We start from the raw sequence: 144,179 nt of genomic DNA, 5'->3' as shown, positions 1-144,179 counted from the left end.
TAGAAATATGGTTATAAAATATAAAGTAAAAACTATATAGAATTATGAAAGTGCAAAGTTGATATTTACAAATTGAAAGTTTTGAGAAGTCATTTACAGACTTTAAAAAATAATGTTCATAGACAAATAATATTAAACACTGCAATGTTCCATTAAAATAAGGATAGTCCATTCTGCCGTGTCCATTTAATTATTTGTTTTGTAATGTTCACAATTTTTAGAACACTTTTAAACTCAACAGTTTGAACATTCTGAGAAAATTCTGAAATAATGGGAGAATTAGCTAAATGTTCTAAGAACTAGTGCTGTCAAGTGATTAATCGCAATTAATAGCCTCCAAAATAAATGTTTTTGTTTACATAATAGGCTAAGTGTTTTTTATTGTGTTTTTTATTTATTATGTATAAATTAGTTTATATTTATTATGTATAAATTAGAATGTCGGGGAAAAGTTCATTTATTTCAGTAATTCAACTCAAATTGTGAAACTTGTGTATTAAATAAATTCAATGCATACAGACTGAAGTAGTTTAAGTCTTTGGTTCTATTAATTGTGATAATTTTGGCTCACATTTAACAAAAACCCACCAATTCACTATCTCAACAAATTAGAATATGGTGACGTGCCAATCAGTTAATCAACTCAAAACACCTGCAAATGTTTCCTGAGCCTTCAAAATGGTCTCCGTTTGGTTCACTATGCTACACAATCTTGGGGAAGACTGCTGACCTGACAGTTGTCCAGAAGACAATCATTGACACCCTTCACAAGGAGGGTAAGCCACAAACATTCATAGCAAAGAAGCTGCCTATTCACAGAGTGCTGTATCCAAGCATGTTAACAGAAAGTTGAGTGGGAGGAAAAAGTGTGGAAGAAAAAGATGCACAACCAAACGAGAAAACCGCAGCCTTATGAGGATTGTCAAGCAGAAATCGATTCAAGAATTTGAGTGAACTTCACAAGGAATGGACTGAGGCTGGGGTCAAGGCATCAAGAGCCACCGCATACAGAGGTGTCAAAGAATTTGGCTACAGTTGTCGTATTCCTCTTGTTAAGCCACTCCTGAACCACAGACAACATCAGAGGCATCTTAACTGGGCAAAGGAGAAGAAGAACTGGTCTGTTGTCCAGTGGTCCAAAGTCCTCTTCTTAGATTAGAATAAGTTTTGTATTTCATTTAGAAACCAAGGTCCTAGAGTCTGGAGGAAGGGTTGAGAAGCTCATATCCCAAATTGCTTTAAGTCCAGTGTTAAGTGTCCACAGTCTGTGATGATTTGGGGTGCAATGTCATCTGCTGGTGTTGGTCCATTGTGTTTTTTGAAAACCACTGCACCTGTTTACCAAGAAATCTTGGAGCAATTCATGCTTCCTTCTGCTGATCAGCTTTTTGAAGATGCTGATTTCATTTTCCAGCAGGATTTGGCACCTGCCCACACTGCGAAAGCACCAAAAGTTGGTTAAATGACCATGGTGTTAGTGTGCTTGACTGGCCAACAAACTCACCAGACCTGAACCCCATTGAGAATCTATGGGCTATTGTCAAGAGGAAAATGAGAAACAAGACCAAAAATTGTAAATGAGCTGAAGGCCACTGTCAAAGTAACCTGGGTTTCCATACCACCTCAGCAGTGCCACAAACTGAACACCTCCATGCCACGTCGAATTGAGGCAGTAATTAAAGCAAAAGGAGCAACGACCAAGTATTGAGTACATGTACTGTAAATTAACATACTTACCAGAAGGCCAACAATTCACAATTTTTTTTTTATTGGTCTTATAAAGTATTCTAATTTGTTGAGATAGTGAATTGGTGGGTTTTTGTTAAAGGTACAATTTGTAAGATATTTGCAGTAAAATATCCAAAAACCACTAGGCTAGTGTTATATATTTTATTCAGCTGATTACTAACAATATCTCTAATGTTTCCAACTACTTGTAAATCATGAGAAAATTCCCATTCTAAACAGTGTCACGGGGCAGTGCAGTCACCTTTCAGTGACGTTATTTACCCTTTGTTGCCGCCTTTACTGACGTAGTAACTACATGACAATAGTGTCGTGGACAAATGCGGAAGTTGCTTTGCAACAAACTTCAACTAGAAAGAGATGCCGATCTCGCTTGTGTTTTACTCGACAGGTGAGTTGTTTTGATTTGTATCTTTACAGAAAACGCATGATATTATAACGATCAACAAGATTAGTATTATGGGGCAGACACGCCAAACGCGAGCATCGCATCTGATTCATAGTCTGATCGCATCTTTGCATTGACTTTATATGTAATCTACTCGCGCAAATCGTTGAACTTGCGTTAAATCCATGATTTATCTTTCCGTCTGATTTATGGCCGTCAGCGGTTGGGTAGAAGACAACAAATCCCATCATTCCACGCTCCTTCTTAGCGTCATTAAACCACACGATTGTTATTGTTTTGATAGTGCGCCCTCTAGTGGCAGGTCCTACAACCTGTACATTTAAATGTGAGCCAAAATCATTATAATTAAAAGAACCAAAGACTTAAACTACTTCAGTCTGTGTGCTTTGAATTTAATATACAAGTTTCACAATTTGAGTTGAATTTCTGAAATAAATAAACTTTTCCACGACATTCAAATTTATTGAGAAGCACCTGTATATAAATACACACACGTGCATGTATACTGTATATTTCAGAAAAATATGTTATTTTTATATATTAAATATATTTATATATAATATAAATTATATGACTATAAATGTAAATATTTTCTAAATATATACTGTGTGTGTGTAGGTATTTATAAATACATAATAAACATACACAGTATGCACATATATATTACCCAAACAACAACTTTTATTTTGGATGTGATTAATAATGATTAATCATTTGATAGAACTACTAAGAACACATTTTTGTTTACTAGAAATATAAATTTTCAACTGACTTGAGAGATTACACAAAGGAGATATACCACTGTATTTTAAAGTCAATTTGGTTTGACATGTTACTGAAATGCAAGCATGACAAACAGTTTTGAAAATTCTGGTCTTTCTGCATTCAAGTAGAAAGCAGCTTACATGACTGAATAGCTGCTCGAGGTGTTGCCAAAGATCAGATTTGTTCAAAGAAAGGATACCGGTTCTGAGAAAGGCCAACATTGATCCACTCCTGCTTTCACTAGAAGCAAGTAGAATTCAGGCATTTAGCAGAAGCTTTTATCCAAAAGTCCCTCTGGTTAAGAGCCTTTCTTAAGGACAAAATGCCAACAGCTCAAATATCGCTACATTTGGAATTCAAATCTGTGACCTATCAGTGACCATTCTTTGCAACATAGTAGAACATGAAGTTCTCTGTTGAGAGAATACAACACACGCAGTCCAAAGTCATAGAAAAATGATGTAAAAAAAAAAAATGCCCAAGTGAACCCGCTCACCCCACATTAGAGAACAAAATGGTCATCTTATGGGATAATATATTTACAATGGTATGTGAACCCATTAGAATTGGTTGGTTTTCTGCATTAATCGTTCATAAAATTTTCATCAAAATCCCAATTTTAAACAAACACGGTGTGCTTAAGCTAATAACGCAAAAACTATTAAAATGTTTCATGTCTTTATTGAATTTATGCATTTACAGGACTGTGTAAAACATTCATAATTTGTCCTCAAAGGGAATGATGGATCTCAAAATCATTTAGACATGGTTGGGAAAGGTTCAATATACTGGAAAACCAAAGAATGTGCAGGACCAGGAGGATTTTTCTGAAGAATAGTGTGCAGTTTGACTGCTCAAGACTCATGTATCTCATCAAAAACAATTGTAGATCACCCAGGAAATGAGGTAAAGTTCACTTACTTTTACCACCTTGCCAGTACTGAATAAAACTACATTTTGAATAGCAGGGTTTGCCTCATATAACAGAACTAAAGAAAACTTCCCTCAGTGTTATGTAATGTTAATTCACAGGGAGATTGATAAGAAAAACAACCTGGGCAAAACAACTGTTAACACGGAAACGGCTGTATATACAGTACAAGTGTGCGATTTTATCAGTACTTGTCGCTCGTTTCTGATGCAATACATGGCTGGATTGAGAGGTGTGGTATTAACCAGTGCCATTGTGTGGGAGATTTGTGCCTATAAACTGCTGTCTCATCCTGACCGAGTAAGCACACACATAGTCTGATATGAAAATCTTTTCATGCGTCATATTGACTGAAAAAAATCTGAGTCATCATCAATGTAGGATTGAAGTTGAGTCTGAATTGCTGCTCTAATATGACCCAACAGATTTCCAAAGTAAAATGTGCGGTGACTTGCAGTCTGATGTGTGGATTGCTGTGGGCGAATCTATGATGATATAGAAAAATGCAGATTTATGACAATCAATCTAATTCTCAAATCTATTTAATTATTAATAATTACCATAATTAATCCTAAAAACAAAAGTATATAAGTAAATAAAGCCTATGGTATGCGACAAATATCACACATTACTGAAATTATAATATATTATTATTTAAAAATGGCAAAGTTCAGTTGCAAGTATGGCTTATTGTGTTAGTTTTGAATGAAATTCTGCAGGCTTTAATTGCTTCCATATTTTATCTCTGGGTCTAATGACCTGTATTATTATCTTCAAAACAGTAATAGAGTGGACTATGTAACAGTTAATGACATAAAAATTGCACTTTGGTATCAAGAGTCAGATGAGGAACACACATGATGTGTCCTTTAAGTGTTGTAGGTTGTAGGTTTATAATAATTCATTCAAAAATGTACATTTTGAAAAATCGAATTGGAGATTGAATTTCAGATCATTTAAGTATAGCTTCAGACAATTTGGAACATAGTGCACAAATAAATTGGACTACTGATTTTTTTTTCCCTTCATGGTAACATTCTTCAAAATATCCAATTTTGTTCACACACTAATTCGATTTTTTTTGTATATGACTCTTTTATGCTTCTACCAAGGCTGCATTTACTTAAAAATACAGTAATACTGTAAAATAACAGTTTTCTGTTTAAATACATTTTAAAATGTAATTTATTCCTTTGATGGCAAAGCTGAATTTTCAGCATCATTACTCCAGTCTTCAGTGTGTCACATGATCCTTCAGAAATCATTCTAATATGCTGATTTGCTGCTCAAGAAAGATTTCTGATTATTATCAATATTGAGAACAGTTGTCCTGCTTAATATTTTAACCATGATGCATTTTATGGGATGCTTTGATGAATAGACAGTTGAAAAGAACAGTTTTTATTTAAAATAGAATTCTTCAGTATAATCGCCTTTACTGTCACTTTTAATTTATGTCAAATAAAAGTATTAATTTCTTTATAATAAAACAAAATATAAAATAATTTTGAATGAAGGTACAAAAGGTACAGAAACTGATGACACAGGTTAGGAAGCTCATTTGAGAGGATGTGAAAAGCTCATGTTCAGAGATGGCTTCTGTTTAGATCAATATCAGTGCTTTCACGAACAGTAACTAAATTTAAAATATACATAATGGGCAGAAACTGACAACACTCTTCCTCCTCTTGGCCATTTCGATAAAAGAGACAATGCTTAAGTTAGAAGCAGACGTACAATTTATATTTCTGAAAATCACATCATGAAAGCTGATAAGGAGCTAAAGCTGTAGGGCATCCATTTTATCTCCAGTAATTGCATTTTGGTTTCCCTCTGAAGCCAACATTATGGTTAATCGTGTTTTTAAGTGTGCATTGTTATCACCACAAGTTGCACAAGACTGTGTGTTCACATGGATTTTATATATTCATATACAATGACATTACATGACACTCCAAGATCAAATAATAAATCGTGGTGCATTCTGGTACTTTCTGTTTTTGTAGTAGTCCATTATCATGTATGTGTAAAATTGTAACTAGTTATTGTTAATGGTGTTTGTTATCACCAAAGGTTGCATAAGAGTGTGTCACATGTATTTCATATCCATATGCCATGTTGTTTACATGATACTCCAGCGTTCTTCAAAGAATAAGATTACTTTGGTACCAATTGTTCAAAAAACAAGGTCATTTGCATACACATTTTGTTAATGCATGTAGTCTATTAGTGTGGCCTATTAAAGTGTGTGTTTAAGTTTTATGCCTTATGTCGATTACATAATACCCCAATTAACTTCAAAGACTATACCGTAGTACATGTCCAAAAACATGATAATCAGACAAACTTATGATTAATGTAGTACTACCCTATATATTATAGTAAGTGTTTCTGAAACCATAACAAGCAATGGTTAATGATGTCTTGGTTGTTATCAACAAGAGTTGCGCAAGAGGTTGTTCATATAGAGTTAATGGAACGATATTTATAAAGACTACCATAAAAGAAATGGTATGTATTTATATTTTTATGTGTGTCTGTGTAAATTTGTACCTTATTGATGTTTTCAAGTGTTATAACAGCACGTTGCGCAAGTTCATGGATTTCGCAGAAGATGCAATCCCATGCAAGTTTACGTCATCATGGCATAGTACCACACTGCACCACAGATTTCTGTGCCAAACCCCCCTCCGCGCGAAATGGTATCGTCCTGTCCCCTGAGAGGACGAATGAGTGCGGGCCCCTCATGACGTGAGGCGGGCCGCTCCATAAATACTCTCACGTTCCTCGGAGGGGTGACACTTTTCCTGCGTTTCACAAAAGGGTGTGCTGAAGTACTGCAAAAGAGAAACTAAAAATGATGAACGGAGAAATCAACGGTTTCCACAACTCTCTCATCGAGGAGGACTGCTTCTTGTTTACATCAGAGTCCGTTGGAGAGGGGCATCCAGGTAAAACGTCCAAACAAACTTTGGGCGACTTTACAGTATGCAACTTCGCTATTATATAACAGCACCTGTCTGCACGTTCGCACTGTACGGTCGAATTCTTCTTATGGCTTTTTTTCAAACCATATTTTTTTTTTACTATAACAACGTTGCATTAACTTTTGTTTGGACACATTTAAATTAATATAACTCAATGCTCAGATTAATTGAACGTTGGGTCTATGTTAACGTTACTCTGATGCGCTGTAGATTTGAAAACTTGGTGTCTATGGCTGTGTGTCAAAAACTAGTGAGCGGCCAAGTATTGAGCACAACAGTCGCCTTCAGTCTATCTTAAACACATGCACACTCATCTCAGCTAACACCGCAAACACCTCTCATGCCCATAAATATAGGCAGATCAGCAGGTTTTGAGACGCAGCCTCGCGCTACACGTGGGATCAAACATGGGGTCTGAGCGCAGACTCCGCCCACCGTGAAAACGACACTGCATTTGCCGCCCAAAAAAAAAAAGTCGCTGAAGTCATTATAGATTTGCATTGTTCAATGAGCCGTTTTAAATTGCAGTTTAGTTTTTAGTTCGTTGGAATTTATTTTTTATTTTTTGGACATTTCCTTTTTAATTTATTTTAGTTTCAGTTTAGCATTTGGTCCGTCAAAAATAAATAAAACAAGGAAGGTCTTTTGAATTTAAGAGGAACTGTATCTTTAGAATACAGAATAATGCTGGATCATTGCCAATATAAACTTTTGTATGAGCAAAATGTATATATAAATTTGCACATATAAATAAATGGCTGTTTAAAAAAGTTGTATATACCAAAACTCATAATTTATTCTTCAAATACTGGTCCTTTAAATGTGAACTATAAAGAGCACAGCTTTTTATCATTTAGTTTTACTAACTTTCATATTGTGCTGTTTTTAGTGTGTTGTTTGTGAAATAACCATGAACCATATACTTATTGGAAGTAAAAAAAAAATGAGTTACCTTAAATATATACCATATTTTCCTATATCTTATTTGTATAAGCAATGTAGTGTATTTGGTGCGAGTTCATTCTCAAGCACAACTGCTGGATAAAAAGCAAATGCAGTGTGGATTGTGACAAATATACAATAGAACAATAATTAATGTTCTTATTTTGATTGTACAGATAAGATATGTGACCAGATAAGTGATGCGGTGTTGGACGCTCACCTGAAGCAAGACCCAGATGCAAAAGTGGCTTGTGGTATGTTGATTTCTTCAGATTTTCTGAATTATTGAGCTTGCTTGAATAAGTGTCCTTTTCCAAAATCATGTATTGAATGTTTCATCGTCTTTTTTTTTTTTTTTTTTTTTTTTTTTAGAAACCGTAGCCAAGACTGGAATGATTTTGCTGGCAGGAGAGGTGACGTCTCGTGCTGTTGTTGACTATCAAAAAGTGGTCCGTGACACTATTAAACACATTGGCTATGACGACTCATCCAAGGGTTGGTTTGAGGATACATTTTATTATACATGCAATATACAGAATTTAACATTCAAAAGTTTGGAGTTGGCACGAGTTTTTGAAAGAAGTCTCTTCTGGTCACCAAGGCTGCATTTATTTAATCACAAATGCAGTAAAAACATTATGTGACTATATTATTACATATATTTGTATTTTAACTTTTTAATATAACTGTGATGCAAAACTGAATTTTCAGCTTCATTTACTTCAAAAATCATTCTAACACACTGATCAAGTATTATTTCTAATCATTATCAGTGTTGAAAACAGTTGTGCTGCTTCATATTTATGTAGCATTTTTCTCTTTGAATAAAGAGAACAGCATTTATTTGAAATAGAAATCTTTTAACATTATGTCTTGATAATGTTAATGCACCTATCTTGAAAAAAAGTGAAGTACTCCAAACCTTTGAAGAATTGTGTGGAGATTTTATTGTAATGTAACTGAAACCGGAGCAGATGAATGGCTAATAAACTCTTCCAAATGCTCTCTCTTTGACCCATAGGCTTCGATTATAAGACCTGTAATGTCCTGGTGGCTCTGGAGCAGCAGTCTCCAGACATCGCCCAGGGTGTTCATTTGGACCGCAATGAAGAGGATGTTGGGGCCGGCGACCAGGTAAGTCAGTGGCGTTCTAGAATTTTAAATGAATCTCTTTTAATAACATTTCAGTATTAATATTTTCTGTTTTGTGCTTCATTTAGGGTCTAATGTTCGGTTATGCCACTGATGAGACGGAGGAGTGCATGCCACTCACTATTGTGCTCGCACACAAACTTAATGCCAAGATGGCTGAACTGCGGCGTAACGGCACACTGCCCTGGCTCCGACCGGACTCCAAGACTCAGGTCTGCTGAACAGCATTTGAAACACAAAAATGTGTGAAATCGAGCTTGTATGTAGACTGCGTTTCCTGAACCGTGCGATGTGACTCTTTGAAAACAGGTTACTGTGCAGTACCGACAGGAGCGTGGCGCCATGCTCCCTGTGCGCGTCCACACTATTGTCGTCTCTGTGCAGCACGATGAAGACATCTGCCTTGATGAGATGCGTGATGCTCTGAAAGATAAAGTCATCAAATCTGTGGTGCCCTCTGTTTATCTGGACGACGATACCATTTATCACTTGCAGCCCAGTGGTCGCTTTGTCATCGGAGGCCCTCAGGTGCAGTACAAATAATGTTAGATACTTTTTCTATTTAGTTGTAGTAGTTTGTACTACATGTACACTGAATTTTTTTTTATTTTGAAGACATTTTAACTCAGAATATTTTAGTACATTTCACAAATAATTAAAAGAACTGGCTAGTAACACCGAAGTCTCACTAGCTAAAGTACATGACATGAATGTCAGTGTTCATCAGAGCGTCTGTTTTTGTTAAACTGCATGGAAACCAGTAGGGAATCAGTTTGACCAGAGTACCCAGATCTTTAACACAAATAGCTTTTTCTACTCGCGCAGGGTGATGCTGGCCTGACTGGTCGTAAGATTATTGTCGATACCTATGGAGGCTGGGGAGCCCATGGAGGAGGAGCTTTCTCTGGAAAGGACTACACCAAAGTGGACCGCTCTGCGGCGTACGCTGCCCGCTGGGTGGCCAAATCTCTAGTGAAGGCTAAACTGTGCAAGCGTGTTCTTGTGCAGGTAAGTTGGCCAGATATTTAGTGTTTTGCTCAGAAAGTATAATCCTTTGAATTTGAAGTTCATTCATAAATGAATGAAATTGTTGACAATGATGCAGGTTTCTTATGCCATCGGAGTGGCCCATCCTCTTTCCATTTCCATCTTCCACTATGGCACATCCCAGAAGAGTGAGCAGGAGCTGCTTAAAATTGTCAAGAAAAACTTTGACCTTCGTCCAGGAGTCATTGTGAGGTAACGGCTGCTCTCTTAACACATTAGCCTGAGATCGAAGCCTTTCATATTCCTTCATCTTTCTGCTTGAGAGTGAATCATTAATGTTTTTTCTGCTTCTGTCTGTGCTTCCTTTTTCTTTGGGTCTTTGCATCTCCTGATTTAATCACAAAGTTGTTCTAGCAATATCATTCAGCTGCTCCCAAGTAATTATTCAAGAAAAATAAAATTAAGAGCAAGAGACCAAACACGCAGTGAGCTACAGTACTGTTTAAACATTTCTGATCGCGCATAGAAAAGATGTTTTTTTTTTGTTTTTTTTGTCCCAACTTTTGAAATCCATTTAAACTTTTTTTTTATACTCTTAACATCATAGTAGAGAGATTATGCTTGTTGCAATGTTTTTGTACAGCATCATGAGTAATGTAATTTTTCACCACAAATTCCACATTAAACGGTGCACTTTACATCCCTGACACGCATCCTTCACAGGTTGATACTCTCATACGAGTATCCACTCTGCTTTGGATGTTGCCTTAGTTAGAAGGTAGCTGCAAGGTTTGGAACAGAGCCATCATGTTTCTTCTCTGGATTCAAAGTGGTTAGCTAGTGTTTGCTATCTATCAGACTTGATCTCTAATTTCATGCTGCAGTTTCTTTCTTCAGGCCAACTAGTGTGTGGGACGGTAAGTGAATGCTTCATCTCTTTTCTGGCTGGCTGGGTGTTCAACTGTGCACTTGATGTGTCCTCTACATGATAAATTCATGCAGTTGTATTTTGACCAGTCAATAATCCACGGCTGATGTGTTCTAGGGAGCTGGAGCTGAAGAAGCCAATATATCAGAAGACTGCTGCTTACGGCCACTTTGGCCGTGAATCGTTCTCTTGGGAAGTGCCCAAAAAGCTGCACTATTAAACCGTTTGTCAAGGTTTTTCCTCTCTAGGCCTGTTGGCGTATTCTACAGAGAAGCTCACATGGCTTACGGGGAGAAGTCTGGTTATTCTGGTACAAGTCACGCTGGTCCATCTTATTTAAGTCTTTTTCCTTTCATTTTCCCATTGTGTTGCATCACATATTTCATTTTTAGTCTTTTTGAGTTTTAAAGGTGATTTATGATTCATCAGCATTAGGATAAAGGAAGTGTACTACACGATTAACACATTAACATTAAAACACAAACTGGTTGGCCAGTATTAAATATGAATTGAATTTTATGCAGAATTACCAAGCCCTTCACCACTGTATCATAAGCATTCCCAAGTGTTTTAACCTTGTGTATTTATTTGTGCTGTCCTCTATGCACGTATTGAAATCTGTAATCTGGAGGTCAACTCTTACGCTGTATGTTGCTGTAACTTCTCTCTAGCGCTCTGTGGTTCCCAAGTGTCCTATAGAAAAACTTTGGGGACCCGGCCACAAGGAAGGTGGCTGCTGCGGTGCCATTTATTTTGGCCAACACTAATGCATGATTAGATGCTTGTTGTCTTTCTTCTTTCACAGTCTTTCCTTAAACAGAGGGATAGCAATTGGCTGGTGTTGTACAGAGAAACTAGCCTTGTTTACATGCATTCTCTCTCTCTCTCTCTCTCTCTCTCTCTGTCTATCGATCTACCTTCCTCCAGTTTTAATTTATTTTTAACAATAAAATGTTTTCTATTGTGGTTTAAGGTGTCATTGTCTTTTTTTTTACTCCCCTCTCTTTCCATTTAGAAATATATACATATTGGTATAACTGTTAACTGGTCTTGATCTTTTGGCCTTAGGAACTATGTTTGAATCAGACATATATATATATATATATATATATATATATGGTAATACAATTCCTGTTATTTTACTGCTGTTCCACTATGACCTCAAGAATAATCTGCAGCACTACGACTGTGTATAGCACAATGTCATAAATGTGCCAAAAAAAATTGTACAATGATGGCCAATTTGCTTATTTTATTGAAAGAAATGGTTTGAAATAAACACATTTTTCATTTTAGTAACCAGTGGCTCCCAAGTCATTTTGTACCTATGACAAGCCGTTTTTTTTTACATTTAATCCCATAAACATCTATTTTCATATCTATTTCATTAGGTACTACTGCTTATTCTTTAGCAACTAGTACCCTTTCAAAAGATACTAGCACTTATTAAATATTAGTTCTTATTTATTAGGTACTGGTACTCAATAATTAGATGCTAGTAAATAGACTCTAGTACTAATTTATTAGATAATAACACCTATAAAACATACACTACTTATTAAATACTAATACTTATTTCAATAGTGACAAGAAACCATGCTGTTAATAGGATCATATAGAATCATACATGGTACATATTTTCATTTACTAGTAATTGTTTATGTGCTACTACTTTTTTAAATACAAGATACTTGATTACATAATACTTTTTATTAGATATTTGTATTTATATATTATATATACATATATATTTAAAATAAAGTGTTATAAGTATAGTCCGAAATATTCATCTCAGGATGTAAACTTTCTTTGCTATGGGGTAAAAAGAAGTTTGAAATACCTGAGCAGTGGTATACTGTTAGCAAACATTTTGTTGTCAACCACACTGTTAAAACCAATGGCATTTTGAGGTTGCAAGTTGTAAAATTTTTGTTTTGATTCTGTCCCCCAAATTCCCCTGTTCAGTAATTCACAACCAGCGTATCTTAGTGGTCATGACTTGATAGGGTTCATCTTTATGAGCAGGAGTCAGCTGACCTGTGATCTGCGCTGTCTCAGCACATCGAGTTTCTTCTGTCCCTGCTCCAGCTGAATGATGTAGATTACAGTAGATACAGTGTTTCTCAGTCAATGAAAAATACACCTTTTTAGTGTACAGCTATGAATAATATGAGTTTCTATAGCTTTTATGTAGCTGATATTATGATAAGGATGAGTTTTTCCTTAATTTTTTTTTTTTCAAAATATATTGTAATAGCAATTCTTGTTTTTGTTAGCTTTTATTTTGCATTTGCTCATGTTAAAATATCTTCTCACTTGATAATTTAATATTTGCTTTAGGTGCTCATTGGTGAATCAATAGTTGCACCAGTCTCACTGGTGCTTCAGACAGTTGCATGTATGCAGAATCATATTCATATTTTGCTCTTCAGAAACGCAGCTCTACAGTTACACTGTACCAGTGAGCAACCATGAATAGCATGTGTGCTCAACTTACGTCTAGTGTGCTTATTTTCCAAATTTAAATATTAATCACTGAACACCCTGAAGTGTGTGTATCAGTTGCTTATATTTATATCTTGCATCATATCAGTGGCTTGTACAGTACTGATATCTTATGTGAAATAATATCTTATATATTTTAGTGAAAGTAAGTGTCAACTAAATGAAAGGTTAGATCATAAAGTGACAGGCAGCGTGTTAGGCCTAGTGCCTAGTGATGCATAAAAACAATATAGTTAGTCTTGGGAAACTAATTTTTTTTTTTTCTAAATCCACCTTTCGTGGAATATTATCACTTATTCCAGTGACAACTTTGAACTAAGTGAATGGAAATTATATTCTGACCTTCACAAACATCAGCTCCGTTTGGAAGTTTCACATACCAGCCGTTATTGCATCATCCACAGTTATCTGACAGCCTGAAGCCATGTGACAAAATAGGTGCAAGAACACACCGGATGAAATTTCCATTGGACTGAAAGGGGGTAATGCAGTAATGAAATAATACAATCAACAGGAAAAAACTAAACATGTAATCACTTGAATAAGACTCTCAATCAGAATTAAAAACACCTTCCGCACATGCAGTGCCTTGATGCATATGTTTACCAGAGCACTTTTATAATAAGATCTTTGATGTTAACATATAATTTACTTCTTACTACTATGCATATTTTTATTTACATCTTATGAACTGGAGGGGACTGGATATTTACTAAATATTTGCTAAAGACAAAAGCGTTAGCTTTATTTTAGATATCGTCAAGGCAAATACGAATTAAAAAATAGAAATAAAAATTAAATAACTAAAAGTTAAATAAAAATAAATAATAAGAAATACAAATAAAATAACAAAAAAATGCACAATTTAAAATAAATAATAAATGAATAAGTACATTTAATAATTTCATTCAAAAATGTTCCCTACACTCAACAGTCACATGCTTGCCTCGTGAGTCGTGACTGTAGCGGTAGGGTGTATATTGAGTTATGCTGAGAAAAAAACATGCTCATTAAAGAGCACTGACACACAGGTTAGGATGTCAAGAAGTAAATATCACTGCATGACGTCAAACTGGATTATGAGCAGCCAGAACAGGTGGAAAGACCGAAGCATTTGAATCTTTTACATGCACTATGGTGTCACCCAACTCAAGATCAAAATGTCTATCTATGAAATCACAAAGCATCAAATTACAAACATTTTAAACTAAAACGTCTTCAGGAAATGAAAAATGGAAATACAATATGCATTAAGTACTATTAATGCATATATTTATGAATACTATATCCTAAAAATAGTTTTTATATTCATTTTATTTCAGATTTTTGTTTAAAATTTTATTTAAAAATCTAAACATTATTTATTTTTTATTCAACAATATTTTAATGCAACAATTTAACTGCAAAAAAATATACTATGCACATATAAAATATGGTAAAAAGAGGAAAAGATCACATTTAGTATTAAAAATAACAGAGACACGTGCAGGGGTGTGTGTCAGACTCCTCACTGTCTTTGGTCTCTGAGCATCCAATCAGGACGTGGAGAGATGGGTGAGGTCTGTGGGCGGAGCTTGGACGCATGGGAATGTGTACATTTGTCGTCTCTCACACGAGAGGCGAGCACGCTCTCTGGGGGGAGGGAGTTGGGTGTTGGGTGTTGATCCAGTGCCATAGCCTCACCCCCTTGAAGGGCCTCTAACTCCCGTGGTAATGCCCCCCTTCTGTGGAATACTCTTACATAATCTTTGCACTAAAAACAAATGATGAAGTACCTCAGTTTTATAACTAACATTTTGGTGCGGGAAACTGTACCTGATCCCTCTAGCTCTAAGATCTGATTGGATGGCATAAGACCTTCAAAACGGTTGCCAATATATACATAACTGATCACACAGCAACTGAAATCCAAGTCGGTGCCTGCTAATCAAGGCTGCCCCTCCCTGACATACTGTAACATTACATTATGTAACTTTTGTTTGTTAAAAAAAAATTTTGTCAATAAAAATAAAAATAAATCTCTCACAAAAACCGCCCTAAAAACTCTAAATGTAAATCATTAGGCTATAGGTCTATCACATTTTATTTGGCTGAAGTCATACTTTTCCCTAAATATACTTTTCTTGATGTATAATGATTTATATTTTAGAGCTGTCAGGACAGATTTCACTGGAAACTATATCATATATAACCAGTGTGAGGGAAAGTTACTTTTAAAAGTAACGCATTACAATATTGCATTACTCCCTAAAAAATAAAATAATTACATTTCTTAGTTACTTTTAGGTACTTTTGCATTACTTTTTAAATATGAGCAGGGCTTGATTGTTTTTAATATAAGAAATTATTTTTATAGCAAATGTAAAAACCCTTTCACACCAAAAAGTGTAATGAATAAACCTCAGGCTAAAGTAAAAGTAAATGCACGTCTGTACTGTAGGAATAAGGTGTGAAAAGAACACTCTTCAGCAATAGAAAAACAAACAATGTAGCACAACTGTAGTCATCTAAAGTAATTTTTGCTTATTAGTATGGTTGAACTGGATCATTAAGGTCATGATGATCAAGTTCAGCAGCAAAGACATTAGTTAAAGGGGTCATACGATGCTTTTTTAAAGATCATTATTTGGTGTATTTGGTGTAACAGAATATGTTGACATGCTTCAATGTTCAAAAAACACATTATTTTTCAAATACTGTACATTATTGTAGGTCCTCTATGCCCAGCCTCTCTCAAACGCGTAGTTTTCTACAAAGTCCCTCCTGACAAGCACAGTCTGCTCTGATTGGCCAACTGATCCAGTGCATTGTGATTGGCTAAACACCGCAAGCACTAATCGGAAATGTAACGGCCATTTCCATAATCGCGAGCTTCATCTTTCAAAATAAATGTAAAGACAGTTAATAATGTCCTTAGTCTTACCATCGGTTCAAGCCCTAAAGGGGAACAGAGTCACTTGACAGACAGTGATGAAGCTTGTATGTGTTTGCAGTACACAAGCCACAGACGGATAAGACAAATGACTCCACTGTGTGACCCTCTCTCTCTCTTTCTCTCTCTCTTTCTCTCTCTCTCACACGAGAGAAGCATGCGAGGGGCAAAACTCTGCATTTGAACATTCAATAGCAAATACTTAAACTAAAAACAAAACACTTACAGTAGCTGATTCAGAAGCGCCAGTTTGTCTAGCAAAGTCAGAATGGGTCCATAAAATGCGTTGTAGTTCTGTTGTAATCTTAAAGATTCTTAAATGCATCTACTTTCGGAAGGGCAGATAAAGTGCTTTTGTCATCGCCTAGATATACACAGCATCTCCCTGACATGACTGCTTTAATACTAACTGCAGTTACTGAAACCACGCCTTCTTTCTTTGCGTGAACATTTGGGCAGAATTCCGCAAATATTTCCACATCATGATGTAGACATTTGGGGGGTGTTTGAATGAGCTGTTTTAGGGGGCATGGCAAAGTCTTAACTTTGATAAAGAATATCTCTTTGGATATGAGACTTTAGTCTTTTCATCTTTGATCATCTTCATGCACCAAAAGCTTGTAACACTCCAAAATTGAAATCGTATCATATGACCCCTTTAATAAAATGGGATTAGATCCATTGGTTTTTGGATTTCACTGCTTTAATTCATTTTGATGAATACTTAATCTATTATTTTTTAATATATATATATATATATATATATATATATATATATATATATATATATTTTTTTTTTTTTTTTTTTTTTTTTGTGAATGGGCTGAATTAATGCACATTCACATTTAGTCTAGAACTACATCATGTTCGCACAGTGCACACAACGCCTCTGTACGTCCAATTTCTCCCAATATTGGGACAGGAGACTTGTCAGTCAATAAATGGAAAAAAAATTATTAACTGGCGTTACTTTTTTGTAAATGAAAAAGTAATGTGTTACTGTTACTTGAAAAAGTAATTTGATTATGTAACTCGCGTTACTTGTAATGTGTTACCCTCAACATTGTATATAATGTATATAACTATATAATGATATTGTTGACTTGATTTGATCTGAACTCAGCTGGATGATGGCATCATTGAATTCAATGATGAACTGGCTTTAATTGAAAATTGAGTGGTTACTATTCTCCTTGCATTATTGACACACTGTCTTCCTCTTTAATACTGTAAAGCTGCTTTGACACAATCTGTCTTTTTAAAATTGCTATATAAACTATATAATGCTGTATATATATTGGTCGCTATATAAACTATATAGCACTATATATTTATTACGTTTGGAATCTGGATATTTATCTCACAAAAATGCATGGATTCGCCACTGGGGGCCTATATTCACTCCATGGAGCTGTGTGAAGGATGTTTTATTACAGATGTGCACTTTATTTCACGTCTTCTGAAAGGTTGACAACAAACACACAATTATACCCATTGAAAGGCTTGGATAACCAAGGACAATATTTAATATAACCCTGATTGGATTATTCTGAAAGCAGAAAGTTACATACACCTAGGATGCTTCGAGGGTGAGTAGAAGATGGATGGATTTTCATTCTCTGGTGAACTAACCCTTTAAGCCACTACAAAGATGTCCTTTTAAGGGTACTAATAGTCTATACAACCACAACAAATTCTGAAACCACAAACAACTCTATTATTTGTTTAGCAGCCATATCACTCTGCAGCCCAAGACTGGTTGCCCACTGAAGTTCAGCAGGGTTGATTGAGTCTGGTGAGTACCTGGATGGCAGACCTCCTGGGAAAACTAGGTTGCTACTGGAAGAGGTGTTAGTGAGGCCAGCACTGTGGTCTGTGTGGGTCCTAACACCCCAGTGTAGTGATGGGGACACTATACTAACAAAAAGCACTGTCTTTTGGATGATACGTTAAACCGAGGTTCTGACTCTCTGTGGTCATTAAAAATTCCAGGATGTCTTTCGAAAAAGAGTAGAGGTGTGACCATTTGCCCATTTGTCTCTGACCATGATGGCCTCCTTACAATCCTCATATCTGCTGATTGGCTTCATCACTCTGTCTCCTCTCCACCAATAAGCTGGTGTGTGGTAAGCGTTCTGGCACAATATTGCTGCCATTATTATTTGAATGGCTTTCACATAAAAAGGTCTAAATATTCTTTACAAGCAGGTATACTTTTATGAACAGAACGGTGTCCACCAAAAACAACCACCTCAATGCAATTTGTTTGCACAGAATTGTGTTATCTTAAAATGAATTAAATACTCTATTTAAAAAAAAAATATTCGTACAAATATATAACACATTTTAAAAAGTGTATAAAATGTCAAAATAAGTACAATATCTTAATATTGAAAACATTATTGCATTATTAGGCTAATTTATTAATGCAACTTTACGATCGATAATGATGTCTAGTTTTCTGACTGGTGATAATAATGGGATACTCCTGATAGCCTTACAGGTGCTAGCAGCTTAATACTCAACTAGGTAAATAAAAACAAATCTATTTAGCGCATTTACATATGAAAATGACCTGCAATAGAAACCATGATCAGGTCAGTGATGTTGACGGAAGCATGGAACAGACATGAACCGAAGCGAAGTGCTGACAGTCAAGACTAACCAATTTATGATATGCTATCATTTTATTATCGAATGACAAAATCAGAAATTATCACTTTGGTACACTGAGAAGGCAAAACATATAACATAGTAATAATAATAACTAAAAATAAATACATAAAAAATAAATAAAAATTTCAGGACAGTGGGCCAAATCAACCGCCAGGCCAACGGGAATTCTCCTGGTGCTCCTGATGGCCAGTCTAGGCCTGTACATGATTGTGATTGCCAGAAAACAGATTAGTTAACACAGATCGACTATGAATGTGCATAATATGGATGTATGCACTCAATCTGGGTATAGACCACTGATCTATATTATACAAGCTTGTACCATGACAGTGCATAATTAAACACTAAAGAAACACAGATAATACTGATGACTTTAATACAGCCAGAATATGTGTCTGCACAAAAGTGTGTTCAAAATGTCCACGTCTTTTGGCCCTTTTGACCCTCCATATAAATATACAGGTGACAATATCATGAGAATGAATTTGTGAAACTGAATCACATGACTATTATTCCACTAAGATGGTTATTCCTTTAACAAGCTATTAATGTCTGAATCAGTATCCACTTAGGAGCTTTTCTATATTAGTCTATTTAGGAAGGTCAGCAGATCTTAAGTTGGCATTTATTGTTCTCATGACCAGTCTACATTTTGAGTTACAAATGAGGACAATGAAAGCAATCAAAATTAACAAGAGCAATATATATATATATATATATATATATATATAAAATCATTAATAACTGCTGCCTTCAATTTTATTTTTAAGAGCCTTATTTTGGTGTCCCTAACATAAAAGCACCAAGAATACAAGCTCAATGAATGAGACTCAGAAGCAGTCAAAGGAAAATGTATTTTTGCACAATGTAAACATAGTGCACACTGCCATCATCTGTCTGTATGAAAGAAACAAACAATTCATCCTGCATTCTGAATTCATGCTGTAGTCTCTACAATAACACAACAGTACACAGTTGGAATACAGTTACAAAAATAAAAATCTACCTGTACAATGAATAACAGAAAAAAAACAGACAGAGAGACAGAAAAAAAGACACATATCAGTCCTTTTTTGATTCAACAACATCATGAGCACCAACAGAGGAGAAGATGATATTTATGTAAGTATATCAATATAAATATTTATGAAGATTAAGGGAAAAGGCAGATATCCAAATGCATGGATATACATATCAGAGCAATATGGACCTTATTAGTATTCTTTAAACTTTGCTTGAACTTCCTCAGCTATTTTCACTAGCATCTACATCACTGCAATAAGTTGACGCCTTCAAACCTTCTATTAGACTAAACAGACTTGCAAGCATTCGATGTTTGGTTTAATTTTTGACCTGATTACTGTGGAGATTTAGCCTAAACCATATACACTCTTTTCTGGAAGCCTATTAGAGACAGAATCATGGGACTGAAGCAATGTACATCTTGCAGTTATAAAATCCCATTAAAACACGAGTGCCAGTAAGTCACCTCTGCTGTAAAGAGTGCCATGGCCAAGCTGCACAACATTTGCCCAACATCTTTCACAAACGTGAAGGGAGGAGTGAGAAGGATTTCAATTTCCAGTTGAAAGAAAAAATCCTATTATAAATCAAACAGGATTGATTTCATGCTTAACAGTGTCATTTCTCTTTCGGTTCCAGTATTCACATATAAGTATACATGACTCTCCAAGACATCTGTGAATGCTGTATGCCTGGTGCCATCAAACAGAAATGCAGTTCAGATTCATCTCTGGCTCAGCGATGTCTCAGTGCCTTGTTTTATTTATTCATTTACTTTATTTATCTCCACTTTTATTTAAAAATGCCTCTCAGCATTTGTCACAGCGTTTGTCCATTTCTTGTCCCACACGTGCCAACAGCGCCGCCCTCATGGCCGAGTCCAGAACGTTCTTTTCTGCCACGCGTTCCACAATAACTTCTGGCTTGTCCTCCTGGTTGGAAAAATATTTTATTGTTGGTTTTTGCTCAGTGTTTCGAAGCAGCTTTACACAAAATAATTACTTTTATGTTTATAATATCTTCCTGCCTTATAGTTGCATTTAGAATATTTGAGATAGATTAAATAAATTTCATTTTTTCAGTGATACATGTCTTTTTCCGAAATTCTGTTTATTCAGATAAACATCCCAATTTGAAGGACACTTATATAGGAACTCATGTTGTTTTAAAAATTCTTGTTGTCTGTGATGTATTAGAATTTATGGAAGCCCGTTTCCACAAAGGGATAAAAAAAAAAAAAGTTAAATACAATTTATGATTTACTACTTTTGACTTGGATTTCTGTAATTATAATGAAAAAATATCAGAATTGAGATACAAACATAGAATTTAGAGATATAAATGCCTAAATCTTAGAAAAAAAATCATGATTACTTGAACAGAAAAACAGAAATGCAAGTTATAAACTCAATTTAGAGAAAATAGACAGAGAAAGACCTTATGAACAATGAATGATGTTATTTGGCCGTTGTCAGCTTGATAATCGAGCCAAAATAGCTCTGTGCCAGTGTTTTCCTGCTCTGTGTCAGAGCTGCTCTCATTCCAGTCCTCTGCATTCACACCGGGTTCAGATCCATCTGAAACAAAACCAATAATCCAAACATGAGCACAGTGGCAAACTCCAACATCCCTCTATAAATCAAGCTTTTTGTTCATTTGAATTATTTAACCCTTTGCCAAACCTAGCTCATAATATTTACAATTACAACCATTATAAATCCCTATTTAGCTAGTTACTATCCAGATGCATTAGTTAATTTCTTATAATTTATCAAAATATAGATTTTGTTTTAACTGTTTTTTTCTTTTCTTTTATTAAATCTATAAAGTGAAAAGAATAGTGCTTTCAAAGCAATGGTTCTCATACAGGTGGTTTGCAGGTCTGTTCTGACATTAAACGGAAAGTAGAGTAAAAATAAACATAATTTGGCAGCATTCTGGCACATACAGTGTTTGTATGATGTATTGGGAAAGTAAATTACAATTCCAAAAATTCCAATTGGATTTCCAAAATTGCCAAAAATCTGTGTTTTGGCACTGTGTTGATCGTCACTGGATCTTAAAACAAATCCAGTTGAAAATCAGTAACTAATAATAGTAAATGAAACTCTTTCTTCCTATGTAACTTACTCTGGTGGCGTGGGTGGTAGACCTGACGGTCAGGTCTTCGTGGACGCCGAGGAGTGTTGGTGGGTCTGCGCTTCTGTTTCTCCTTAGCCTGTTTTACCTCTCTGTCATAATCATCCCTGTAGAAAGATTCAATAGTAATTTAATTGACAGTTTTAGAGCTGTCAAACGATTAATCGTGATTAATCACGTCCAAAATAAATGTTTTTGTTTACATAATATATGTGTGTATCGTGTATATTTATTATGTATACATACACATAGAGATTATATTTTGAAAATAATTACAATAATTTATGTTATAAATGAATATATTTAACATATAAACAACGTTTCTCTTAAATATACACATGCATGTGTGAGTATTTATACATACACATTACAAATTTACACATTACACACATAAATTATGTAAACAAAAACTTTTATTTTGGATGCGATTAATCACAATTAATTGTTTGAGAGCATTAGATAATTTATCTTTTTTTATGAAATTCATTTGTAAAAATGTGCTCCTTCAGCTTGTGGTCCACCTGTGAAATCTTTAAAGTAAAAGAATAGAAAACTTTCATATTGTAAGTAATATTTCAGCATAAACATTACTGGACTGAAGCGACTTAAGTTTACCAATCATTTAAATATAGTATTATTAAGACAGATTATTGAAATATATAAAGTTACATCTGATATTGATACTATGCATTTCATGCAAGTAGTGTATTAGGATTTCATTGATTTATATTACAAGCTATCAGAATTCCATCGTATATTTGATTCATATCAATGTCAGCATCTGCACCAAGTCGCATATTTTTGCCTGTGAATAAAACTGAGGTGTTTTTCCCTTCCATATTCTCACAATATTTTACTATATGAGTAAAGTTATATATATAAAGTGAGCGGAGACCTGGCGATCTGATTCCTCCTGATGTGCTTCAGGAAGCCGTGGCTCATGTCCAAGCGCCCGCCGGGCTTGTATTTGACACTCTCCCCCTCTGCATCTCCCAGGACATCCATGGCTCTCCTCTGTAGATTAAATGTTTCTCAAAATAAATCCATTTTTAGTACCATGATAATCATTCCCTTTACACCATCTCCACAAACACTAGGGCCGAAAACAAAACATGTTGGCCAATAAAAAATGCACTCTTAGTTGTCTGGGTTGTTTTTTTTTTTTCTACAAATGATTGAGCTTGTATATTGATCTTCCTACAACCCAAAGTGCGTATTTCGACGTTATAAAATGAAATGTGTCCTCCAACAGGTAGTTGGTACTCCAGAAAGTACATTACATGACAAAGCCTGTGGTTTATGTTACTTCGATCCCGGGTTATTCTGTTCTTGGCCACCGATTTTGGGAGCGGAAGTGAGGGCGGGAGTTTTTGTAACACGTTTGAAAAGTGTTCATTCAACACTGATTTTACTAGAAAACACCTTGATATTAAACTCAAAATGATCGCAGGCGTGAAAAGGGAGAGGGATGTTGATGAAGACGAAGAGGAAGGTATTTTCGGAGCGATTATGAGCTTGATAGTTTAGCAGCAGTTTAGAGAAAACTGTTTAAAGAACACTGGAGGCCCATGTTTTCAACGTAACGTTAACGTTAGCTGCAAAAACACATTTACAGTTATGTTATGGTTTTATTTAAAGCGATTTAGAAATGAGGTAAAGGTACCAAACAAGCTATTTCTGTTACGGAGATCGTAAGTATATGCTTTCAGCTGTGAAGGAAAGGTGCTTTGTGCAGGGAGACAGATGTTCAGATGTGTTTAATAACTAACGTTACTCTGCGTTTCATGTTTTGCGTAAAATGATTTCTAAAATGGAAACATTTTCTTAGTTTAATTGTAGAAATGTAAGTGCAACCTAACAAGTGCGGTGGGTTCCATGTATTATTATAATTAACCATTTATTGTGATGTTTGAGGGTTAAACTGGCTTTAAAAAATGTTACCACAAATCACTAAAAATAGTAAATACTAAACATTGCTAAACGAAAAAAGACATTAAAACCTTATGTTACCAGAAAAGTGACTTTCCAAAAACATTTTATTTGGTTAACATTTTGTAAAAAAAAAAAAAATAAAAAAATAAATAAATAAATAAATAAATATATATATATATATAGATATATATATAGATATATATATATATCTATATATATATATATATATCTTCTCAGAGCTGAGAAATCCTCATTGAATGGAATAGAGATCTTCAAGTATTTTTTATTTTTATTGGCTTGGAACTGAAAACGTAGTTCTTCACTTAATTTCAGAGGTGCGTGTGAAAATTGGTCGTTCTCATGGTGTTGAAGATCGAAGAAGTCGCCATTGTCCTTATCTGGACACGATCAACAGGTAATCATGACTAAGAATCTGTTTTATTATTGTTAATCACTATTGCTCCTCTGCTATAACACTCACTCAGTTCTTGTCCTGTCTTAGGAGTGTTTTGGATTTTGACTTTGAGAAGCTTTGTTCAATCTCGCTCTCACACATTAATGCATATGCCTGTCTGATCTGTGGGAAATATTTCCAAGGTAAGTGTAACAGGTAACATTGTTTTTATAAAAAAATGTAACCTTAGTTTTTTAATCTTCTCAAGTTAATGTCACCACATTTCCCTGGTGTATTTCATTGTCATTTTGAAAAGTCAATTATAGTGTAGTATGTATAATTAGATATTGAAAACCCCAATATGTTTGATATTATCTGAACTTATGCACCTCTAAGTTTGACTGTGCAATCAATGTAAATTTGTTGTATTTTATTTCTGTCAGGTCGAGGTCAGAAGTCACACGCATACATCCACAGTGTTCAGTTCTCACACCATGTTTTCCTGAATCTCCACACGTTAAAGTTTTACTGCCTGCCAGACAATTATGAGATTATTGACTCCTCATTAGAGGACATTACGGTGAGTACAGTCAACTTCTGACACAGATTTCCTTCTATCAGTTTATTATTACTATTTTGTCTCACTACAATGGTAAAAGCAATGACATTTTACTTTTATCTCAGCAAATCATGTGCTATACAACAATGATACTATAAGACTAACATCTCTGATTCATTCTACTTCATTTCTTTATTTCAGTATGTGCTGAAACCCACCTTCACCAAACAGCACATCGCTGGTTTGGATAAGCATGGAAAGCTGTACAGAGCCTACGATGGCACTACCTATCTGCCGGGAATTGTGGGTCTCAATAATATCAAGGCCAATGACTATGCTAATGTGGTTTTGCAGGTAAGATGAGCAACCAGGTATTTATTTTATTTATTTTTGTTAAAATGCTTTCTTCTCTCACAGCTTAAAGGGCTTTTCACACTGAACGTGAAAATTCGGCGCGATGACGCTTTTGAATCGAAACAATAGATCCCTATTGGTCTATTCACACCAGGTGCGATCATTCGCAGCATGAAAGAAACTTAGATTTTTTTTATGTGTGTGTGTGTTGAATTTTTCCCCCGTCGCTCCGCAATGAGATTTGAGCTGAGATCACATGCCCGGATCAGCCGCTGTTGAACAAAAAGGCAAAGAGTTGTGGTGCTGAACTGAAAACGAGTATTCCAAGCAATTCTGAGAGAATGGATGCCAAGGTCTTGTTATCTTTGGTATTTGAGAACAGATTTATTCTCGCATATTTATTCTCGCATAATTTCTGTTATTTCTGCACTGAATTATGTGATCTGGAGTGTTATGAGTCAGAGCGCCTTAACTCTTTAGATATTCCGTATAAAAAACAAACACTTGAATGAAATATTTCTACACCAGAAATATGAAAGCAAATAGACATGATTATGACAATATATTATCTGTTTTTTTTATATGCAGCTCATGGTATTTTAATAACAATAAAGGATGTTTATGATAATGAGCAGTGTTGCGTTAAACATACAAAGATTTCTTGTCTCAAAATCAATTATAGGTAACAATCGGAAGTTACAAGCACTCGATGATGGTTTAAAATGGGATTTATGCAAAAACATGAATAATTAATGTATATTTCCAAATGTGGCTTGATGCTACTTCTGTTTGTATTTTAAGATGTTTTCTTGTAAGCATTATAGATAGTTTGTGTTTCTGGCATAGAATCAAACTTTATATCTTTAACATAAATCCATATAGGAGACTCATATCTGAGGAAAAATACTTTGTTGGTTGGCTCCACATAGAGTGCAGGCGTGAATTAGCAGACTGTAATACTAAACTGTATAGCCACTAGATGTCAGCATAGCCTTTTATATAAATATATATATATATGGGCTGTAATAACTAGATGATGAAACAAGACAAATTTTTATAGTTATAAATGCTTTATAGGCTTTATTAGTTTTAACTTTATTGAAAGTCATAGTTAAATAAAAACTTTACTTACATACGTAACTAAAAGGAATCCAAAAGTAATCTGATTACATTGTTCTCATATTTTGGTACTTGGATTACTTTCCTGAATACATTTTGAATGAAGTGATTTGTAACGGTAACGGAATACATTTTAAAAGTATCCCTCCCAACCCTGGTTACGCACTGCACTTACGCACTTTTTTTCCCCAAAATTCATAATAGGGGCACTTTAAGTACTGAGTAATGTTAATTAACTGCGTGTACTTACTGTATGGTAAGGGTTATGTTGAGGGTTTGGTTTAGGGTTAGTTTCATGTAAAAAAAGAAAAGAAAAAAAAGCACAGTCTATTGTTAATATTGTAGGGTCATTCCGTCTCTTTATTATTTGGTTATTTATTGATTTTCCCAAGGCGCTGTCAAACGTGCCACCTCTACGGAACTACTTCCTCGAGGAGGACAACTATTGCAGGATCCGCCGGCCGCCGGGTGACATCATGTTTCTGTTGGTGCAGCGCTTTGGGGAGCTCATGCGCAAGCTCTGGAACCCGCGCAACTTCAAAGCCCACGTGTCGCCACATGAGATGTTGCAAGCTGTGGTGTTATGCAGTAAAAAGACCTTTCAGATCACTACACAAGGTATAACACCAAATTCTGAATACTACTGTGCTGAATGCTGTGCACATGGCCAGATAAGCTTTTATTACGTTGTTGTCAAATGATGTTGCTGTTGCATGTTTAATTCAGAAAGTGGTGTAATATGGATGGTCTAGTAGTACGCCAATCAAACAACAGTCTGTTATTCTTATTAGACAGGAACTTGTGCATTTTAACCTGATGTTGTTTTTTTGCCCTCTAGGGGACGCTGTTGACTTTCTGTCCTGGTTTCTCAATGCATTGCACGGTGCTCTTGGTGGGACAAAGAAGAAAACATGTGAGTTTTGTTTTGATGTAGACTAGAGGTGTATGTTTGTGTGCTAGTTCACCTTCTGAGGTGTATCTTCATGGAGGTCTTTTTTTGTTTTGTTTTGTTTTTTACAGCCATCGTCAGCAAGGTGTTTCAGGGGTCCATGCGAATCTTCTCAAAGAAGCTTCCTCATCCAGATTTGGTAACTGTCTGATTTGTGCTTAAACCATTTAAGCAGTTTAGAAAGCCTTTTTCTATGTTATTTTTTGGGATTGACAGCACCTTAGGAGCAGTGGCTCTAGTGCTAGCATCCAAAAAAAAATCTGTATTTTGAGAAATGATATTAGTTTCCCTCCTTTCTACTTATAGCCTGCAGAAGAGAAAGAAGCCCTTCTGCTTAAGGACGAGTACCAGGAGAAGATGTCTGAGTCCACCTTCCTGTACCTGACGCTGGATCTGCCCACCGCACCTCTCTACAAAGATGAGAAGGAGCAGCTCATCATTCCTCAGGTTCCTCTCTTCAACATCATGGCCAAGTTCAACGGAAGCAATGAGAAGGTGTGAACTCTTTGTTTTTGGTTTGCTTGTATAATATAATTTGTTCGGTTATTTATTTTCTTTATCCACTCAACATTTCAAATGGCACATATTAAAAAAATGCTTGATATTTGTTATGGTATTTAAAGTCTTATCATGTAAAATGTTATATACTTATTTATATTTGTGTAAAATAATGTGCATTATTTTATAAATTATAAGCTTTGACTTTGTCACAGGAATACAAGACTTACAAAGAGAACTTTCTGAAAAGGTTCCAGCTCACCAAACTCCCTCCGTACCTCATCTTCTGCATCAAGCGATTCACAAAGAACAACTTCTTTGTGGAGAAGAACCCAACTATTGTCAACTTCCCTATCACGTATGTGACGAAGGATAAATCAGTTTACGCTCTTTTAGACAATGCTATATTCTCTGTAAATGTATTTTGAAATATTCTTGTTGTGAAAACATTCATGCCCAATAGGAATGTTGATTTGCGTGAGTACCTGACCGAAGAGGCGCAGGCCACAGAGAAGATCACCACTTACGACCTGGTGGCCAATGTAGTTCACGATGGAAAACCCACCGAAGGGTCCTACAGGATTCACGTTCTGCATCATGTGAGTGTGTCACCAGCACTTGATTCCATTCAGAGCATGGCAGTACTGTTATTGGGATAGTTTGTATAATGTGGGGGGGGGGTTGTGATGTTTGACAGGGCACAGGGAAGTGGTACGAGCTTCAGGACCTGCAGGTGATTGATATCCTTCCACAGATGATCACGCTTTCAGAGGCGTACATACAGGTTTGCTGCTCATTACACACATTGGATGAGGGTGGCTTAGAGAGTGATATCTATCAATAAGTGGATATTACATGAAAATTGTAGTTTTGTTGATAGAAATTTGATTTCTTTTGATGTTTTGGTTTTGCAGCAGCTGCAAGACCCATGACTCTCAAATTAGCTTCCTTTTATTTTCAGCACTGGTCGATTATCAGAAGTACTGGTTCCCTCTTTCGTCTCGACTTTACAAACCATATGTTAATTAATAATACACACTTTCTATTTCCTTTTTTGTTATGCATTTTGAGGAAATATTATAACTGAATTACTGTTGTGGACCTAATCTTATTAAATCATATGGGTACTGTAGTTGTTGCCATCTAAAAAATTTTTTTTTAAATCTATGTATCACAGGGTTTCTACAGGATTAATGAAGGTAGATTATTTATTTTTAGGCTTTAAGACCTTTTTAAGAAAGGAATTAATTGAAAGAAATGCAGTACTTCAATATGTTCTTTAAATGCAGATGTCTACACAGAAGACACCTTCCAACCAGTGTTGTTTTAGTCACTGAGATTTACTTTTTAACCTGTTAAATGTCACCCCGTCCCGTATACGGGACGCCTACGTTGACTATACTATTTTACAATCAAATCTAATCTAATCTTGACAAACTATATATCGTTGGAAAGGTCTAAGACTTCCAAATATATATTTTACCAATATTTTTTGTTAAAAATTATGTAGGAAAAGTAATAGATGAATTTATGACAAGAGTGCACCCTCAGAAATCTACATAACAAAAGGAGCTTTGACCTTTGTTTAAAAAAAAGACTTCCTCGTTGCCTTTTTCTCTATCACATTTTAGAAATCATCTGAAGTTATATATCACTTGAAAACATAAAATCTCAAAATTCATCCTTCAAAACCCATTTTAAAATCAGACATTGCATTACCATGTAAATGGTACATCAAAATCATGTTACAAAATGTTTTCAGTCATGAATTATAAAAATTTAGGTTTGTATCATGCACATTCATGTCTATCTTCAAAAACGTGAGTGACAGTTAACAGGTTAAATTAGTTTTAAATTCATATTTTTAGTTTTTTTAATTAGTTAATTTTGTGTTTTTTGTTATTTTTACATATGTAATATGCATATTATTAAATATGTACATTTTAGTAAATGTATAGTTTTATTCATTTTTGTTTTAGTTTTTTACTACATCATTAAACTAAATGAACTGTTTGCACTGGTAATGGTTTCTTTTTACACTAAGCAAAAATAGCAGTATATTTTAATGATATTTACATTGTTCAAATAGCTATAGATTCTATATTTTCTGCTATTTATACTATTTAATGCAAATAGTGGCAATATCTGTATCTCAGTATTGTAGTACTTCATAAAAGAACAAAGAAGTAATGCATTGAATGTAATTTAATGCATTAAATTCATGTAATTAAATGGATTCCACCTCTTTGGGACAACAAAGCCCTCCCTACACCTACCCAATACTTTTTTAACTTTTTATTGAAAATAAATGCCTTCCTGATGTGATATGAAGGGGAAAAAATGTCCATGTGCTTTACCATCTATGCCACTTGAGCTGTTGTTGGGTTATTGTCTTTTATAGTGTTGAATAGCCCAATCACACATTGTTGTGCCTCTGCCAGCAAGGCAGGATATTAATATTACCCAGCCTTATTTCACCACCAGATTCTTCTTTTGCAGATTTGGAAGAGACAAGATAAAGACGAGGGAGCAGAAAGCCATACAGGGGCATAGGAATCCCAAAAACACAGCACTGGTGAGATGTAAATGAAATTAGTCATTTCCGTTCAGGCCTGAATGCACACCGAGGCTTTAAGAATGAAGAGACTGAGTTATAATGTGAGAAGACATTAAATGAAACCCGGCTGTGTTCAGTTTCATGCAACTGTGCTAAAAAGTCTGTAAGGTGAACACAGCACATTTCTGTGTTCCACTGTGATCTTATTATTATTTTTCTTTTCAGTTTGACTTTGCCTGTGATGTTTGGCAGTTTGTGATATGAGACCTTTTTATTAAAGTTTCCAGACTATATACAGTGTCTTTCATTCAGTTCTCTTTAGAAAACATGTATTGTGAATGATAAGCTAGATTGAAGCCTCCAAAATTAAAGCAAAACATATCTGATGTTGCATTTGTTCTAGAGTTGTTTTAAATTTAAGTGCAATGGAAATTGAAAAGAAGCATGTACGATTATTGGTGAAATGAACAGTGTTCATCTGATAGTTTCGAACAAAACAAAGATGACACATTTTTGTGGTATTCTACCTTTTTTGAGAGATTTATTAAATGTCTTCAGGTATATTAGAGAAGATTATTAAGGCCTTCATTTGAATTGACAAACTGAAATGTCATTCCATTTTCTCTGGATCAGCTGCTTACAGTGCCTTAAAATATTAATCGGTACAGTTTATGGTGTATTTTTAACCCAAATGTGAGGAAATAATTATTTTATATAATGTTAAACTAAATGCAAGCTACTTTAGTATTTCCTATGTTAAGTTGATGTTTACTCAGTAAGGTTCAGAGTCTGGAAATACAGATAAACACATAATAACACAGGAAGTAGTTCAGTACAAGTACATTACATTTAAATACATATTGGCACATAAGTAATTTGAAAGTGACTGAAAAGTCATTGTCTCTACATTTACTTCCCATGATTTCGTGTGGCAAATGGAGTGGATAGAAAAAGCTTTAAGTACAGTAAAATGTTGGTTTTCTGATCTTTTGAGTCTTACTCTAATGATCACTTGGGGTCATTTGGGTCCCTTGCAAAGGTAATCCATCTGTTGACAACAACAACAACAACAAAAGTGTTACTCATGTTTGAATCTCTCCAGTACTGCTAGAACACATGAAGTGTTCAACAACCTCAATGTAACACTGATAAAAGAGAAGTTATTACCTCACATGCAGTAAGGGCATGTTGTTTCCCATCGCTCTTCAGGAGCCTGTGGCCATGCAGCTTCACAAACCCTTCACACTAGGAGAAAGCAGGTAACACGTGTCATTATTGTACATCACTGCAGGAGACTGTGTCAGATAGTCTAAGCACTTCACCTCTGTTTCAATATATTCTTCATTGCTCAAATCATACAGATGTAAAAAAAATTGGTCCCACTTCATGTGTCTCTAACTGTGTGCTAACATTACAATGAATCATTTAATATAATGCATCGTGTACATGCATTTTTCACATTGTTCTTCATTTTAAAATACCTCTATAATTGTGTATGTAACTAGATATATAGTTTCTGTAATTTCATCTATAATTACATTGTTGACCTAACCTGATAGAGACAAAAGTGTTTTGCAATACTATATAAGCATTAGTGCATTCTACCAAACAGTTTAAGGTAATTGTACAGTATTTAAAGACATCTACTATACAGTGAGAACAAGGATTTTTATAATGTATTGGGATCATTACTCGAGGAATAGCATTGGGGTGGAGGTGGCACATCTTCTGGAGCAGGTCAGAGGTCTGGATATCTGTGGCATTGTGACCCAAATGAAACTGTGAGAGGACTGTAAGTATCTTACAGGACTCACAGTCTGATACTAGAGAGGACACATAAAATTCACATTAACAGTGATCTCTGTGTAATTTACACACAGAAATAATGATTCTTCAATTAGTTCTGGTTTGAGAAAAACGTTTCCACCGCAAGCACCAAATCAGAATACCATTCAAATTCAGTACCACATATAGTCACATTTGAATATTTGGCTCTTTGTAATTTTTGTCATCAGCACAGTCTGTTAATTATTGAAACCAGTTTCTGCCACTGAATAAAAATAAAATAAAGGTTATTGCGAGTATATTCACAATTATGACTTCATAACTTGCTATTGCATTTTTATATCACAATAAAAAAAATTGACACAATACTGAGTTTATATATTGTAGTTCAGACTTTATTTCTTAGAATTGTGAGTTAATATCTCACAATTATTACTTTGTAACTAGCGATTGCAATTTTACATCATGGAATTATGAGAAGAAAAAAAGAGTCAGAATTGTGAGATAAAAAGTCTCAATGTTTTATTTTTTATTCTGTGACTGAAACCGGCTTCCATAGTTAATGTCCATGCACACAACCTGATTTGTGTGTCCATGTGAACACAAAAGCAAAGTTCTTTAAAGGAAAGTCATTTTAATTGGCGGCCATCTTCGAAACACTTTTAAGGCTGATGATACAGGGGGCAACTTTTTAAGAAATCTTGCCGGTCAACTTTGGTTAATGTTGGCGTCAACAGGCAACCAGGTGAGACAAAGAGCCCATGACCTATCTAAAGTATGCATATTGAAATTTGTTACTCATTCTCAATGGGAAAGTGCCCAAGAAACATAGATCAAAAAAGTTGCCCAGCAAAATTGCTCAAAAGTGTGCAATCATTATCCTAAGGAAACTATTTCATGCAAAGCTCACATCTCTTTAAATAGAGAAATTAGATCAAAATCAAAAATTCTCAAAAGCTGTTCTCTAAGCTAAAAATTTCATATTTTAAATCACCAGTAAAATCGGAAAACAAGTGCATCACAGATTTTGTGTTTTTTTTATGCTCAAATAGCATTTTAAAAAGTTAAATTCTGATTGTTTCTACAGCAACTGGAGCTTCTAACACGGCTGCAGTTACGTGATGACTTTACCATTAAGCGATTGGCTCTTTTATTCAGAAGGCGGGACTATTCTGCCATATTGTGCGTTGCACTTTCTCTCATTCATTCAAGTAACAGAAGTGCACTGACTTTGAATATCTAAAGTCTTTGACAACGACGTGTATGAAAATAATATGAAAATTATATTTTAAGGTTAATGGAAATTTTATTCTGTAAAACTAATAGATAATGTCCTGGCAACAAATTATCAGTAGATTCCTTTTTTTTTTATATATATAGTGCAGGTAATTTGCCTAATTGAAAACAAAAATCCAATAAGTATGCAAAAAATGAAAATATAAAATTTGGTACTATTTTGTAAACATCCAGATTTGTATTGACTGCCAAAGTTTAAAAACTTTTCACTGCAATAAGACTGCTCATTAAACATCCCAATCTCACAAGAAATTATGTGATTCACTTGAAAACAGGCAATTTAATAATAATAATAATAATCTAGCATGAAGCTCCCTAAACCTAACTACAATGAAGTCTAGGCAGAAAACATGAATGTGATTGCACAAATTCATAGGAATTAGACATTAATTGACCAAAATCTTTGTAACATTTCTATAAATTTGCTTAAGATTTACATTAATTCGGCAGATGCTTCTATCCAAAGCGAATTCAAGGTGCTCATTTTCTTTCAAATTTCAGTTCTTGCTTTTCTTAAGAATCGAAACTGTTAACTTGGCATTGCTTGCGCCATGCTGTACAGTTCTGTTTGAACACGAAGAAAGATCACATTACTGTGTTGTCACTCATGCTACTCACATGACAGTGGCATCTCTGTGAAAAGACACAGACCCAGCGCAGAGCAGATGACACGTGGAGAGAGGGAGGATAACAGCAGATTAACCAGCTGCTTTCCGTACGTTTTTATGAAGTTGTTACATGTGTCCTTATATTGTGAAGGCAAATAGTCACAGATTTTCTCCAGTAGATTCACTATAGCCGCCTGCATGTCAAAGAAGCAAAATGGAAAAGAACCAATGAGTAGTTTATATTCAGGCATTTCGGGGATTCATTACATTATGAATATTTTACACATTTACACTTAAAATTCCAACAAAAGAGTACTTACTTCAGTTCTCTCTTTAGGCAACATGCTCTCTATTGTCTTTATAAAGAAAATACAGAAGGTTCAGATGGGATTGAATTGAATCTGAGAAAAGGAAAAGTAGTAGGCTTGAGAGTCATGGCAATCTTATTAAATGTTGAGTTAGGCACAAAATAATAAATCTTCTGAACAGAGCTCTAGCTAATGTGTTTTTATGAATAGCATGGCCTCAAACAATTAATCTTATTTCATAGTGAAACCTTGGAGTATTTACAGTACCAGTCCAATATTAAAGAAGTCATATATAGGTGCAGTACTACTACGTCATCAGATTCCAAAAATCAAGTTTATATTATAATCAATATTATATTTTATTATGCTCATAATCAGATTTCAGTTTCTTGTTATTTATTACATGATTACATATTAATCACACAACTGCAGTAAATCATTCATAATTGATCAATTCTCCATTTTCTCTTTAGAAACTTGTGTATTAAATAAATTCAGTGCACACAGACTGAAGTAGTTTAAGTCTTTGGTTATTTTAATTGTGATGATAATTTGGCTTACATTTAACAAAAGGCCACAAATTCAACAAATTAGAATATGGTGACATGCCAATCAGCTAATCAGCTCATAACACCTGCAAAGGTTTCCTGAGCCTTTAAAATGGTCTCTCAGTTTGGTTCACTAGGCTACACAATCATGGGGAAGACTGCTGATGTTGTTGTCCAGAAGAAAATCATTGACACCCTTCACAAGGAGGGTAAGCCACAAACATTCATTGCCAAAGAAGCTGGCTGTTCACAGAGTGCTGTATTCAAGCATGTTAACAGAAAGTTGAGTGGAAGGAAAAAGTGTGGAAGAAAAGGATGCACAACCAAGGGAGAAAACCCTTATGAGGATTGTCAAGCAAAATCGATTCAAGAATATGAGTGAACTTCACAAAGAATGGACTGAGGCTGGGGTCAAGGCATCAAGAGCCACCGCATACAGAGGTGTCAAAGAATTTGCTGAACAACAGACAACGTCAGAGGCATCTTACCTGGGCTAAGGAGAAGAAGAACTGGACTGTTACCCAGTGGTCCAAAGTCCTCTTTTAAGATGAAAGTTTTGTATTTCATTTGGAAACTAAGGTCATAGAGTCTGGAGGAAGGGTGGAGAAGCTCATAGTCCAAGTTGCTTGAAGTCCAGTGTTAAGTTTCCACAATCTGTGATGATTTGGGGTGCAATGTCATCTGCTGGTTTTGGTGCATTGTGTTTTTTGAAAACCAAAGTCACTGCACCTGTGTACCAATAAACTTTGTTGACCAATAAACAGATGCTGATTTAATTTTCCAGCAGGACTTGGCACCTTGGCACCTGCCCACACTGCCAAAAGCACCAAAAGTTGGTTAAATGACCATGGTGTTGGTCTTGACTGGCCAGCAAACTCACCTGACCTGAACCCCATTGAGAATCTATGGGCTATTGTCAAGAGGAAAATGAGAAACAAGAGACCAAAAAATGCAGATGAGAAACCTGGGTATCCATACCACCTTAGCAGTGCCACAAACTGAACACCTCCATGCCACGTCGAATTGAGGCAGTAATTAAAGCAAAAGGAGCACCGACCAAGTATTGAGTACATGAACAATAAATGAACATACTTTCCAGAAGGGGGGGGGGGGGGTTAGGGGTTATTTAGTATTCTAATTTGTTGAGATAGTAAATTGGTGGGTTTTTGTTAAATTCAGTCTGTGTGCAATTAATTTATTTAATACACGAGTTTCACAATTTTAGTTGAGTTATTAAAATAAATTAACTTTTCCACGACATTCTAATTTATTGAGATGCACCTGTATGTCTTCATATCCAGTAACCTTCAGCAACTGTTATTTCAAACCTGAAAGACTTTGGGCATCTAATGTCATTGTTTTCATGTTTGTTAATGTTTGTTCATGTTATTCAGGGATTCCTAAATGTATTTTGTCATCTAAACCCATTTGACATGAAACATTAACTTGTAATATCTCTGAGGAAGTTAATATTTCAAATTAACAACACATTTGCATTGTTTTCAGTTGGAGGGCGCTTAATAATCACACTGACATGCAGGTAAACAAATTAAATATTGATATTCTTATTGCTCAAGTGTTAAAATTATTTATTTACATTTTTATGATTCCCTTCAATCATAAGCTTTTAATTTACTCATAAACCCACTCCAGCACAGTTTGGGAAACCCTGGTTTAATGGAATGCTGAATGCATTTATGATGCTGATATAAAAAAAAAAATTAATGCATATTATTTCTCTTTGTTTTTTTATATCAACATAGTAATCAATAGAAGGTTTAAAACAAGTTAGATAAAAAATGATCTAAAAGTAACTTAAAAGTAGTCAGAAAAACATTACCTAAAATGAATAACCTAGATTATGTTACTAACTACAGTTTTCATCACGTAGGGTGTAACCAGTAATGGACTACAATTTGTAAGTAATCTACTCGGCTCTGTTTATTGGTATTGATGGTTCCATGAAGAATGCATGTAAACTTTTCATTGCACTAAAGTTTATTTAGTATAGTGGAAAAAGGTAGGCTACTTAAGATGATTAAAACGTTCTTCAAAAGTGTTCTTTTGAGAATTGCCCACTTGAAGGTTCTTTGGGAAATCAAAAGAACCTTGCTACGAAACCCCCTTTTTAAGGTGATGTGCATCACTGCCATGTTTAAACATTACGGTTTCAGAATTTGGTTGCATTGTCCAACCCTAAGCAGCTTCATCAAGTCAATTAACAGACATGCCATAATACTTTTATCTTTAGTCCTCAAGTGTGCAAGCAATTTAAGGAATGAAACAATCCCATTTACACACACACACACACACACACATACACAGATATATATACAGTACAGACCAAAAGTTTGGACACACATTCTCATTCAAAGAGTTTTCTTTATTTTCATGACTATGAAAATTATAGAGTCACACTGAAGGCATCAAGGGCTATTTGACCAAGAAGGAGAGTGATGGGGTGCTGTGCCAGATGACCTGGCCTCCACAGTCACCGGACCTGAACCCAATCGAGATGAGCTGGGGGGTGAGCTGGACCGCAGACAGAAGGCAAAAGGGCCAACAAGTGCTAAGCATCTCTCGGGGAACTCCTTCAAGACTGTTAGAAGACCATTTCATGTGACTACCTCTTGAAGCTCATCAAGAGAATGCCAAGAGTGTGCAAAGCAGTAATCAAAGCAAAAGGAGGCTACTTTGAAGAACCTACAATATGACATATTTTCAGTTGTGTCACACTTTTTTTGTTATGTATATAATTCCATATATAATTCCACATGTGTTAATTCATAGTTTTGATGCCTTCAGTGTGAATCTACAATTGTCATAGTCATGAAAATAAAGAAAACTCTTTGAATGAGAAGGTGTGTCCAAACTTTTGGTCTGTACTGTATATTAACTTTGACCTAATTCATACCTCTTGACTAGTTCCTCTTGAGGGTTTTGCATAGAGCAAATCAAGCTCATTCAGGCCAGCGGTGAGCTCTGATGGTGCTTTTCTCTTAGACTGGCTGCCACACAGTCCCAACACTGTGCAAATGGCACCGTTTTGATTCTGTGATGAAGGCAAAAACATCCTGATTTTTTGTGTATGGATTCTATTATTTGTGTAAAAAATATATTACTCATGTTTAGAGATTTAGATTTAAGAAATACATTAAGTCAAAAAGAGCCAAAGTCAAACTGGGATGATAAATCTCCATTATAGTAATGCCATGTGTTTAATGTTATGGCTTCCAGAATCACCCACTGTCATGACGTTAAACTAAGAAGTACTCACTGCAAATGCACTGAAATGTCTGATGATCACATGTACATATGTCTTTGCTCCATCCATACACAAAGGGATGACAGGGTGTTCATAACAAAACTTATCCAGAGCTTTTTCAATGAGATGCTGTGAAAAGGGAACAGTCAAGGCCATTGTACAAACAACTCCAAATCATTCGTAACAATGAGCTTTAAAAGAATGTAATTCAGTGCAAACACCTATTCATTCAACTGACAAGCACTAACTCACCTGGCTTACTGCCATAAGAAAGCAAAACTAGCATTTTAGTTTGAAAATAATGCACATAGATATGAACTACCATGAGATTGTGTTGTAGGTACTAGGTCTGGCATGAAGAAAATAAAGAAAAGGTATAATTCAAACTATGGACTAAAATGACTTAACTGATTTAACAAAAGCATTCAATAGAAATCTGATGAAATCGAAGTATTAGTAAACATCACAAACACAATTTCACCTGTGAGTCTTTACTGGAGAGGATTTCTGTCAACAACTGTACAGTCTGCTTGCAATCGGCACACATGTTCATCTAAAGAATGGGGACAGTGGAATATCATGTTGACTTACAGTCATCAAAGTTATTTTGTGGACCGTTTGATGTAATATGAATAAAACTTGACTAGATATTTAACCAAATCTCAATATGAATGCATTTCAGTGCTTAGTTTCATGGCTGCAAAGTAAAATGTGCAATGAATAGTGTATGCCATGTGATACTGGTTTTAACATAAAAACCACAAACTCTCACAGCCTCTATTTTAGGGTTGTATGTGTAAAAGAGAAATCTATCTTTATAAGAACGAAGGAAGTGTAAAAAAAATAATAATAACATATTCTCAGATCATCTTTTAAGTTTCACAGTTCACAGATGTTGATATGATCTATCAAGGGTTGCAATTCTCAGCAAACCTACCTTATATTTAAGTATAGCATTCGGCAGCCTACAACCAACCTTATACAAATCGTATTCATAAGACACGATAAATAAATGTTACATACTGACAATTTATCTACTAATGGTCCAAGCGGAGTAGAACCTGATGAAGTAATCTTAGTATTATTCAGTAATGTTATTGATGCGATGCTTTCCAAATGAATTTGTATTTATTTAGATTTGGATCAAGCATGTACCTATGTGAGGAATAATGTGTATTTTTATCAGCAAGACCTTCACTGCTATTGTGCAACATAAGAAATAAAGTTAGCGGCCACTTGCAAATAATAAATAAAGATAAATGATTAAAAACATATTTCCATTTTTTTGAATAAGTAAATAAGACCTTTGGTAAATAATAATATATAAAAAAAAATAATTATGTAGATTAACTATAAACAAAAATGTAGGTTATGTAATCAGGTAATTCGCAGCATTGTCAGTTTCTGAAATGTGTGAACGAACTGATCCACATGGAATATTTATTTTCATCCGCATTTTACTGTAAATGAAAGTTGTTGTTCTTCAATCATTGGTCACTCACCGTGGAAAGGCTGGGTGTTTGTGGTTCTGTAAGCTGAAGGTCTACACTTCTTGCCCATCCTATATTTAGGCCAGAGCATGTAAAGTATTTAAATAATTAACATTTTTTAGCTTTATAGAAACAACTTGACTAGGAACACCAGGAAATCGACTGCCTTCTGAAAATTTAAGAGCTAATTTGAGGTATATTGATCTATAGAAATACAGAGAAGTCTATTATTTAAGTAAAAAACCTCAATTTAACTCCTAACTTAATCATTTTTAGTAGCCTAATATTAAGCATTTTAATTATTCAGTTTAATTGTTATGGTCATTCAAAATATAGTCAGCTTTATTTAACATGTAAAAATTCTTACCTAAAGTCAAGGTAGAAGTGAAGAGAAAAAAAGTGATGCAGGCGAACTGCATGATGTTTTAATCAGAGCTCTGCAGAGAGAAGTGCTACTGGACTACAGTCAATACAGCACAAACCTCTGTGTTCAACTGATGAGCCGCCCACATGTTTTTATAGTATTTTGATGAGGAAGTAGCAAGTTTAATTGCCAGCCAACCAACAATCTTCCTGATTCGCTTGATTGGTCTATTTGCATAGGAAGCCTTACATGACATAAAAAAAACATCTAGTTACAGTATGTGTGGTAAGAATAAGATATGCGATTTTTTTGTATTTTTTATTAATTACTAATTAGGGGCTCCATGAACAGAGGGAGGGGATAATTTTGGAAGTTACTGGCAATTTTATTTACAACAAACCCAGTACAACACTGACACCCACCGTCCACACGGTGGAGCTCCACCACCGTCGCTGTTCTACAAAAATTCTATTCATCAAAAAAATCTGAAAAATTCTACTCAGCTATTTTCAACATAATAATAATAAATGTTTTTGAGCAGCAAATCAGAATATCAGAATGATTTATGAAGGATCATGTGACTGGAGTAATGATGCTAAAAATTTAGCTCTAAAATCACAGGAATATTTTAAAATACATTTAAACAGAAAACATGCATTCACAAAACATTTTATCTTACCACTAAGAGTTCTCCTAAATAGCAGTAAAAGTTTTTAGCTAGGAGTTTTCTCTTAAAACCTATTCACAAAACTGACGAGACAAGCTTTTACTAAGGAATAGAGAGAAGTCTTAAGCTAAGAGTAGGCTAAGGGCGGGGTTGACCTCGTTGCTATGGATGATGTCAGCATGGTAACTATGCACACAGTGATTGGCAGGTAGTCTCACAGACAGTAAAAGAAATGGACACAGCGACCCCATTGGATTCAACGGAGACAAGTGAAGTCAATTAGAAGCAAGTAGGGGTAACTGCAGCCTGGAGCAATGGGCGTGGCAAAAGGTGGGCGTGTCGAAATGTTTCTCATTGGTGGAAAGAAAGGTAGGGGGCGTGGCAAAATGTTTAGCGAAAACTGGCTGTTCCGCCTAAAGGCGAGCCATACTCTTAATCGCTATTGGCCTATAGATTAATAGAAAGCGATAAATTAAACACATAATCCTATAAAACCAATTGAAATTAATCCAATGTAAAAACTGCGTTAATGATGTAAATAATATTATTTTAAATTACTTTCGAAAGTACCTTCAAAAGGGCTTACTGACGTAATCACCACCACACTTTTAGGTCTTAGTTTATCGATAATCAAAAACAGATTACAATTATTTTTGAGAATAGAAACGTCTCTAAACAAGGTTAGTCGTACTTGCTGCTCTTAAATTAAAGTCATTTAAAGTCAGCAGTATTTGTAAACATTAGTGAACTAACAAGAACAAACAACGTACAGATGTATGTTTATTAACTAACAAAGTTTAATAAATACCGTATCAAATGTATTGCTCATAGTTAATTTTAGTTAATACATCAGTCAACAAATGAACCTTTATTGTAAAGTGTTACACTAGAAAACCAGGTTTTGCCTGAAAAAGAAAAATTTGTAAAAATTAAAAACTAATAAATGTAAAAATTAGTCAGAAGAGTTTAGTAACCTTGTTTTAAGTGACATTAACCAATTAAGCAAACAGACACAGCTTTATCCACTAAAACATTTATTTAGCTTTCAGTTTCAGTCACCAATTCAAGTAAAAAGATAGATAGATATAGATAAATAGATAGATAGATAGATAGATAGATAGATAGATAAACCACTCATTCATTAATTCATTCATTCATTCTGTAATAGCAGTCCATAGAACAGAATCCAGCAAACTTCTGTTTTCTTTGTCTGAATAGAAAGCTGTGAAGACCACAGTATCTACAGCATCACACATCTGCTGAGCTCCAGCTCCACTCTGTATTTCTTCTTCACATCTGGACTGACAGACTTCCAGTAAACCATACCTACACAAGAGAAAAACAAATGTTGAGAGATTCAAAAAATAATTAACCAATAAGTAGAATAAAATATCCAATAAAAAACAAAGCACAAGTGTCTGAGAGTGCACGTCTGCAGCCAGACCCTTCTCCATTATATTATAATACAACTGTACTACTGACTCTTCACTGAGTACCAAAAGTACATATGCTTCCTGTGCATGGTTTCTAAAAGAATGGAATAACAAAAAAGTTGACTGGCACTCATCTATACCACAGGTTATACTAATATTTACATTTACATTTATTCATTTAGCAGATGCTTTTATTCAAATCGACTTACAAATGAGGACAGAGTTGAAGCAATCAAAAACAACAAAAAGAGCAATGATATATAAGAGCTATAACAAGTCTCAGTTAGCTTAACACAGTACACATAGCAAGGGCTTTTAAATAATATAATAAATAAAAAGAAAACAGATAGAATAGAAAAAGAATAGAGCAAGCTATTTGGTTAATGTGCATGTACCACTCCAACATGTTGAGTTAACTTCAAAAGAGTGAATGTCCTTCGAGTGCACTTTGGGCAATGGTACAGTCAAGGCATGAGGATCTAATACAAGAAATACAAGTAAAGTTACTGACAGAGCTTGTCTCGTCTTCTAATGTTGACAATGTCCCTCTGAAGGAAAGTCAGTGTCTTTCTCAGGTGTAGTGGATATGCAATGTTGAAAGCAGAATACATCCAGAAGGCTGTTATGAAGGCTTCATCAAGGCTGGTGCACGGACACACATCTGTTCCATCTTCTGTCACCACACTGAGCGCTCGAACTATGATTGCCATTTTACAGTCAGTATCCATCAGGTGTATGGTAGGAAAGGTGTAGCCGGGTCCCCCTTTCATAAAATAAATAAATAAAAAGAATAATATCAACAATAATAATAATAATAACGAGAAAAAGATTCATCAGATTCTGTTGCATCCTCTTTGGCTCAGACAGTGGAGCTACATACACAGCAGAACTGCAGAAACAATCAGAAGCTAATGTATAAGGTTCACAATATACGGTGCATTTCATGTTCTTGTATACACAGATAAATCTTACATTGTTTTCTAAAACTATTGCTTTAAATTTTTAACAGATGGGCCAAAAAGGTACAGAATAATAAAATATTACCTGAAAAGATTTGAAACAAGATATTTTACAGTTGATGAGTTTTTTCTTTAATATACTCACTCCAGCAGGTGTCCTTAAGTATGTGTATTTTTTGAGTACATCCTCCACAGACATTCCTTCTGTGCTTTCTCAGCATCTCCAGGAGAATGTTCCTGTCGTGTGGTCTTTGACAGTCCATGTGTCTGGATGTGTTTTCTGATACTCACTTTATAACACATTCACATGTGCCTCAACAGACACTGAATCCTCTCCAACACAAGTTTCCTTCATCAGAACAACAGAAACAGATCATGCTTAGACCGTGACATATATGAAAAACATCTAAATACTTTTCTGAACAAGGTGTTTTAGATGTAAAAAATAATAAAAACACTGAACTTCATTAACATTAAGATGATGGTCAGGCAGTGAAAACTTGACTGATTGTCATTTTCCAGCAAATAAAGATTACATCATCTTGTTACTACAATATTGTGTATGATTATGTTGCTAGAGATAAATCAATGGTTTAAAAACAATGTAACTTACACAGTCATTTCTTTCTATATTTCTCTGGAAAGGGTTCTTCACAACCAGTGTGTTGGCAGCTTGAATATACTCTGCATTAGTTGAGAGACCTGGCAGAAAGGTAGAAAGGTTTTTTTGTCTAATCGTCTCCAGATTGTGAATTGATCTTCATACAGTTGCAATAGAGGTGGTAATAATTATTATACTTACAGGATGTATTCTGTACTCTCTTGTACAAAAAGGACGCAGATATAAACAATCATCTCTGAAGGATTCGCCGTCAGTGCGGTCATCGTTTTGTCTCACTGTACATATGTCTGTCAACAACAATAAACTAATTACTAACGCTGCAAGATATAACGCAAAGTAAAAAATATCATCGTATTGTAACAAACTTATCTTAATATACATATTTGTGGTATATAAAGTATAGATCCACGTATAAACGATGAATAATTACCTCACGTCTTATCGCCGCCACCTTGTCTAAGGAAATTACGTAAATGTATATTTAGCTGCTGATTGGCCAGCAGTAAAACTCCTTCCACCAATGAGAAACCTTTTGTCACGCCCCTACCTTTTGCCACGCTCCAACCTTTCGGCGCACCCATTGCTCCAGGCTGCAGCTACCCCTGTCTCCAATATTATGTTGCCTTATTCAAATACAGGTTAAAAAATAAAAAATGTTAATTGCCACATTCAAATAAAGAATTTAAAATGTGTCACTAATTAAAAAAGGATATGTTCATCTTATTGTCAGCTTCTTACATAATTACTTCTCAAAAACAATTAGCAGATATGCATATAAACAGTCATTTAAGTAACAGAGTAGAATAATCATGGCTGATAAACAATTTTTTTTTGGATGCAACACCAGCTGTTACTTTATGCCCAAGTGGTTCATGAAAACAAGGATATACACAAAGGAAAATTAGCAGTTGTGGTAACTTCCAAAACCAAAGGTGATACCTTTATAAGAGGTCATTTTCATCAAATGTTTCAAAAGATTTTACATTCAGAGGATGATTGCCTTCAACAGCCTGTTTGTTGTTTGATCCTTTTCACTGCTCCTAATGATTCACAGATTTAGGAGCTAGTTTTAGTGCTAAAAAGTTTTATGAAATACTCTTAGAGCAAAAATTTAGGAGTCCTAAATTTAGGATTGACACCATTATTATTATTATTATTATTTTCTCCTAAATCTGTGAGTTATAAGCTACATTTAGCCTTAAGATGTTTTGTGAATATGAGCCCAGTTATTTAAATAGTAAAAATATTTACAATTTTACTGATTTGGATCAAATAAATGCAGACTTGGTGAGCAGAATAGACTTCTTTATAAAACATGAAAAATCTTACTGTACAAAAACGTTTGACTGTTAAGAGTGTTTGTGTTTGTGTGTTACGTCATCAAACACACACACATATAGTATGTATGTTATGTTTGTCTAATTTGTACAATTTCTAATTGTGGTCCCTCAGTAGGTCAGAAGAGAAGAGGGCCAGCCATGTGTCTGGTGGGCTGACACTCCATCACTCCAGCCTTAGCATCCTGCAGGGCAGGCCGGCATAGTTTTTGTCGTGCCTTGGCTTGAGGCACTAGATCACCCAGAGCTCCCTGTCAAGGCCATCCACAAGTTCTTCTCACTGCTGCTCCATTGGTTCCTGCCTCTGGCTTCTGGGTCCCAGAGATCTGTGTCATTGATGCATCAGAGGTTTCAGCCATGCCCACAGGACTCCCTTTCTCAGCTGCTTTGGTCCTAGAGATATTGTCTGGGCCGCTCCAGAAATCACTGTGAAACCCCGCACCCCCCCCCCCCCCAGAGGTCAGAGAGGACAGAATCAAAGGAACCACAGAGGTTACTTAGTGCACATTTTCAGAGCCACCATGCTCTCAGAGCTTCTTGGCCTGGCCTGCATGTTCCTGCTGCTGCCAGCCCAGAACCTGCTGCATTTCCAGAGCTCCTCTCTCCTCTGGTCCCAGATGTTCAGTTACAGAGCTCCGCTCTCCTGTGGTCCCAGATGTTCAGTTCCAGAGCTCCGCTCTCCTGTGGTCCCAGATGTTCAGTTCCAGAGCTACTCTCTCCTCTGGTCCCAGATGTTCAGTTACAGAGCTCCGCTCTCCTGTGGTCCCAGATGTTCAATTCCAGAGCTCCTCTCTCCTCTGGTCCCAGATGTTCAGTTCCAGAGCTACTCTCTCCTCTGGTCCCAGATGTTCAGTTCCAGAGCTCCGCTCTGCTGTGGTCCCAGATGTTCAGTTCCAGAGCTCCTCTCTCCTCTGGTCCCAGATGTTCAGTTCCAGAGCTCCTCTCTCCTCTGGTCCCAGATGTTCAGTTCCAGAGCTACTCTCTCCTCTGGTCCCAGATGTTCAGTTCCAGAGCTCCTCTCTCCTCTGGTCCCAGATGTTCAGTTCCAGAGCTCCGCTCTCCTGTGGTCCCAGATGTTCAATTCCAGAGCTCCTCTCTCCTCTGGTCCCAGATGTTCAGTTCCAGAGCTCCTCTCTCCTCTGGTCCCAGATGTTCAGTTCCAGAGCTCCGCTCTGCTGTGGTCCCAGATGCTCAGTTCCAGAGCTACTCTCTCCTCTGGTCCCAGATGTTCAATTCCAGAGCTCCGCTCTGCTGTGGTCTCAGATGCTCAGTTCCAGAGCTACTCTCTCCTCTGGTCCCAGATGTTCAATTCCAGAGCTCATCTCTCCCATGGTCCCAGATGTTCAGTTCCAGAGCTACTCTCTCCTCTGGTCCCAGATGTTTAATTCCAGAGCTCCTCTCTCCCATGGTCCCAGATGTTCAGTTCCAGATCTCCTCTCTCCTCTGGTCCTAGATGTTCCTGCTAAAGCTTCTCTGGTCCAAGGTGATTCTGTCAGAGCTTCATCACAGGATCCTCTCACAGCCCCATTGTTCACTGTCATAGGCATGATTCCATATTACACCCGTGTGCCACATTAAAAACACTTTGTGACTGTGAAAATATATATATATATATTTTATTTTAATAGGAAAACATCTGGAAACATTTTTATGCATCAGTTCTTGAGAGGTAAAGCCTTTTATTTGTATTTATAATTTTGAATATAAATTTTAATGATAAGGAAATATTTCTAAAGAAATAATAAAAAAAGGAAATGTCTATCATTCAGTTGTTTCGTTTAACATTTCTATCGTAAAACAGTTTAGCTGCAGTATCTTACCTAGCATTCTTTCACCCTTAAAACTGCATCGCGCTGGTTATTCATTCCGGGTTTTGTAAACTAGAGGTTCTACTAATTTCTACTTTTTATATTTTTAAACTTTTTGTAGTCCTAAAAACATATAGATCCATGCTTTGCAGCGTGAAGAATATCAAATATTGGGAACGTGCCCCCCTTAATGTTTACAGATATTGCGTTCATTTAAACAACCATCACACAACAATATCATTCATTGTCTTTTTATTCAATAGTTATATTCGCACTATTAACCTAACTACAACTTGTGTCTCAATAAACTACTAATTTGCTGCTTATTAATAGTAAAGTAGTTCATTTGGTATCAGGAGATCTAAAATATGGAAGAATAAGACATTATTATATGCTTTAAGTATAAACAGCCACTTCTAGTAATATGTTGGCCAAGCCTATGCTAGTTTAAATGAGAATTGGTCCTTAAAATAAACTGTTACCATTATTTTAATATAACAGAATACCTGATTTCCATTTAAAATATAAACAAATACCTAATTGTATTTCAAAGTAGTCACATTCGCTGTTAAAAACATATTGCATAATAGGCTAATTCGTTTTATTTGATTTATTATTAGTTTCATTTATAATTTAATTTGGCCTGTACTGAATTCATATAAAAATTTGAATGAACATGATCGTTTAACTTTGGGTGGCCCAAAATCAAAGGATGTCGCTGGCACGTTAAAGAGCACGAGAGTGTCGCGCCTCGCGCACATAAACTGTCACTGCCTGTGTCTGCACAGTTTCGAGAAGCAGTGAACTTGACAGCTCTGCTCTCCTCTGATGTGCCTCCTGGATCAGAGGGATTCCGCGGAGACCACAGGATGACAGGGGTCATCAGGGGCCAGCTGCACACTTTAAAAGCACTGTCCACAGCTCGGACACCTCGATCACTCGGACCTCAGACGAGCCAGGAGGAGGAATCGGACGCGATCGATCGGTTCACAATTGAAAACTTTATTGATTCGCAATGGAAACCCAGCCAATCATATTGCTCGCTGTCTTGGTGGTTTCCTTGATGCACGCTGGATGCGGAAAGATCGATAATGACGGCGCACTCACGGGAGAACATCGTGAAGTTTTCATAGGTTCATATTCCGACTTAAGTCTCCAGTCGTATCCAAATTACCCGCTGTACATGATGCAGTTATACAGAGACTTCAGCGGTACGATGGCAACTACTCCAGCCAGTGTCGACAACCCAACTCTTCATCAGTCTGACTTCGTCCTAAGCCTGATTGCACAAGGTATAACACGCACTACAACACGCATTTTTCTTTAACCTGCCTAAATAATAGCCTATTTGTATGCAAACTTTACTCGATACAACCATGCAATTTAGACATGTGCTATCTTGGAAGCAGTCTTTACTTTTTAATGCATGCAAATGGCACATGAAATAACTAATCATTCATCAGTACCATAGTTTGTTTAACATTAGCCTACATTTTTGTATGTATTTGGCAGACTATTTTATTCAAAGCGACTTAGATTGCATTCAAGGTACATTCTATCAGTAGCCTATACATACAATTAGGCCTACCAAAGTACCATGGTATTGCACCCGCCTACCAATCCTATAGGTAAGTTTGTAATTTGTCAAGAATAGCCTATATGTCCGAATACAAGCAAGCAAGATTTTTTGTTAGTAACTAGCATGTAAATATCTTAGGTTTACTTAATAAAAGCGCATTTTTTTTAAAGGGAGTAAAAGCTACATCATCTGGGGTAGGACTGGGCTCATTATCAGGTCCGTCGCTCTCGCGCTATCTGACCCTTAGATTTTACAACTCAGTAGTGTCACAATGCTTATTCAACTTTAAAGAGCCGGCTGTTTTATGTACACGGGTGTGTGTATTAGCCCTTCAGACGTCTGTTTGAACGCGAGGTTCAATACACATCGCTTGTCAAGCAGCTCGTCCTTCCTGACAGTGTTGACATTTGGCCGCGCTGACAGAAACTGTTGTCGCGCTACTAAAGTTAATGGAAAGTATAGTAAAACTTTATTAGCCTACAGTATAGGCTAATTGAGAAAATGTAAAGTTATGCTGGCACAATTCAAAAGTTAGACATTATACATTTAGGCTTATTTTGTAAAATGAAAATATAATTTATTAGACTATATTATTTATTTGAAATTTTGTCAATGACTTAGAGGACATGCACGCTACTAGAAGCAAATCGATGCAATGATCAAGTCTGAATTTTTTTAAGGAAGATAATATTTTTTTTTCTTTTCAGAAAATGTCACTTAATTAATATGTTAATAGCCTATTGTGTTTTTGAATTCATAATCTCTATTAAAAATTGTTTCAGTCGAACTGTAACGTTCATCTGATTGCTTCTATCATGTGAAAATAGGGGAGAGCAGGGGCGAAAGTACCATTTTTCAGAAAAACATAATTGGAAAAGATAATGTTGTATACAGAGATATATTTCTGCTGTGGTCAGTAACTCGTAAGTGTGGTCTAACAATACCAGGTGGTAGTTTGTAGAAATGTAGAAAGACTTCAGTATAATTTCACTTTGAACATAAGTTGCACATTGTTACTTTCGACCCCATCGGTTGGGACGAAAGTAACACAACAATATAAGCTAGATTTTTTTCTGTTAGTCTTATTTTTCTTAAGTATACCTGATTGTGACCTTGTTAATATGTAACTGCAAACATATTTAATCATTTATCTTTGCAAAAAATGATTAAATTACATTTTCATATTTTTATTTTAAATTTAAGTTTCATCAGATGTCTTAAAACCTGACTGTATTTTTTATTGTCAATTTCAATGTATTTTTATAAAACTTTTTTTCTACAGAATGCACAATATAAATATTTGATCACATTAGCATAATAATAAAAAAACCTCTAAACATAATGTAACAGTAGGCCTGTTACATGTTTCCATCCAGTTGTTTTTATGTATAAATTGAAAAATGTGCATTAAAACGTCTGGAAACACTGCAAATTCATAGGTGGAGGTGTAAAGGCTAAGATATGGCTAAAACCTAAATATAAATGTGATGTAGCAGCTGCCCAGAGAGAGATGTTCCTCTATGTCCAGAAACGCCCTCTCAAAAACATCTGGATAAAACCAGACCTCTGTCTGTCTTTCTGACCCTCACTCAGACATATTCTTTTGGTATAATATGACATAAACATTTGTAAGAAATAATGCAAGACACAAAAATTCACAGTATAGCTTGCACTGGAAAAAGATAAATACTTTTTGTGACTGTAGCGGGACAAAAGTAACAATTGTTACTTTCGTCCCGACAGGAACTCCTGACATTTAAACTCGATTTAATTTTATATATAAAAAAATTGAAAATGCAAACTTTAGGATGTGTTAAAGCACTAAATAACCTGAAGATTGATCATTACTGTGACACATGAAACAAGAAAAACAACATGACTAATAAAAAAAAAATTACTGCTTCAATAATTTACTTTTTGTACTCGAAAACAGTTTTACGGACCTAACTTCCGGAAACGATGAGGAAATCACATGATATTTCTCAGCTCCGTCAAGGATTGCATGCTGAACATGGTGTCGTAGCTGGGAATGCAAATACAGAAAGAGGCTCGGAGAAAATCGCTTTGTTACTTTCGTCCCACGTTACTTTCGACCCCGCTCTCCCCTACTTTCAGTGTTCCAGGGCTTATTGTTTTTTAATTGTGCCATGCAGCCTAATTCTTAAAATAGTTGGGAGCATTTAATTGTGCATCGTCAACCTTTGAAAGCAAGAAATTATCTTTTGTGTGAATGCTCAATTAATTTATATGCTGCTAAGTAATTTATTTGATCCTGTGTAGCTACAGAGGTGACTCAAATATTTTCTGTTTATTTTCCAGACTGTCATCAAACTGGTGAGCGATGGTCGGTCACTTTCGACATGTCTTCCCTCTCAGCGAGAGACAGCATTCAACTTTCAGAGCTCCGCATCCATCTGCCAGCGTTTTCTGCGTCCAGACGCGTTATTGTGGACATCTTCCACTTACATACACAGGATTGTGAGTTTTGTCACCATAAGCGACTTTTTATAGGCAGCATCAGGTCAGTGCCCGGCAGTTCAACATCATCCTGGAGAGTTTTCAATGTCACGGAGTTACTCGAGCAGTGGTTGAATCAGAGGACCGAGGCACCTGAACAGATCCCGACACCTGACGCCGGAGAGGACACCGGGAGCGGGGAAGACTTACCTGAACCTTTTACACGCAGCTGGCGAACAAAAATCCAGCATCCCACAGCAGAACGAGTTATGATTGTAGTGTTCTACCGAAACAAACTTTCCCACAGTGGCCAGCAGCGTGCCTCCAGCTTGATCAATACAGTGGCCCGCTCCAAATATGTCGTCCTGAACCGGGCAGCAGACACAGCTCAAGCTCGTCGCCACAAAAGGAACCGGGTCGAAAGGATGCGCGCTACAGATGATAGAAACGCGACGGGAGTTGTATCGCCTCGAGAGCAACATCAAGGATCACTTTGTCGTCGAGTTGATATGTGGGTGGATTTTGATCAGATTGGATGGGATGAATGGATCGTGCACCCTAAGCGTTATAATGCGTACCGCTGTGAAGGAGAATGTCCAAGTCCATTGGATGAGTCTTTCAACCCAACAAACCATGCTTATATGCAGGTGAGATACTACTTAACAATACTAAATTCAATGTAAAAAAAAAAATTATTATATATATGTATGTTAGTGGTACTAAATGGGTGCTAAAACGTTGCTTTCTTTCTTTTTCCAGAGTTTGTTGAAGCTTTACCATCCGGAGCGCGTTACCTGTCCATCATGTGTCCCGACGCGCCTCAGCTCGCTCTCCATGCTGTACTATGAAGGCGATGGTTTGGTCATGCGCCACCACGAGGACATGATCGTGGAGGAGTGCGGATGTCATTAATGAAGTGTGTTTCTGTGTTGTCATAGAAGACGAATTTCAGTGCGCTACTCTGTTAACTCTTAAACGGTTTAATAACATTCCATTCCATTATGCTGAACTAAAGTACGCGCTTTCAAATGAGAACCACTGAAATGCTGTGCAAAATATGAGAATATTTAATATTTAAAATAAATAAATGTAAATATTTTGTATTTGGAATTTTTAAGGAGTGTATATTTTTACTTAATGTACATAGGCTATACATATATTTCATTTAAAGAAATGCGATATATATTGTGATAAAATGTGATGTAAAATGTGTTCATGTTTTTTTATTTTCTTATCAGCAGGCTTGATAAAATTGTATATACTACATAAAAAAACCTAATAAAGAAAAAAAAATGTTTTCTTATTTTATTTTGTTGACTTTGTTCTTTGTAGTTTGTATAATCAGCATTTTTTATATATCCCTATATTATAACCAGGGAGATTAATTTGGAAAAATGTATCATTACATAATTTGCTTGCCAGTGGATCCTTTGCAGTGAATGGGTGCCGTCAGAATGAGGGTCCAAACAGCTGTTAAAAACTCAATAATCCACAAGTAATTAATTTCACACCACTCCAGTCCATCAATTAACATCTCATGAAGCGAAAGGCTGTCTTTATAAGAAACATATCCATCAAGACATTTTTAATAGCTGTTGCTTCCAGCTAAACTATAAGTCCTCTATCCATAATATTCATTTTTCCAGTGGAAAAAGAAATTTAATCTGAATCAGGAGAGAAACACACACAGATATAGACAAAGACTATTAGAAATGCATAGTTCTAGACAGTGGGTGGATTTTGGACTTGGACTTTTTCATTGTAATAATGGATTATGAACTGGAATTTTGACCAGAAGTGAGAGTTTATTGTTAATATAATGATGGATTTGTCAGCCTACAGATCCTCTCCACAAGGACGGGAGCTGTGGGAATGTGTACTAAATTGTGCCAAGAAGGAAAAGTATTTGAAAGGTGGGTGTTATTTAGAGGTGTCGGGATCATCACATTGTATTTAGATGTCATTATTAGAGTTGGGTGGTCTGTGTCTGTGTGAGGTTGGTGTGCAATAAAGCTGCTGTTAGGCTTTGTGTTAGATTTAAGCATGCTTACATGTTTATGTCAAGTTGCTTCACTTAAAAGGGCTTCAGGATTATATATATATATATATATATAAAAAACTAAAAAAAAAAAAAATAAGAGAAAACAAGTATTCAGCAGTTTGGACTCTCATTCTTGACAGCACCCATTCACAGCAGAGGATCCACTGGTAAGCAATTGATGCAATGCTCCATTTCTTCAAATCTGTTCAGATGAAGAAACAAACTCATCTTGGATGGCCTGAGGTTGAGTAAAATTTAATGGGTGAACTATTCTTTTAATGCAATATATTGCAACTGAGAACAGCAAGTAAAAAAAGAAAAAAGAAGGTGACCACAAAATTCAGTTTGTCAGTTTTTATTTCTTTATTAATTCTGTAAATGTATCTTCAGCTGGTGTACAGGGTTGAATATTTATATATATATTTATATAGACATTTAAAATCTTGTCTAATTCAAAGACCTATAGTAGCAATAAAAATAAATACATAAATAAAATGAAATAAACTTTAAAGAAGCACGATGCTTCTATATTCCCACAGGCATCCCCTTGTTTGATGCTAGAAGATGCTTAGATGCTATAAGTACATCCATGACATTAAAGTATTCCCAAGTTCCCAAATAGCAGATCATAAATTCCCATTTGCAAGTGCAAAGCATTCTAATTAAATATAATTATATATACGTACTAGAAGATGTATTAAAAACATCTTTTCTGTGCAAGTGTGCATTTTGCATTCCTTTCTCATAAGTAATATGCTGTTGTGTTTATATTGATTTCAAATCATTCGGTAGTAGATAGGAGTATAAATATTCTGTCATTTTGCAACAGTTCACATTTTTGCAAGAGGCTGGTTTAAACCAGTGCTTAGACATCAAACAATTGCAACAACTTTGCTGCCATACTGGAATGGACAGGCCCAAATACGCAGCCACTGTAATCTGTGAACGTTTGTTCAGGGATGGACTCGAAGGAGGACCCATCTCATGCCAGCAGAGTGGCTGCATTTATTTTTCCTAAAAATTCAACCTTAAGTACTGGAAATCTCAAACCACAGAAATGAGAATACCTGAAACTTAAAAAAAACACACAAAAAAAAAAAACACACACACAACCCCCCCTCTCCCACAAAAGCACATGAAGGATATGAATAAAGAGCTTGTTGAATTTTAAATGCAAGCTTAATAAAAATCTTTTAATAATGCATCTGTAAAATAGAAGATTAAAAAACAATATAATATAAAATAATACATTTTAATGGAAGACATTCATTTATTGTTTATGTATTTATTATTAATGTGCATCCTTATTTTAAATGATTTAATGAACAACATAAAAATGTTAAAATTGATGCTTAAAAATGTAGATTTAGTTTTATTCATGTGACTTGAATGTGGTGCACAAATAACCTCAGACAATGCAGATTTAAATAACAATGCTACGGTATAAAATAAATGCTACAATAAATGGCCTATTTTTGGTATTATGCTCTCATGTTATCAGAATCTGAATTTTATTCCCATACATATGAGATGCTTGATTTGAGGTTTTTAAGATTATTTTGTGTCAGCCTATAAATTCACAGGACACTTTCAGGCCGAAGTCTGTATTTTGTATAGTATAGTGTCCGTAGAGACGCCAGCCAGTGCTGCAGTGATCACTGTTTGCATAATATAATATAATGAAGAGAGGTGCATACAATTACAGCTGTTGTTTCTAAAAACCTCCGGAAGAAATATACGAGTGGTTGAAGTGCTGGCAAAGAATAACCTAAGTGCAGACCAGGTAATCCACATTATATTTAATTTGTGCATGTGTGTGCAAGTCAGCTCTGTTCTGTTGTGGGACAGTAAACAGTCTGATCACAGTGCTCAGTGGCTACGTGTCTTCATCAAGCTTAAGAAAGGCAAAGAATGTGTCTGGAGTGTTCACACCTTTTTGTCAAGCATGTGTAGAGTGCCTGAAAATTATTACACATCTAATTATATCAGTGAAAATGTTTGGCATCAAAAATGAGAACCAATACAGATTGTGTTGTTTTCCCCTAAAAGCAATATATAGTGCACACCATGAGTATTAGCATCATCTGTATAAATAAACAACAACAAAATAAATAAATAAATAAAAAATACTGTCAACAAATTTTATCTGTTATGCTCAAAAGATGAGAAAAAAATCTAACCTTTCAGTAAAGTAAAAATATTGCTATTATTTACTATTATTATAAATATTATTATTTGTTTAACAAATTTCGCAAACCAAGCAATCTAATTGCCATTCGTTCATTCAAAGATTATTACAAATAGATGTGGAATTAATATTGTGTAAGAGTATAGAAAAGACTAAGTATCCCGAGGAAGACTCTCAAAACTGGACATATGGCCTCAGAAAAGAGAAAACTGAATAGAAATCACTGGAAGGGCGATTACTGCAGGGATGGCTATAATTGTGACATGTCTAGGAAAAACGATTTTTGGGCTCCCAGAGTTTGTGAGTTTAGTGCCATTCATTTTGAATATATAGAACTGGTTTCATTCTCCTCTAATGTTAAGTAGACTTGTTTTTAGTAATTTGAAGTTATCAATAAAAAATTTGGTAACACTTTACAACAAGTAAAGTCCTATTAGTTAACATTGATAATACATTAACTAACGCTGAATAATTTGTTACAATATTTATTCATTTTTTAATAACATGAATAAAAAAACTATTCATTGTGGACTCAAATATGTTAAATATTATGAAAAGATACAAGCTGGATTTTAATTAACTATTAGTAAATTGAAATTAACATATACTAATAAATGCTTAAGAAGTAGTTTTCATTAGTTTATGTTAACTAATTCTTATTAACAGATGGAACATTATTATAAAGTGTTCCCAAAAATCTTCGGAACATAACTTTTTAGGTTTTTATAAGTTAATAATGAATATGCTGAATTATTACCTACAAAACAAACTACAAGTTTAGTTGTGAGTAATAACTTGAATCTACTGACAGCCTTTATCTACATTTTTACTACTAATGAAAGGTTAGACTTTTTAACTATCATTTATAACAAGACAAAGACAAATTATTGCTTTTTTGGTTTTAAGGATTCAGAAGAAAGTCTTCCCACTAGTGGTTATTTGGAATAAAGCAAATGCTGAAGGTGGATGATGCAAATGTTAATATAATGCTTATAAGCTCCTCTGTGCATATCGAGTTATTAAGAGGAAGCTCAGGGTTCATATACACAGAGGTATGCAATGTATACAGAACAAAAAAAAAAAATCTTGCTGCAGCGCATCAAACGTGTACATACTGTATAGAGCCGCACAGTGATTTTAAAATATGTCCAAAGTACTGTATCCCACTGAAAACATTTAAACTGCACAAATTGTAACCCTTGAGCCTAGTATATCTCAGGCAACACAGGACTTCAAAGCTCATTTGCTACACAATTATACCTTTACAATACACAAGACACATACTATTGGACTGAACAAGAATTCAGGAGCAAGTATTGAGACAGCAGCATAATCATCGCATAGGTTGTTGTCTTTTTTTTCTTCTTTTTTTTTTGGCTGTGAAAAAGAACACACGCACACGGAGAGTGCATTCACATCATATCTGAGTGCATATTATGTATAATACCAGTACAAGAGGGTCAAACTCCTCCTTAGTGTATCTGGACTCGCTTGGAAGACAACATTTTGGGAAACTCTTGCTGGATTTGACTAAAACTTGAGTCCCATGTGCTCCACTTGCATGATGTTAAGTGCATGTATCCAGTTGGCCAAAGTCCTTCCCCCCACTATTTTACAGCCCTTGCAGTACGACAGTATTTTCTCTCCTCATAATTGCTTGCAGTCAGTGCTGTATGTAAAGGCAGGCCATGCGACAGCACTTTCACATGCTGATATTGAGATTACAGGAAGCACTTCTCAAATGCTTGCTTTTTTTCATTATTTGGTTTCATTTTATAGGAAATCATGCCTCTAGCCGCTAGTGTTTGCTTTGCTTGTTACAAAAAGTCAGAAAATCTCTTTTTGTAGTTGATATCCATCGCCTATCGCCCATGCTCTAACTCAGTTTTCTTCTTTATTTGACACCCATCATGTGTCAGTGAAGGATGGTTTGGATGTAGGTGTCAAGTCCTGGGTTGGAAAAATAGAAAGGAAGGTTACAATGAATCTGCGACCTTACAAGAAGCATGACATTCAGACCAAAATAGCAGCTTGACATAGTGTTTTACAGCATGGTAGCTGGTCCAAGTTGGTCTTCCAGCTCTTACCAGCATGATTTACCAGGTCAAGACTAGATCTACTACAGCTGGTTGTTCAACCAGATAGTTGGCATAAATGACCTTCCTGTATAAACTGTACCTTCATATTAGAACAAATACAGCATGCTTTTATACAGGTCTGAATGACACCAAATACCAGTTATCAAAACTTGAAGAAATGTGTACAGGATCTTTGAAAATCTGCAATAGTATAAAATATCTCAGCAGAACATCAAAATTATTCTTTAGAAATTTAGGAAAAAATTGTACTCTTATTCTTCTTAAGGTTCTTTATTGGTATCAGTAGTTCCATGAACATCCATGGCAGGTCCTTAGTAGAAAAAGGTTCTTTAGATTTATTAAAATATTCTTCACTAAGAAAGAAACTAGTTCTTTTAACAACTGCTCACTGAAAGGTTCTTTGAGGAACCAGAAATTCTTCAATGGCACTGCTGTGAAAACCCATTATGGAACACTTATTTTCAAGAAGGTAGCAAGACACTATTCAAAAACCAAAATAATTTTCATAAACATTACATAACATCCAATAAGAATCCAAATGTCAGTAATTTAAATTTATGATTCATAGAGGATTCTTATTAGATCCCATAAGGATTCTAAATTCTGAGAGGACGGGAATAGGATCCTGTATAAATTCCTTTATAGTTTTTCTTTTTCTGACCATATGAGTTATTCTGTAGCTAAAAGGGAGGGAGGGCAGACAAATGCTAACTGGACACTTTCATATATTAGTTGGAAATGGATAAGATGTCAGAGGAGTTTAGGAATTAATGGTGATAAGTGGATTTTTAATAAAGTACAACACTCAATAGCATAACTGAGGGCACGCATTATACAAAATTAGTAGATGTAACTCTACTTTTGAATAGTTAACTTTTTTTTTAAGTCCAGCTTTTCTACAGTCTCGCTCAATCAGCTGATTTATAGGCCCCCATTGCTTTCATTGTCCAATAAACTATCAGAGACATTGTTTCACTGAAACGCATGGACTAGCTGTAAATAAAGTTATCGGTATATTTTTGGAACAGAACATCTTATATTATTTAGAACTATTTATATATTTACAAAGCTGGACGTGATGGCTTCAATACTGCTGGATAATTAAATACTATGTTTTAGTGTTCTATTTCTATTTTGATTCATCTTCTAAGACATCTAAATTCAAACAACCTTAAACGAAAATATCTGGTTCATTCTCAAGAACAGTGCATTATGTTCCCATGACTTACTATTGATATTAACAAATATTCTTTAAATATTCTTTTATATCAGTGCATTTGTAATTTTTTTTTATCAAATTCATCAAACCTTGCAATCTACCAAAATTCTTCATTTAGTGAAATTATAATATTTTATATAAATAATTATAATAACTGATACTAAAATAATTTATATAGTTGTCTAAAGTATATCTTTATCTGTTTAGAGGTTTATGGATTCCATATTTTCAGCTAATGTACTATAATTCAAAAGTTTATTTATTTATTTATTTATTTATTTAATTCAGCAAATATGCATTAATTTGACATTTATAATGTTACAAAAGCGTTATTTTCAAATATTTGCTGTAACAAAAATGTACCATAGCTTCCAAAAAAAATTCAAATAAAAAATATGAAGCTGAACAACTGTTTTCAACATTGATAATAATGTTTCTTAAGCAGCAAATCAAAATATTAGAATGATTTCTTAAGCATCATGTGACACTGAAGACTGGAGAAATGATTCAGAAAATTCAGCTTTCACATCACGGTAATAAATTACATTTTAAAATATATTCAAATTATAAATGTAAATAATTATTAAAATACATTTAATATTTATTTCACAAGATTACTGTTTTGATATGTGTTTATCAATCAAATGCAGCCTTGGTGAATTTAAGAATCTTTCAAAAACATAATAAAATCTTTAAACCCACAAACATTTGAACAGTAGTGTAGTACTTTAGGATAAGACTTAGTAATGATAAACAACTGTTGGTACTTAGGAAGACTCAAACTGCATTCAGGATTAAGATTAATGGTTTAAGAACCTTACACTGAAAAAAAAACATATTTGTTGAACACTAATGACTGAGCTGGAAAAATATGATTTCATGAAATTGGATTGGATCCCGTTGGTTAGCAGGATTACATTAGCACAAAGTGCAGCAATGTCCTGTACCTGCAGGGAGGAGTGAGTCAGACTCACTGCTTTACTCTCCGCAGACTCACACATTTGACTATTTGAGCACCTCCCCTCTTCACATTCACAACATCCGGCTACGACGGAGAGCAGGTGGGGCGGGAGAGGAGAGGAGAGGAGAGGAGCAGCATCCAGGGGAGGACAGAGAAATGAAGGGACGGGAGTGTGAATGAGTAGAAACAAGGAGTAACGGAGCAGATGGAGAGGGCAAAGTGAAACAGTTAGGTGATGTGTTAATGGAAAAGACATCAAGTTCAATAAGCAGAACGTGCAATAACACAGAAAAAAGCATGGAGAAGATGATGAATGAGAGACACGGTTCAGGGGAAAATAAATAGGAGAGGATAAAGAGAACAGGAGAGAGAGAGAAAAGCAAATAGCATCAGGAAAGGCCAACACAGAAGGACGGGCACAGTCTGGGCAAAGAGAAGTTTAATTCAAGTTGAGCGTATACAGGGAAACTTGACATCAACCATAGAGAAATGAATGATAATGAACATCAAATGAAGTTATCAATGAGGGTTAACTCGGACGCCCATAAAGAGGAATCACATATGAACCAACCTGGTGATGTAATTAACTCTAAAAGATCTACAAGACACAAGATATACAGTGCATAGTGCTTACTACACTGTAAAAAGTGGTAACCTGCAATAATTACAACCTTATAAAAGAGATATTTCTGCCTGCAAATTCTGGTATAAATGTACAAATGTTGCTTCAGTGATGTTACAGAATATATCTGACTTTAATAAAACTGGTTATTTTAGATGTCACCACATTTAGGTTACCATTTTTTTCAGTGTTTTTTTTTTTTTTTTAATAGTATGTGAAACAATATGATGTATTCCTTAACAGTAGTATGCAACACATGTAAAATTTATTTGAATAAATGAATTCTGCAAATGTTTCATCATTTGTCAGTCAGATTAAATAACGAGTAAAGAAAAAGATGTTAGATATGGGTTGATGGTTTTGGAAATGGATACTTCTGTATACTGCCAATTTGGGCAGACGTAATAGGTCAGTATTCCATAGATGTTTGCATAATGTGTACAGTACATACTGCAGAAATAGTAGTATGAGTAGAGTAGCATGGTAGAATATAGAATATTATATTTAGTCCAATTAAATGATACCACATTAGGCCTACGAAATGCAGCATTGATAACAATGAGCATCATTAATCCTGGTTCTGACTGATTCCTCTTTTTGGAACCGAAAGAAATTCAGGATATGAAGAAAGTGCCCAAAAGAAAGAATAATGATACACTGGGGTGAAATTAAGCACCATAATCAAGTGATATGATTACCAGCTCTTCACAAGCAATTAAAATCTGACTGGAGTGACAAAGTGATGCTTAGCCATCACTTTTTTATATTAATAATATAAAGGACAATTATAATAAAGTCTTAAATTGTAATATTAAGGACAATTTTAAATAAAGTTTCTAAAGTTTAAACTAAAGTGTATCAACTGTATACAGGCTTACTAGCTTCTCACATCATCCAGAGCATATTTTGTCCTCCCAACACTTTCAGGACCTCTGGACATTCTATTTTTTCCCCCATTCAAATATCCTTTTCCTCAATAAGCTGAAGAACTCTTGTTGCATTTCTTAAAAGTGAAGTGTTTAATTTCCTTTAAAGGATTCATAGAACATTCTTGCAGATACATTATCTTCAGGCTGCATTTATAGGCTGCATCATCTATAAGATCTACAATGCAAAAAAAAAAAAAAAAGATTTCCGAAAAGCGAGACAAACTTTTGGTGTTTCCTGGTCTAAGCCTTCAAGCATCTAGCAGTTTGCTTAATCTCCTTCAAAGCACACTCTTTCAGCCCAGCGAACTCAAAAGCCCACCTTGCTGTCATGGCCCAGGACGGCATATCTCATGAACAGTTCTCCATCAGCGTCTGCCTCATTGATATCCTGCCCTTCTATGATGAGCTCCTGACCCCCTTCATCCCCTTTTCCTCTCCGGACCACCTTCCTCACAATCTACATCATGGATGAATGAAAAGCAACGAAGGAGAGGAAATGAAGAGATGGAAAACAGTGTAAGATACATGCAAAAGTAATGTCTTCGGATGTTTGCCTGAAAGGAAATGTACTTTAAATTTGCTTGAAGTTACTTTGCGCAAACCATCAACTCCGCATATGCTGAAGGTCTCAAAAGCATCTCAACATAACAGTGCATTTCCTTGTCAGTTATCATTAAAATTACACTGTCTAATTTTTAGGTCAAGTTGACTTTACGAACTGTTTCAAAACTTAGTGAGCTGTCTTGCTGTGTACTATCTTCACAGACACTGTCCTAACCCCATATATGAAATATTTAGATTGCTTTACATATATATTTTCTCTTTCACTTTTAATAACTGCAAATGGTCTGTGAAAAGGGTCAATTCCTAGTTTCTCTCTGTGCCATCTTGGGTGGACTTCTTTTACATTTTTTTACATTTGTCATAATGTATTCTGGGATTGTCTTCTCTGAGAACGATATGTGAGATGCTTCCTTAGAATTTGGTCTAAATGAGGTAGCCAACTTTTGGCACAGCTGTTACATCATTTGAAATGCTGTCTATGTGGGCAGCTCATTAGGCTTTGAAACATAGCAACAAACCCAACCATTTGCACAGTTTAACAAAATGATTGTAGAGATGGATTTGAAATGGATTTCATGAGCACTAAATGAAAAAAGCAGGATGAGACTGCTGACCTTTTTGGTGACGATGTTGCCATGCTCATCTGTAAATTGCTCCTCGCTCACTTGCTGTCCTGGAAGATCCTCTGCCTCATCACCCTAGGTGAGATATGACAACAGCAACTTGAAAAGGTTCTGATTTGAACTTTCCTCCGATTTGACATGTTCGCAATCGTCCTGTCTATAGTCAAAAATGGTGACCAAAAGTCAAAATGATACGCGATCATGCAAAAGCTAAGAATTTGATGTAGAGACTTAGGTATCTATCACGAGTAGGATACCTCTCTTTTTACCAGTGTTTCCAGCTAGAATTGTGAATTTGTGATGCAGGGTGGTAGAAATGTCACAATTTAATGAATACATGTAGAAACATTATGTGAAAAATTATGTAAAAAAAAGTTTTACATATCTACTAGGATATCTACAAAGTATTTTACCTTTGTTACTGTATTTTATTTTTTCAAGTATCTAGAATATATATCAGAGTATTTTTATTTTATAATTTACTACATTCCAAAGCATAATATTAAACTTTTTACTCCATTACATTTCATTAAAATATTAAAATACTCCTCAAATTGAGGAAACAGACAGCCACTCCCAGATAATGATAATGATGTAATGAACGAACTGATTCTTTTCAATGAACCCGCTGAACAGGTTCGTAAATCGCTATGAATGATTTATTTAGGAAAACTGATCTGATTGCAGATGTTGTCGATATAAATCAATTACATTCTTCCTAAACCGTTAACATATTTTTCCCCATGTTATATCTGTTTTTATATTGTCACCCCACAGTTCTTAATTTTAAAATAGTATATGGTTTATTTTCACTTATGGTTTCCACACTTGAATTGTAAGTAACTTAATTAGATATTATAATATACTGAAGATTAATATTTTGACAATGTATGTTTTGGTATTAAAATTTATTCATTATTTATTTATTGCAAATTTGCAAATCAATTCCACTAATGTCTTAGTGTCTTCCACTAATCCTCCCCTAAATTTCCCCTAAAAATCTAAAGAAATACATAAATAAACATTGTGCATCAATCAGTATGTTTTATTTTGAATTCTTAAGTACATGTAAAACAAGCACTTTTGTACTTTTACTAAAGTTACATTAAAATTTTAAAGAGGTAATATTTTGTCAGGGTAACTGTACTTTTACACAAGTCTTTGATTTATGTACTTTGTCCAGCACTGAAATGATCTAAAGTGGCCTTGACATGAGTAATGCATCATGGAAGTTGTGGCCTAGTGGTTAGAGAGTTTGACTCCTAACCCTAGGGTTGTGGGTTCGAATCTTGGGCCGACAATACCCTTGAGCAATGCACCGAACCCCCAACTGTTCCCCGGGTGCTGCAGCATAAATGGAAGCCCACTGCTGTGTGTGTGTGCACTTTAGATGGGTTAAATGCAAAGCATGAATTATGAGTATGGGTCACCATACTTAGCTGAATGTCACGTCATTTTTTTTGCATTTTAAAAACAAAACAAAACAAATGTTTCAGACCTTTTTAGACAGGTTTTAAAGGAGACAATACTCCACAAGATATGATTATATTTTTGTGCCCAAAATTGCCAAATTTACAAATGAACCTCAAGACACATATTTAAAAAGCATGTCATGTCCCCTTTAAAAGTGTGTCCTCCAGGAAGTCAGCAAACAGGAAAGGTTGGCAATCTCTGTATAAAACCAACCCTAATTTATAAAACAGCTGATGTAAAAAAAGCATAAGAATGTGTATGAGGAATGCAGGAATGCAACATGTGTCAATGACTAGACTAACCTCAAATACAGAGCTGGTAACATCCATTGCTTAGTACCATATGGCTGTTATGTGTTAATATTCATCCTAATATACCATAAGAACAATCTCATTTTTACTCACACCGAGCCAACAATAGTTGTTCACTGTACTACTGGTTTTACAGGCCACTGGCATTTCATGCTTGTTTGCAAGAGTGCACTCAACGAGGTCAAATTAATCTGAAACCAACCACCCAAGTATCACTGTAGTCCCATAGACTACAGCTGAAGTCTCTGCTATTTCCCTTTTATGGCACTGTCTTTAAGAAATATCCCAGATTATATTTCAAAAACAATTGTCTGTACCTTCAGTATAACTCTGCGGCGCACAACTCGAGTGGTGACGTTTTCCTCTTCATCAGCCACACCTTCATTCTCACCCAACTCACGATCCAGCTGAGTGTGTATGTAGGCCAGCACCGATCGGACAGAGCTGCTGGCGATATTCAAGACGTTTTGGCAGCTGATGACCATGAAGGCCAACAGCACGAAGCTGAACAGCAGCTCAGTCACCAGTGCCCACATAGTGTGGCAGTCGCTGACTCACAAGCACTCAAAAACCCACTCCAACAGCAAGAAGAGGTCCAGAGATTTGGGGAAGGATGTTATCTTCCCCTAGTTTCCGTCTTCCACTCTATCCACAGCTTTCATTTAAAGAAAGCAGGCAGTTCTTAATCTGAGCCTATTCCTTCCTCTGTCATTTCCACATTCAGAATGTGGTTGGCTTTAGCTTCCTTTTTTGACTGCACTCCCTCTCTCTCTCGCCCTCTCTCTCTCAACCTTCCAAAAACATCTCGCTTCTGTCTAGTGTCTGATTGCACATGTGTTCTGTAAGCTTTAAATACCCACAATGTGAGGACAACTCTCTTGTTGTAGCTCTTAGTTTGTGAGTGAACGAACAGCTGCTAACATTTCAACAACAGCGTTTTCACACCAGGTGCCTCCTTTGGTTTACCTGTAGTATTACACAATTTAACTAAGAAGATATTTGATTAATTCTATGGTATTCAGCAACTTGATACCAAATACCAAATTAATCTGTCAAATAACTTGACTTTAACTCAAATATTCCTTATAAAATTTTCATCTCCCCAGACAAAATTTCATTGGTAAATCTTTGAGAAACCATTGTAGTTTATGACCTTACTGTCCATGCTTTCCAAATCCATATATAACGTTCCTCCCCCCACTAGCCAGTGCAGCAGGAGCAGCTCTTTGGATGAAAGAAGGAGACAAGATCTATTTTTAGAAACCAATGGGTTGTGTCCTTCTAGGGGCTGGCTATACTGTATGTGTGTGTGTGTGTGTGTGTGTGTGTATGTATACACCTGGTATTCCCTATGTTATGTCCTCACAAGGATCGTAATACCAGTAATTTTAGATTTTGTGTGTCCCAACAAGGAAACACCAAGTTTGTAAATCATACAGAATTAAGTTTTTTGAAAATCCAAAATTGGAAGAAAAAAAAATAATTGTGTGAGGGGTAGGTTTAATTGTGCATACTTGTAATATATTCTGTCACAGATGGCATTTTGGGCTAGCTTGTGCTAGTTGTTAAAGTCATTATTCCTTGTTCGACCATTTCCTTTTACTTTTTTTACATGCACATTATTTTTCAAATCTAGTCACAGAATATTAAAACGACTGATGTAGGCTAGTAAATAATTCACCTGAAGTACACTATGCAATATTTTGTAATAGTAAACAACAAAACAAATCACACAAACAAAGCCTTCACTACGAAGGTGTAATACAGTATGATTCTGAAGAAGCAAACGTTGGTTAGAACAGTGGTTCCCAACCACATTCTTTGAGGACCCCCAACACTGCACATTTTGCATCTCTCATTTGTCTTACACACCCATTTCAGGTCTTGGAGTCTCTACTAATGAGTTGATTAACTGAATCAGGTTTGTTTGTTTAAAGAGACATGGAAAACATGCAATGTTGGGGAGCCTCCAGGATAGAATACCACGTAATGTAACTACAAATTACTTTTAGGTTTGAAAATGCTTAGTTAACAATGCTTTGTCAACTTTGTTGTTGTTTTTTTTATGTGGAGATACCAACCTTCATGGCTCTCCTACTGGAGAAAGTGTAACTATCAACTTGGATAACATCTGCCTTGATAGCCAGTCTCATTATAGCCTTGAGTTCACTGAATTGCTGTCATAGTTGTATGACAGTCATTGTCATAGAATAACAAAACAATTTGTAAGAATTGTCATAACATAATCAATCCTGTAGAATTGTTTGTGACTTATGTCAACCTCATCTCATCCATAGGTCAAGGTGAAAACAAATAATCAATATGTGATAAAAAAAAATGTCCATCATATGTGACAACACAAATGAAATCAGATGAAATGAACCTGAATAAAGTTCCTTCCCAAATCTTACCTGTCCTCTAAGACTCATGTCCTCCCAAGCCCGAATGTTAGCTGCTCTGTGCGGGAAGCCTAGTCCTTTCTCAAAAGGTTGAGTTCCCTGATAATGCCCGTGGATGATCTCAGAATGCCCCATGTCCCGCACTGGTTCAATAAGGGCTTCCTGGGCTAGGCAAGACTGCTTAGAATCACTGTCCACTGTGGCTCGTACTGATGACATCATAGACTCCATTGCCAGTCTAGGAAGAAAGCACTGTAGAGATCCCACTATGTTCTGGTTTTGTTCTGGGGCAGAGTGCCAACCTGGAGTCCCCTGATCCTGTAGATAAGATAGGAAGGACCCACCACTTAACCTGAGAAATGAAACAGAAAATTAGAAAGACGAAATGACAATGTAGTTGGCAGTAATCACTATGAGTGGAAGTAACCTTACTCTGTTCCAAAGAACCACATTAAAAAATCACAGGCCATGCAATTTATCACTCACGTAAAGACTCTATAAAAAAGCTTGATGTACTGTATGCAGTAGTCTTTCCAGTGTTGCTGTACTTCCTATTGCAGGGGTGTCCAATCCTGCTCATGGGGGGGCCACTATCAGAGTTTAGATCTAAGCTGCTCCAAAACACCTACCTGGAATTTTATAGTTATCCTGGAGCCCTTGATTAACAGGTTTAGATGTGTATAATTAGGTTTGAAGCAAAACTATGGCAATCTAAACCTGGAAGGCCACTGGCCTGCTGAGTTTAGGTCCACCTATAATTAAACAGATAATCAAGGTCTTCAAACTCACTAGAACAGTGTTTTTCATTCCTGGTTCTGGGGACCCACTGCTTTGTACATTTTGTATGTCTCCATTATTTAACACTGATTCAGATCACCAGCTCATTAGGTGAAAGCTCCATAAAATCAGCAGCGAGTGTCAAATAAGGGAAATATACAAAATGTGCAGAACAGTGGGTTCCCAGGACTAGGATTAAACACCACTGCACTAGAAACTTCCAGGCAAGAGTGTTGTGGCTGGTTGGAGCTAAACTCTGCAGGACAATGGCCCTCCATGACACCCCTATCCTATTGCAATATGAATAGGATCACTAGAAACGTCCAGGTAGGTGTGTTAGAAGTAAATTCTGCAGGAATGTTCCCTCCAGGAGCAGAATTAGACACCCTTTGTATAGACCTAACAACTTTCAAAACTGTCTTGTCATTCTATAGGCCGAAACTTTTTATAGTGGGAGATCATTGGTCATTAATATTTTCAGCCCATTTTCCCAGAAGAGAAAGAAAAAAACTCTGTGGCACTATTAAAACATTGCACTGTTCGTTTGAGCATCTCTACCTGCTCAACTCAACAATGAGTCTGGAGAGAATTCGCAACTAGGGCTGGGTATTGTTCGAAATCTTTTGATCCAGTGCCAATTTCGATACCTCAGTTTCGATACCGGTTCATAACGATACTTTTTTCGATACCATATGTTTTAAAATCCATTTCAACATCAACACAAATAAATTAAACACAAAAAAAATATTTTTTTACCTTAATTAAAACAAATTCTGGTAACACTTCACACTCAGGATAACATTATTAATACAACTGGTTGTGCTTTTTGGATAGGGGTTCGCCATTCAGGGGCAGACTGGGACCAAAAAGTTGCCCTGGACTTTTTGGCCCACAGCAGCCCACCACATCATAACGCAAACGCCCCTGTTTTGATGTAATTTATTAATTTAATATTTAAATAAACAGTTTGGGGATTTTAACCAATACGGCAACTGATCCTCCGTTGAAACAAAAAAAGAACAGCAGCTGTTCATTTAGCGACTCCTAGTGAGCGATACATGCTCATCAAGACACTAACATTCTTCTAGAACTCACAATTTGCATTCAGTTAGCAGATCCACACGAATCATGCATGAAATAGAAGTTTATAAACTCAAACGATAGCTTTATGTGCTTTACAGATGAACTTGAAGTCTTTATTCATTCGAGATAATAGATCAATAATAGATAATCTTTGGCTCGGTAAAACAAGTTCATGATCCGATTAGTGAACCGATGATTCTTTTGAGTCAATCTTTTAAAATAATAATTTATTTTGTTTAACGAAACCAGTGTGGAAACCAGTGTTTCACAAACTGGATATATCTGAGGTGCAGGGCTCGCAAAATCGTTAGCCCCACGTCCCGGGGCTATTGTGTTTTCCAGTCCGATGGGCTATCGTGAATAGTGATGTAAAATTCCTAACTTGATTCACGTTGTTCACTCGCTTGAAGGGTTGAAACGGATCGTAGATCATCATTTGCAATTGTTTCTAAATATTGCTGATTCAAGCGTTTTAAACAATTCGCGTTCGTTCGGAGTTTGCGCTCACTCATTCAAAGCACGCGCTGCAAGCAGCATTTCAGACAATGCGCGTACAGAGAATGAATTCATCTTTCGCACATCGTAACTTCTGAATGAACACATACACACAGAATTATATCAAAATAATTGTCTCTGCAAGTATTCTCGTAAACACAGTTGGCTATGTTTAAAGTGAACGTATACAGTGGCCTGATGCTTAGAGAAATTCGCTGTACCAGATAAATCTGTCTCTCTCTCTCTGTTTTTTAGACGACGTGAAAGGGGGCATTTTTCTAGATACGCAATGGAGTAGACCAAACTAAACCGGGAGGGCAAAACACTCATCCAAACAAACGCTTCATTAAATTGGTGGCAATACTATTATCGCATATGTTGCACTTTGCTGACTCGGCATCCACTTTTATAAAAAGTGTAGCCACACTTTAGACCTCTATTTTGAGAAAAAACAACTACACTTGTGTTGTGTGACTGCGAGTATCTTCAGAAACCACGTGGTGGTGGACAGCCAATCATGGCGAATTTAGGTCCTTACATTCACGTATGCTACAAGCTCACACAAACACAGCCACTTGTCAAAAAAATTAAATAAATGGGCGCTCGGCTTTTGGAACCGAAATTTGGCACCGAAAGATAAATCATTTTTCGATACTCATAGTATCTAAGTTTTTCGTTCGATACCATAAAGGCATCGAAGTTCAGAACCCAGCCCTATTAGCAACAGTGCAATTTTTTGCAATTACATTTGGTAATGCTTGTAGCATGTAAATGACACACATGAGGATGATGCATATTCCTGGTGGGCCCGTAAAAACATCTGCAAGAGTCTTTCAAATCAAGAGTTGAGAATGATTACCTGTTGATACCTCCTGAGGTATATATAACAGAGTCCCTACTGGTCAACAAAGTAATTTAGAGTCTAATGGAAAACTCACCTGTCATCACCAGGATCTGCCCGTCTTCTTAGCACAGGTGACTCACTCAACTGAGCATAAACTCGCTGTTGCCCTGAAATGAGAGATATGCTATCTTCTACGTTTGTGTCATCACCTACTCCTTCTCCCAAACCTCCACTGGAATCATCTTTAATGTTGTTGACTTCTTGGCCTACAGCACCTTCTAACCTCTCCGACCCCTGACCTCTGTCCAGAGCATTGATGTTGACCCCTTCGCTCAGACACAGCATCCCAGCAGCACTGTAATCTGAATCCGCCCCAATGGATTGATCCTCAAGTAGCTCAATGGAACCACTTAACCCTCCCTGAGTAGCAAGTCCCACTGGTCCGTTTGCACCAGGAGTAACGCTCCTCGAGTGGCCCAGGCTCCTGTTCAGTAGCGCCTCGGAGTCATCAGCATTGCTGCACTCAAGTGAGGAGTCCTCTATGGCCACAATGGAAGGACTATTGCCTGAGGGCCAAACCTGTACCTCAGACATGTCCATGAGTGTGTCCTCTTCAGTGGTAGCGATTGGTGCACACTCCATGCTTGACACTTCCTGCCAGTATGGCTCATTGCCCAGTGGTGAAGGTAGACTGTACTGCATGGAGGCCGGTGAGACTAGTTCTTCCTGTACCACCAGCCCGTAACCTGGAGTGACACAGAGAGAGGCACACTGATACAGGCCCCCCACTGCGCCCCCCCAACCAGCTCCCCACACAAGTGAGCCCTGGAGGGATGTGCTCCAGACCGGGGGTTAGGGAAGGGGGATTGGAGAGCAAGCTGCAAGATTGGAGACGGCCAAGACTGCTGTAAGCCATTTCTTGTCCCAAGTACCTGACAGATATCAATGAAATATGCCCTGAAGTTGTCTATGGGCACTTGAGTGCATCTTGCACACAGTAACCAATCAGAGAACATATTTCACATAGTTGAGTTGGCAGACATTGAATTTGCTGCTAACAGCAAATGCAGTGGTGCAGCATCATAAATATCTGGAGGAAGTAGGGAGGTCGGTTAGCATTGCTTACAGCAGTTTTGGGCCAGCAGCAAGAGCACAGGCAATTGTTGTAGCACCAAGTATGCAATTTTATAAGACTGTCACTGCCCCACTTCTTGTCACAAGAGATAAAGGGGTTAAAGAGAACCTTTCAACTGTCACCAACCAGGAAGTAAAAGACACCCCTCAGATCTGTGGAGTTGGGGCAGAGCACCCTGAACACACATGCTTTATCTTCCATGCTCTCATTCTCTGAGTCATGAAATTTTAGCCTCTTAGCCTCTATCAGATGAGCATGCATGCAAGCAACCAGCAAAGATCAATGACCATTGTTCTCATGAAGAAGGGTAATGTCTTACACATACACAGCTGTTAACAGTACTAAACACATACAGCAGAAATTAATTCATTACAATTCATGTAACTTTGATACAAGTCCTAAGTTATAACCATGTACTGTAGTTTATGAGATTTGTGCATAAAATACGGTTGTAAAGTGTGAAAACACATTCTCTGAAACTCAAGTCCAGTTTCAGACATTCTTCCCAACAAACTGGAAATTACATAGACTCCAGACTAAAAAGGGAAGTGTATATTTTTTTGTTCAAAAAAAATTTAAAACAAATGGCTCAACCAATGATAGAGGGTTAGGGTGGGACAATCTGGTTGCTTAATTAAGGGCAGTTCGACCAATGGAAACAGACTTATTTATTTATTTATTTATTTGTTTGATTTGTGCCTGTAGTCATGCAGAAATTACACACGTCTCCTTTTTAGTAGTAGACATTGAGTGTGTTTTTATGTTAAGCCAACATTATGTAAGGTCATGTAAGCATCTTAGCACTACTTTATTATTCATTGTCTGTTTTTATAAAAAGCTAATTTTGGTCAAGTCAAGTCACCTTTATTAATAAAACGCTTTAAAGAAAAAAGATTGTGTCAAAGCAACTGAACAATTAGGAAAACAATAAGTGTGTCAATAATGCAAAATGACAGTTAAAGGCAGTTCATTATTGAATTCTGTGATGTCATCATTTCAGTTCAGTTTAAATAGTATCTGTGCAATCATTTTGGTGGTTATAAGTGTTCTATTGGATGTGTAAACACACTCATTGAGAGAAATATCAATAAACTCAAGTGACACTATACTCTAAAGAGAAAGATGTGTATTGTCAGAGAGAGAAAGTTATGTGTATTGTCCAAAATAACATTCTTACTCTGACATAAACAATGGACCTTATTGACTAGTCTGTTTCCTCTCCCCAGCTTACGACCCCCGTACAGATAAGACCTCTCCTACAGAGCTCACTACACACGCCAGAGAGATATATTAACCACATGGCACTGGAATGGGAGTTCAGAAGGTGGATAAACTCAATCATGTGACCTCATGCCTGCATAGTTTCTTTGAAAAATCCCAAACACTTTACAGTATGGTTCCATTTGTTAACATCACTTCACTACATTAGAAGTAGTTTTAATTGTTAAGGCATATTAACTAAAGCAACTATTAATCTTAGATAATTTTAATTTTAACATACTCATGCATCATTAAAATCAAAAGTTGTAATGGACCTGAGCTACTGTTGCAAATGTACTACTAGTTGTTTCTTCATGCTAATTACTGCATTTACTAATGTTAATTTATGGGACCTTATTTATAGTTTCCGAAAAATAATTTAAGGTTAAATGGATATTAATTGATATTAGTTATTTAATAATCCAAAATAAATAAATAAATAGAGATATATAGTGATCAATAAGTAAGTGCGGAAAAATAATTTAAGGTTAAATGGATATTAGTTATTTAAAAAAATCCAAAATAAATAAATAAATAGAGATATATAGTGATCAATAAGTAAGTGCGGAAAACATTTAGTATGTTATTCAGCTAAAATATTATGTACAAAAGCCCTTAAAATTTAGTATGTACAGTCATGCCCAAAAATATGGACACCCTTGGTAAATATGATCAAAGAAGGCTGTGAAAATTAATCTGCATTGTTAATCCTTTTGATCTTTTCTTACAAAAATTTGGGGAAATATCATTATGAAATAAAAAATCTCTAATACACATTGGCCACAATTAAGGACACCCCTAGAAATTATTATGAGTAAAATAACTCTGAAGTATATTCCCATTCATATTCACAATTTTGAGTACTCCAGGGTGATTATGAACCTGAAATTATCCAGCCATTGCTTCCTGTTTCACAGAAATATAAAGAGGAGGGAAAGCAAAGCCCAAATGCCCTTAATCATCCATCACAATGAGAAAAACCAAATAATATATTTCTGATGTGCAGCAAAAGATAATTAAGCTTCACAAATGAGTGAAGTGGCTTTAAGAAAAGAGCTAGAGCAGTGAAAATTCCCATTTCCACCATCAGGACAATAATTAAGAATTTCCAATCAACATAAAATGTTATGAATCTGCCTGGAAGAGGACGTGTGTCTATATCATCGTAAAACACGGTAAGAAGGAGAGTTTGAGTGGCTTTCAAACTCTCAAAGACTCTCCAAGGATCACAATTGTAGAATTGCAGAAAATAGTTGAGTCTCGGGGTCAGAAAACCTTAAAACAGCACCTACATCACCACATGTTGTTTAGGAGGGTTTCAAGAAAAATTCTCCTAGCTCATGCAAAAACAAAACTCCAGCATATTCATTTTTTCAGACATGACTGGAACTTCAAATGGGACTGGCTTCTATGATCAGATGAAACTAAAGATGGGTTTGGTGAAAATAGGGATAAAAAGTACCCCATGTGTACAATGAAATATACAGCTGTATTTTTTATGTTGTGGGCCTATATTTCTGCTGGAGGTCCAGGAAGTCTTGTTTAGACACATGGCATCTTTGATTCTATCAAATACCAACAGATAAAAAATTAAAAAGTGACTGACTCTGTTAGAAATCTTATAATGGACCATGTTTGGATCATCCAACCGTACAATAATCCAAACACAATCCTCAAAAACAACACAAAAATGGGTCACTGGGCACAAAACCAAGCTTCTGCTATAGCTATTCCAGTCCTCTGACCTGAACCCAGTAGAAAATGAGAGGAGTGAACTGAAGAGGAGAAGCACCAACATGGAGATGGGAATCTAAAGGGTCTGGAGTTATTCTGGATGAAGGAATGGTCTCTGATCTCTTATCAGGTGTTCTCTAACCTCATCAGGCATTATAGGAGAACATTTAGACCTGTTTAACTGGCAGCTGGAGGTTTAAAAAATAATTCAATAAAAGGTGTCCTTAATTGTGGCCAGTGTGTATTACAGAAAAACATTTATTTCATAATGATGTTTCCCCCCATTTTAAATTCTTATTATCCAATGAATTTTTCAAATAAAAGATCAAATGGATTTACAATGCAGATTTATTTTCACAGCCTTCTTTTATCATATTTACCAAGGGGTGTCCATATTTTTGGGCATGACCATATACTATGAACAGGACAGCATCCATTTGCGTACATATATTTCAGTACTAAATTAGCTCTTGTGCATTTTGTGTGCATTAAATGCCTTTTATGATAGACGAAGAGTGGGAAACAGACATAGACATACAAAATACACTCACAAAAACACAAATGAATAATACACAATCACAAGCTTGTGAGGACAATAAAGTAGACACAAAAGAAAAAAACAACAGGAAAAAAAAAACAAGCCAATCCATAACATGATATGTTTAAACAGAAACAACATCCAATATCACACAGATGCATAATTGTGAACAAATAGAGAAAAATACTTATTTGTATAAGTATATATATTTATACTTATACAAATAAGTATTTTTTTAGTTTTATATATATAAAACTAAAAACTTATTTTGAGGAGTTTACCAGAACCCCTAAATTCACAGGTAATAGACAGACATAAAGAAAATGACAACATTGAATATAAATAAGTGAGTGAGTGTACAGTGACCAAGAAGGTTAAAAAGAAAGGTAACAAAGAAACAAACATAATACTGTGCTCCTCAAGCAAAGAGCTTCACAACTATCAAAGACTCAATAGCACCAGCAAAGACTTCATGCAGCATGCCATACAAGTTCCATTGTTGGGCATCATTCCAAAAAGTGATATTTTATTTGAAGGGCATCACACAGGGAAGATAACCTATGCCATAATCACATTTTAGTGATAACAGAATAGAATTACTCCCTGAACTGGACTGGATGTGACTTTATTTTGTTTCACTTATCTTTATGGTAATGCATGCACCATGTGAATTGTCATTGTGTCCAGTTTCAGAATCTCCAAGGAGAAGCATTCATGCTTTATGCCCTCATGTGATACATGCAGACAGGGTCCAAAATTAACCTAAGAGCCAACTGTGAGTATAACTGGGTTTGGTGAATAAAAATTCACTGACCAGCTTGTTGGATACCTAATGGTTTAAATATAATAATCAGAATTTTGCAAATATACATCATATAAGTTTGCCAAACAAAATATGTCTTGTAGTATATTAACGTTTTTTTTCTCTATGCGGCAAAACATTTATAAAATAATGCTTGTATTATGTCACCAAAGCTAAAGTGGCTAAATAGTTTAATTGTCATATAGGGTCAAACTAATTTGAATTAAATTAATTTAATTTATAATAAAAAAGAGAAACATACAGTTTCATAAAGATGTATGGCCAAAACATTTTTATCAGCCACTGGCAGATGTTGCAGACAGTTACTTTTGGACCCTGCATGCAGAGATTATGGTATGAGGTACATCCAAGAAAGTGCCACAAGAGCATGTAAACAGGCCTCATAGCAGAAAGACAAGAAAGGGTTGTTTGGGTGAAAGGAGACAGATCGAGAGAAAGAGAGAGAGAGAGAGAGAGAGAGAGAGAGAGAGAGAAGGAGACAGGTGAGTCAGAAACACCTCCCTCCTGTAGGGGGTGCTAAGCATACAACTGGTGATGGAGGGGGGTGATCACAGAACAGAGCAACAACTTTCCTTTTTTTAGGGGGTGAGGGGGTGGGTTGGCTTGGGGTGAGTAGGGTGGGTGACACACGACTGGACAGATAAATGAGGGCCAGAGGTCAACATGATGGCTGTATGAGGTCAAAGGTCAGAGAGGAGGTGCACAAGAGGAGAAGGAGAAGGAGAGGAAGAAGGCTGGGCTGGGCTGCATGTGACATATCAAGAAAGGGAACAGGTTTAATCATCTACTGAATAAACAGAGAACTGCTATTTTACCCACTATTCCAAGACGTCACACCAAAAAAGCATGGTCGTCCCTTTTAAATTTACTAAGGTTTTGTGAACTATTCTTGTTACTCATAGCAGACTATACTCCACAGAGATAGAGACCGTTAAAATTATGCTAATTTAAAATAGCTTCTATTTTCAGTATCACACTATGGATACAAGCATTCATTGCATTCCACTGAAGCCCCTACTTCATCGATGCTTGTGTCTAGGAGTCACTCCACACCCCTGCATAACAATGAGCGCGTTCCACTTTGGTTTTAGGGTATGTTTACATTTTGAGTTCGGTTCTGTTGGTTTTGGTATGGACAAAAATGTTTATTCGCAATTCGCTTAGCGAAATATTATTTTTAACTAATAATAACTAGCAAGGCTTTTAACTGGGTAAAGGCACTGTCAGGTTTAGCACGCCATTATATTATTGACCATCTTGACCAATACTTTACTCTGCTCATAACTAAAATCTAAAGGTGACCAAGCCTTTTCTGTGGTAGTCTGGGTTTTTTTCCTTACCATGTGAGGTAGGCTCAACCAAAATGATCCAAGATCCAAGGGAGATCCATGCTCTGGGTTAATGAGATACTCCACATGACCCAATAGGGCCTTTATTGAACAACTCAGGAGTACAGACTCCACAAGCTCTACATTCCCATTAAAAACAGACAGTTTGCTCAACTAAATGGTCTTTCCAATGCATTTACTGTCTTTCAGGGACTTGAACTCCACTTTATTGCTCACCAATTACCAATTATCTGGGACAACTACCATGCCAGAAAAGACACAGTAGGATCAGGCAGTGAAACTGGTGGGTGTTGTTAAAGATGTCTTCCCCAGACTTTAGAGATGCACTGTGGCATGGAAAAAGACCAGAGCCTCACGGTCATAAAGGAGAAAAGGTGGCTGCTTAATCTCAGTCTATTAGACAAAGGAAGAGTCCTGGATGTATCAGTGATCCCAGTGGGGATTTTCTGTACAGTTTTGATATAGATGCTGACACAATATAAGGAATAAGAGGAATGAAGAGGCTCTGCAGCAGCTCTGTCTACCAAGGAAGACACAATCTGTCCCTCCCACATCACCCTGCCAAACTGGTGTATAAGTGGCAATAAGCCATATGTATACTTGTTGGGTCAGAGTGGGATCCTATCCAAAGATCTGTATACTTGTTACACCACTGAGGGACAAACCAGGATAGAGGAGCGAGGAAAAAGAAGAAGGTAGCTGGCTGGGTTCCCTCTGCAGGGCAATAACCAAACAAGACACGCAAATAGTGCACTCACAATGCCCACAGTTTCACAGTGTTTATCTTTAAAATAAAAAAAGCTAAAGAATCCAAACTGGCAAAACACGGGGAGAGCTACTGCTCCCTTCGAGGTGATGAGTCACTCAATAGCTGTCCCAACACAGGCTATCGCACGTTCATAGTGCAGTGCACAAACTCTCTTGCAGCTCCACCACTAGATGCCACCACAGTGCTGTGCATAAATAATGTTGCGCATGCATCAAGTCTCAGGCTACAGTCAGGTCTCCCTCTCAAATGCACTGGGAGTGGAAGCAATAGGTTTTACAGGGAATACAACTGAGACTGATCTAACAGATTCAGAACCATTGGCCAAAGCCAAACATGGGAAAAGTAATCACCACGCATAAACTTTTGCACTCTATAGTGGAAGTGGTGGTCTTTCTTGCATATTTCAGAAGAGAAATGCATGGACACCCTAGCTTTCATAAGAGGTCTTATCTGGTTCAATGAGCACATTCAACAATGGAATGAATCCTTGGGCTCAGTTTCAGGGGTTGCATTATAGGATGGCTGTGCAGCGCCGTGGTGTTAACACAAAACAAGGCTTTTGAAGAATAAATCGAGGAAGAATAAATACAGTGATGTTAACCCCATTACTTAGAGGCAAGGGGGTCACTAGACACAAGCATTGTATTTGTCAGTAAAAGGGGCTGGTGTAATGAAACTGGCAATTCACAGAAGGGGGATATAAAGAAATGACACACCTCACTACAGTAAAGTTCTCTCTATACACAGTTCATATATTGTGACATCAAATGAATGGATCAAGCGCATGACTGTGTAGTAGTATTATGCAGAGGTGAAGTATTGTACTAAGGAAAGGACAGTACAGGCACTACTATTTCTATCAAAGGTGCTTCATGCAGGATTTGTGTCTATTTGTGTTGTTTCTTAATGTTTTCCCCTTATGCTACTGATTGATGATTTACCCCCTCAGCATCTGTAGAACTAACATGTTTTACTAAGGCTTTCAGTCGCAAAAAAAAGTGCGTCTCTTTGTACAAATAAAATATATGCATATGATAATGGTTCCACAAAAACACATGAAGAATGCTACTGAATAACTGATATCTGGAATTATAGGTTACCTTTGTTTATGGTAAAAGGAACCAAATTACATCACATATCAGGTAGCCAATGCACAGAAATTATAACTAACAGACTATATAACTGGGGAAACAGTAAATACAACTTAAGCTGTATTAACAAGATCTGTTGCATGCTGTTGAAAATGTTTAATGGTCAAGTTATCTAAACTGTCATTGTGAGGTGGGACTACTTTTCTTTATGGACTTTGGATTACCTAAATTCTTCTGACGGGTGGAGCTTTTTTCCCATGTCAACATTATGGATAGTTTTATGGATAGTCAGACACTGTCTTCTACTGTACAGTAGGTGAAATGTCTTGAAAACAGATTTCAGTAACAGGTGAAAAAAAGGTTGTTGTGCCTGATTGTACAGTAAGTGATTAAAGGAGATGCAACATATGCCACCATATGGTCTATGCAGATATCAAATAGTTACTGTCTGTAATAAAAATTGGGAATAGTTTCTATGATGTCAGAGACAGGGTATTTATATACTTGGTGAGTGTATACACTATATACACCACAGTGTTGGTAAGTGATTCCAACATATTTCATATTGTGGATATACACTATTTATATGTAAACATGCTTTCACTCATATATAGAAAACATGTATACTACAAGCCACAGATACTGTCAGAACATGAGTTGTATTTTACCCATTAATATAAATATAACTGAATAGATAACTCAGAGTCAGTCAGTAGTGTGACAGCCTTCATGGTTTGTCTGATGCTAAATGTTCATTTAGACTTTAAGAATGTCTCCTTAATCTCAAAGATTTCCCAATTTCAGTGGGAATAGAGGATCTTTGAGGAATTTTAAAACATTTCCCTGAAAATTAGTCAAAACATTACGACAGACTACATAGAATAGCGACATAACATAGCTCTGGAGGGGTGTCTTCAGTTCTGGTCCTGGTGACAGTAGAATTGGAAGAGGAAATGTTAGGTTCATGGCCAAAATATAGGTGGACAAGGGTTTGAGCAGAAAAAACTGGAGCAGATTATTAGCTGGATGAGAGGAAAAGCCAGCTCTTGGAAAAAAAGATTATAAAGAACAAGTGTGGAAAGTTTCACAAAGCAGTGTCTCTCACTTACCATTTGTGATGCCAGGAGATAGATGGTCTCTCTCATGATGCCTAGACCTGGAAGCATCTTGTTCCCAGCCTGCCTGCTGACCTGTTGGTGGTCCCTGGCCCTCCAACATGTTCACAATGTCCACTCGGTCAATGCTCTTGAGGGCCACGTACAGGCTGTCCACTACAGTGGTGAGAGACACACAGATGGTGGAGAAATGGAGAAGGGGAAGACAGGGTAGTTGGACATAAAGGATGAGGACAGAGACACACCACTGACAAAACCAAAGGATTTCAAGACACTATTAGGAAAGACATCCAAATAACAATAATTTCCAAACGACATTAGGGTTAAGTGTACAAATCTTTATTTACTCTTGAAATTCATATTTAGTAGATACTGTGCAAAAATCTGTCTCAGTCACGTGAACTTTTCTTTACAGCCACCATATTTACCACCATCATGTGGAAAGCAATGGCAGAGAATAAAAAAAAAATCCCACAAGCTGTATCAAGACATAGGGCCCTATTTTCAGGATCTAAATGCAAAGTGTAGGGCGCAGGTGCACTCAGTGCATGTCCAAATCCACTTTTGCTATTTTAACGATGGAAAAAATGGTTTGTCTAAACTGGTTCCATTCGCTTCAAGAGCCAGTTGCGCTCATGCCATGACGGATTTGCTATTTACACAGTGGAATTTGGCAAGCGCATAAACAGAACGCATCTCCGAGATAAAACAGAGCTGTTTGTGTGCGAGCAAATGGCCTAAGTAGGCATATATATATATATATATATATATATATATATATATATATATATATATATATATACACAACAAAAAGCTTACAAAAAAAAAAAAAATCTTACACATTGCAATCCTTTTATTTGGAATATTTGGCATGTTTGTGTGCTGCTGTGTGTCCCTGTGTTTAATAAGCAGCGTGTACGCTCCTTAAATAACAAAGAAAAAACATTGCGCAAGACTTTAGACCAGACTGAGTTGGTCTATGGCGCAGTCTATTTTCAGCTCCTTAAAATAGCAATGTGCCAGCAATTCGCCTGAACACACCTCCTTTTTAGACCAGCACAAAATTGAGCGCAAATTCATTTGCTAATTAAACGGCATGGCGCTGGATGGGAAAATGCGAACAGTGCTGGGCTAAAACTAGCAAACACACTTGAGCTGCGCCTTATGTCGCATTGCGCGGTGTGTATTATAGGGCCCATAAAGTCAATGCTATATACAGTAGGAGAGTACAAAGTCATTTGACCAGTGAGTTTTTTCTAATTTTCACCTAACAACACTGGGAGCCCCACACCAGTGTTGGGTATAGTTACTTTGGAAAGTAGTTAGTTAGGTTACAACGTTACCATCAATTAAAAGTAATCAGTTATGATACAGCGTTACCTATTCATAAAAGTAACGCGTTAGAGTACTCATGCGTTACCAAAAATTAAAAGAAGTTCGCAGCGGCTCACACATGACAGACACAGCCCCCGGCCCCTTTAAATGCACCCAAAAGTCGTGACTCCCGACAATGAATAACGTCAGTCATCCGACTAAATTAACACTGGATAACAATAACAGGAAAGACAGTCAGCAATAGGCTATTCCACATGGCGTTTTATTTATTTATTATCACAGAACATATTATTAATCAAAATTCGCACCTACCCAGCCCGGGTAGCCTAGGCTACTGTATATTATGAGCACCACAAGATAACTCCTGATTTTTCTTTAGCTTTAAATAATGCAGTTATCAAAGTACAAGTATGCTTACTTGTAAACACAACCTTAAACAGGCTTGCAGATTTAAATCCATTTAGAAATGATGAACAACCAGCCAGCCAACGATCTAACAGAAATTAACAGCTGCCTGTCAAACAAAAATGATAACAAACCGACCGAATTAAACCCTTCACTGCCACACAGGCAAATGACAAATCGCTTAATAGCCGAACTAATTATTATTAAAGTGTCACTCACAGAGTGTGCATTTTACCGTTATGTTCTTTTCTTTTTCGTTGACAAATTGAAAATAATGTGCGTACTTCCATAAACCAAACGTTGTCCTCTCTGCAATCTTGCCGGGAGTTCGAAAAAAAAAAGCCACACACACACAGGGTCAGGCGCAGGGCACAGACGTATCACAGCCATTGACTTTACGATCACAGAGCTTCGGCTCCGCTGATACATCCGCAGGTGGCACAGTAGACCTAGGCCTACTGTCTGACAAAAAGCAGGCTGCAGTCGGGATTTTCCTTTCCTTAAAATAACGGATTACTTTTTTAAAAAAATAACGAAGTTACTGATTACTTCCGCACGAAACTAACGCGTTAAGTTACACATTTCAGGAAAAAAGTAATTAGAGTACTCTAACGCGTTACTTTGTAACGCGTTACCCACAACACTGCCCCACACCTGTATGAAGTTAGTCAGCAGCCCATTTATCACTCTTAATTGTCTGTGTTTTTCTAGTTTCATTGAGAGTTGTTCTCTTTCAGGCAAGGTCTTTTTTTTTTTACAGTTTCAGCATTTTGCAAACCATGTAACCCCTCCAAGCTAAACATTCAAAGCTAGGATGTGCACCAGCGTGGCAGTGATCAGTGTTCTTGCTTTGGGAAGTTTTACTTTAACTTGTGAGGCTGATGGAATAGGGCCTAATATTAACCCCAAGAACTTTGGAAGTGGGAAGTAAGGGCAAGCTATCACTGGCTTCACTCCTCTTCATACACTGTAGGGAATGCCGATTGGGGGCTGTCTATACCCATAAAGTGGGGCTGAGGTGCGGAAGAATGGTGAGATGACTAGAAGTGTGCAACAGGCAGACTGTTGCCTGGATTTACCTGGTAGGTGCCTAGTGATAAGATAAGCTTTAAAGGAAAACGTTTACCCAAAAATGAAAATTTTGTCATTAATTACTCACTCAGGTTGTTCCAAACCCAAAGACCTTCATTCATCTTCAGAAAACAAATAAATATATTTTCAATGAAATCTGGGAGCTTTCTGACCCTCCATAGACAGGAACTACCACGTTCAATGTAAAGAAAGGTAGTAAGGACATCGTTAAAATAGTCCATGTGACATCAGTGGTTCAACCTTAATTTTATGAAGCTTTGAGAATACTTTTTTGTGCACAAATGAAAACAAAAATAATGACTTTATTCAACAATTTATCTTCTGTGTCAGTCTTCGATGCACATTTACAAGAATACCACAATGCATGGTACGCAGGTCCAAGTATATGTTTTTTACACATTTGCTAACGTACGTGCACAGTTGTACACATAGCCTTTCAAAGTACACAAATGTAAGTGGTCCACATATGTGCTTTCCAGCATCTGCTCTATTTTTCTCCAGAAGTTATGACCTATCAAAATGTCTTTGTACTCTTTTAATATTAAATTGCCGCCCTCTCATAACCCTCTCACACAAGCACTTGTCAATGTAGGTATCCGTCTTTGTTGCAGTCTTCCTCATGGAAGAGTAAGCTGTGCATTTAATTTAGCTGACTGGGACTAGTCCTCTACAGCTGTCATTCGACTGGGGCAGTTAGGAGACTCATTGCACCACTTCTACACCACAAGCAATAGCAGTCTGGGTACATTGAATGATTCCAAAACTTGTTTTTGGATCCCTTCAACATTGCACATTTTGAATGTGTCATTTGTATAACACACTCACTTCAGGTCTTGGAGTGTCTTCTAATGAGCTCTACACAAGTACACAAATATCACAACTTTCTGGTAACTGAATGATTTCTTCAGTGCTTCCTCATTGTTTTATAAAAATGTTCCTGCAATCAAGAGCTTGAAGAGTGAGTCTTGAAGAGCAAAATTCTGAATAAGAATTGGGATGCTGGTCAACTTTATATGGATATAGGCAATTCTCACTGCCTAAAGACATGCTTAAAGATCCTCAAGTACAGTCGTACAAAAACACAATACCCACAGACTGTCTGTATTGAAATTATTTGACTGACAGAACACTGACAATTACTGTCATGCTCTGATCTGAGCCTGGTTCCTCCTCAGGAAAACACACATATCACAAAAGCAGATCGTTCTTCATGGTGATTCTGTAACCAAGCATTTGTTGGTGGGATATCCTACCCAAATTATTAATAAAATCATTTTAGATTGAAATAAAACATTTTTCATTTCCTCAGCCTGAATCGAATAGTAACTGTTTCTCATGGGTACATAAGCATTTTCCAGAATTACAGGGGTTAGTCTGTTATTTTATTGCCGTCCGAATCTAGAATGCAGATATTTTTCTTCCACAACATTTTATTTACAGTGGACAATAATGTGACTGACCACATGAGCAGCATGTTCCCGTGTTCACTGGATCACAGACTTCGTTCTTCTGCTGTGTATAAATCGCCCTTCCAAAACCATGAGTTTTATTACAGACGTCCACATGAGAAACAATTACCGTCCAAATGGGGCTATTGACATCAGACCTAATCACTGATATTTTAGCAAAAACAATCAATCAATGTGACATTATTATCTTAATGGAGTCACCAAGTGTGGTGCAGCCATAAAGTAACATGAACCCCTCTTAATTCAACAACAGTTATTTCTACCTCTGATTTGAAAAGGGTTCAGATATGGGGGCATGGAAAGCGTTGGTAAGATGAGAAGGTAGAGCGTGGTTAGAGAGAGGAGACTGCATGATAAGAGGAAGGGGCCTAAAGCACAGCAAGACTGCTAATCTGCTTAAGTTTTATAAACAGAAACAAAACTTTAGCTACCTTTGTTGAATCCCATAGAGCTGCACATTTAATGCTGATGCTGATACTTATAGCAACAAATATGGCAGCATGTTCATATAGTTACGTCACATGAGACAGATGAATAAATTTAAAATGTATGCATTTAGCAGACGCTTTTCTCCAAAGCGAATTAGAAGTAATAATAAGGTTCCATTTGCTCAGAAATAATCTAGGTATTCTTAGGATCATTGTGAATGGACACTATGTCACTTACTTTTGGCTTTCTTCCCCTCTCGAGTGGTCCACAGGTTGAGCAATGTTGAGCTCTGCTCTAAAAGGGAGTTGGGATTCTCCACACGGATCTTATTTATTTCATCTACATTAAACTGCAGTTCACGTCCCAGCTCTGCACAGGAATTAGATATGATACATTATGCCCCGGAAAGAATTAATATGTTCCTTCACTATTAAATTACTAATTTTAGACTAAATTATAATTTGCTTAAGTATGAGGGCTATATTTGTGCCACTCAATAAAAGGTTATTATAATAACAAATTGACAAATCAATAATCAATCAAATACGAATTATATAAATTGGTGAATACACAGATGCATAAAACAAAAAGTAAATGATTCAACAATCAAACTATGGATCAGCAATCCAATCCAGCAATCAAAATAAAAACAAGTAGACAAAGCGAACATTTTGAAAGCAGCGCGCATTTATTTTATTTTTTCCTCATAGATTCATGTTGTAGTGCTGTATTTATGCTCCACTTTTCTTGAATATGCAAGTTTAAAATATGTTCAAATTTGCATATGCAAATTAAGTGAAGGCAGGAGCGGGTTTATTGACAAAAACTGCAGGCAATGAAATTGCAGTGAAATAAGAAAAAGGTGCATTTATTTGCATTTATGATATAGAAGTATATGACATGATTTGACATGCCTCCTTCTAATTCTCTCATCATTGCAACATTTTGTATTTAGAATATATTTAGTTAATACACAGAATGTTAAATCTTCTTTAAATGTTAATTTATGTAACTACTCTGCAAAAGGATTGCAATAGATTTACTAATTTAATCAATGTATTGATATATCCATTAATTCATCACTTGGTTATTACGTTGCATGAATGGGCCTCCATATGAAGTCCCTAGTATGATAAAAGATAATAATATTTTTGTAAAGCCAAAAAAAAAAAAAAAAAGTCAATGGTAGTCCGTATTTAATCTCATCTGCACATGCTAGACATTGTGAAATGTTCTTGAGCTTTGGTAAATTTTGACCTTAAAGTAAATGACTTGTCAAAACATTTTGTATTCTATATATAGCAGAGAAATAACATTCAGATATGCCTTGACAAGACATGACCAGATAAGCATTCTGCTTGTTAAGCAAAAGAAGTGCATTCAAAACCTCACACTCACCAGCCCAGCTCAGGCCTAGCTGTTCAGCTATTAAAGCCATCTTTAACTCCATCCTTTCCATGGCGCTCAGTGATGCTGCAGAAACCAGACCATCATTGGCTCAAGAGTTCAGCAATCTGATGCTGCAGCTCACATCTTATTTAAAGCAGGGTCAGGCAAAGGTTGTATGAGATTTGGGGGCTTAACATGCAGGAGATGTCAGTGTGGGAGCAATCTTACCCATGGCTGGTTCATTTAGAGCACTGTATCTTTCCCTCAGAGCTAAAGGAGTCAGAGTTCTCCTTCGCTCATCACTTCCTATAATCTGTTATAAAGAAATAAACACTGTTAGAGCAGCTGTAGATTTAAGTCTATATGTGAGCATCTTTTTGTGTAGGAAATGTAAATGCCATGTTACCTTAATGCAAGGCGGCATGGTTACGTTGAGGTTGCACAAAACATGTTGACTATCTTCATATTTGGTTGATTTGCGTAAGAAAGACAACAAACCAGAGGGCTCTTTACTGCTGTCCCTCACCTGGGGAAAGGAGAAAGAGGGTGATATATATATCAAGGCCATTGAAAAAAAAAATTATATATAAAAAAAAAAAAATTATATACAGGTGCTGGCCATATAATTAGAATATCATCAAAAAGTTGATTTATTTCACTTATTCCATTCAAAAAGTGAAACTTGTATATTATATTCATCCATTACACACAGACTGATATATTTCAAATGTTTATTTCTTTTAAATGGATGATTTGAACTGACAACTAAGGAAAATCCCAAATTTCAAGTATCAAAATTCAGTATCTCAGAAAATTTTAATAGAACTTACGACCAATACAAAGAAAGGATTTTTAGAAATCTTGGCCAATTAAAACGTCTTGATGAATTTGTTCCTTACAAACACGCAGCTTTTAATCTTTTTACTAAAAGTTAAAATATGGACTGGAGACATGTGGATTACTTGTGGATTATTGTAATGTTTTTATCAGCTGTTTGGACTCTAATTCTTACGGCACCCATTCACTGCATAGGATCCAATGGTGAGCAAGTGATGTAATACTACATTTCTCCAAATCTGTTCTAATGAAACAAACTCATCTAGATTCTAGTTCACTATCGGTGAAATAATATATTTTAGAGGAAATAAGGTAAAGGTACTGTAACTGGCCGTGAAGACTTTACCTTGACAGACACAGGCAGTCTGTTGTCCCTGAAGGCTTGGAAGCTGAAGCAGCGGGGCTGCTGTGCTGCCTTCCTTATGGGAACCAAGTTTCCTGAACACTCCAAATACAGCGGCATTCCCTCCATCACCTACAGAACACACGGAACCAGAAGATGCAGCTTAAATGAAACATTTGATAATATCTAGCAAAGTCAGTGTGAAACATCATTAACAACACATTTGCTTCTGTAATGTTCTGTAATTTTTATATTTAAGAATATTCAAAGAGATAAAAAAAAAACTTTTAGCTTGAATTTGACTGAATCCAGAAGGTGCAAGTTTGCGTATGGTTATGGAGAGCTATTTTTTTTTTTTAAAGAATTCACAATTTCTGGAAATAAATTGCTTCTGCATCCAAATTGAGTGAGTTACTATGATTATATGATGAATTATTATTGTTAGTACTTTAGTGTGGAGTAAACAAATCGCGTACAGAAAGACCAAGAATGTGAGTTGAAGTTAATAGAGTCCATTTTTATTTCACACTGACATCAATTAAAATAGATTTCCCTGTTCTTTCAGATGCTGTTTTAGGTTTAATGTAAAAGATACTTTACTGTATAAATAACAGCAGTTGCTATAAACACATGGATGAAGAAACAATAAATGCATTATTTTGTATCGTCTATATGAAGTCTGTAACACACTATATCATATGACCTCGATGTCTCTACTGCGAGCCACTTCAGTAAAGTTCTCGTGCTGCTCCAGGGTTTTGTCCATTTTGTCGTCAGTCATGCAGTAACAGCGGAGTCGACCGTCTCGTGCTTCATTCATCTTTGCAAAAACTACAAACTTGGCCATGTACGGGACGGCTGACAGCTCACGGTACAGAAGGTTGGCAAAGGACACGGCCTCTGCAGTCCGAGGACAGTCTGCCAGCCAGAAACTGTGGGAGAGCAAAACAGATCTGAGTCACATTTTTAATATGACCAAGGTTGAATAATAACATACTGCTGTGAAGAAGACACACATCGAGAACTTCTGAAATAACCTAACACGTGATGTACAGGTTATGATACTTACCGGGCAGAGACATTGGTGGTGAAACTGGCACAGCCATTGGCATAAATAAGTTTGGTGGTGCCAGTTATATCTTCCCACTGAGCTGGAGCAGTGCCACCTATGAAATGTAGAGAAATGCAATAGATTTTCAGTGTCTTTATTTTAAAGGTTTTTAAAAAAGAACCTTGCTCAGGAGTATTTGATCATTCTGGGTAAATTATGATAAATTTATATTTTTTAACCTTGTGAAAACCTAATGCTTACATTGATCACTCTTGCACAATTACTGAGCAGTGTAATTTCTTTAATAATGGAATTTCTTCCGAATGGACGGAATAGCAAAAACATTTTTTTTTCTTTGCTCAACATTTTCTAAGGAAGTCTCTTTTATTTCTTCATCTTGAAAACAAATATTTTAAAGCACCACATCCTCATTATTTAGTCTATGAACAGCTTTCTTAGTTGTATGTGCACATTATACTGGTATAAGAAATATATTAACATTAAAGCAAATCATTTCACCAATTTGAACTTGTTCCTAATTCCTATATATTTGTAATTATGATATAAACTAATTTTCCCAATCAGTATTTTTGTCTTGTTTGTCAGTAAAAATATTTAAATATCCTAAAATGAGATTTCCAGAAGGAAAATTCTTATTGACATACAATATTATTACTATTCATATAGAATTGTAGAATTTGTTACTATATATTATTAGTTATAGCATTATAGTATTTATTAATGTCAAATTTATTTTGTTAAATATATTTTTTAGATTTCAATTGATTTTAAGTTTTAGCATTTTTGTCATTTTTATTCCTTATTGTTTTTAATATGTATATTTAGATTTATTTGTATTGTAGTTTGAGTACTTGTTGAGTATTGTATTGAATTTTAGTACTAAAAATGTTATTTCATTCATTTTCTAATTTTCATTTTCTTTTAGAGTTGTGTTTTTTTTCATGTAGCATTTACATTTTCTTTTATTTATCTTTTCCATGGACAAAAACTGTTTCCTAAATGTTTTAGTTAAAGCTGCGGTAGGTAACTTTTGACGCTCTAGCGGTTAATAAACAGAACTGCTTGCGTCTTGCGGAAGAACATCGTAGCCGGAACTACTTCTCTCTGTTTATGTCTATGAAGAATCACAAAGGTACTGGGTTACTCCGCCGCGGTACCCCCGAAACAATCTAAAATAGTCCGAATATAAACACTTATTATAGGTGTACCCTAGTGATTCAGGACAAGCCAAAAACACGGTTTGGAAAATTGATTCATGGTGTACTCGCTTATTATATACCTTTTGTATACTTTGAACACAAAAATAAGTTACGGACCACAGCTCTGATTGGTTGTTTCTTACCGCTCCCTGAATGCTAGAGCATCAAAAGTTACCGACTGCATCTTTAAGAATAACACAATTGCATAAATCAGAAAAAAAAACGAAGAAAGATTTTCTATTTTCTAATAGGGCAAGAAAAATAAACTTAAAACACATTAACGTAAAGAAAAACTGCTTAAAGGATGATTCGATATTTTTACAATAATTTTTTTTTTCCCAATGTAATTTTTTTTTACCGATGACACTGCAGAGCAGGCGGAGGCTGGTGGTGTCGCCCTCGCCAGCGTCCCTCGGACTTTCCCTCCAGGAAGGAGGCAGTGGAATCCTCAGGCCGATGGGACGGTGAAACTTACGCCGACGAGGCTCTACAGTCACGACAGGACTGAATGTGGCTTGGTTCCCTAGAAGCTTGGCCACCAGCTCATCAGGGACTGGCTGTGCCTGAGTGCCGAGGATGGAGGAGGAGAAGAGACCACGACAGAGTGGTAGAGCACAAAGTAAAAGATAGGGGTGGGGAAGAGCAAAGGTGAAAGAGAAGAACATGGAATGAAAGTCAGAAGAAATAGATTTGACAGCGTGAACAATGCATTCATATTTACATATGAATGAATGAGAGGGAGATTCAGTGTGGAAATGTGTACCAAACAAATTTTCATGAGAGAAATCAGGGAAAAGAAGAGACAGAAAAGATCTCAATATATTTCTGGTTTCTTATTATTAGTGAACAAACTCCATCGCACACCTGTAAGTGATAGGTGCGTAGAAAATAAAGACCAGGTGGGTCATTGCAAATTAAAATTTTAATCACACCAACGTTTCGGTCACACGACCTTCATCAAGGTCGTGTGACCGAAACGTTGGTGTAATTAAAATTTTAATTTGCAAGTTAAGATAGTGTGCGGGAGTTCCTTATATGTTGGTTTCTTATTATTGCAATTACTGCACAATGCAATTCAAGACACCAAATTTAACTTGTCAGTCAGTCTTATTTATTAACTGAAAATAGAGTTACAAACATTATTGAGTCAAAGCTGGTGCAAAATTAATTTACTTGCAGTACAAGACACAGACACAACAAGTTGACCCTGTATTTTTGTAAAGCTTTTGAAGATCTTTGAGTGTGCAGTTCATTATAATAAATGTGTTATTTATTTATGCTCACCCTCAGGCCATCCAGTATATTATAGATGCATTTTTTCATAAGAGGAACAGTAAAGAAGATTTTTGGATCAAACTGTGGTCCTTAGGGATTCATAAAATGTAATTTAGTGTCTGCCGTCAATAAAAGCATATACAGGCAACACAAAATGAATACCCATGGCTCCTGATGATATATTGAGGTCTAATGGAGTGAAATGATTAATCCGTACAAGAAACTGAACATTATTACCTGTAAACCGGAGCGAACAGTTTGCGGCTTGAAAAGCACAGATCTATGTTACTCAATAAAACTCACTTTTGGACGCCCCAGAGTCACTCCGACTCGAAATTAGCTGAAATACTAGTGAATCTGATCGCATAATGAATTAACTCATTTAGTGCTCCACTTCCTCCAACAGTTACTGAATGAGAGAACAGTTAGCCTCGGGCCGTAGAACAATCAGCCTGTGGTATGCACATGTGTGAACCAAGCACTCCAATGAAGGGGCAAAATGTAAGTTTTTATAGTTTCACTTTATGTAAAATGAGGGTTCACTGAAAATAATAGAATTTCCTCATTTGCCCGAGGTTATGGATTACAGGCAATAATGTTGTAAATAATGTTCTGTTTCTTACAAAGACGTTTACAAAAACGTTTTGCTTAATAAGACCTCAATATTTTGCCAGAAGCCACAAGCCACATTAATTCTGTGTTCTCTGATATGCTTTTATATTCTTAAATATGGGTAGCTGCAGGCTAACATTTATTGAATCACTAATCACCATGGCAAAAATATTTTTTTAAGACAAAAAGTCACTTACATCTTGAATGGCCTGAAGGTGAAAAAATTAACAGCAAATTGTCATTTTGGGGAGAACTATTCCTTTAAGAACATATTTATTTCACACTGTCGGATCAGGAGAGGAGGAATTGAGCAACATTAGACAGAAAGTCTTTCTCATAGAGCTTGGTATATAGTGTGTCATGGTCCAACATTTAAAGTTCTGTTAAGAACAGTGGTCAGTGCCAGTCAGTGTCATTGAACCGACCTGAGAAATCTTCCAAGAATATGAGAAACATCTCAAAGAAAACTGAAAAATACTTCTGCACATTATTGCGGCAAAATATATGAACTGTTAAGGTCAATTAAATTTTTTGCCACCTCAAAATAACTGACTTCCTGACATCCAGCGTTTTAAACAACACAAAAATTATAAATGAACTGGTTAGAATTCAGCACAAGGGGAGTTTTCAATTATTAGGTCAATTATCAAAAAGAAGAAACAACAAAAATGAATAAAAAAAAGAATAATAATAATGTAACAAATGACACAGATTATTAAACAAATGATGGGTTAAAAACAAGAAAAAAAATCAGCTTTGGTATGGGTTGTTACACTTGCAGGCCAAAGAAAACAGAAATAAACACATTCATGAGTTCTGCATGATCATTTCATTCTAAGTTCTAAGTTTTGACATTTAAAATATAAAACTGCATTTAAATTAAAAAAATATATTTTTGCATAGCTAATAACGTTAAAAAAATCGAATAAAAATTTAGTACAGTAATTCAGTAAGACAATTTGTCTTATGAAAGTTTGCGTTTATAAGGTGCTTCAGATATTTGTAATTGATGGAAAATGTTTTCTCAATTTTAATGAGCTTCAACCTCCATGTCTTTTAATCCTCCTCAACTTACAATTTCTTCAATCAAAACCTGCAAATCTTTTATCAATTCTCAACTTTTGCTGCTTTTATGCACTACCTTTTACTGCACTGTAAACGTGTCTGAATATGTTCATCTGTATAAATAAGCTATGTTTAATTTAAGCAGGAAGTAGAGCGATAGCATGCCATCACATACTATACCATATCTCATCATTCATTTTTACCATCAAACTCAATCATAAAGATCTAAAAAACTTACAAAATTACATTCATTCACATACATTCCAAAGAAACAAGGTTAAATTAGCTGAGCCCATATTTCATTTTGAGAGATGAAAGATGAGATGTTTTGTCACGTTTGATGTGTCTCATGACCAGACAGGAAAACAACAACAAAAACTAAAAGCTGTCAGATACATTATGATAATATGCAGGAGATAAGCTTCCTCCATTTTCCATCACATCTTCCTCCTCATCATCTTCCCATCTCACCTGGAGTCCGAGACGGACACGCTTGGTGACAGCTGTCTCAGGAAAACTGGCCTGGACCATGGGCACCAGCTTACTGGTGAGATAACCCCCTTCTGGGCCAATCAGATCATTCTCCTGCTGGATACGGGACACCACGGCAAAGTAGAGCGGGAAGTCAGTCGAGATGATGCGCCTGATTCTTTTCTTCCCAAGTTCCTCCTGACTCTCAAGGTCTTAATAGAGAAAGACAATATGAGACAAAATCATCACAATTCACTGAAAGTACATGATATGCACTGTACATTTGTGACCCTGGACCATAAAACCAGTCATAAGGGGATATTTTTCTAAATTGAGACTTTTACATCATCTGAAAGCAGAATAAATAAGCTTTCCATTGAATCATGGTTTATTAGGACAGGACAATATTTGGCTGATATACAACTATTGCAACATATCTGGAATCTGATAATGTGAAAAAATTCTAAATATTGAAAAAAGAAATCGCCTTTAAAGCTGCTCAAATGAAGTCCTTAGCAATGCATATTACTTATCAAAAATTAAGTTTTGATATATTTATGGTAGGAAATGTACAAAATATCTTCATGGAACATGATCTTTACTTAATATCCTAATGATTTCTTGCATAAAAGAAAAATCAATAATTTTGAAGCATACAATGTATTTTTGGCTATTAATACAAATATACCTGTGCAACTTAAGACTGGTTTTGTGGTTCAGGGTCACATTTATGCATTCATTTTAAAGCCTGTAAAGGAATAGTTGACAAAAATTTTTTTAATTAGTTGTAAATGTACTCCTACTCTCAGGCCATCCAAGATATAGTTTGTTTCTTCATGGAAAGAAGACATGTAGCATTACATCATTTGCTCACCAATGAATCTTCTGAAGTGAATGGGTGCCATCAGAATGAGTCCAAACAGCTGATAAAAACATCACAATTATCCATGAGTAATCTGCACCACTGTGGTCGATAAATTATTATCTTGTGAGGAGAAAAGCTGCATGCTTACAAGAAACAAATCCATTGTTAAGATGAGATGACTTTTTCACTAGAGGAACCAATACTATGGATAGAGGATTCATATTTTTTTTTTGCCAGAAGTAATGGTCTGAAGTAAAAAATAATGTCTTAATGGATTTCTTATAAACAAGCAGTGTTTAATTTTACTAGATGTTAATCAATGGACTGTAGTTTTTATCAGCAGTTTGGACTCTCATTCTGACGGCACCCATTCACTGCAGTGAATCCATTGATGAGTAAGCGATGAAATGCAAAATTTCTCCAAATCTGTTCTCATGAAGAACCAAACTCATGTACATTTTGGATGGCCTGAGGGTGAGTAAATTTTCAGCAAATTTACATTTTTGGGTTAACTATTGCTTATAGAGATCAAAATAAAACAAAATCTGCAACTGCTTAACAGCAAATATAACTGTATATATGGTAAACTGTCAATACAGTATAACCTAATTTATATCACTTCAAATTACAGCAAGAATGAGTACACACCTTCATCCATGCCATTGAGGATGGTCTCCAGGACCTCGTCACCATATCGATCACGATGCTCCTTCCAGACTGATCCGTCCTCACTCCTCAAGACGACTAGTTCATGATCCCCCCGACCAAGTGCGGCGAAATGGGGAATCTCTACAATCACAGGCCTTCAGGAGCAAAGGGAGTCGTGTTAGTTTGCAGTCTCAGTTTAATAGATCTTGTTTTATTACAAAACTGCTTTCCTCACCCTAAGAACTGCATGCCAGCTGGACCAAGAGAGATGATACGGCTGGCGAGACCCTCAGCCTCCACCAGAGGAGGTGGTGTGGCAAGCTTCTGCGGCTTCACCAGGCGACAGGTGATGCGTGTTGGAGCGGCACAGGTACGAGGAGGAATGATGACACGCAGGCCGTTATGTCTGCTGCCTCTCATTGAGCCGCCACGAGCATCTACCATGAAGCTCACCAGGAATCTGCAGAACCATAATGACAAAGACCATGCACAATCAATGAATTGATGATATTTCAATGTCATCTACTGTATCTGGTTCCTCAAAAATGTGCACAATATTTCAGGCAGAGGCATGAAACTAACCCGGTGTGGATGGGACTTGCTACTGGACTGACATTGTCTGACGTCTCTGTGGCTGGACTGCTGGGGATCAGTGAATCTTCATCATACTCCTTGGCCAAAGGAAGTGGAATGTGCTGCTGTACATGTGTAAAAATGTAAAAAAAAACAAAAAAAACATTTTAAATAGCTATTAAAAAGTGTTTTGGTGGACAGTAATGCCATTGTATCTAAACTCTTCTTTATGCAGTACAAACTATACTACCATGATAAAAGTAAAAACCAAAAAAAAAAAAAAAAAAAAAAAATTTATAAGCATGGTATTATATGGCAATCCAGTGTACTTCAAAGAACGTTATGATGTGGAGCCTCTTTTATTTTAGGTGGCTGTAACTACTATGTTTTTACATAGGAACATATTTACAGTACATACACTACCATTCAAAAGTTTGGGCTTCGTAAGGTTTGTAATCGTCTTTGAAATGCTTCTGCTCAAAAAGGCTGCATTTATTTGATCAAATAGACAGTAAATACAGTAATATTGTAAGACATTCAAATTTAAAATAAAAGTTTTCTACTGTAATACATTTTAAAATATTCCCGTGATTAAAGCTGGATTTTCTGCATCGCTGCTCTAGTTAACATTGTCACCTGATCTTTGAGAAATTATTCTAATATGATGATTTGCTGTTCAAAAACCATTTCTTCATATTATCAGTGTAAAAAACTGTTGTGCTGCTTTATATTTTTGTGGAAACCGTAATGCATTTTGCAGGATTCTTTGATGAATAGAAAGTTCAAAAGAACATTTATTTAAAATAGATATCTGTTGTAACATTATAAATCTCTTTACCGTCACATTTGATAAATTTAATTGAATTGATATATATATATATATATATATATATATATATACAGTATTGTTCAAAATAATAGCAGTACAATGTGACTAACCAGAATAATCAAGGTTTTTCGTATATTTTTTTATTGCTACGTGGCAAACAAGTTACAGTAGGTTCAGTAGATTCTCAGAAAACAAATGAGACCCAGCATTCATGATATGCACGCTCTTAAGGCTGTGCAATTGGGCAATTAGTTGAATTAGTTGAAAGGGGTGTGTTCAAAAAAATAGCAGTGTGGCATTCAATCACTGAGGTCATCAATTTTGTGAAGAAACAGGTGTGAATCAGGTGGCCCCTATTTAAGGATGAAGCCAACACTTGTTGAACATGCATTTGAAAGCTGAGGAAAATGGGTCGTTCAAGACATTGTTCAGAAGAACAGCGTACTTTGATTAAAAAGTTGATTAGAGAGGGGAAAACCTATAAAGAGGTGCAAAAAATGATAGGCTGTTCAGCTAAAATGATCTCCAATGCCTTAAAATGGAGAGCAAAACCAGAGAGACGTGGAAGAAAACGGAAGACAACCATCAAAATGGATAGAAGAATAACCAGAATGGCAAAGGCTCAGCCAATGATCACCTCCAGGATGATCAAAGACAGTCTGGAGTTACCTGTAAGTACTGTGACAGTTAGAAGACGTCTGTGTGAAGCTAATCTATTTTCAAGAATCCCCCGCAAAGTCCCTCTGTTAAAAAAAAGGCATGTGCACAAGAGGTTACAATTTGCCAAAGAACACATCAACTGGCCTAAAGAGAAATGGAGGAACATTTTGTGGACTGATGAGAGTAAAATTGTTCTTTTTGGGTCCAAGGGCCACAGGAAGTTTGTGAGACGACCCCCAAACTCTGAATTCAAGCCACAGTACACAGTGAAGACAGTGAAGCATGGAGGTGCAAGCATCATGATATGGGCATGTTTCTCCTACTATGGTGTTGGGCCTATTTATCGCATACCAGGGATCATGGATCAGTTTGCATATGTTAAAATACTTGAAGAGGTCATGTTGCCCTATGCTGAAGAGGACATGCCCTTGAAATGGTTGTTTCAACAAGACAATGACCCAAAACACACTAGTAAACGGGCAAAGTCTTGGTTCCAAACCAACAAAATTAATGTTATGGAGTGTCCAGCCCAATCTCCAGACCTTAATCCAATTGAGAACTTGTGGGGTGATATCAAAAATGCTGTTTCTGAAGCAAAACCAAGAAATGTGAATGAATTGTGGAATGTTGTTAAAGAATCATGGAGTGGAATAACAGCTGAGAGGTGCCACAAGTTGGTTGACTCCATGCCACACAGATGTCAAGCAGTTTAAAAAAAAACTGTGGTCATACAACTAAATATTAGTTTAGTGATTCACAGGATTGCTAAATCCCAGAAAAAAAAAATGTTTGTACAAAATAGTTTTGAGTTTGTACAGTCAAAGGTAGACACTGCTATTTTTTTGAACACACCCCTTTCAACTAATTGCCCAATTGCACAGCCTTAAGAGCGTGCATATCATGAATGCTGGGTCTCATTTGTTTTCTGAGAATCTACTGAACCTACTGGTAACTTGTTTGCCACGTAGCAATAAAAAATATACTAAAAACCTTGATTATTCTGGTTAGTCACATTGTACTGCTATTATTTTGAACAATACTGTATATATATATATATATATATATATATATATATATATATATATATATATATAATAAAAAAACTGACCTGCTCCAGTTCATGTTCTTTCAGCATGACTGTTTCAGGAGACACACAGGGGATCCTTGGAATAGCAGGAGAATGATTCCTAAGAAACACAAGTTAGAAATAAGTCTGACACAAAGGAATATGTAAATGACAGTTCCCCAGTCCCATTATTATTCATCACGGTGGCCTTTCCTCAGTTTGGGCTCTGATCTTTTCTATTCAATCTAGTTTGAAACATTCCTAGTAATTTCTTCCAGCAACATTATGAATTTGGCTCCCCTCTACTTTATACATGTGTCTCTTCTTGTTAAATCTGAACTATCTTCAACATCATTACTGCGACTCTCCCTCGTACTCTAGAACATTCTTGGGGGAGAGGAAATCCTCATCATGGTCCTTTAAGTCCTCCATCTTCAAATACCTGGCACCTTCGTTCCCCAGCAGCTCCTCGCCTGCCGCAACGAGGGGATGCGAAAAGAAAAGAGAAAAAATAAGATTTAGTTAAAAACATGCTGTCAACTGGAAATGAACACTGAATGAACACTGACTGGACAATATGAAGAGGATATAAATGGACTGAGAGCTGCTGAGTGAGTGTAATATGTTATGACAGTGACAAAGAAGTACCATGGTACTAACACTGTTCTTTTAATAATTTTCAGTAATCACTGTCACAATTACTTTTGTTTTGTCATTACATTGCATTTACAATTTTAATGAACAATGATTAACTTATAACCTAAAAGGACATTAAACAATAAATATTTCTTTGAACAAAGTGATGATGATTCCTTTCAACTAGTTGAAAAACCTGTAAATGAAACAAATACAGAAGTGAAAGGACAATTTGGTAGGCCTTTGATCGTCCAAAAGTTGTTTAGAAGTTAACGTGACATGATTACTGTTCAAAAGTCTTTTGTTACAATGTTGAAAAAGTAATTAGCATGTAATAACTAATTACTTTTTGCAATAACCTCCCCAACACTGACTGCATATGAGTAAGAATGAAGAAAAGGGCAAGATTTGTGATGGACATGCTGCAACAAAACATATAAAATCTTTAAAAACCTTTAAAATCCGTTGTTACACAAGGAGCTGAAATGCAGTACCATCCACAGTATAAAACCAGATTTTATATGACAAGTTGATTCTATATAAATACATATTTATTAAAAAAAAAAAAAAAACACTGATTTTGCAAAATTGAAATTCTGAAGAAACCTCAAATGCATGCATATGATGTGTTAATGTTATATTTATAAGTACGTATTCAATATTTCTGTCTTGTACATTTATTTCATAATCAAAATTGCACAAGATAACACTTTCAGAGACTATATCTCTAATTAAATTTGTTCTTAGGCAGTTTTGCTTCTCAAATAACTATATAAATATGTTACTGGACAAAAAGACAAAAACACTATACTGTTCCCCAATACTGACCATGAACCACCACTCATTTATACCACAGAGCATGATAACTGTTTTACGGAGAGAACTAAATTTGTGCTGCTTTCACCAAAAAAAAAGGAAAAGGAGATGTGGCAGGTTAGTGGGACAGTTAAGTGTTCTGGAACAGTTAGATACCTTCAGGAATGAAAGCAGGCTTATTAACATCAATACACACATGCTAATGACACATCCATTATCATTTTCAAAGTGCACCAGAGAATGAGAGTGTTTGTTGTGTGTGTGTGTGTGTGTGCTTGAAATGAAGTCACTGACAATGGTCACCGCACAAAGAAGAAAGAGGAAAATTCATACCTAACGAAAGCTGTGCAATTCCTAGAAAAACCAAAAGCAGGATGCTCCTTAAATGCCCATTAATTTAAATAAATTATTATGCTAACAACTCTCAAACCAAGCATGGCATTAAACCGATAGCTGTATTTACCTTCATCTTCAGACACATCCAAGATCTCATCAACTGTCTCGGGGAAACTCATGCGATGCTTTTCTGTGGTGCTCTTAAAGGAAAATCTTCATTACAACACATTACACAACTTTCTACATAGTCTTTTTTATTTTACAGTAGCCACTGTATGAGATTAATTTTGTGAAAGCTGCAACTCACCATAGTACCTGTGTCTTCAGTGACCAGTTTGAGCACATCAATGACTGAGATGTATCCAAGGCGCTTCGCGATGGCAAGAGCTGACGTGCCATTCTGCAAGAAACGGAAATGTTGTTGCGTGCATTTGTCAGCGTCTAACATATTTTAAAATGATGGTAATCAGTTAAAAGAGGTTGGGCTCTTACAGACGTAATTTCATTTGGTTCTGCACCATGTTGCAGGAGAAGCGTCACAATGTCCGTATGGCCTTGCTGAGCAGCCTGATGTAGCGGCGTATATCCCATCTATCAGTCCCAAAAAGAGGACAGACTCAAGGAAAAACGTATTCCATGGTATAGCAGACATCTACAGTCATTTGAAAATGATACAATTTACAATGCTGAACAAAGCAAAACCAATCTTTCATTTACCCTGGTCTTGCAGTTTACATTGGCCTGTTGCTGTAAGAGGAACTTAACCATCTTGACATTACCATAATGACAAGCCACATGAAGTGGAGTGTAACCCATCTGAAGAGAAATCAACCATGATTATTATCATCAATATTTATGTGCATCATTATGTACACTCTGTAGAAAATAACATTGTGTTTCATTGTAAGAGATGCAAGCTTTTACTCGTGTGGCAGCGTAGACAGACGCCCCATGTTTCACTAGTATTTCAGCAATGCCAACATGACCCTCCTGAGCCACGAGGTGAAGAGGAGTCAGTCCGCTCTGAGGAGAGACAAGAGACGTGTGTCAATATAATGCATTAACTACTTTAAGAAATTAATTTTAAAAATTAATTACTATATTAACAAATTAACATTAAATACCGTTATATGAAGATGTTATTCATTAATATTAACAAATGCATGAACTAATGTTAACAAATACAATTGTGTGTGTTACCATGATGTCAATGCAATATTTGCATACTGACGTGTGATGTTTTGCATGTATTTTTCAAATTAATTGCCATTTTCTTTTTTAAGCTATCTTAGAGAGGTGCAAATTTTACAATCTGACACAGAAGCGCAATTAATTAATTTTTAGATTTTTTTTTTTGACCTCTCCATCCGTCAAAAGCTAAGAGCAGTAAATTAAGCCATTTCATTTTTCATTTGCCTTTCATTTATCAGTAGGCAGTGCATGAATCACTAAATAAGGTACAAAAGTGGACATTGTCAGCTTTTGTTCCCTTTTCTCTAATAGTGTACCTTACTTTATACGTCAAGTTCTTTTATCTGCAGTGATCAAGAAAAAATGTGAATCTTTATGATTTGACTCCTTTAACTTTATCTTTTTTCTGCCATGAAAATACTCGCTTCGAGAAAATGTAAATTTGTTTTGTTTCTGCTCTTCTCATCAATGAAATTGCTTTTGGAAAGGGGGATAACTTTGGTTAAAAAAAGGATAAAAAAAATCGAAGTGCAGTAATCTTACCTTATTTCCCAGATTTACATTGGCCTGCTTTGAGATAAGCAGCAGCACCATATCTGGTTGGCCCTCTTGCGAGGCTAGGTGTAACGGTGTGACCCCTTGCAATGACTCAGCATTGGGAGAAGCTCCATGCTGCAGTAAACTGCTCGCTACCTCCACCTGGTTCTGTTTGGAAGCAATGTGGAGCGGAGTGTAGCCATTCTGTGGAAAAAAAAATGAGCTACAGGTTAATGCACTTTCTGGCTAGAAAAAATACCGCAAATAATGATTAAGACTGATAGTGTTTTCAGTGTGTGAAGCAGAGCGATAAATAGTATCATACCTGAGCAGCACTGTGTGGTGATCCGCCTTTGCTGAGAAAAAGATTGACCACATCGAGGTTGTTATGATGGACAGCCACGTGCAACGGTGTGAGTCCAACCTATAAAGATGGAGACGTCTTACTTCACTACCATCAATAGAATTAACTGAAAATGCAATAGATACAGTAAAAATGATAAAACAAACATTACAATTTATATTATATTTGTATTTTTACATTTTAGAATTATATTTTGTAATATTTAATATATACTAATATACTAATAATAATATAATATTTAATACATACCTGTTTCAACAAAAATTACATTAAAGGATATTTTAATATACCATACATGCTTGTTAGTACATTCATCAGTACACTTGACCTTTATTTCAAAGACAATGGAAGTAGTTACTAAATTGTATATAAATATGCCCTTAAGGGGTTTAAAAAGCCCTCGGCTGAACAAAAGGTCAGCTAACTGCATGTAACATAAATGTAAAATTTATTAAATGTTCTTTTTATTGCAATTAACATTCAATTAAGTGTCTACATTAATTTCACTCTTAAGTACATTATTTCCATATAACCGTATTTTCCGGACTATAAGTCACACTTTTTTTCATAGTTTGGCTGGTCCTGCGACTTATAGTCAGGTGCGACTTATTTATCAAAATTAATTTGACGAACCGAGAGAAATGAACTAAGAGAAAACATACCATCTACAGCCGCGAGAGGGCGCTCTATGCTGCCAGAGATGCTGCTCAATGCTCCTGTAGCCTACACTGAGCAGCATATAGCGCCCTCTCACGGCTGGAGACGGTAATGTTTTCTCTTGGTTCTTGGCTCTAAATAAATGCGACTTATATATGTATGGGTACCGAAACCCGGTATTAAACTGGCCCCGGGGCTAAATTATGAAAGACCGTAGAATCAGTAACATCTGACGGTATCGGTTCTGCTTTCGGTACTGGAGGGGAAAAAATTAGTGTACTATGTATTTTTGCTTAATAATGTTATCGTGCACATTTTATCTCACCAAACATTTCTAATGTGCAATCATATTAAGACGTTTGTCTGTGAGATCTGTGAGATCTGTCATGCGCTCCACGGAGGCTGTCTATCAGTCACACACACACAACAAGAACGAGCGCGGCGCGCGCACACAGTATGAAAAGTCACGCTTGATAATAAAGAGAATTAAGAATGTTATCGTGCACATTTTATCTTACCACATTTCTAATGTGCGATCATATTAAGATGTTTGTCTGTGAGATCTGCGAGATCTATCATGCGCTGTCTGTCAGTCACACACACACACAACAAGAACGAGCGCGGCGCACGCATAAGGGGCCGTTCACATATCACGCGCGCTCAAGTTCGTTATTTCAAATGTAGGCACGCGGTATGCGTGCTCACAATGGAAGCGATCCGGTGACAAGCTCGTTTTTTTTCCAGGCGCGTCTACAACACATCGAGTTAAAAACATCTTAACTTTTCAGAATGCCGCAAGCGCACCGCAGGTCATGTAACTTCCTCACCTTTTTCAGTAACAACATTGAAAGCTCAGCCAAGATGAAGGAACAGCTGATAGCTGTATGTGGATTTTTTAATTAATTTAGTAGCAGTGCTACTGCAAGCAGTTTTTAGTGCTGCAAATCCATTTATCCATTGCTGAAATTTTTAATACAAAGATTGACGATGGCGGAGACAGCAAAACGTTCCAAAGTGTGGTTATACTTCACTAGAGTTGATGCAGATAATGCTGGTTGTCATAAGTGCAACAAAATTTTTGCATGTAAGGGCGGAAACACAATCAATCTGTCAAAGCATCTTTCAAAAGTGCATTATGTGCAGACAGAGAAATGCAAAGTTTTCGACTGCCTGACACAACACAAAGTAACACAACACAAAGTACCGATAAGAATACCGTTAAAGTACCGGACCGTTAAGCAGTATCGGTAAGAGTAGTAATACCATTAAAACCTTAACGATACCCATCCCTAATCATGATGTATTTTTGACTGATGCGACTTATACTCAGGAGCGACTTATAGTCCGAAAAATACGGTAAGTACTCTTTTTAAAAGTATGCTAAAGCGTACTTTTTCACAAGGGTGGTGACATTTTAAAATGATTGGTTTCAAAATCAACCAACAGCCTCGTCAATGGACAGAGATAGAACTAATATTCTTAAGTCGCTAATATACGTGGTTATTATTGTAATTAGATTATAGTTGCCGACTTCATTTTAATTACTTGGTTGTGTGTGTTTACTCATAGGGTCAACCATTAATGCTAATAACGTCTCATCAAACAGAATAACATTCTATGAATACATATAAACACATGCATGCGTGCAGCTGATTCATACTTTTCCTGCAGCGTTTGGGTTGGCTCCTCTCTCTAAAAGCAGCACTGCTACATCCAACTTTCCATATTTGGCTGCTACATGAAGGGGGGTGAAGCCTTTCTGCATGGCACCAATCAAACAGCATTATGGTTTCAAGAGAGAGTTTCAACCATTTTAATACAATAAGCAGGTGATCTTGACTTTGGGTGGCACTGTACCTTGGTCATTCTGGTGAGCTGGGCGTTCATGTCCAGCAGGATGCTGGCGGTCTGTGTGTGTCCCTCACGAGAAGCGATGTGCAGTGGAGTGTGTCCTGCTGTTGTGGTGGAGTCGGGGTTTGCCTTGTGCTCCAGCAGTAGCTTCACCATCTCGTCGTGGCCCATGCGGGCGGCACAGTGTAGCGGCGTCTGGTCATCCTGATGGAAGTACAGCTTGATATCATGTTTTCAATAAGTGATGCATTTCAAACAAACACACTTTAAAAAAAAGATTAATAAAAAAAATTAAGAAAATGTTTATTGACATTGTTATAGTGTCCAATTTAAAGCAGGTAAAACCATCATAAATATTTTTTTCCTCATTGATATCATATTGTGTGGGTTAATCAAAAATATTTACTTTCCCAAAGACAAAAACATTTGTATAAACTTCAATTCATACAGAGTATGCTATATGGTCTTTATTTATTATAAAGAAATATGTTTAGATATATTTTCTGTAGTCATAAGCCACAATGTTACTTAATGTAAATCAATGCAATAGTTTGGGGCTTTTTACAAGTTAACTTCACAATAAACTACAGCGAAATTATATCTATAATATGAAAATAAAGAAGAAAACTCATAAAGCTCTTAATGTTTGTTGTGATGTCTTTTTGAATCATGCATCATATTTTCTGTTATGTAAGAAAAGGAGAAGAATATAACACAACAATTTCTACGTTCAGTAAAGTTATCCAGTGTTTGTTTTGCACATCAACACCATGGTGTCAACTGGAAATACTATTTAAACAAAATTGTTTATTTTATTTTGTTCTATGGGGAGAAATATTTGCTTTCAGACATTTGAACAATAACAGATTTAAAATGGAAACAATGATTTTCAAATAGACTAAAATTAAAATGTACTTTAATAAATGCCATGGTTATTTTGCTGTTTTCTGTGTACTATTGTATTAATTAAACAGCATTGTTTTCTCATTTTGCTTGGCTAAGCTTTAATTAAAGCCCATTTATACAGTAAAAACAAACCAACATTTCATTAAATGTTAAACTAAATTAAAAAAACTGAAATGAAAATGAAATGCACCTTGGCTTTGGCGTCCACTGGAGCTGCATTCTGCAACAGGAACTCAGCAACTTCACAGTGACCAGCTCGAGATGCCATGTGCAGAGGTGTTTCGACTTTCTACAAATACACATTAACATACAGATACGTGATCACATACAGTAAGATTACAGTACAAGTACAGCTTGCAGAAAATAAAATTCAATCAGAAGTAAAAGAAAATGTTGCTTTCAGAACATGAAATTCGATGTTTTTGTGGCCTCATTATGACATACTTCAGTCTGCATCTTTAACTGTTGATATTGCTTACCACATTTGAGGCATGTGGTGAAGCTCCTTTTTCCATCAGTTTCTTCACTATATTCAGATGACCCATGAAGGAGGACACATGCAGTGGGGTCAGTCCCGACTGTTGGACAGAAAGCAAACAGACGCAGAGAACTGAACATGTCAGAGTTCACATAGATCTCTATACTAGACCTTTCTTAAATTAAAATGTAAACGCAACTTAAGGGAATATTTCGCCCCCCCAAAAAAGAGCATTTGCTAAATTGTGTGGATTACTTATTTACATTTTTATCAGCTGTTTGGACTCTCTTCCTAATGGCACCCATTTCCTGAAATGGATCCACTGGTGAGTAAATTATATAATTCTACATCTCTCCAATTGAAATGAATTGAAATGCAATCATAAATGACCACTGTATGTGTTTTATGTTTGGCCCACTTCTGATCCTTGTTTTTTGTCTTAATTTATGCTATACTGTGAAATGATCCTATTGCTCACCTCGGTTACAGCCTCCAGGGATGCAGAATGCTTTAACAGTAGGTCCATCACACGCATGTGGTTCTTCTTACAGGCAATATGGAGTGGCGTGAAGCCATTCTAAGCATGTCATGAGATATTTATATGTAATCAAACAGCTTATAGGTATTTAAAAACAACAATATTATCATGTACATTAGTTGTTTATGCTTTTAAATGTGTACTAACCAAAGCACGGGTGTTTGGTTTGGCTCCTTTATCCAGGAGCACCTTGGCCATGCGATGATGTCCACAGTGTGCTGCCACATGCAGCGGGGTCAGGTGGTCGAGAGTGATGTCATCAATCTCGGCATTGTACTGTAAGAGCTGTCTGATGCATTCCAAATGATCGCCCTGGGCTGCCATATGTATTGGAGAAAGACCATTCTGTGCAGTGAACATATGGGAACATTTAGAGCTGCCAGCGGTATTTTCTTTCAAAGTCATGGCAGTCAGGTAGGGTTTTGTTTTTTTTCCAATCTTATTAGCTGTTCTGTCTTACATAACCTTTTTGATGTATTTTAAGATTGTTGAATATTATTACCTAATTCGAGATTTATCCATTATTTTATTTGAATTACATCTAAAATATCCATCCATTTAGATTATACAGTTTAACATAAGCAAACGTATAGTAGTGTAATGTATATTTTGCAATAAAACAGAAAGGAGATGGGTCAGAATTCTGTAGAAATACTAATAAATTGCATGTATTTTAAATTCACAGTAACCAGTTTAATATATTTTTTTGTCAATAAATGAATTTTCAATCTCAAATTATAACTACAGTAACTGAATATTGATTGTTCCACAGCTAGCAATATTTTAACCACCTTTATACTTTTCTAACTATATAAATGTAGTTGGTTTCATGATAAACACATTTCAACTGATTCAAGTAAATTGAAAAAAAAAATGCATTTAAAAAATGTGATTATTAATATTAAACCATTTCTCACCTGTTTCATTGAAGCACATTTTGACTATAAACTGACAAATATGCATCACATTGAGTTTATTAGTTTGTTGAGGTTAAAACTGTGGAGTCCAAATAGATGGATATTTTATATGCAATTCAAATACATAAATCTTAATTTTAGGCCGAAATATTATTTTTCAAGTTGTTTTTAATTAATGCATTTGATTAAATTTGCAATGCTGACACAGTATATTGGGAACCACAGTTTCAGTAATCATTTCAGTCAATTTAAATTTTATTATCAGAACAAAAAGTCATTCAAGATATGTACAGTAACTCCTTTCAATTTCCTTCTCATTTAAAGCATTGATTTTTATAAAATAAAACACAATAAAGCCAAAAATGTCAGGTTTATAGAGAAATTCTTACTAAATAAAAGCCTCATAAGAACAATAGCTTAAACTTTATGTAATAGACCCACATGAACCAGAGGTTAATACACTACCAAATTCTTCTTCCAATTATTCAAAGTTGCTCAAGGTCTTTCTTTCTTTCTTTCTTTCTTTATTGTGGCTATATGTAATTTTGTGTGTATGCCTACTTTAGTCTTGGCCTGTATTGGGGCTCCTTGGTCCAGAAGGATCTCAATTATTCTCACATGGCCATTTCTGGCAGCACAGTGAAGAGGAGTCAACTCATCCTGTGATAAGAATGAATGAACAACAATATATATACAAATTCTCTGTCATTAAAGCTTAGAATTGTAGCTTTAAAACATACTTTTGTCTTGGCATCAATCTTTGCTCCTCGGTCCAGCAGAAGTCTGACCATGATAACATTTCCTCTCCTGGATGCAATATGTAGAGGCGTGATCCCATTCTGAAAGAAGGCCACACTAGTTTGTGTTTAACTGTAAACAGCAGAGGTTCAGTGTAGAAATATTTAAAAGACAGACCTTGGGCGTGAAGTTCACATCAGCTCCTCTGTTTAGGAGTAGCTGGGCAACATTCAGGTTTTCATAGTGGGCTGCGATATGGAGCGGTGTGAAGCCTGTCTGCAGGGGATCATGGGAAACTGAGTTAGTAACTAGCACACTTTTCCTTGTAAAATACAGTTGATACTCTGATTGCTTTATCTTTGCAGAAATCCATCAACTGTTACTATTATTATATATATATATATATATATATATATATTTTTTTTTATTACTATTGTTGTTATTATTATTATTACCATTGTTGTTATTATTATATTAATATTGATATAACTATTGCAATTGTACTTTCAATACAAAATATTATCATCATCGCCATATACTGTAAATATAATTATCATTGTTATTATACATGCTATTACTATTTAAATACTATTTAATACTTCTAAATATTACTATTATCATTTGTCGTTGCTGTTTTTTTGTTTTGTTTTTGTTTTTGTGTTCTGTTGTTGTGTTATTTCTACCTTATGTATAATAATAAAAAAAAAAAAATAAAAAAAAATAAAAAAAAATAAATCCATCAACTGTATGCACTACTGTTCAAAAGTTTGCTCATGTTTTTGAAAAGAGTTTCTTCTGCATTTATTTGATTAAAAATACAGTAAAAATAAAAAATATAATGAAACATTATGACAATTTGGAATAGCTACTTTCTATTTCAATATATTTTAAAACACAATTTATTCCTGTGACACAAAGCTGAATGTTCTGTATCACTACTCTTGTCACATGATTCCTTCAGGAATCATTCTGATAGGCTGAGAAAAAAATAAAACAATAATATTGCAATCCTGAAAACAGTTAAAATAAGTTTAATCTTAGCATATCCAAAAACTCGCTCGCTCTGCTGCTATTTTATAGATCAAATGCACTAGAATTTTACTGATTAGTACATGGAGATGTGGTTTTAATGAGAAAATTCATATTAATCATTTATTGACTTTTAATAGGCCTACACCTTATTTTGAAATGTACTGAAATATGTGCTTTCATATGTCCTTTAGTTATGATTATTTCATTTATTCACTATATTTATAATTAATATCTCACTTCAGTTTTAGTTTGGCTCTAGTTTTTTATTTATTCATATTTATATGAAAAGGTAATATAGCATGGATTAAAATTCATATACAGTGTAAATCCTTTTCATTGAACAGGTTAAAAATACGTTTGGAAAGTTGCCGGAAGCACAGTGGCTGTGTTGTTGAAGGTGAGCATTTGGTTATAGCCTAAGTTTAGTTTTTTTTTGTTGTTGTTGTTGTTATTTTTATGCCTTTTTATTTATATGGGACAGTATAGAGACGACAGGAAATTACTGGGAGGACAGAGGGGAGCCAGATCGGCAAAAGACCTCAAGGCGGGAATCAAACTTGGGTCACCGTTAGCGCAGTTGCACTATATGTCGCCGCACTAACCAAAGGGCTATTGGCACCGATAAGTTTAGCTTTTAAGTTCTGGCACTTTTATTTAGTTTTCAAAACTCATAAAAGTTAAATTATTTTGTGAAGAATATCTTGATGAAAAAAAAAAAAAAACGTGTAAGTTTCATGAACTATGGTTGAACACAGAGCTTATTTTTTGCGATAACATATGGAAAAATCCTATTGGCTTTTTGTCGAGGGAACCAATGTGATGCTAACAAAGATTGGCCTACAAAGTCACATCATAGCAGAACCATAGATTGTATAATATGAAAATAGCAATAAAAAGGTTTACCATCAGTTTTCACGAACCTTGCTTAAGACATCTGGATTTGGGTCATTCTGTAAAAGCACAGCGGCAGTCCGGGTGTCATCGTTTCGGGCAGCTATGTGCAGTGCAGGAAGGCGGACCTTGCCCTTGGTACCGTGGTTGATGAGCAGGGCCACCACATTCTCATGGCCCTGCTGAAGAGCCACAGCAAGAGGGGTAAAGCCATCCTGCAAGAAAGACAAACACAAGACACATATTTTCAGATTTTTTTTTTATGTGAACATCCATATTTCTCTCAATAACCTGTGTGAAAATGCCAGGTTAAGGTGAAGTCTGCAATCTCTGTTGGCTTAATGTTAAAAGTTTATACATGACGTATGGTTTTAATAAACTGCAGTTAAGTGGCTAAAAACATTACTTTCAGGTTGCACTTCTAAGTACTTAAGTATTTAAAAGTATGCTTAAAGCTGCAGTAGGTAACTTTTGTAAAAATATATTTTTTACGTATTTGTTAAACCTGTCATTATGTCCTGACAGTAGAATATGAGACAGATAATCTGTGAAAAAAATCAAGCTCCTCTGGCTCCTCCCAGTGGTCCTATTGCCATTTGCAGAAACTCCATCGCTCCCGGTAAAAAATAACCAATCAGAGCTGCGGTCCGTAACTTTGTTTGTGTTCAAAATGTAGAAAAATGTATATAATAAGCGAGTACACCATGAATCCATTTTCCCAACCGTGTTTTTAGCTTGTCCTGAATCACTAGGGTACACCTATAATAAGTGTTTATATTGGAATATTTTAGATTGCTTCGGGGGTACCACGGCGGAGTAACCCAGTACCTTTGTGATTCTTCATAGACATAAACAGAGAGAAGTAGTTCCGGCTACAATGTTCTTCTGCAACACGCAAGCAGTTCTGTTTATTAACCGCTAGAGCGTCAAAAGTTACCGACTGCAGCTTCAAGTGTACTTTTTTTATTTTTTATTTTCTTTTTTTTACAAGGGCAGAATTACCTCAGTTGGAATGGTCTGATTGGCTCCGTTATCCAGGAGAAACTTCACAACCTCCAGGTGATTCTCTTGTGCAGCCATGTAGAGAGGAGTGAAGCCCTTCTGTTGCACACAGACATAAACACACATATGCAGATACAATACCAAACTAACACAAGCACACAAATACACAGATGACAATACAAGCAGACAGATTTTAGTTTGGAGAGCTACACTATATACAGTCAAAATCACTGTATCATCCAACTGGGGAGAAGAAAACATACATTATGTTGCTTTGGGTCAACATTAGGTGAATACTTGCAGATATTAGAATACAGTAATCAACCCCTTGTTTGCCCACCTGAGACTGAGCATTGACATTAGCTCCATAGTTAACCAGCTCTGTGACCACCTGTTCCTGTCCAGCTAACGCAGCGATGTGAAGAGCAGTATTTCCTTTCTATGAGAGAAATATTTATTTAATGACACAAACCATGTTTTTTTTTAATCATATGCATTTTTTTTAAATAAATCATTTCCAGGTGAAAAAGTATGTGCTTAATTGAAATAAAGTTTAAGTATATTCTAGTTCACCATGTGAACTAGATATGAACTTGTCAGTACAATCATATTTCAGAGACAACAGAATTATGAAATTACATAAAAAGATGTACATATATCCTACTTAAGTGGCCAACAACAATGCTTTCCATTCACACTTAAAGTATATTAGATCATACTCTCTTTAAAAGTATGCTAAAATGTACTTTCTTTACATCATGTGTTTTTTAAGGTACATATGATAAGATTAATTTCTTGTAACTTCTTAACTGCTTCATGAATGTGAAAACTTGAATACTTGAACATCATACGTCATACTTGCAATCTATGGATATCATTGTATTAGAAACATTAGATAAAATATCCCATTAGATAACATAACTAAAATTAACTAACTATGAGAAATGCATATGTTGTTTGTGATGTAGGTTAATAAAAATAAAATTGTTCCCGTTCGCTCAGGGTTATTACAAAATATTAACAGTTATAAACATTTGATTTCAAAAACATATTAGTACATGCTGAAATCAACATTAAGATTAATAAATGATTTAAAGGTTTTTTTCTTTAGTTCTTTAGGCCGGTCAGTGTATGGTAAATAGTAAACTAATGTTAACAAATTATTGAAACGTGTTAAAACATCAAGTGGAAAAACAGCACAATATTCAAAAAAATTGGGGAAATATATAACATATGAACATTTTCAACTCAATGTGATGAATATATATTATGGTTACTCTGCTATGATACATGCACAAAATTGAGGGGGACTGACTTCACCTTCAGATCAGTTAGTTAAATGTAAATGTGAATCAATTCTGCACATGTATTTATAGAATTCTGAAATTGTATTTATTTATATAACATTCAAATAGTTTTCATGGCCACTGCAGCTCTAACTCTTACCTTTGTGGACGTCTCAAGGACAATACCATGGTGCAGTAGTTCCAGCACCATTTTAACATGGCCTTCTTTCGAGGCCAAGTGCAGCCCGTTGAGTCCATTCTGTAAAGGGAAAGAGACATCAGAGCAAACTCACTCTGAAGGTGATCTGATCTCAAACCAAATGGTCAGTACAGTCTTGTAATGTCACAAAGAGACAGGGGATGTGAGGGGATTGTAGATCACTCCGCCTTTCACAGAAGCATCATCAGATAACATCAACCAATGATGATGATGATAGTGGTGGAGGTGATTTAGGTGGATGGCAGGCCGGTGGTCTCTCTGCTGGGAAGAATACGGGCCATGTGGGATAGGTCTAACCTCACACAGCCTTCCTTCAGCCTCACAGGACATGTGAGGTTGGACCTTTCTCACATTGCTGATATTATCCCCTCTGAGTGTAGAGACCACTCACCCCATCTCAATGTGACTCAAAGAAAGAAACGAAGGAACAGAAGAAAAAGAATGGATGGATGATGAAATTCCAAACAGTTATAAAGCAGCATCAGAACATCATACAACAGATGTTGTATCATGAGGAGATGTCAAACTCTGGGTTTCTGTCATTGGGAAAGGTGTGATGATCGATCAACTTCCATACCTTACACGGCCAGTCATACACATAAAGACACTGATTTCACTGAAATATGTGTTTTTTATATTAGTCAGTAAATAGTTAATGGACATTTACAGTATGTGTCTGATTTCACATACTGTAGTTTCCTGTAAATCAATATATTAAATACTGAGAGAACATTTTCTGGTCTCTTGGTTGGTACATGCAGCTGAAATAAAATTAAATATAAATATTAGGTGAAAAACTAATGTCAAATTAAAATTAGAACCTAAAATTGCACTAAAATTGCAAATTGGAAATAAATAAAAAGTAAACTGAACTAAATCTAAAATTTGAATTAAAAAAGTAATAATAATAATAATAATAATAATAATAATGAAAAAAACTAATATAATTTCTACAATTTTAAAATTTAAACTGAAAACTGAAAATACAAAACAAAAGCTAATTCAAAATATTAATAAAATCCATAATATTTTTGAAGAAAAAAAAGCAAGAATACAGAATGCTATTGTGTTCTATTAAAAACATATTTTCTTAATTAGTAAATAAAAAGATAAATGCATCCTTAATTTAATGGACAATTATATTAAGACAGAGAATATAGAAAGTATAAGTATACATATCTATGTACTGTTTGTTTGTTTTTCTTCCGAACTGACAATTTTTTTTGTCAACAATTATTATTTTTTTTAATAGATTTTTGCTAAAAACAAGACAGCATTACATGAGACTGATATATTTACCCAAAACAAGTCTTTATATCACACACAATTTTGTTTGTCAAGTATATCTTGTTTTCAGAAGGTTTAGATATTTTAATTTAAGCCAAGATAATAATACTGTTTTTGCAGGATAGCCTACACGTGTCCTCGCTCCAGGGTTTTGTAGCAGGTTTTTCAGGCCCACCACACAGCAGAAAATGTCATTGTTCAAATAAGCTAAAGTGAAAAGAAGTGGACTTGATTGCATCTACTGCACACACACAATAACGTCTGTGCACATGTCAGGCACAGAAACACAGAATTATTTTCCCCATTTTTCCCCAGAGGTCCACTAAGGTAAAGTAGGTACTTTAACACAGATATCAGGTGAAACCATCCAGCTTGCACCATGTATGCATACTCTTAGATGGCATGACATTTAAGTTGAACCAAAGATGTTCATCAAAGAACAACAATTATGAAACCCTGAACACTTAGCTGCTCTCCTTGAGCTGTACTCAAAAAACATTGTAAGGTTAAAAGTAGCCCTATATCACCAGATTTTTGGAGAAACTCCAAAAATAGGCATGTCATTCCTAGAACCGGCTCCTAAATCTGTGAAAAGTTCAGGATTGTTCAATTCTACTGCTATTTAGGAGAACTCTTAAAACTCATTGTGAATATCTCTCCTCATCTTCATCACCCGAGAATAGCATTGATGGCATCAATGTTTTTGTGGCGTTGAAAATCACTCGTAGGTTGGCCGGGAATAGCGTTCAGTACCAATCAGTTTCTCTCTGCCCAGCACCTTACCATCTCTGGAACAAAATCCAGGAAAAAATGGACCTTCTTCCCATTATAGGTGGTCCTTCTGCTCAGCAGATCTTCTGTACCCTCCTCAAAAATAAAGGACCTTGGCATTGATGCTTCCATGAAGAACCTTTAACATCCGTGGAAGCTTTCCACTGTACAAAAGGTTTTTATAATAGAAAAGGCTTTTAAAATGTTCTTTACACTAAGGAAAAATAGTTATTTTAAGAATTGATCACTGAAAGGTTCTTTAAGGAAGCAAATATTTGGAGAACCAAAAGGAACCAAACTTTTGAAAACTTTAAGGGTGTGGAAGCTTTCCTTTCAAAAAGGTTGTTTATAGTGAAAAAGGTAATTAAAAATATTCTTCACACTTAAAAAGTGAAAATGTTCTTTGGGGAACCACAAATGAATGTTCAATAGCAATGACACTTTATTTTTAAAGATTGTTGTTGCATCACAGAAATAATGAAGTGTGTAAAGTGGCCCCATGTGATCTGGCCCTGTGTGCTCTAGATGTATCTAGAAACTAGAAAGAGCACATTTTGTCTTCTTGAGCATCTCTCAAGATATATCTATAAAAAGACTGACTTCTAATATTTCATCTCTGAATAAAGCCTGGCTGGGACTCATTCAGACATGTTTATTCCTGAGAAAGTCTTACCTGATTGGCAGTGTTGATGTCGATGTCATTCTTGATGTGGTCTAGGACCTTTTCCAGATTACCTGAGCGAGCTGCACGGAGGAAACTGGTGGCAGCATCCGCCTGAGAAAAACACAGGAGGTAATACAGGAGGATAGAATTGTAAAAATAATTGTTAGAATTTTTCATGACTTAATTGCATCGTGAGAAATATTTGCTTTTTGCCAGCCATCTGTATATAATAGACTTGTAACTTCATAGAATATCACATGTGAAGAGCGTTAAAAAAGATAACAAATGTGACAAAATGTTTGGTTAACAGCAGTATACTTTTTTCTTTCTTTTTTCTTCCTTTTTAAAAGATTGACATTGAAGTAAAATAACAACAGCAAAAACAACAAAACGGGGCAAAAAGTGAAAACACTGAAAATTAAAACAAATGAATGGACAAGCTTTTCAACATTAAATATATAGTTCATACATATTTATAGCATGCACACACAGACACATACAAAGATAACACATTGTTAAAGGTCCCTTGAAATGTATTTTCTATTTCCTTCTAAGATGTTCAATGAATTTTTTCCTGGATGAAAAAGACAAATGTACACAAATGTGCACTGTGTATTTTGTCACTTTTAGGAACACAAACAGTCAAATTACCTCAAAGAACAGACACTGACTATGTAATACTGCAAAAAGAAAAAAAACTCTAAAAAAAAATCAGACCCAGCCAACTAAAATATTTCTATTGACTGATCACATCTACATTTTTCAGTTGGCCTTACTGAATTTGTGTGAATTGGTGATCATATCTAAATCGCTCAATTGGCCAAATAGAATTAGTGTGAATTTAATTTGATAAATTTTATTAGGCCTATTGAAAAATTCACTAGAAATGTTTGAGTTGGAGAGGTTTTTATTTTTTTTTACAGTGAGCAGCGGCTAGAAAGAAAAAAGACTGGAAAAAGTTCATTCATATTTTATCGACAGTTAAAACTAATTTGTTCAAATCAACCGATTCTCATTAATACCAAAGTACAAAGACAGAAAAAGAAAAAAAAAGAAAGATGATTTTTTTCCGATTTCTATTGCTGTGATTTTCCTAACCTTATCACATTCATCTAAATATAGAAAAGGTCTTTCACTTTAAAGCAGTGAGTTTTTTTTCTCTCTTTTCAGAAGTGCATCTTCAAAATCTTGTTAAAAACATTTGGCATAAACTGTCAACTCAGTGAGAATTGAATCAAACAATGGTTTCTGAAAAACACACTCAGTGTAGAGAGGTTTTCACACTTTCAGCCAAACATCAAATTATTTCTAAAAAGCCACTTTATATACAATACATAATTCCAGAGCAGCTCCCTTAGATTTTAATCCCCCATCTGGATTCAATTGCTTCTGTGCTTTAAGTGCATTGGAACAGGTTTCCACATCCTTAAGACTGAGATGTTTCTTTTAAATCAGTATAAGTTGATTGTATCTGTTGTGTTGTTGCTGTGGTGGTGGCACTGGGAATGTGTGAGAGTGTGAGAGTGTGTACCTTTATGAGCAGCAGGGATGGTTCACTGATCAAATATACTTGACAAGTACATGGAGACATGAGCACACTAAAAGTGTGAGTTGGCATGGGGACGACTTATGACCTCCTAAGAACTAGGAGCATAATTATTCTCCCCCATCTCTTTGGCTGTGTCAGAGTTCACATACTACACTAAAGAAGTTTTGGGTCAGCAAGATGTTTTCTTTTTTTTATAAAAAAAAAAATATTCAGCAAGGATAAATTAAATCGATAAAAAGTGTCATTCAAACTTTTATAATGTTAAAAGATTTCTATTTCCAATAAATGCTGTTATTTCGAACTTTTCATTCATCCAAGAATCCTGAAAGCAAACTGTATCAGTCTCCACAAAAATGCAAAACTGCACAACTGTTTTCAACAAATCAGCATATTAGAATGATTTCTGAAGCATCATGTGACACTGAAGACTAGAGTAATGATTCTGAAAATTCAGCTTTGCATCACAGGAATAGATTACATTTTAAAGTAGAATTTTAAGTAGAAAATAGTTATTTTAAACTACAGCCTTTTACAACATTACTGTATTTTTGACTAAATAAATGCAGCCTTGGTGAGCATACGGGTAAAACAATAAGCCTGAAGTCGCTTTGGATAAAAACAGCTGCTAAATGCATAAATGTAAATAAGAGACATTAAAAAACCTAAAGAAATCTTAGCAACCCCAAACTTTTAAACCATTAATTTACACTATCATAAAAAAGCATGGATTTCGTTGGACATGGGACACCCTATGTAGTAATAGTGTGAAGTGAGTGTAAGGTTTGAGAGTGTTTTTTTTTTTGCATTTTTTTTTTTGCATACACACACACACACATGCACACATAAACACATACATACACACTTATTTTATTTTTTACTGTTATTTATCCAAACACCACATGCTATTTTACACAGTCAAAGCAAAAGGGTTGGCATCATAAAAAATGTTTTCTGTTTCAATATTTTAAAAATCTACTTTAAAACAATGTAAATGTTAAATAAATAAAAAAATAGAACAAAAATAATGTATTTAATCAAAATCATATGTAATTACTACCTATTCAAGTAATACATTTTTAACCCTGAATTGAGTACCCAGTTTTGGAGTCCCCTACATGTGTAGAATGTGAGGTCACTGTACATGAGCGTGTGTTTGCAGCAGATAAGACGCTGGAGGCGAACATGTAGACCACACCTAATTCTTAGACTCTGGCTTGCTAAATTCTCCACACCTCTTTGCAGTGAACCACTACATGTCAAGAGAACAAACAAAACATGGCAAAAGATGCTGTCTTGACCCTTCCAGTTCAAAAAGTAAAAATAAAGGTAAAGGTAAAATAAAGCATAAATTAAGAATGAAACATAAAATAAACCTCCTCATACTCAAATTATTAATATTGCATGATTCATAAACCAGACTCCCAGAACTGATAGGATTTCTTGGAAATTACATCAGGAAAGAAGTACATTAGAAACAAAATGATATTTTTGTCTTATACAGTCTCAAATGATATTTAAAGCAACAGTTAAAGAGAAACCCTTATAAAATGATATGAAAAAATATAAATAACCACGTCAGCACCCAGCCCCAGCTTTCCTCCCCTCTCTAAGAGCAGAAGTACTGCAGCAGACAGGATGACATCATCTCTCAGACGCAACACTGCAGTGTGTGTGTTTATGACTGCATATTCAATTCACCTCTACTGAGAAACACACACACACAAAGGAAGGCAAACACACAGAGAGAATGTGATCCATCACAATAACTGTGCTTGCACAGCAAACAACAGCCGCTCATACGAGACCAGGTGGTGATGCGTAATTCCCACGGAGGGAAAGTGAATGGGATTATACGTCACAACAACATAAAATTCAGCTCGCACACATTAATGCGCTGCTATGTTCGTGTACACCATATATTATAAATCTATACTTAAATCCTGTGTGACCATATCCTTCTCCACATCAGAAGTTCAGATGATGCACTGGATGCATTTGTGGCTCGGGATCATAAATGAACAAATGTGATGTTGGTGTGTTTTGGACTGATTTAAAGAGCATGCATTGCTGTGGAGAGGTAAACTATCTCTCATCATAAATATTCAAATGCTAAGATATTTGTTAAATGCATTTATTGCAAAATGCAAGTATTTTCATGCATGCAGGGGGACACAAAAAGACAGGTTTCACTGACTATTCCTGCATTATATAAGATGGTGAACACATAAAAAGTGCAAATGTTATAAAAAGTATGCTTGCGGCGATGTTTGCAACTGAATGTTAAAATAATTATAATCTGCTGGAAAAATAGCCAAAGTCCATTTAATTTTAAAATACAGTTAACTGTAGTTACATGTTAGCAATACTTGTGATTATTTGAATGTGTTTTGTTTCATAACAGTAAAGTATGCATCATTTCAAGAAACTAAACACTAAAGCAAATCCGAACCCTAAACTTGGTTAATTACAGTAACTCAGTACTTTTTTGTGTGTAGTTTCAGTGTGAGAAGGACACGAAAAAATAACAGTGCTCCCCAAAAAATCATATAATCTGTAAGTCACATTGCATTAGATACAATATCAGATAAATATTAGATATAATATCAAACCAAATAGCATTTGTTTCAAAGATCAATATTACAAACAAGTTCTACAAAGAAAGCATTTCACAAAATAAAAAGGCTGTACATTTTTAAATATTAAAAATAGGCAAATGTACATGTTGTTGTTGTCCAACATTTGTGTTCATAGTGTGATGGAGTATACTGTAGCTGTAGTGAACTTGAATGGAATCGATTTTATACATCCTATAAAATCACCTTGACATCAGCTGAATAAAGTAATTGCAAAATGGCTCAGAAAAAAAGCATTTGTTTGGAGACACCACTTAGTTTAAGATTTAGCAAATATTTGAAGGACCATTGAAATCTGCATCAAAGAACATATCTGATGTGAATTTCGTGTTATTCTTGTAAGAATGAAGGTGAAACTGTGAGTTCCTCCTTTAGAGGTTTCCTGTGCCCTATTAAGCAGTCTATAAACCAAGTGCAAAGATGTTTGTTTGTTCCAAAGCTACACAGATCACAAAACAAAGTAATGCACAATGTGAAAGTCTCCATTACTACCTTCTAACTTTTTTAATATCATGTATAAATGTGAATAATTTTATTCTTAGTCCTTTTTTTAAATCCCATGCATATTCTTTACATCAGTGCTTTAACCTTCCTTGCACAGTATGTAAAGAAAGAAAATCTTTATGGCATCTTTTGAGGGAACATTTTGCAAGAATGCAGTTTCCTCTCTCTCTTGACTACAGTAAAATACATTTTAAATTTAGAGAAAATATGATTGCATATAATAGGTTGGGTTGGGACTCGAAGAACAGATTATCCTACGAACGGGGCAAAGCCATTTTAAAATATAGCTGACTGGATGGCTGCTTTATAAATGTAGTCACATTTTTGTAAACAATGTGCATATTAATGTGTCTTGTTGCACAGGCTGAATGTATTTACTATAGTATTGACAGTAAATTATGCATTATTTCAAGCAACTAATGGTAACACTTTAGTATAGGGACCAGTTCTCACTATTAACTAGTTGCTTACTAGCATACCTATTTTGAACATATTGACTGTTTATTAGTAATTATAAAGCATATATTCTGCATTTTGAATCCCTAATCCTACCCAATATCTGAATTTAATAACTACCTTACTATCTAATAAGCAGCAAATTAAGAGCTTATTGAGGCAAAAGTTATAGTTAATGTTTTGTTAATATCGAGAATTTGACCTTAAAATAAAATGTGACCCAACTAACACTAAAGAAAACTCTAACTTTAATTAATATTACTCAGTACTTTTTGTATGTGTGTGAAATTAAAGTGTAATAAGGACACATTAAAATAATTGTTAGACTTTATTTTAGTGTCCTTGTTACAAAGTAATTATACATTTGTAATGAGTGGTACATCTGTAACAAGTAATGAGTAATTATGAAGTAACTACATGCATCTACCACTGTATGTGGTTAGGTTTAGTAATTAGTTTTCTTTTTTTTTAGTTGCATGTTATAATGTATAATTTATTTCTATTACTAGTAAATACATGTAACACTGTAAAATAAAGTGTTCCCAAAATAGCATTAAGAATATATTTAGTGGCCTAAAAACTATAGTATTTTTAGGCATAAAAAAACAATCAACTGGAAACATGAGCAAGTTTCCACAATGTTCAATTTTGCAACATCTAACAAAATCAAGAAAGACGTTGAAGGAATCTTCAGGAAAGTTGTACTTACTCCACAAATTATGGTCTTGGTTGGCATCCCGGTACACCCTTTCTCTTTCTCTTTCTCTCTCTCTAGTTCTTTTGCCTCACTGCTTCCCAGTGTTACACTATCTGGGTGTAGGGGTCTAGTTCCCCCTGCACGCACACATACACACTTGTGAGGAGCTGGGTGGGGCTGGGGCCTTTGAGGTCAAAGGGGTTTATCTCCAAAGGAATGCTGTCAATATCATCACACACACACTTCTACCCAAAACCAGATAATGGCATAAGTCTCTCTCCCCATTTTTCCATTCCGTCGAGTATTCTCGATCTGCGCAGACCTGTCTGATGCATTTTGACAAGCAAAGGGCCCTTCTGAATGAGCTTTTGGGAAAAGAACACATTGTGTGTGTGTGTGTGTGTGTGCGTGTATGTGAGGTTTGGCACAGTTTCAGTCTGCAGAAGGACTTACAGTGACAAAGACGCTTGGAGGGCTGGGGTGGGGGGTACTTCAGGAGTACCAAGCCTGGTGACAATGGCCCAGACACGGATGGGGAGGGCATGGTGTGTGTGTGTGTGTGTGTGTGTGAGGGGGCCCAGTCTCTTTCAATAAAAGATCTGTCACTCCCAGCCTGAAAAGGCCCCTCTATCTTCTCTCTCCTAGGCCCATGCTGGGAAAAGCACATCTACGCCAGAGGTATTCACCCAAAAAAATGTGCGTTGCAGAAGCGGATGGAGCAAAACTACATCTAGAGCTCAGGTTATCAATTAAAATGGGAGAGTTTTCTAGTGAGCAGCTTGACATGGAGGAAGTGGGATTACTATTGTGATTCCCTCTCTAGGGGATTTTTCGCAGTGGCAGTGAATCACACGGCCCTTTGAGGGAACTCAGGAATCAAGAGGTGATTCAAAGTACTCGACCCGTCTTTAATTCTTTCAAAGAAATAACAAGAGCTATTCCCGCTCTGCTGTTATTTTTATGACCCATTAATACACTGTTGTTGTTGATTTTTTTGTTTTACAAATCTAATTTAATAAAGCAAGTATGTAAACAATAAAAAAGTGTTACAAGAAAATACTACCCAAGTCTTTCAAATTCTAAATTTCACATTTCATTAAATGTGTTATTGATTGTGAAATGTACTAGCAATTTCTGAGTAAAAACTGTTTCTATTTTTATTTTATTTTTTGTAATAAGCTGGTATACATTTTATATTAAGGGGGTCCTTTTTACAATGTGATTCTACATTTAGGTACTAAGTCATATTAATTAACTAAATGTACTTGATTAGGGTTAGGATTAGCATTAGTGTTCAGTTTAGGGTTACTGAGGATAATAAGGGTATGTAATTATGCATAATTCATCGTTATTATAATATTTAGTACATGTTACATGTAACAAGGACACCTTAAAATAAAGTGGTACCATAAATAGCATAATATTAATGATATTTAGTTGCAGTTGCCTTCAGAATCCAGTCATTTCAATAGGAATCGGTACAGTTTCACCTGAGCACAAAAGAGTTCCCATTTGGATCAATTTAGTCACTTGAAATTAATGTCCTGACCAACAGAAAGCTGCTTGATTTGAAATCGACTTCAATGTGTGCTGTGCTTTACACTGCAATGCTATTGAAAACAGACAATATAAAATATTTCAAACTATCAATACTACAATTTAGGGGGCAATTTTATAACTGTACTGCTTTCATTTGAGAGTTTGTGGTCGTATGTTGTGTTTCTTAAGTTGAAATGTTTCCAACAAAATTATTTTCCCTATAATTTCCCCCCCATATTTTGATATCACTTTCAATCACTTTTTGTTAAAAAAGTCAATTGCTTAGATAACTTAAAGTTTAAATGTAATTTTTTAATTTTTCCAATTTCAAAATTAACCATGTAATGTAATGTAACATTTTACATATATACTAGGAAGTTCAATCACAATCCCCACTGTACAGTCGCTAACTTTTTTAGGCCCCATCCCTTACCCTGCATCCTGTTCAATTTTTATTTATTTATTACATTTTTTTTTTCATTTTTAAATAAATCAAATTATTATTAATAAAGTGCAGTATTCCAAACATATAATGTTATACTTAATTATTTATATATAAATTACCAGCAAAGTTAACCAACCAGAAACCAGATATACAAGAATGGAATCAGACTACCTTCAGTGGGGTTTTTAGGATAACAACTATTTTAATCAAGTACATTTAATTATCACAATAAATGAATGTAAGTTTGTAAACATGTCTTTGTTTTCTATTAGTGTTAAAACTCACACTGGTAATGGGGTAGGTTGAAATATCTACTATTTGGGCCTGATTAATTATGCAGTTTTGTAATAAGTAGTTAATTCTAAAATACTGAATTAATTTGTCACATAATTATGGGAATATTATAATACAAATCTTGGTAATGCAAGTGCACATGTAACTGTAGTTTCTAACCTGTTTACCTGCAATGCCCCGAAATCCCAGATTTATTTCATAATAAAACTTAAAATACTCGTTCACTCCATAATGAAAATTATGTAATTTGTAATTAGACTGTTGTTACTTAAATTGTATATTAATACAACAGCAAAAGGACACATAGCATAATATTGGTAAAATAAATAAATAAATGGAATAAAGACTTCGTAGTATCAGCCGCTAGAGGGCGCCGCATTTGTTATGTGTGACTAGTGCAAGCAGAACTCGATGAGTATTCTGTGCTACATAGATGCAGCATTGTCCTCATGTGTTGTTTTAAATTCATGTCAAATCATACCCGTCAAGTAATTGACTGCAATGCTAGATACTTACATATTAATGTGGAAATAATACTCTTTGATCTCACTGGTTTTTCTGTTGTCTTATCCATTATGTCTTAACGCGCATCACTTATAAACACATCAATCAGAAATTGTTACATATTAATAAAAATATGATAAATAAAAATTGAGTTATTTTCAACTCTCACATTTATATATCAGAAATGACTGCAATCCAGCTGCAATGTAATTTAATTTATGGACGGTTGTAGCATTCAGTCCCCAAATCATGAAAGTAGTACTTTTGTGACCTGTATCATCCATATTCAAGTAATTAACTTGAACCTTATTCGGGAAATTTCATTAAAGCTTTCAGTAATCTCACTGAATAAAGTACTTAATACAGCTAAAACAAACCTCTCATCAGTCATGCGTTCTACTAGATCTATCAGCAACATTGAACACTGTGAATTCTGCTTTTTACTACCGATGAAGTAGACATTACAGGCTCAGAACAGAACTAACCAGATACCATGAAAAGGATCTGCTTCATCTCCATACCAGCTTTGTGTTCCACCAGGATCAGTACTTGGATCAAATGTACTCTGCCTTCACACCAAATCTCTTAGTGAAGTTATCACCTGGAAATGTATCTGTGCATGGATAAATGCCCATCATCTGAAGTGGAATTTACTGAAAACCACTCTGCTGTTCATCCTAGCCACAAAACATCCTTGCCAGGACCTCGTCATAGACAACACAGTCATTTCCCCACATAAAGCCAAGAACCTTGGCACCACACTGGACAACGGTCTGTCATATGCATCCCACATACTATCCACATTCAGTGTGCAAAAACAACAGGGAACAACATCTCAGCAACAACTCATCACTGGGGCAGCACCCTCAAAAGGATTACATAAGGCCCATTCACACTGTGTAGTGCTAGAAACTTGTCAGCAGGGTTGTTCCTAGAGAACCAATTTCTTCCTCTGGCATTTTCCTGCTTGCATTTGCACTGACAGCAGGAACTCTGAAGTGGCTGACAGCAGCATCTTTATTCCTTTCGTATGCATTTGAAATTAGCATACACTATGTCACTGTTAATTCCTATTGAACTGTTTTAGACCCTACTCTGAGGTATGAGCTAATTTAGTTCCCCTAAACATGCCAAAAAGCAGTAACTTACATCAACAGTTTGAAAACACCTTTATTTACCCCTAAAAGGTTCATAGCAGTACTTTAAGAATATATTTTACTTCTACAAACATGCAGATTTTAAGGCCAGATAAGGTACAAAGTTATAGGTCCTACCCCAGTGACATGCTGGTTTACCTCTAAAGGTAAAATTTTTGCAAAAAAACAAACAAAAAACAAACAAACCTGGCAGTGTGCAGTCAGGACTTTCTAGAGACTACTGCTAAGCCCTAGTCTCAGGTGTTATCTCTTTTACTTTTAGGTAATTTTCTGAATTGCTGTTGAGAACAATTATCTTACATACAGTATGAAGCTAAAGAATAGAAATCATCAGCCACTATGTCAACATGCTCTGAGGTCCTGGTAAGCAGTTAATAAGACTTCCTCCATGTTCATCCTTATGCCAGGAAGACCATACAAAACAGCTTAGGTGGAGTTTGCTTGGTGGAAACATCCAGAATACAACAATTGATCAGTTTAATCCTCCTTGGAATTGTCTGGTGTCTTCAAAGTTGCAAAAAACAAGCAAATTTCTAGTGAATGTCTTCAAAAAAACATCCTATCTTCATGTTTTCAGCTTATAGATCAGCATTTTTGATTTTTATATTCCACTTTCTTCAGCTGTGTGTCTCAACCAGCTGTTGGTAGTCTAAACCCAGGGGTTTCCATACTGGTCCTGTAGGTTCTTGTCCCAACATACCTGCCTTGAAGTTTTTTAGTAATCCTAAAGACCTTGAATACCTCGGTTCAGGTGTGTGTAATTGCGTTTGGAGCTAAACTCTGCAGATCAAAAGCAGGAACGGGCAAGCCTGACTGAACCCCTCTTGAGTAGTTTTTTTTTTTTTTTTACATAGATGGCCTCTTCTACGTGTCTTTCACCACCTGTCCTCCCCATTCAATATTGATACCCTGTTTCTTAAATGAGTGGTTTTCCATCTTTGGGACACAAGTATACAGCAGATTATCGTCCACATTTTGAGCCCACTTGGAGTAATGAAAGGTTTGGGTTAACAAGAATGTCGGAAATGCAGTGCACTTGCTCCTTTCAGGTACTCTGAGGACATCTTGATCCATCTCTTCAGAGGAGGCATGTTCTGAACATAGTCTTCTATTCCAAGACAGTAAAGGGTTCAGATGAGGAACCAGCCTGAAGTTTAAGCAAGGCTAAAAGTAAAAAAAATCAAGAGAGGCATGAAATCCTCATTGGTCCTGCTGTCATCTCATCCTTTATTTACTTTGTTTTGACATTTTACCACATGCTGTTCTAAAATACAACTACCATCATATACTCCTTAACATTGAACAGCAACAACTTCATTACCTACAGTAGCTTACCCCGGGAGAGATTCTGCAGAATAAGAGCAGAAAAATATGTAACCATTGCACAAACAAACGTCATGGGAGTTTCATGCATGGCAACCACCCCTTTCTAGTATCCTGTTAGTTACCATCCAGTCCATGGAAGGCAAATGGTGCCTATTTCAAACCAGGATTAAATAATAGGATGTTAAAGACTGAAGCATTGACTCCCTGATCATTGTTGACTTCCTTAATCTGGCTCCCTTGATGTTGGATTTTAGGTAGAACATGGATCCTGGATCAGCCAACTTTGTTACTCTTGGTGCAAGTATTACCATTATTTATTGTAGCCATTTTACTCAATTAAAACCAAAAAACAACCTCTAAAATCTGAGCAAAAAAATTATGTTCAAGCCACTAACCTCAACACATATATTAACACTGAAATCGAAAAGCCGTCTTGTTTCAAGACATAAAAAGATAATAATATAGGAATACTTATGTTTGGCCTAGACCACATAATATAGTATTTGTCAGTTGATTCATTCTGTGTTCATCACTAGAGCTAAATTAAACAAAACTAATATAAGAGGCCTTTTTCTTAGCAGTTAGTGTGACAATACAAATATCACTTGCCAAATCTGGTGTGCTGAAACACGTCTTCTCTGAATCTTCCCTGAATTTTATCTTTCTGTCCGTCCTCAGCTGTCCTTGTGAAATCTATCCATGGATTTGCTCATCCATCAATTCATCTGGCCGACTGATTTCCTGTTTGTCCATCTATCGTCTATCTATCACAATATCTGTGCATTTTATAACAGTCCTTAGATTCTACACATGCAAATTTTGCTATTTCTATTGCCTATATTTCTCATTTAAACTAAACTTCAAATGAATCAGGAGTTTTAGTAATTGCAGAGAGGAATGTTGAGCACAATATTCTTTAAATATAAAACAAATTCAGCAGTGAGGTTTTTGACTTGGTTAAATAACATTGTGGAAAAGAAGTACACTTGAATGCACACTTGTAATGTTCTAAACTGAGAACACTTTAAAAAGCGCACTTTGAAATATTGTAAAATAACTTTTTTCTTCAAAGTATTTTTTAATTAATTATGTATTAATTATCCTTTGAGTACTTGAACGTACAGTAGTACACTTATTTTAATATGTCGACTAGCATACGAAAAGCAAATGTAAAGCACTTGATTTGATTTAAACTTTTTAACAAATGTGTAATTACTAATGCCTTTAAATACATTACACACAAGATTAGAATGAAGTGTACTTGTTTTCCACAAGAGGACTCAATCACACATTTTGTAATTTAAAATGTAGCTCTGGTTGTAGATATTTGTGCATTTATAAATGGTACTTAAGCCAAAGCATAAATGTGATGTGAGTCAATCAGTACTCATAATACACAAGTATCAAAGATCTTTTGTAGTTTTGAATTTGAAGTTGACACTGACTTTGATAAATCTTCCTTATGTTTGTGTTAGAACACAGCTAACAAAGAAACACATGAAAACACAGAGCGGTTTCATATTTGTACAGAATTAAACCATTGGAAGTGGCCAACATTTGATCATGTTGCTATGAAACATCTTGGGAGGCTGCACATAACTTCAGTCACTAACCAGAGACTAGCTGTGAGCTTAAGACTAAACTTGGCAACAAAAAAATGGGTGAATTTTTTTATTTATATAACAATTATTATTTTTTAACAAAAATTGTGTCCATCATCTGCAAGCAGGTAGTTGACACACTTTTGAGAAGTCGACACATACTATGTTATGCATCTAAAACAATTTTAAACAGTTTATTGATAATTATTTTATAGTTATTATATATGCAGCTTCTATGACTATCAATATATTAATTCACAGACTGTATGGAATATTTGAAAATTAATTCCGCAGAACTATTTCAAATGTGAATAGTGAAAAAAACCTGACGAGTTGCAGGAAGATACACACTTCCCATCATACATTCATATAACTCTTATCCAATAATCTTAGAAAAAAGTCCACAGAGATGTTATGCATCAACTAGCCAGGAGCATCACACCATGTCACTAGCAGTGTGAATGGCTTTGTTGGTAATAATGGATGTCCAGTGTAGACCTCTTTCAGCCTATAAAACGTGTCACACTGAATTTTTTGAATTTTGTGTATTGTGCTTGTTTGGATAGATAATTGAAGACTAAAATTGAGAAGAGTGGGGTAAAATGTGCCACTTTTTTGGCAAATTTCTTCTAAGCAAGGAAAAATGAGAGGTAAAATGGGTCACAATTTATTTCAGGGTCCAAAACGTGCTATTAACAAACTATTAACTTTGACTCAATAAAATCCTAATTAGCTGCTTCTTAATAGTTAGTGAGATAGTTGTTAGGTATTTTAGGTATTGGGAAGGATTATGGACATAGAATATGGTCATGCAGAACATGTACAAATACTGTGTTAATAATCGGCATGCTTATAAACTACTTAACTGGTGAGAATTTGTCCCTATTATAATGGGTTAACGTAAAATGAATACACCTGTATACATTTTAGGACATCTGTTATAAACTGAAATAATAAAGATTGAGCCTAAATAAAAAATAATAATACACATCCTAGTCTTCTTTTTCTGCACATTATTCACATTTCCTGTCAAAATCAGTCAGAATATTTGAATACAGTCATATAAATGTATTTAGTATTTCTATTATTAATTCTAAATCTATTTATAGTAACACATTTAGAGGCTATGGAGACCCTGAGAGGCCAAGATGATAAAAAAAAAAAAAAAAAAAAGAGATGAGATGCACTTTTGTCATGTGCAAAACATCCAGCAGTGACACATCTTACCCCACTCTCAACAACCTTGAGTTCATGACCACAACAAAAACAAAACTATTCTAAAATCTCAGCTCTAATATTCAGTATCTCTAATATTAGTAGATGTCTTGAAAATCTGTCTCAATCTTCCTTTCATTCAGAGAAATATATAGAAAAACTGGAGACTTACCTGAGTCACAGATAGTCAAAGCATTCTTTAAATAGAAACACTAACACTACACTAAACATCAGATCCACAACACAGCACACACACTATGAGATGAGCACCATCACAACACAAGAACACGTACAGCACAAACACAGAAGCACAGATGAAACAAACTGAACCTCACTCACCACACAGATTCACGGCACAACACGGACAGATGTGGATAGTGTATAAACATCAACACACATCAGTGCATGCAGAGGTGTCTGAATACAAATATGTTCACATGGTAAAGTGTTTGTGAGTAACACATGTGCAAAGTACACTTAAGAACCCACAGGTAAAATAGCTTTGTTTGACTTCGTCCTTATTGTATCCTACCCATACTTTGCATGTAGTTTATGTTATGTTAAAGGGATGTGTTGGTATTTTTTTTTTTTGCCCGTGGACTCTTTTATTATGTGAGTACACTGATAAATGCAAAAATAATCCACACATCACAAAACGGAACTCAAAATCGGAACGCAACCAAAAAAATCTCAGAAAACGACCAGATGAAACAAACAATAAACAAAGAAACCAACAACAACAACAAAACACTTGTCCAGCCTGGACCACTACCACATCTACCATTACTTAAAAAACAAAGCCAGCTCAACACCAAACAGTAATACGAAACTCTCAAATAAAACCACAGTTTTGTTAAACTGAATCTTACATAAAAATGTTATGGTGCCGAAATCAAATTCACAAGAAAAAAAATGCGGATGAAATTAGAACCACTACACCAAAAACACTAACAACAATGACATAAGCATATCCAGTGACAGATAATGTGCATATACAATATGTATATGTATATAAACATATGTGAGAATAAAAATTGAGATATATGTTGCAGATATTTACTGTTTCATCATAGTGCCACACTCCCTGGCCATCCGGCAGCTCAGAGCTCACACTATTGTCCTGATCGATTAGCCAGCGATGAACGACGTGGGCCTAAAAGGACACACGACATAAACACAAGAAGCAATTAAATCTTCGCACTCTTGAGGTAAAGAGAGAGAACGGGAGACAGATACAGACAGAGCAACAGAAGAGACAGAGTTGGAAGAGAAAAGAGTCCCATCTATTGCTTTATACGAATGAAAGAGCTTACGCTTGAATTAGTCAGGTCATATAATGAGAGAAGGCAGACAAACGTGAAAAAGAGAGGCAAAATGAGAGGAAAGTGCAGGAGAATAAAGGGGCACAAACAAACCCGGGGGAAATTGATAGCTTAAAGGAAATTTCACATTTTCTCCGGTAGGTGTCGGTTAAATATTAACTGTTTGTATTACAAAAAAATCCTTAAAAAAAAAAAAATTTTATGAGAAAGAGATGAGACCTGAATTTTTTTTTTTTGGTATATATTATAATTCTGGGATATATATTATAATCATCTTCATACTGTTGTGCAAACTGGATAGGATTATACATTTTTTTGCTATGAAAACTAACAGACAACACATTCACACCAGTGAGATAGTGAACATATTGACAAGCACTTGTGTAACTCACTGACCCAATATGATCTCATTTGAGAATTTGCATGTATTTTATAAAATACATATATAAAGCTGTAAAAATATAATACAAATACATTTATGATAAAAATGGATATTTAACATTTCTATTAGATATAATATTACTGTAAGATGCTACCAGTACATTTACAATGTCATCAGAATTTCAGAATGTACCCAAATGTACAAAAAAGTCATTTGTTTTACCTTTAAATGTTACATACCCCTGTATAAGCAATGAGATCAGGCTGACTGTGTGTCTGTGTCTCCATGGGGTTACTTGCCATTTAGCAGATGCTTTTCATTTGCAGTGGTTTAGTTAACATTTAAATTAAGTAAGGTTCTATCTGTAGCTGACTGTGAACCTTGTACGTTAATTTACCCAAATTTTTCTTAATAGTGGTAAACGAACCCCTTAAATTAAGAAAACCATAGAACATACTGTACAGTACATACTAGAACAATGATGCCCTTGTAATTTTTAAAAGCGTAAATATTTGTGTGAACAGAAAGGTTTTTTTTTTTTTTTTTTTTTTTTTTTTTTTAAGTTTGGGCGATTCTGTCAAGCTATGGCAAACTTCAAGTGTTGCAAAACATGGAAGAAGCTCCAGAGATTAACCATAGTAAGGTTCATGAGAAAAAGCACAAAAAAAAAAACCACTTGATTTTACAGAAAGCTTGGGTGACAATATATTTTAATATTTAGGCAAAGTGACATTTAGATGCAAACTTCTTAAATGAGTTGATAACAGCCCCAGAGTGACATTATGGGATGTGAGAATAAAAGTACACAGAGTGACATTTTTTTTCTTTTGAAAAAGAGATGTTTCTAAAGCCGTTAAATAACTCAAAAAATGCATATTTAGTTTCTGCTTAGCCTAATGAAGGCCCCACAAAAAACTTTTTCGTAACCTTTAGGGACATTATGTTCATGATATGCAACACACTCACACACAATACATTCCTCAACAGAAAATTACTCAAAATACCAAAATTCTCTCACACTGCAGACTTCAGCAAAGGACAGTCACAGTCAGCCAATAAGGTCAATGAGAGAACAGAACACGAGGACGAGATAGCTGAAACAGCTGCAATAAAGGACGGTGGCAGCTTCTCATTCAAATATTATCTATAGAGTATAAAAATAATAGCTCTAAATAAAAGTAATAGTTTAAATATCTCAAAATCCTGGTAGCCCCAAATTCACACCATTGGTTGAGTCAGAAACTGTTTAAACAGTCTTAAATTCAACAAATGTCCTACTTATAGTTATCTCCGATGGAAAAGAAGAAAGCACTTGACTGAAAACACTGAAAAAAAGTTTCTTCTGATACACTTTTTAAATGTTTAATTCAATTATTTTGTCTAGATAAAATGACAGTGTAAAAATTGCATACATTTTGTCAAAAAGTGCAGCTTTAATATTGATCAGGTTCAGTCAGGTGGTGTGCTTTGTCTGTATAAATTTTCAAAAATACACATTATTTCAACGCTTTATATATATATATATATATATATATATATATATATATATATATATACATGCAGTTACAATGATGGACTACTAGAGCCTTCAAAAAGGATGCAAAAGCAGCATAATGTTATCATTAAAATGGTCCAAATGACTTGTACATTGTTCCAGGTCTTCAGAAATATCAGTAGCAGTTTATTTAGAGCCCTGTACTGTGTGTGTATACAATGTACTTGTTATACCAATTACAATAACTGGTTAATAACTAGGTATTAACCCCAAACCTACCCCTAAGCTAACTTTGTAACTAACCTTTTATTTCAATTACACTTTAAGCTGTCAGTGAATTTTTTTTGGGTAGGGTCCACCACTTTATATAAACCTCACATGTGAATGACAATGTACCACTGCAGAAGAATATGTATAAGACCTAGTATTTTGAAGTTCGTCCTATCATATATACATATATGCATTTAAAAGAAAGTACAGTACAGATGCCTTCTATATATATATTTTAACAATACTAGTGAAAGAGTTAATGAAGATGCAAAAGGTTTAAAATAAGATGATGGGGGAGGGACTTCACAGATTTCCATGCAGTCTTGCTGCATCAGCAAACAGTTCAGAGGTACGGCAAGCTCACAAACAGACAGTGAAGAGAGAGAAGGGAGAGCTAATATAAGTCTGCCTTTAGATATTCAAACTTACAAAAGACTTCAAGTAGAGCCCCATCTGACCAGAGGTTCTTAAATCAAAAATTATATTATTTGACATCACTGAGTGATACAATGATGTATGCCAGCAAAACTAATTTGGTAACACTTTAGATTAGGGAAAACGTATTCACGATTAACAATGAATTTTCCCTCAACGCATATCTAATTTGCTGCTTGTTTATAGTAAGTTAGTTGTAAGGTAGTTGGGATTTAAAATATGGTCATGCAGAATAAGGCATTGATATGTGTTTTATAAGTACTATTACTATTACTATTATAAGTACTAATTAGCAACTATTCAACTGTGTTTCCTAATCTATTTTTATATATTGCATAGAAATATCTCTTTGAAGTAACAGTTGCAAGTTACCACTGTTTATAGGACAGTAAACTAAATGCAAGTTTTTATTCATTCATTGCTTGATTTTCTTTAAAATTATGTTATCATGCATTGAACGAGGTACACTATTTTCGTGAAAAGCCACTTAGTCTTTAGTGTGAAGAGGGGCTAATGAAATTTATATTGTGGAAATTATCATGTCCACATTTAAATTAAAACAAGTGTGTTTAACAGTCAAAAACAAAATATTGTAGGCTATAGTATACTATAAATCAGATATTCAGGGAATTATTTCATGTCTATTGGCCAACATCAAATGACATTGCCCTGTTTTCATATAACAAAAGTAGAGAATAACACAAATTTTTGGCCATTTCTTTTAGGGCCAGTTTTACTAAATAAGGCAAATTAGCAGGTGATTTACTAACAATGCGCAAATTAAAGAACACAAACTCCACATCTCTTTACATCAACGCAATATACCCTCAACACTCCTAGTTGAGGGTTCCAAGTCTTCTTTTATTTCCTGAAGCAAATTAAAAATAACATGACTTGGCAAACTATATTTTCCTGTTCTTCTTGCATTCCAAATAATTTACATGTGGGAAAAAATTCTCTCCCTTCTCTTTCATCCCTGCGTTGCCTCCTCCTAGCAACACATTGCAACAATTTAAAGTGCAAAATAGTTTTAAGACATGCTTTTTTGGGCATTAAATAATGGCGCAAATACCAGTAATCTTAAGAACGCAAACATTAGTAAAACACGTTGCATGATTCATTTGAATACTCTCCTCCAACATATTTTGTGTCTGAAAGGGAAATTTTTTGAAATGCATATTCAATAAAATCAGGCACAAAAATAACTGTCCACACTTTTTCAATGCTAATTCTTCACTGCGTGTCTTTACCTATACTATTCTAACACCAAAAGACAGTTTGTGCTGGCGCAAACTGTTAATAAAACTGTCCCAAAGTCTGCAGTTGGATCCTGAGAACTGAACCAACAGATCAGTCTGATTCCTGAGTGGTTTATTGGAAAGATCTGTCACAAAAGAAAGATTCGTACACAAATCAGATTGATCCAACTCACTGACCAATGGATTACTGGAGGAAAGATAATCAGTGGACAAAGCTATCACACAAAGCAATCGTTTATATAGCAAAGTCATAAGGTACTTTTTTTATCTTTATTGATTTTTTAAAGATGAAAGTGCTAAAACCATGCAAGTAATGAAACCTAAAGGAATGGATGTTGACAAACGGGATTGCTGAATACAGAACTTGAGTTTAGCCATATCCACTGAGGATATAACTGTTATGCTGGTCTGAGCTATTTTTTTTAGAGAGTGTCAATGGCAGCAATGTTTTTAACGCAATCCTTTAATTATCCTACAGTTAGTAAAACAAATATAAAAATAGACTTTATGCACAGTTAAAACAGTTTGGGGTCATTACGATCAAGACTCATTAGACCAGGCAAAATTTCACTAGTGTTCAACTGTCCAATTTTGGTGAGCTCATGCAAATTGTAGCCTCTTTTTACTATTTGTTGTGGAGATGAGTGGTACCCTGTGGGATATGTATTTATGTAGGGGTTAGGGTTAACCCTGCAATTAAGCACTGCAAATTATCATATTTATATATTTATTTATTTATATTTATATATATATATAGGACCTACTATAACATACTGTATATATAAAAGGTTTTTACACAAAATTAGCTGTATAATCCAAATGGAGCAGATGGTTCTGTTAGAAGAAAAAAAGATTTGCAGACAGAGGATGAGAGGAATTTCTTACAGCAGTTGTTTATGGTTTATCTGTGACTTACAGAGGCGCGCTTACCCTCCCTGACACTCTAATCGAGTTCTCACGCTCTTTTTTTCAATTATTATTATTTATTTTTTTACATGAAGGAAACCCGTCTTTCCCAGACTATTTTTATCAGGCAGGGCATTAGCATGATAAAACATTGGCAGAAGAATAGACAGTAACAAAGAACCAATGCACAGAATTTCAGAGCCTATTTTCATCTTTCCTCCCATTTAGCATGAGAGGCCTGGGTATTATTCCTGTCAGAGCATCATAATTGCCTTTCAGACCACCTCTTTTGTGCTTGCTCTTGAGTCTTAGCAAATGCCTTTTCAGTCTCTCTCTCTCTCTCTCTCTCTCTCTCTCTCTCTCTCACACACACACACACACTCACTACTACTTCTTTTATTTTCACATATACACACGTAGCACACACACTCACATTTATACACATCTTTACACACATCTTTTATAAATGTTTTTATTAACTCCATAAAATACTTTTTTTTAATTGTATGGTTGAGTGGTGGATGTGACTTACATTTTAGTAGGTCTGAAAAAGAAGTGTTTAATTGTATTTTTAACACTTGTTGAGTACTTCAAATCTTACAAGTGCTTTTAAAAAACTGTACTTGCATTTAATATAATATTGATGAAAAAAAGACACTTTCACTAAGTTTCTTAACACACTTTAAAAAGCGCATTTCTTAAATCTGTGAAATCAAAAGTATTACCTTAACAGACATTTCAAATAGTTATATTTTAATAATCTTTTATTAATATTTAATATAAATTAGCCATGCTTTAAAAAGTACACTTATTTTGATGTATTGACAAACATACTATATGTATGTAAAATACTGGATGATTTACTATGATTTTGATTTCATACTACAGGCCTGTTGAATGCTTCAGTGTGATTGGTTGATGAACATTCTAATGTGTGCATATCTCTTTGAAGTAACAGTTGCAAGCTACCACTGTTTATAGGATGGTATAATTGTTTTCATGTATTGAAGAAGGTACTGTACAGTATCTTCCTGAAAAAGCCATTTAGTCTTTAGTGTGAAGAGGGGCTAATGAGATTTATATTGTGTAAATCATCATGTCCACATTTAAATTAACAGTCTACAAACTTCAGGGCTACAAGTGTGTTTAACAGCCAAAAACAAAATATTGTAGGCTACTGTATACTGTACATCAGATTTTCAGGAAATTATTTCATGTCTATTGGCCAACATCAAATGACATTGCCCTGTTTTCATATAACAAAAGTAGTGAATAACACTAAATCTTTTACATTTCTTTTAGGGCCAGTTTTATTTAATAGGCCAAATTAGCAGGTGATTTACTAACAATGCGCAAATTAGAGAACACAGATGCATCATCTCTTTACATATCGTCCAATGCAATATACCAAGTGCAGCACAAATATTTTGAGTGAAATGCATAGCTAAAGTAGTTCCAGGCAGGCCTTAACCACATTACATGTCCATATCACTTTACCAAATGATTTCTGTTATTTAAAATGTCCTTACAGCTTACAACAGCAAAATAACCAAATCCCACAATGACACTGACAAAGCAAAGAAAAATAGACAAAGACATTTTTTTTGAGGTACTGTAAGTTGATCTAACATTTTTATTTTGTTTTATAATTGCATATTTAATTTCATGGCAAATAAAGTACACAGTGGACCCAAACTGCACTGCATTGATCACAACTGAGATTCAGCTACCAGATCAAACATTGAATAGATTAAAAAATCTTGCTTATTACTTATAAAGCCCTGAATGGTTTGGCACCTCAGTATTTGAATGAGCTCTTATTGCACTGTAGTCCTCCACGTCCGATGTGTTCTTAAAACTCTGGCAATTTGTAATATCTAGAATATCAAAATCAACTGCAGGCGGCAGATCTTTTTCCTATTTAGCGCCCAAACACTGGAATAACCTACCTAACACTGTTCGGAAGGCAGACACACTCTGTCAGTTTAAATCTAGATTAAAACCCCCCCTCTTTAACCTGGCTTACACATAACACATTAACACATTTCTAATATCCAAATCCGTTAAAGGATTCTTAAGCAGCATTAATAAGGAAATCCAGAACCGGGAACACTTCCCGTAATACACAATGTACTTGCTATATAGTTAGAAGAAAGGCATCTATGCTATTAGTCTGTTTCTCTCTTATTCTGAGGTCACCTTAGCCACCAGATCCAGTCTGTATCCAGATCAGAGGGTCACTGCAGTCACCCGGATCCAGTACGTATCCAGAACAGATGGTGTATCAGAACCTAGAGAGGACCTCTACATCCCTGAAAGACAGCGGAGACCAGAACAACTACAGGTGCATCTAAAAACAAATGAATTTTTTGTAATTTAATTTAAAAAAGCAAACTTTCCTATATTATAGATTTATTTCACACAAACTAAAGTATTTCAAGAGTTTTTTGTTTTAAAGGTCCCGTTATTCACGCTTTTTTGAAGCTTTGATTGTGTTTACAGTGTACAATATAACATGTGTTCATGTTTCGCGTGTAAAAAAACACAGTATTTTTCACACAATTCACCTATCTGTATACCTCTGTTTTCACTGTCATAAAAACGGGCTGATGACTTCCTTGATAAAGTCCCTCCTTCAGAAATACGTAACGAGTTCTGATTGGGCCAGTGGTTCCTGTGTTGTGATTCGACAGCAGCTGAGTGCGCACTGCCCTCCTGCTAACGTGATTGGGCTAGAACGCACATGCTGGAGATATACTTATAATCACAGGACCGTTTTTACTGAAGAGATGCGCATGAAATCGCATTTGTTTTTTTGCACAGCCCTAACATCTAGTTAACAAAGCTAAACAGCGTTGCCCTTTGTGTAATAAGTTACAGAAACTGTTAAACGCACCAACTTAAATAATAAAATGCACTTACCAGTTGTGGTCCATAAACAACGCCTTCTCCAGACAAAGAGGGAACTGCTCCATCTTTCAAGAATAATCTTTGTGCTAATCCGGCATTAAACTGATTGAGATTGAGGAAGCTGTCCTCAGCAAAATGTGCTGCACATAGTTTTACATGTGGATTATAATTTTCAGGAACTGAGTTAAACATAAATTGTAACCATTAATCTCCAAGTACAGCGTCCCTGGGAAGCCCAAACAAAGATGATTGGACTCAGAGATGAAAATAACAGCGTTTCAACGACATGGCAAACAAAAACGCAGCTCTTCCTTCTTCGTCGGAGCGCAACAAGACCGCACACCCCTTTTTGTGAATTCATGTGGGCGGAGGTTAGTCAAAAAACTGTTCTAGTGACGTCATTACTGCAGGAACTAGAGGGCTGTAGTCCAAACATTTTTTGTAGGCGAATTCTGTTAAATAAAATATCTCGCTTGGCATTGAACTTTGAGCTTTAGAATTTTACAGATATTATTTATACTCTAAAAACAACATTACACACTAACTAAAGTTTAAAACATGGGATCACGAAGAAGGGGACCTTTAATTCTGATGGTTATGGCTTACAGCTTAGGAAAATTAAAAATTCAGTATCTCAAAAAAATAGAATATTCCATTTTGAGCTTGATTAGTTTGATTAATTTTGAAAAAATTGATTAATTGAGTATAAATACTGAGTACCTCTTGGGCTAGTTTAGAACATGCAACCACAATTATGGGAAAGACTACTGACTTGACAGTTGTCCAGAAGACAATCATCAACACCCTCCACAAGGAGGGTAAGCCACAGAAGGTCACTGCTGAAAGTTCTGGCTGTGCTGTATCAAAATATATTCCAGTCCCTCCAGAAAAACGCAATTATGCGATCGCCTGATTTAATGCATAATCAGCCAAGGGCCGCATATTTATGCGGGGGTCGCATTTTTTCAAATACGCCGCACTTTAAATTGCCGATTTCAGGAAGCAAAATATGCGGGGGTAGCATGATTTCATAATCCCTGTATTTTCGTTGCAAAAAAAGTCACATATATCTTAGCAGAAAGTTGAAAAATGTTGTGTTTACTTTACACGAGTAAATCGGCATTATTTCCCAATTGGAACCTTATGAAGTGACGTAATTACGCGACGTGAACATCATCTGCGAACCCCGCGGTGAAACCAGGGTGAAGCACGCAAATCACTCTCATTTGCCAACAAAAATAAGCGCCAAAGACCGCGCGAAGCAGTTAACATGACAGTGGGGGCAAATTATTTTGAGAGAGGGATGAGGATGAAGATGGCGAATGATAGGCTACGCAGTTAGTTTCCATTTTCACAGTGGACTGTTGTAGTTTCATTCAAAAGTTGATTCACCTCTACAGTTGTAAGATTGCACTTTTTTTGTTACAGAATAGTACCAAAACCTTACAGTTGTAAGTATATTAGTAGTATGTAAAATAATTTACTTTGCAGTAAGAGATTGCACTTTGCAATTCCTTTTTTAAATATTTTATTTATTCATTTGTACAGAAGTTGTTGAATATTCCTTTTGTAAAGCTAGAGAAATTGTTTGACTCAATGTTTTGTAAGTTTGAGCAGAGACTGTCTCTGGTCATGTGTTAATTGAGGTCTGAAATAAAACAGAATGAGATCTTAAATATTATGCTATTTAGTATGCTTGCTTATCATAGTTAGTCATAAGTAATGACTCTTTACATTAAAGTAGTAGTGAGAACAGGGTGTTGGGGGGATCACCTTTTTTTCTCTTTTTCATCAAACCGCAGTTTTTGCAAGTTCCTGCAATTACATTGCATAAAATTGCAAAAATAACCCGCATATTCCATCGCATTTTTTAAGAAAACCTGCCGCAAAATCAAGGATTTTTGCCCGCAACAATCACAAAAAAATCAGCGTTTTTCTGGAGGGACAGATATTCATAGAAAGTTGACTGGAAGGAAAAGGTGCACAAACAACAGGGATGCCCACAGTTTTGGGTAAATTGTCAGGAAAAGCAGATTCAAGAATTTGAGAGCGCTTCACAAGGAGTGGACTGAAGCCGGAGTCACCACACTAAGATGTTTTTAAGAAAATGGTTACAGCTGTCACATTTCTAGAACCAAGCCACTCCTGAACCAGAAAAAATAAGCAAAAAGGGTAAGGAGAAAAAGAACTGGACTGTTGCTCAGTGGTCCACAGTCCTCTTTTCAGATGAAAGTAAATTTAGCATTTCATTTGGAAATCAAGGTCTGGAGTCTGGAGGAAGACTGGATAGGCATAGAATCCAAAGTGCAGTGTGAAGTTTCCGAAGTCAGAGATGACTTGGGTGCTGTGATGTCTGCTGGTGTTGGTCCATTGTGTTATATCAAGTCTAAAGTCAATACAGCCACCTACCAGGAGATTTTGGAGCACTTTATGCTTCCATCTGCTGACAAGCTTTATGGAGATGCTGATTTCATTTTGCAGCAGGACTTTAGCACATGCCCACAGTGTCAAAACCACTTCCAAGTGGTTTGATGACCATGATATTACTGTGCTTGATTGGCCAGCCAACTCACCTGACCTGAACCTCACAGAGAATCTATGGGGGATTGTAAAGAGGAAGATAAGTAACATCTGACAAACAATACAGAGGAGCTGAAGGCCGCTATCAAAGCAACCTGGGCTTCAATATGGCCTCAACAGGGCCACAGGCTGATCACTTCAATGCCACGCTCCACTGAAACAGTTATTCATGCAGAAAGGAGCCCCAACCAAGTATCGACTGCATAATTAAACCTGCTTGGAGATCTTGAACATTTCTGTTTTGTAAATCTTTTTTTGATTGATTTTTGAGAAAATATTCAATTTTTTATTTTATTTTAATTTTCCTAAGCTCCCTAAGTCATAACCATCAGAATTGAAACAAAAATATTGTGTGCAATTAATCTAGAATATAAAAAAGTTTGATTTTTAAAATTAAATTACAAAAAATAAATAACTTTTCCATGATATTCAAATTTTTTGAGATGCACCTGTAGATGACCCCCAGAGACAGATCCAGTCAAAACCTAGCCTCCATCTTGGCCATCTGGACAAGACCACAGGAAACAGATGATTCTTCTGCACAATCTGACTTGGCTGCAGCCTGGAACTGAACTGATGGTTTCGTCTGGTCAGAGGAGAGTTGGCCCCCCGACTGAGCCTGGATTCTCCCAAGGTTTTTTTTCCATTCTGTCACTGATGGGGTTTTGGTTCCTTGCCGCTGTCGCCTCTGGCTTGCTTAGTTGGGGACACTTCATTTCCAGCGATTTTGTCGACTTGATTGCAAAGATACTATTTAAACTGAACTGAGCTGGATGATGACATCATTGAATTCAATGATGAACTGCCTTTTTGCCTTACTGACACACTATTTTCCTATTTAATTCTGTTCAGTTGCTTTGTTACAATATGTACTGTTAAAAGCACTACATAAATAAAGGTGACTTGACCAAATTTGCTTGGACTACTGTAACTCAAACATGTATAACTTTAACTTACTAAAAGCAGAAGAATGCAGAAGTTCATATGAAATGCAGTTATTAAATATGATATGTGGTTGCTAGGGTGTTCCAGGTGGCTGTTACTGGCTCAAAACCAAAATGCCCATTCCAATCTCAGTGATACTTTAATCTATATGGATCATACCCATCCTTCAGTGCACATTTATGAGATTTTGTATCACACCAAGTGTAAATTCTGAGCGCTTAATAGCATAGTTGGTCTTTGTAGAAGACAGATGATATATGTGTTACACCATAGTATACACATTCTGTATTCAAGATAAGCAGCGACACAGACAGAAATACTTGCATATTAGGTATAATAATGCAAATTACTTTTCTCTAAATAACACTGTTCAGCCAAACACATCTCTATCTAAGCATTTCCCGCAGTTCTTTTGACCTTGCTGACATGGCCTGCATGTATATGAAGAGCATTTCTAGCTATCCTAAAGCCCATCCATCAGCTGCTCTCCTCTTACAGTTATACCCTCCATGGATTACACACTCAACACATGCTGAAATGCACACACACATACAAACACACACAGACACACACCCATTCACAACACATAGCACCCCACCAAAGACACAAATAATCAGTGAGGAACTCATAACTCAACAAAAAACAATGAGAAAACATGCTCAAGTAAACTTGTAACAGAACACATCAATATTATTATTTTAAATTTGATTATTTATAATTATTAATTATTATTAGTCTTTTTTGACAGTTCTGCAGGTTCTCTAGGAACCACCCTGCTGGCTAGTTGGTGTAAAAACTACTTGGTGTAAAAGTTTAAGAGTCAGCATTCTGCAGTAAGTAGAATACTACTAATAAGTAGAAGATAGGAATAATCTGGATTTAGAAGCTGTTCTGAAGCAGATACAGTAGTGCATAGGCATGGAGTCACAGACATACTCTCGTTACATACAGCATATTGAGGCATATTCATGTCCTTTGCGCTGCAGCTATTTTAGACCCCTGCAGTGAACACAAACTCCATACATCCTTATCAGCATTTTCTGATCACCACTGAGACCATTATCACACAGATACTCACACACATGTGTGTTAAACACTCTACACACCTGCATACAATACAGTACCAATGAATATTGACTTCCTGATATATCGAACCGTTCATGGAGCCAGAGGGATGGATCTGATTACCATGCTGACAAACACAATCAGCAACTTTCAGTGAGCAGCCTCCCCTACCACACACACACACACACACACACACACACACTGCAGATAAAATTCTTGGTCCAATGTGACTTCAGATCCGTAGACACTGTAGAAACTAAGCTTGTTCTTCAGTAGGTATTTCTGATTGGCCTAACACCTTTTACCCAAGTAACCATAAATGATCTTAAATAAGGAGTTATACAAATTAGTTTTTGCAATGTGATTTATTCTCCATTTGTGATCTGTTATGTACTCCTTTGTATATAAATGTATCTACTCTCAGTCAAGTCTGCACTTGTGACAATTAAGCTGATTTCCTTCTGAAATTCTCATTACTGTAATACATACTCTTTGTTAACACACCTGATTCAGATAATCAGTTCATTAGAAGTGAGCTCCGTTCATGAACTGTCTTCAGGTTGACATGGTCTCTACACAGTGTTCATTGCTCCCTTCTCCCTGAGCAGGGGAAATCTGTTGAAGTTTACCTCACTTCGGAAAATTAATTCACGGATTTGCGCTGCACAACGTCTTCACACACGGACAAGTGTGACATCATATACCTTGGTAAATAAATACAATTTAAATTAACTTCTGCTCTACACTGCTCAAAACTCGCGTTTGAATCATCAGTGGCAAATCCTTTACATATGTAAACCTACTTACAGACTGTTAGTCAGAACAGCCGGCATTGTAGTCTTCTCTCCCAGGATCAGGAAACAGTTTTCCATATAATGTGCTGCACACACTCAAATGTTTGTGTTGAATTGTTCTGGAACAGTGTTGTAAATACAACTTAACCACTGATTTCGCCTTCTTTCTTTGCGTTAACATTTGGCAGGCGTTATGCAAATCTTCCCACATCGTGATGTAGACATGTGGGGCCATTTAAACAAACTGTTTTAGAGGGTGTGGGTGTGGTACAGATCTTCTTTATGCACCAAGAGCTTGTAACACTTTTAAGAGAAATGAAAACTTGAAATCGCATCATATGACCGCTTTAAAGATGAGACTATCTTGATGACACTGTAGTGTTCAGATGACCAGCGCTGTCAGCTTTAAAGGAGGAACTGCTGACAGTGTTGAAGTCTAGGTGAAGTAAGTGAGGAAGTACACTGTGAGCGAGTTTAGCTATGAATTAATAATAAATAAGCACTATCGCTGTCCTTTTCCTCCTTCTCAAACAAGATGTCTTAAAAATTCATGTACCAGTCAGGTTCACTTAGATACTGCAGATTTACACTGAACACGGTCACAGTCTGTTTTTTCTCAAATCAAAACTACACTAATTTTAATTTCAGATTAATTAGATTAATATTCAGTTGTAAAAAAAATATTAAATTAATACAGTATACATTTTTAATTAATTAATTAATTAATGCATTTAGCAGATGCTTTTATCCAAACCGACTTACATTGCATTCAGGCTAACAATTTTCTCCTAACATGTGTTGAGCACTTGAGCTACAGGAACACAACTGAATATAAATTCATTTGTAATTTGTATGAAATGGATACAAATTTTCAATCTGTTTAGGAAAATTACAAAGTATTCCGATCACTGTGTTAACTGTTTTGAGAACAGTGACCTGAGTTTGGAGAAATGTGTTAAATCCCTTAAGAAAAACTCTAACAGAATAATGATGAAAAAAATGCATTAATAGATTTTTTTTTTTTAAACTATTTTGTCATAACTTGTGTTGTAGAAATTGGGCGATAGATTTCAGCTTTGCACACTTTGAATCAATTTTCAATCAGAAATGGATAGTAAATACCACAAATATTTACAAAGAAATTAAATTTTTAAAATGAAGATTGAAATAGTATATACTTGTAAAACAGACATTGAACAACTCAATTTTTTAATAGTGCATAGGACCAGATGAGGAGAATACATGCTGAAATTAAGTATATTTTAATTTTAATGATTATATTTTAATGCTGTTACATGTAACATTTAAAAGAGTTTCTGTTATGTTGAAGTTTTTATCATTTAGCTAATGACTGCTTAATGCCAATGACAAGTACTGGTAATATCTAAATCGTTCATTAAATTTTCGAGGTAAATAAGTTCCTCATCTGCTATGCTAGCTGTTAATTTTGAACTGAAATAGATAAGATTAATTGTTTCTGGGGTCACCACTCCACTTACCTATCAAATTTCGCATTGATTTTAAAATATTAGTTTTAACTTTTAGAGCATTAAATGGTCAGGCCCCACAATACATCACTGATTTGCTATGCACATACTCCCCAGGTCATTCACTTCGATCAGCAGGCCAAAGTCTTTTAATTGTCCCAAAGACTCGTTATAAAACCCGGGGAGATCTGTCCTTTGCGGCTGT

General features: G+C 35.7%; 7 protein-coding genes across 7 annotated transcripts; 3 read left to right on the top strand and 4 right to left on the bottom strand.

The window, feature by feature from the left end:
* Positions 1-6,641: 6,641 nt before the first annotated feature.
* Positions 6,642-11,814, top strand: mat2ab (methionine adenosyltransferase 2Ab). Its single transcript, XM_026260044.1, has 9 exons — positions 6,642-6,802; positions 7,957-8,034; positions 8,153-8,275; positions 8,802-8,914; positions 9,001-9,144; positions 9,242-9,460; positions 9,758-9,940; positions 10,038-10,171; positions 10,965-11,814. The coding sequence occupies exons 1-9, from the start codon at positions 6,709-6,711 to the stop codon at positions 11,065-11,067; spliced, it is 1,191 nt and encodes a 396-aa protein (XP_026115829.1). The 5' UTR covers positions 6,642-6,708; the 3' UTR covers positions 11,068-11,814.
* Positions 11,815-19,795: 7,981 nt separating this feature from the next.
* cunh2orf68 (chromosome unknown C2orf68 homolog) lies at positions 19,796-23,258 on the bottom strand. The gene is made up of 4 exons (XM_026259946.1): positions 23,018-23,258; positions 22,114-22,229; positions 21,421-21,560; positions 19,796-20,915 (listed from the first exon to the last, which is right to left on the bottom strand). Exons 1-4 carry the CDS (start codon positions 23,125-23,127, stop codon positions 20,793-20,795), a joined length of 489 nt encoding a protein of 162 aa, XP_026115731.1. The 5' UTR covers positions 23,128-23,258; the 3' UTR covers positions 19,796-20,792.
* A 198-nt stretch (positions 23,259-23,456) lies between these two features.
* usp39 (ubiquitin specific peptidase 39) lies at positions 23,457-30,870 on the top strand. Its single transcript, XM_026259945.1, has 13 exons — positions 23,457-23,614; positions 24,388-24,469; positions 24,557-24,651; positions 24,892-25,028; positions 25,209-25,361; positions 26,873-27,098; positions 27,319-27,393; positions 27,501-27,568; positions 27,736-27,924; positions 28,143-28,285; positions 28,391-28,526; positions 28,625-28,711; positions 30,427-30,870. Exons 1-13 carry the CDS (start codon positions 23,563-23,565, stop codon positions 30,478-30,480), a joined length of 1,497 nt encoding a protein of 498 aa, XP_026115730.1. The 5' UTR covers positions 23,457-23,562; the 3' UTR covers positions 30,481-30,870.
* A 524-nt stretch (positions 30,871-31,394) lies between these two features.
* LOC113094300 (prosaposin) lies at positions 31,395-40,297 on the bottom strand. The gene is given in 10 exon segments (XM_074559904.1): positions 31,395-31,532; positions 31,652-31,729; positions 32,177-32,307; positions 34,184-34,367; positions 34,494-34,574; positions 37,944-38,081; positions 38,307-38,423; positions 38,776-38,847; positions 39,797-39,855; positions 40,152-40,297. Coding segments are annotated over 10 exon segments (942 nt in total). The 5' UTR covers positions 40,204-40,297; the 3' UTR covers positions 31,395-31,502.
* A 7,328-nt stretch (positions 40,298-47,625) lies between these two features.
* spaw (southpaw) lies at positions 47,626-52,058 on the top strand. The gene is made up of 3 exons (XM_026260021.1): positions 47,626-48,266; positions 50,873-51,657; positions 51,770-52,058. Exons 1-3 carry the CDS (start codon positions 47,990-47,992, stop codon positions 51,920-51,922), a joined length of 1,215 nt encoding a protein of 404 aa, XP_026115806.1. The 5' UTR covers positions 47,626-47,989; the 3' UTR covers positions 51,923-52,058.
* Positions 52,059-54,780: 2,722 nt separating this feature from the next.
* LOC113094296 (ankyrin-1-like) lies at positions 54,781-65,038 on the bottom strand. Its single transcript, XM_026260014.1, has 5 exons — positions 64,358-65,038; positions 62,248-62,331; positions 61,389-61,526; positions 59,505-59,602; positions 54,781-57,189 (listed from the first exon to the last, which is right to left on the bottom strand). Exons 1-4 carry the CDS (start codon positions 64,574-64,576, stop codon positions 59,528-59,530), a joined length of 516 nt encoding a protein of 171 aa, XP_026115799.1. The 5' UTR covers positions 64,577-65,038; the 3' UTR covers positions 54,781-57,189; positions 59,505-59,527.
* Positions 65,039-79,560: 14,522 nt separating this feature from the next.
* LOC113094294 (ankyrin-1-like) lies at positions 79,561-120,216 on the bottom strand. Its single transcript, XM_026260012.1, is given in 38 exon segments — positions 79,561-79,699; positions 84,420-84,551; positions 85,581-85,655; positions 85,800-85,884; positions 85,978-86,097; positions 86,755-86,883; positions 87,455-87,683; positions 87,821-87,917; positions 89,381-89,585; positions 92,446-92,657; positions 93,959-94,117; positions 94,120-94,418; positions 94,541-94,656; positions 97,129-97,207; positions 97,463-97,559; positions 98,872-98,892; positions 99,002-99,074; positions 99,182-99,274; positions 99,367-99,465; positions 99,592-99,690; positions 99,799-99,897; positions 100,609-100,806; positions 100,928-101,026; positions 103,284-103,382; positions 103,481-103,678; positions 104,571-104,669; positions 104,860-104,958; positions 105,337-105,435; positions 105,544-105,741; positions 106,875-106,973; positions 107,054-107,152; positions 107,229-107,327; positions 109,004-109,189; positions 109,977-110,075; positions 110,317-110,415; positions 111,423-111,521; positions 114,214-114,315; positions 120,056-120,216. Coding segments are annotated over 38 exon segments (4,641 nt in total). The 5' UTR covers positions 120,083-120,216; the 3' UTR covers positions 79,561-79,574.
* Positions 120,217-144,179: the final 23,963 nt, after the last annotated feature.

Source organism: Carassius auratus, unplaced genomic scaffold (genome assembly GCF_003368295.1).
Source record: "Carassius auratus strain Wakin unplaced genomic scaffold, ASM336829v1 scaf_tig00215316, whole genome shotgun sequence".
Taxonomy (NCBI): domain Eukaryota; kingdom Metazoa; phylum Chordata; class Actinopteri; order Cypriniformes; family Cyprinidae; genus Carassius; species Carassius auratus.
The sequence above is the reverse complement of the archived record's forward strand: the minus strand, read 5'-3'. Positions and strand labels throughout refer to the sequence as shown.

Bases quoted from the DNA above. Each gene is read 5' to 3' on its own strand.
- LOC113094296 (XM_026260014.1), bottom strand. From the start codon at position 64,576: ATGTGGGCACTGGTGACTGAGCTGCTGTTCAGCTTCGTGCTGTTGGCC. The intron at 62,332-64,357 runs GTACAGACAATT...TATCTCACCTAG, and splicing joins GCCGCAGAGTTATACTGAAG to GGTGATGAGGCAGAGGATCT. The intron at 59,603-61,388 runs GTGGGCTTTTGA...TCTCCGTCGTAG, and splicing joins TCCTGGGCCATGACAGCAAG to CCGGATGTTGTGAATGTGAA.
- usp39 (XM_026259945.1), top strand. From the start codon at position 23,563: ATGATCGCAGGCGTGAAAAGGGAGAGGGATGTTGATGAAGACGAAGAG. The intron at 23,615-24,387 runs GTATTTTCGGAG...ACTTAATTTCAG, and splicing joins TGATGAAGACGAAGAGGAAG to AGGTGCGTGTGAAAATTGGT. The intron at 27,925-28,142 runs GTGTGAACTCTT...ACTTTGTCACAG, and splicing joins TCAACGGAAGCAATGAGAAG to GAATACAAGACTTACAAAGA.
- spaw (XM_026260021.1), top strand. From the start codon at position 47,990: ATGGAAACCCAGCCAATCATATTGCTCGCTGTCTTGGTGGTTTCCTTG. The intron at 48,267-50,872 runs GTATAACACGCA...TTTATTTTCCAG, and splicing joins CCTAAGCCTGATTGCACAAG to ACTGTCATCAAACTGGTGAG. The intron at 51,658-51,769 runs GTGAGATACTAC...TTCTTTTTCCAG, and splicing joins CAAACCATGCTTATATGCAG to AGTTTGTTGAAGCTTTACCA.
- cunh2orf68 (XM_026259946.1), bottom strand. From the start codon at position 23,127: ATGGATGTCCTGGGAGATGCAGAGGGGGAGAGTGTCAAATACAAGCCC. The intron at 21,561-22,113 runs GTAAGTTACATA...GTTTTGTTTCAG, and splicing joins CTACCACCCACGCCACCAGA to ATGGATCTGAACCCGGTGTG. The intron at 20,916-21,420 runs GTCTTTCTCTGT...TTTTCCAACCAG, and splicing joins CATCATTCATTGTTCATAAG to GAGGACAAGCCAGAAGTTAT.
- mat2ab (XM_026260044.1), top strand. From the start codon at position 6,709: ATGATGAACGGAGAAATCAACGGTTTCCACAACTCTCTCATCGAGGAG. The intron at 6,803-7,956 runs GTAAAACGTCCA...TTGATTGTACAG, and splicing joins CGTTGGAGAGGGGCATCCAG to ATAAGATATGTGACCAGATA. The intron at 8,276-8,801 runs GTTGGTTTGAGG...TTTGACCCATAG, and splicing joins CTATGACGACTCATCCAAGG to GCTTCGATTATAAGACCTGT.